A 121,896-nucleotide genomic window follows, 5' to 3' on the forward strand; every position below is an offset into this window, starting at 1 on the left:
CCCCCTCCTTGGAGCAGAAAGGAAATGGTGCTCGTGGAATCTGGAAATAGAATTTTTTGTTTGTTTGTTTGTTTTTCTTTCATTAGCAGATTCTGTAATGACCACAAATTTATGGATGGTTTGTAACCAAGTGGAAGAGGCCAAATCTCTGTGGGCTGCACAGGTTTACTGCAATCTCGGGAACATTTCCTGAAGTATCCTGGAACTGAAACCTATTTTGCAGAAATCCAAGGAGCCCAAACCCCATTAGAGTAAATTAGCATCTAAGTATTCAACATGGCTTTGGAATGAGTCTCTCTGTAAAGATGAGTTTTCTAGGTTACTATTTCATTACACAATGCCCTCCTTATGAGAGCCCAAGGGAGAAATTTCTCTCTGTTCTCAGAATGGGAAACAGTCAGGCTGCTTCTTAGTACCTGGGATGGTTTTGTGGTGGCTGTTATTACAGATACTGTAGATCACATATATGAAGGCATCTCCTTCTTCGGGCAGTTTAGCACCAAAAGTGAGACCCATCTGTAGAAAATCCATAAGACCTTTTGGTATGAATTTTAGACCTTAACCTCATACCTGACTTTGCCTTATCTTTCCTAGTTCTATACACTCTCCATTCTGCCTTCCTCACTCAATGATTGTTACGGTTGTTTTTTTTTTTTTTCTATTTAAGATACTTTTTTTTTTTTTCTAAGCAGGCTCCACACCCAGCATGGTGCCCAATGCTGGACTTGAACTCACAACCCTGAGATTAAGACTTGAGCTGAGATCAAGGGTCAGATGCTTAACTAACTGAGCCACCCAGGGGCACCTATTTAAGATACTTATTAAGCAGAACTAAATGCATTTTAGAGCCTACGAGACTAAAGAAGCAAACAAATACCAATTTCTCAAGAAAGCATAGTTTAATTTTTTTTGAATGCTTAAAAAATTTCTTTGATTTTATCTATCCTGATAAGGACTCTTTCTTTTTGATTTCAGATACTGTGGCCTGAGTTAATGATACTTCTCAATAGCTCAACATTGGTCTAAGAAGACCCTTCTCAGTTTCTTTCTTTCTTCCCTTTGATTTCACTGCTATTCCTCATCTATCCCAAGGCAACCATATCAACGTGTTTAATGCAATCTGTTCTGCTACCCTGTGTTCTTATACAACATATAGTTTTATATGCATGAATCTTAATGGTATGTAACTATAGTTATAAACCTCAATCTGTTTCTTTTTCATTCAGCCCATGTTTTTAAGATTCATATATTTTGCTAAGGGTACATCTACTCTGTTACTTCTCTCTGCTGAAGAGCATGAACCCAACACATGTGGCCTCTCCACTCCCCAAACTACCTCCAATACCCTCCCTGCACCACCACCACCCCCGACACACACACAAATATTCTGTGAGGACAATCCTTATATCCAGGATGAACAGTTTTAAGAGTGAAAGTGTGCTATCAGTAATTCCACAAGGACAGCAGATATATACTGTAATTGTCCTAGGCAAGACAAAATGCCTTGTCACCTTACTCATTTAGGATCCTCATGAACTCTGTGAATACCTTCTTGATATATACCCAAGAGTGGATTTGCAGAGTCAGGAAGTATACACAGGCTTAATCTGCTATCATGACCAGAGCCCCCTGCAGGATTTCTACACCAGTTTAAACTCCCATCAGCAGCGCCTGAGGGCTCCCATGCTCCCATGTCCCTGCCCCTGTCACTTGGCAGTATCCTGATTTTGCCAGTCTAGTATATGTAAAGAGATACCTCATTGTTAATTTAACTTGCATTCTTTAATGAGTTTGAGCATCTATCTCTTCATGTTCTTGTTAGATTTTTCTATTTATCTTTTCTGTGAATTTTGATCTTGTATCTTAGCCCATTTTCCATTGAGGTATTTGTCTTGCTGATTTGCAGAAGATGGTACTTTTTCTAAAGTGAGCATACATTTCTTTGTCTTCTTAAACTGTATAAACACCATAACTATCCTTTCTTGCAGAATTAGGGTCACATGATGAGCATATGGATTGCTGGGGTTATAAGATGCTATGAAACAGTTTGATAAGTACAAACAAATTGTAGTGGACTAAATGGCGTCTCCCCCTCCAAAAAAAATTTCATATATTGAAAATCTAACCCACAATGTGACTATATTTAAGATGTGGCTTTAAATGAGGTCATATGTGTGGGATCCTAATCCATGAAGGCTTGTGTCCTTATAAGAGAGAGACATCAAGTAGGTGGTATGCACAGAAAAGTTTACTCTAGGTGGGACTTCAAGTCAGATACAGGTAAAAATATTAAATGCATTTAAATTACTTTTCTCTTTGGGCACTTGGAGGCATCAGAACTTGCTGTTTGACAGTTGAAATGCTTTATACAAATTAACCAGTGATGCCATTTCCAGGAAATTTTTCAGGATATAGGCTGTTTTCAGAAATCAGGTATTTCTTCCTCTGGAAAAAAAATCAGTGAATTCTTCTTCAACTTCATGATTTCCTTTTTCTTTTTTCAAGATTTTATTTATTCATGAGGGACACAGAGAGAGAGAGGCAGAGACACAGGTGGAAGGAAAAGCAGGCTCCCTATAGGGAACCTGATGCAGGACTCAATCCTGGGACCCAGGGATCATGACCTGAGCTGAAGACAGATGCTCAACTGCTGAGCCACACAGGTGCCCTTCCTTTTTTAAACTTATTTTCCAAAGTAATGTCCTTCCCTGATACCACCAAGTTTCCTAGAGAAAAATATATGTGGCTCAAACACCTTGTTGTTCTTAAAAACTTTTTGCTTTTGCAATTTACAATGTCCAAAAACACTGGAGGGTCTAGGATTTTTCCAACTAGGAAGAGTTTGTCATAGGCCCTGTAGATGGCTTCAGGGACACTGCTAATTATCGTGCTATTTGTTTGTTACCTGCAACATGTCTAATGCAAACGTTGTGATCAGTTCCTACGAATGTGTAGGGAACTAGCTACAAGCTGCCATCATAAACCCTACTAGAAATTATTTATAATACCTAATGTAACACCATGTGGCAGCATTCCACAGAACTGAGCTTATCCTGCTGGACTATTCCCTATCAGACTTCAAATCTCTAAGTAACCAAACCTTCTTCAGAACTCCTTTGAAGCCCTAATGCATGCCCTGTATTTCTACAGAGGTTAATAGAACTTGGCCCAACTTTTCCTCAATGGTCGCCTCCTCCACCAGCACCATCACCACCTCCACTCACACTGGAGAGCTGACTTCTGGTCCTTGGAGGGGGGTGCACTCACTTAATCTTCAGATACCCAAAGGACTCTTTACCTGTTTCCCATTGTGGTATTGCTTTTTCCTTTTTCCTTCTCCTTGCCATTGTATTTATTTTTCACTATTATTGTAATATCCTGCTGTTTATAACCTCAGAGCCACTCTGCTGTCCTTATCTGTCACTCCTATTCATAGATGTTCACCTTGTCTTCTTTTCTATGTCCTTTTCCTGTTGCTTCTCTCATGCTCCCTGGCATTTGGATGAGCAGAGCATCCATTCATTCTCATTGGCCCAATAGAGCAGGTCTCCTTCCACCTCCTGAAATTGCTTGTGTAAGCTGTGTGTGCACGTGTGTGTGCACATGTGTGTGTTTTCCTGGAGTGAGGATGTAGAAGACCTATGGATGACCTACACACCTAACAATTCCCAATTCATATGTCCTTGACGTCCTTTACCACAGAGGCCGAGAAGCTGAAAGTTTTCAATTTGCCAACTTCCCTTATTTTGACCAATGACAAGGAAAATATCCTTTCTTGAATAAAAAGCAAAGAGGAAAGTCCTTTACTCTTCATTCTTTCCTGTGATTCTTGTGGATAAAAAGCACAGACATAAGTAGCCAACCAGCAAACATGAGGCTGTCAGCCTGAGAATGAAGGCCTATACATTTGGTAGAAAGGGCAGAAAGTTAAGAGTTTTAAATCTCTAATAGTATCCTTGCACCCCCATCCAGCTCTGGACAGTCTACCTTCACACATATTTTTACATATTATGAAATAAACATACACACAATTTTAAAGAGGAGAAGTAAAAATATCAACAGAAATTCTAAAATTTTCTTCCTGTTCCCTGATTGCTTTGTTATATGCCCTAGAGGCAAGCATCCTATTTTGGAGGCCTCTGCTAAATAATCAAGGTACTGTTATTAACAGAAATCAGTAAAAGTTAAAACAGCAATGACAAAGAAGGGGGAAAATACCCAGAAAAGTATACTCTAAGATAAGGTGGTAATGTTCACTCATTTTTGTTTTATATGTAAATGACTAGAAGGACATACATAGCATGCTAATGGTGGTAGTTTTAACTTACTGTATGTTTGAGCCCTCTTCATCAACCATGTACTAATTGGCAGTGAGAAAGACGAAGAAAAAGAAGTGATATTTTAAATCTCCTATTAGTTCAATACAGGCTTTTCCCCCTCCCTTCCCAAATTTACTTTTCCTTCCAGGTACCCTTGTCAGGGTGCTGAGCGATCTCCAGCCAGGCAGGTGTGGTGAGGACTAGAGAGGAGGGTACATGGCCTCCAGCCTACTCTAGGGTGGGGGGGGAGGGTTGGAAAAAGGAGAATGAGTGTCCCACAAAGCACCACCCTTTTGATGAGGAAACCCTCCCACATATCAGGGGGGTTTTCCCATGTCTCATTCCACCTACCACTGAATTGTCCCAATTCTATCCTGTCATAGAATGATGGGCATTTAGCCCTGGAACACCATCTAGCCCACTCCTGCCTTTTCAGAGACAGAAGAGCAAGCTCTGAAAGTCAAGGGTATGTCCAAGGTCAAAGAAGACATGTAGGCAGCAGAGTGGGGATCAGAACCCATTCAACTGGTAACAACCACCATCACTACCCACCCTGATCACCTCAGGAGATCCTTCTTACAGGTTGGGCATTGCCCCAAGTGCCATCTACATAGTCTCTTACCCTTATAAAAGCCCTACACAAGGTAGGTGTTGTCCCCTCCATTTTGAAGTTGAAGAAACTAAGGCTCAGACAGATCATGTGGTTTTTCCAAGGCTAGAAGGAAGCAGAACCAGGAGTTGAACCCAGCGCTGTCTAGCCCTTTCTACCACTTCCGCTGATTCAAGACAGGACAGTGTTTTCCGATGTTACACATTTGCCTACAACGCAGTTTCCCATAATTCCTCTAGAGGGGTCCTCAGCTACTGGAGTCTCAGGAAATCATTTCAGTACCACCTTCCTCTCCCCTTGGGTGCAAAGAACGCCTCCTGAATGAGCCTATTCTCTCAGCAGCTGGTGATATTTGATTTGATTAACACCCTGGGACCTATCACCAGACGTAAAGATGATGTCTAATTAATTGCTTACATTAAAGAGCTGGCACGTCTTGCATTCGGTTCACACTTCCAGCTTCAATCATGTTTTTGCTTCAACAATAATATTTACATGATTAGCAAATAGTCGAGTCATACTCCAGCATGGACCTAAGCTGGGTGTGGGACTTCCCTAAGCAGATGTCCTTGACAGGTGTAAAGAAATAGGCTTTTTTTTTTTTTTTTTCCACAGCAAGAGCCATGAGCAAGTTCTTCTGCTGGTTTTTCAATAAAAGAATCATGATTGGATTAACAAATATTCATTGAACACTGACCTATTCTATGTCAGTCATTCCATTTGCAAGGCCCTGTGGGGGCCAAAAAGAAGTGCAGTCACTGAGAAGTCACATTAGACTTAACTGTGTTTTCTTTCCTTTCTTCTTCTTTTTTTGTCCCAGATGTAGATTCATAGATTAAGAAAAGACACTCTGCATTAGACATGTGAAGTTTCAATAGGCATTTGCTGAGCTCTCCAGAGATCTTATCAAGCAAGAGGAGGGAGAGTTTGTGATGTGAGATGACTCCAGGGATGTGAGTAGAGGTCAAGCTGAAAAGAGGTGATGTGCCACCGTACTATCCTATGTAGTATCTTTAATCAGAACATGGATAAGGACACAGAAAAGCAAGATTCTATCTTCTGACAACAGGAAATTGGAAGGGATAAGGCAGCATTTTGGATGACAAAGTTCTTGACAATGGGCCAAATTCTAACATCATGAAATTGAAACAAATATCCCAGAACCACCAGACAGAGGGAAGATGTGGCTTTGTGCAAAAGGCTTGGTTGAGATCAGCCACAAGCTTAACACAAGACAATGGTGTGACGTGTGCTCCCAAGTCACTAATGTACCCATTTGACTGCATTTGTGAAGTATCTACACTTAGGATCGGAGAGACTTGTTCTAATTTTCCCTAGTCCACCCACCCTCATGCAGTGCATTCAGCTCAGCTGTAAGAAGGTTGACCGTACACCATATTCTACTCAGGACGCTTTTTAGAATGAAAGGATTTTCAGGTGTAGATTAAGCCTGGAAAATAGGCATGAACAAAGACTCCTAGACAAACTGGAGTCTATGTTGCTTAGTTGTAAGGGATTTAGACAGATTGGAGGGTGTTCCAGAGCAGAGGCTTGAGGATGGGCAGGCCTCAAAAACAGATTAAAAAATAGATCTATCTTTGAAGAAAGAGATGGTGAGTCTGAAAAAGAGCAGTGTAAGGTTTATAGGAGAGCTACTATCAGAAATTATAAGGGCAGCATGTAGATGAGAGAGGGACCTGGGGGCTATAGGTCCTGAGGGGTTCTACTCTCGGGTAGCCAAGTGACCTCCAATAGGAAAGATTTTTTGAAAGCATGCCTGGCTATATCCATCAGTTCCTCGTTCACATGCCTACCTAGTTCCTCAAAAAATCCACTAAGGGGGACCTGGTGGCTTAGTTGGTTAAGCATCTGCCTTCAGCTGAGGTCATGGTCCCAAGGTCCTGGGAGAGAGCCCCACTCCAGGCTCCCTCTCCCTCTGCCACTTCCCCTGCTTGTGTGCACACACATGCTTGCTCTCATTCTCTCTCTCTGTCAAATAATAAATAAATAAATTATAAAAAAAATTCCACTGAAATAGCAATACTTCCTTCTTAGTGAAACCAAGCTGGTTTTCTTCAAAAACATTATTATTATGTAAATATATGGTGGTGGTTCTGTCTTTTTTCAAAGAGAACTTATTTTATGGAAGTTAGACACACATTGACCTTTGACCCCGGGCCCCCTCTGTAGTTTTAGGTTTTATATACGCTTTGCAGGAAACTATTGAAAGGAGAACTCTTTCCAGGATTGTCCTTTGTACAGACCAACACAAATACCATATTATACTGATGTAAGACACTAACGGTCATGAGATGCATCACTATTAGCTGCCATTAATAAAGAGGAAAAAAAAATCCACCAACTCAACTATATCCCAAGCTCCTTCATATCTGACTTGTCCCTTTCAACTCAGAACTGGCATGTTGTTCCCATTTTCCACATGATATTTGTGTCTGTGTCATCAAGAGCATCAAGAATGTAGTATTTCTTTAAAAAAAAAAAAATCCACTATTTTCTCCAGAATTTTCTTCCAACAAGTAATACTTGATGTTACTTTTTTGATCTAACCAGCAAATGACAACAGTAGGTTTTCAGACAACAATGAGGATTTTATTCTTTCTTCAAATAGTCCTTGAATTGTTTGCTGACTGAAACTGTGAGGGACACTGTCCACTTCTGCCACCATGAATAATAACAAAATCTGTTCTGCATGGACAATGGCTGCTACCTCCCACATGGCACCTGGTCAACAGATGCTTGGGATATTAGAATGGAGGTCTGGATGTAGAGTAAAATCCAGTAACTCAATCTACCTGGGTCCTTCTGTCCTGGATTCTTACACCCTTTACCTGATCCTGTGATAACCTCTATTAGTTCTTTACACTAGCTAAGAGTCTTCTCAAAAGCTCTCCTGGGTTGTCCTCATTTCACTTGATGCCCAACCATTCTACTTTGGAAGTATTCCTAATTTTTTCAGTTCAGCTAGTCTTCCATTTTATGCCCTTCAGCTGGTGGAAGACAAAGCAAAAATGGGAAGGTCAACCAAGATTTTGCATCTCAAAAGAAGGCATGCTTTATCTCTGCTTTTATGAAGAAGAGCTATGCAGCTTGATGGTATAGAGATAGTTCTTAGCTCTGGCCATGAAGCAAAATAATTTGTTAAGATTTTTAAAATCTTTTTCCAGGGGTGCCTGGGTGGCTCAGTTGGTTAAGTGTCTGCCTTCGGCTCAGGTCATCATCCCAGGGTACCGGGATCCAGTCCCTTGTCAGGCTCCCTGCTCAGCGAGGAATCTGCTTCTCCCTCTGCCCCTCCCCCCTGCTCATGCTCTCTCTCTCAAATAAATAAATAAAATCTTTTTTAAAAAATGTAGGTTCCAGTGGGCTATCCCAACATCCACTGACTCAGACTCTCAGGATTAAGGACAGAATTGAGGGAATTGCACTTGTACTTTTAAAAAGAGTTTCACAGATTGGTGTGATACGTCATGTAGGTTATACACCATTAGGAGGAGGAGGACATTAGGCATTTTCCAGCTCATGCAGGGACAGCTGTCCTGACATACATGAACACAAATGTGCAGCTCTAAGTGTGCTGCAAAAAACAATTCCTATGGATGGACCTCAATTCTATTCAAACCATAATATTCATACCATTCTGTATTCAACCTGATTGAACCAAGGGGTGGTAGGAAGGATATTGCCATGATCGGGTGTGGGATGGGCATGGCAAAAGCACTGGTAGGAGACAAAGGATGAGATTTTCCTTTTTCCAACCTTCCAGCCTTCCCAAATGCTGCCTGGTCTAAGGCCATGTGGGGGTGGGGGGTGGGGGGTGGGGCGCTCATCCTCCATTCTCTGTCCACAGCTTTGCAGAACCATTTCAGGAACAAAACAATTTGGGCATAATTCTTGTTCCCCGATTTGGGGATTGTCTGTAGCCTTAGAGTGCAAGGTTGTAGTAATGAGGGCCTACCCTCAGAAAATATGATCTGCCAAATCACTGCACAAAAGGACACCGGAACACATTTTTGTGGCTGTGGGAGAGCCCTGACATCCTCTTCTTAACCACCTCCTTTTCAGCAAACATTTTCTGAATTTTACATAAGTATTAAGAACCCACTGCTCCCATCTTGTCTAGGGTCAGTAAATAACTGTTGATTCTACATTTAGCACTGTGGCCTTTTAATTGTGCCAGGGAATTCCGAATGCCGTTTCTACACCAAAGCCCAGCTCACCTCTGACCTCTCAGATCCAGGAACCTCTTGCTTACATCCAAGCAAGAGTCTAAGAGTCGTAGTCTCCTATGAATTTCTTTTCTTTCTGGGCCTAAAGCAGGGGCTGGAGGTAAAAATGCAAGAGGTACAAATCATTGTAAATCAGTGCTGATGGCTGAAATGAATATTTATACTGTACTTAATGCTTATTCTCTTGCTACCATGTATTGAACACACATTATGTGCCAGGCCCTTTATCTATATTCTCTCATTTACTCCTCACCACAAGCTATGAAGTATGCTGCACTGTCCACCCTCGTGACAGAAACAGGCTCAGGTTAAGCAGCACCCCCAAGGTCATGCAACAAATAAGGGCTGAATTCAGGAATTAATCCCAGATCTTATTCAAAGCTAAAGCTCTTTCAAACACTGATTGTGTTGGAAAGGCAGTGAGGAAAAAATAATATAGGACTAATGGTTGAGTAGATGGATAGACCAATAAATATGTCATAAACACATAAATACACATAGATACATGAATATAATAGAGTCTATCATGCAAGCGAGGTGGTCGTTACATGGGTATTCAGTGAGTGATTCTTCCACTGTTTCATGTTTGAAAATGTTTGAAATAAAGCGTTGGGGTGAAATAGAAAAGCAGTGAGAGAATCAAAGCCATGCCAATTAAACATTCTTTCCAGGATCTGTCTCATGTTTCTATAATTATGTGTTTCAGAAATTTAAATTTAGTTAGACAACTATGTATTGAAGCTTTCTGATGTACCAGGCACCAAAATACCTGGCAGCCTAGGATGCTACATTCATGGTAGGTGCTGTGAGGACATAAAACAGAACCCCAGAAGGGTTCACACACAGAGCTGACGCTAACTCAACCTATGATCCAAAGCTAACTTTGATAAGGGGCTATAATCAATGTGTGAAGTGCTGAAGGAACACAAGGATGGAGAGGTCTGGAAAGGTGCCTGGGAACAGATGCAATTTGAATTGTGCCTTGGAAAAAAACAGGGAAGAAGTCAAGAGGCCTAAAATGAGTTTACTCAAAATACTTCTGACCCTAAACATGTGGGATTCCCCCGCCACACACACCCCCCAACCAATTCTCCAATACCAACTGGGTGTCCTGCAATTCAATTCATTTCTGACACTGTCTGGACTTAGTCAGAGCCCACAGTGTCCCAAGACTGCCCTTACTTCAGAGGCCAGTTGAAGGCTGTGGATTCTCTGTTACCACTCGGGTGGCACTTCTGAGCACCGGGGACTCATTTTAACCCTTGCCTGCTGGGCTGACGCCTTCAACCTCTGGAGAGCCTTCAGACTGCCTGTACCTTGGACACCACTTAGCCAGGTCTGTTCTGGGGTTTGACAGTCTTTGAGTTCTATAGGAAAGTGAGTGATACACCTACTACTTTCTGCCAGGTTGCTGGACACACAGCCTCTTTCCAGAGGAGGAGAGAGGCCACCAGATCCCAAGGGCCTTCTCTGCTTCTCCTCTACCCTGCCATTTTCTTTCCCTCCTCCTCACCTCCTCTCCAACAGCTGAGAGCTCCTGCCCCATCACCGCCCCTGAATCTAGACCCTTCCCTGCCTCCCTGCCTGTTTACCTGCAAAACTTCACGTTCTACTAGAGGCTAGAAGCTCTGCTCCAACTCATTATATAATTACTATGCCAAGTCCCTTTAGGGTCTTGAAAATTAAAAGCCCATTTTCACCTCTATTTTTTTGGTAAAACTCCTTTATTCCCTGATATAATAAATGATGCCTAAAAATGAGGCTTGGATGGGGGAGAAAGGGGAGGAGGCAGAGGCAAGAGCAACTGCCAGAGAGAGAAAATCAGTTAATACTGTAAAGCTATCATTCTGCCAGTGTCCTCACCACTGCCTGTAAATTTGGTTCCTCTCTTGAGCAAAGAGGCAAAGGCTCTACTCCACACCCTCCTTTCGGTTCTTATGTCTCAGAAGAATTTTGCTTCCACGTGACCTGTTCTCAACTAGAGGTTGAATCCCAAGGTGACCCTAATTCCAAAAGAAGATGAATCTCACACCTCGAGAGTTGCCTTGGTCTTAGTTAACCGCTGACTCTCTGGAGGTTTTCTCAAGAAACGTAGCAGAAGAAACCCCAAGCTGCTAATCACCAAAGTGTACAACAGTTTAGAAATATAACGATTTGCTGATGTTAATTGAATGGCCGGTGTGCCTGATGGATATTCTGTGAACAGTTATAACACGAGACCCTTCATTTGGGGCCCTGTGCTTCATGAATTTCCTGTGCCAATAATCACCACGGGGGAGTCAGTATTTCCCAGACTGCTACCTGGCCACGCGTGCCTCATCTCTTGCCCCACTTGCTGAAAATTTCCATTTGCATCCCTGTGGCATGCCTTCCATCTAGATCCTTTCTTCAGTTTATTTCTCTCTCTGGTTCATATGACAGTCTTCTATATCAACCATGGGGCCTGAAAGAGAAATTACTTGTCAGTTTAAAAAATCTTGAAGTAAAAATCCAGATATTTGAGGAAAATATAATTTGATTCTTTTCTCCACCAACTTCCCATCCCAAATGGGACCTCGTTTCTAGAACATAATTCTATATTAGAAAGGCTCCTTTTTTTTTTTTTAAGATTTTATTTATTCACGAGAGACAGGGCAGCCCCAGTCGCAGCGGTTTAGCGCCGCCTGCAGCCCGGGCCATGATCCTGGAGACCCGGGATCGAGTCCCACATCGGGCTCCCTGCATGGAGCCCGCTTCTCCCTCTGCCTGTGTCTCTGCCTCTCTCTCTGTATGTCTCTATAAATAAATAAAATTAAAAAAAAAAAGAATGTATTCACAAAAGACACACAGAGACGCAGAGACAGAGGGAGAAGCAGGTTCCTCGCAGGGAGCATAATGTGGGATTTGAACCCAGGATCACGTCCTGAGCCAAAGGTAGATGCTCAACTGCTGAGCCACCCAGGAGTCCCAAGGCTCCTGGTTTCAAGTGAATAAACACCCATAGGGCCTATCTCCCTCCATAAACCCATACAGGTAAGGGTCAGAGATATCTCTTCCCATTAAGTAGAAATTTTCCTTGTCACAAATTAGAATCCTCCCCTGTGTCTGTAGATTTATCAGCAAACTTGGTCACAATGGTCTTATTAATGGTGATTGGGAACAATAGGTTATTCCTTCCTGCTACAAAGGCTGCTCAAATTGGTTCAAAATGACAAACCTGTTAAAATGAACCTTCCTTAGGCCAATACTGTGTCTCAGAAAAAAGTGTAAGGGGAAGGTTTGGAGTGGGATGGAACCGACATTTCTATGCTTTAAAGGGAATATTCAGCAGCATGTGGCTTCACCACCTTATTCATAAACAATACCCAGAAGAAATACTGACCTGAAATGCATGGAGTCTTTGTTCACTTTTACCCGAAGAGTTGAATATCAATTATTCAATTAAACTTTTATTATTTAGTGAAAATAACACAAATGCACAGAATCATTCAGGGAGTATATGTGTGCTCAATACCATACCCTCCTCTCCATGCCTCCTTTCCATCAGCGATGGAGGAAGCTTCCATTTATTTCAAGAATACAAATTTAGATCATTGATCAATAAATGCTAATATCATACACATAATGCATTGATTGGGCTTTGCAGTTCTGAAAACAATAAATCACCAAGAGCTGACACAGTGATTATTTTAAACAAGATCCAGAAATATATTTATTTAAATTGGTTGCTGACCACACACCTCCACTGTCTTCTTGGTACTGGACAAAACACACAGGAAACTTCTCTCTCAACATTTGCCCCCCAAATAATTCGCATGCTTGCAAAAATAAAAAAAAAAAATCCCTCACCTAACCAGACATTTTCTGAGAAACACATGCAATCTTTTTAACTCAAGGCAACATTCATATTTGTTATACATTTTTCAGCTCCTCTGAAGACTTCAATAAAGCACGAACCCATGTGCCTCACTCAGTTGGACCGACTTAAAGGAATATGAGGCAAGAATCATCCACATGTAGAGTTAAACAATGTAATTTTCCAAGTATACACCCGCTGGGAGAATCAATAACCTCTTCTCAAACTAGCAAATTGGTTTCAAGTATTTGGTTCACTGGTTCCATCCAACAACCACAAATAAGAGGCCACCTCCCAAATGAAAGAGAAGGGGTTATAAATCCTGGTAAATTTGTTCTCATCAGAATTCCTGTGCTTTTCTACCGCAGAGATGGTATTTGCAAAACTCTTTGGAAAGAACACTGGGTTTAATTTCAGGCAATCCTCTTTGTTGGGATTTTAACAAAAAAGCTTTTGCAGAGTACTCTATCTCATTTCATGAAAACTCATGCCATGTAGTTGTTTAGATAATTTGGTATTCTCTGGATTTTAGATTTTTTTTTTTAACATTACAGCCAGATTATTCTTTCTAAAAGAAAACTCATATTCCCTAGAAAGTTTTAGGTGAAGTAGCTGGCCCTTCTATGGAATGATGAGCTCTGAGAATATTAGTCAGAAAACCTGGTCCTATGTTCATGTCCCATATTCTCAGGCAAGGAATCTGTGTTTCCTTTTTTCCTCCCTTCCTGTCTTCTCATTCCCTGAGCACCATCGACTTTCCTCTTCAGTCATCAATATCTAGCATCACTTCCACAAATCGACTTCACTCTCCTGCTCTCTGAGGGCTTCTGTAACAATCTTTCTGCCTTTAGACTAAACTCCTTTCCTTTTCTTCCCCTCAGGATAGAATGCTCATGCAGAAATTCTAGCCCAAAGTACACCACTTCTTCTTCTACTTTTACTTCTCCTTCTCCTTCTCTCTCTCTCTCTCTCTCTCTTTAAGTAGGCTCCACACTCAACATGGGGCTTGAACTCACAAGAGTGGCATGCTCTACTGACTAAGCCAGTCAGGCACTCCACCAAAGTATGACTACTTCTATGTTCTAGAAAGGTCTTTGTCTAGCAGGGTAATTGTGTCTTCTGCTTAAATGCACACACTTTTAAAGAGACATATGCAAAGGGAAATGAAAAGGGACCTACCCTAGCCAGTCCTAGCAATTATTCCCTTGAATAGTCCCCAAGGCTGCTCTCCATTCCCATCTGCCCAGTCCCATGCTCACCATCAGAATGACTGACTTTACAACATATCTCTCAGAGTATCTTTGCTCCACTGGTAATTAGAGTCCTCTCTCCTTCATACTGCTTGTATCCCCTCAAGACACAAGATGCTTAGGAGATGTCAGGACTTAAAACTATTGTTTTAGAGACACTATGGGTCAAAGGGGACTTTTCAGGCTGGCCTAAGAATCCTACTAACATTAATTATATTTTATCTACTGATAACCTTACACCCCTACTTATAAAAGGATTTTAGCATTATTAATAATGTTGTTCATTATGAGCCTGGTATTTAAGAGAAACCATGAGTTATGAACAACTGAACTATAAAACCAATCTTTGAAAAATAGTATTGAGAAAATTGGAGGCTACTTTTTTTGGGGAGGTGGTGGGTTTGCATGATTTTTTCTTTCCTTTATCTTTTCACATATTTATTAATTCATTAAATATTTGTTGATCAACTTCTTAGGGGCTGGGACTAAAACAACAGTCTGAAGCAGAGATTTCCTGCACCCATGGAGCTTACAGCCCTACAGAGTAGAAAGACAACTGAACAAGGAGAAAAGGGAAAGGAAAACTGCATACCTAGGATATGTGGTAGAAAGAATGGGTGTGCAGTGCTCTGCTAGAATTAACTGGTCCAGTCAGAGAAGCCAAGGAGAACGGGGCAGAGTGGCAGAAAAGAAGGGTCCAGTAGAGGAAACAAGATGTGCAAAGGCCCCATAGTGGAGGAAGCTTGGTGGGGCAAGGAAATGAAAAGAAGGCCACACAGAAGCACGGGCAGGGAGAGGAGTGGGAGCAGATGAGGCTGAAAGCTGGACAGTGGCTGGGCCTTACACGGCTTTATGGGCCAGAGTAAAAGAAAGCCTCTGCAAGTCTTACCTGGAAGAGGTGACACATTGGGCATGGTTAGACGACCACTCTGGTCACAGTGCGGAGAAACACTGGTGGCTTGCAGGAGTCCACTTACAGAGGTCATTGCAGGGGTCCTCATGAGAAATAAGGGCCACTCAGAGTGGACAGAGACAGGCTGAAGAGATTGTTAGGTGGGAAAACAGGCAGATTTGGTAATGGGTTGGATGGCTGGATAGGATGGTTGAAGTTGAGGAAGCACAGAACCATGACTCTGGTTCCCTGTGTATTTTATTTTAACTATTTGATCCTTTGTTTTTATCATTGACTCTTGTCTATGATTTTAGGCACGTACTCTTTTTCTCTATTTGTGCTCATACTTCACCTTGAAGGAAAAATCCCCTACTCCTTCAAAAAACTAACAACGCACAATGCCCCCTGCACATTATTCTACCGAGCCCCTTACACCCCTTTTGAATACAATTTGTGATGGTTTGGGTTTATAGGTATGGTTTTTTTTTTTTTGGGGGGGGGGTCAGTTAATAGGTTTTCAACTAAATTTGGTCTCTCTTCCTTATCTAATTTTTCCACATAGTAGGATTTCCTTCACTGAAATGAGAAATCTGAAATTTTGATATAGTGGGGGAATATTTTTTTAGTCACCAAAAATTGAAACTGACCTGCACCAACTTTAACCCAAAAAGAGATTTAGAGAATAGCACAAGAGTGTCTCAAGAAACCAAATGGGGAATGGAACCGAGATTAGAGGTGGGCTGAATCTCTCTAGAATTTCTCTCCATATTCCATTTGCTCTTCTCTATACAATGGCCTCAGTCTGCGTTTGGAAGTCTAGATTTCTCCAACCTTTAATCTATAGGATGGCTCTGTAGCAGCCCCTGTATTTACATGCTCTGGGTTTAGCCACAGAGACTGACTCTCAGTCTTCCAGTGTCTCAACTCTAAATCTCAAGGATGGGAATTTAGCCAGCTTTGGTCAGGTGTTTGACCCTGGTCAATGAACTATGGCTGTGGGTGGGTGGGTGGGTGCAGGAATTCAGGGAAAAAACAGCCAATGCCAATTCTGAGTTCCCAGAGAAGGGAGAATTGTTATGGACTTGGCAGACACCCCATATAGAGGAGGGAAACAATAGCTCTTTTGCTTCAGAAACATGTATTAAGCACCAACTATGTTCCATGGTCAGTCTAGGCCCATGAATACAAAAATAGGTGCACCACCACATTCCACCTTTAAGCAGCATAACAACATCCAGCCCCGCCTGTGAACACCTTGACCTCTATTTATACAGGGTCATTTACCTATAGTATGTACCTAAAAATTCACAGTGAACTACATAGAACCAACATGCATGGTAATCATAATGTGGATTCAACATTCAGCTCTCATCTTGCACAATATCAACACATTTGCAGACAAGGCAGCAGAGATTCAAAACTTTATTTTCAGTTGCTGACAGATGCCAGAAAATGAGCAGTAAATAAAATACACAACTCATACTACAGATAACTGTGGCAGTTCTATTTGCCATCATTCATCCATCTTCACAGTAAAAGGTATCCATCTGTAGGTTCACTGGTAGATAAAAACGTCCACCGAAGATTACAACATGTCAGTCAAGTTGCCAGAGAGGCCCAGGCAGCAAGAGTAGACAGCCCATTGACTCTGAGGCAGAAGATCTGGAGCCTGGACACACACACCAGCTGGGTGCCTGGAGGAGGGTCATGCACCTGTAAGGTGAGGCTCACACTTACCTCCCAGTATCAGTGTCAGGAAGCAGGAATAAAAAGGAAGAATATGAAGGTAGAAAATGATGCTCTGAGAAGACGGTCTAGATATCTTACAAGCAAGAGTGTGGAAGTGGGAACCCACAGGGACCACTGGGAGATTGGGACACCAAACTGAAAGACAGGAGGGTCTGGGTAGATGTCACCGTAGAGGTAAGGCTGACATTTCAGATGGGTTCCCTCTGTCTTGGACTGACAAATGGGAGGCAGGGCAGCAAGGGATAGCAGGAAGAGATAGAAACAGGAAAAGCCAGGCTGCATGAAGATTCCTATTCCTTCCAGATCTACAGCTGGATGAACAGACAGCTGCCCTGCAGGCTTTAAGCTTCGGGGACTCCCCGACAGGAGACATGCCCTCGCCTTGTGGATTTAGTTGTGCCTAATCTTTCCTTCGCAAACAAATCAGAAAAAGCAGCTACCTAGTTATTGTAGTAACTGTCACCTACAAAAAGAAAAGGGGAGTATGATTTCCTCTTCAGATTCCTAATCCAGTACAATTTTCCTTCCATCCTATTGCCTCTTAAGCCTTCTTTTTATGTTTTCTTTTTATGGTAAGCTTAAATTCAGATTAGCGGCTTCTCTAGAAAGCTCTCATCTCTTCAATTTCTCCTATCTTTGTTCTCTACCAGATTTTATTTTTGCATTTTCAGATTTTACTAAATCTCCATTCATTTGTATGAGCATTGCTGTCCATTTAAACTGCTACAGGCCTGTTAGCTTTATCTAGACTATAGGCATTTTAAATCAATGGTAGTATTTTTGAGTTTCCTGTTGTTGTCTCCATATGATGCCAAGTGTACAACAATTGATATTAAGCTTTTAATTTAATAAGTAATTTAAAAATCATGAAAAAAAATTCTTATTTTCAGAATTCATTCCCCCTTTATTGAGAATATGCATTCTCAATGGTAGAGATAATGCTCCAGACAAGTAAAATTGGTCCTCAGGGAGCAAAAAAAATCTTGGATGTCACAGTGGCATGTGGTCCTCAACCCCTCAACCTGATCAGACTTCACAGATACACAGCATAGCTGTAGTACTAAAATGCCATGGTGGGAGGCAGTAATTAGGTAAGAGAAATGTCTAATAAGACACTTTAGTAGGAAAATAATGAAAATAATTTTTTCAAAGTTGAGGAGAATGATTTAGAACTAACCTGGTTGCATAGCACATTAGTTTGCAGAAGAGTTAAATACAGTCTTTCATTTGATCTCCACAAACATCAGGTGAATTGGGTGCTATTAATCTCTTTTCCAGACATGTTAATTGATCAGAGATTACTTCCTGATTGTGTGATTTTGTTGGCAAATGTCCCCCTCCATCTATGATAGTACAGCACATTCTTTTAAAGCGGGTTTCTTAACCTCAGCATTGCTGACATATGAGGAAGGATAATTCTTGGTTATGGGGGCTGTCCTGTACACTGTAGGATGTGGAGCAGCACCCCTGGCCTCTGTCCAGTAGATGCCAGCAGCATCCCCTCCACTACCACCTATATCAGGTAGGACAACCAGAAATGTCTCCAGACATTGCCAAACGTCCCCTGAGAAATGAGGTGGGGAAAATCATTCCCGGCTGAGGATCACTGATTTAAAGCCTACTTATGGGGCAGCCTGGGTGGCTTCGTAGTTTAGTGTCTGCCTTCAGCCTAGGGCGTGATCCTGGAGACCCGGGATTGAGTCCCACATTGGGCTCCCTGCATGGAGCCTGCTTCTCCCTTTGCCTGTGTCTCTGCCTCTGCCTCTCTCTCTGTCTCCCATGAATAAATAAATAAAATCTTAAAAAGAAATAAATAAAGCCTACTTATGAAGACAGACTACCATCTACTAATTTTTAAAATTCATTTGTAGTTTCATGATAGCTAATAGTTATTGAGCTTCACTAGTTAACTAGGCACTTCCTATATTTTGGCTCATTTAATGTTCCCAACAACTCCATGGGGTAAAAACCTGGGTCTAAGCATTAACTACCATGTCTGTTTCAAAGCCAAAATGCCCTCAGCCATTCTCAGTTCTGTATTACCTCCCCTCTGTTGTCCTATTTTATAGACAGACATCATTTTCTTGCAGGTGTGTTTTTTAATTGATTCATTTAATATGTTCAAAATGAAATCCTACTAAAAAGATGTCCAACATAAGGATGGATATGTTAATACATGAATTTTTTGAAGTTATAACCCTATGCTTAGAATATCCCATTGTTGTACAAGGTTATGTACATTTTAGTCATACTTAAACACACACACACACACACACGCACAGGAAAAGAATGGAAATAAACCGGTTATCTTAGTAGGATTTATCAATGGGAAGATAACAAATATTTCTAATTTTTGTCTTTTTGCTTATCTATATTTTTTACCTTTTCTATAATAAGTACATTTAAAAATTACACAAGTGATCTTTTTTTAAAAAAAAGATGATTTGATTTGGGCACCTGGTTGGCTTAGTTGATCCCATGATCTCAGGGTCATGGGATCAAGCCCCATGTCAGACTCTGCCAAACTTGGGATTCTCTCTCTCTTTCCCTGTCTCTCCCTGGCCCCTCTGTCCCTTCCCTCATTTGTGCTGTGTGCTCTTGTGCACACTGTATTTATATATATACATAAATAAAATCTTTTTTAAAAAAGATGATTTGATCAGTTAAGTGTATAAAGATAAGAGTTTAGGGGGTAGAAAAAAATTTTATGTTACACGCAGTCCCTAAATTCAAACTACTTACACACTAACAAAAATGGAATACTATGTCCACAGATAATCAGAGATGAGACCAGCGGTTCTCAAAACAAATTCTCTAATAAGACTAATGACCTTTTCCAAATTTTCAAGAATAATTAAATTCAGAGAGATAATTTAAAGTTCTTTGCCTTTATATTTTCCCTAAATATTAAGTATCTGCCTGTTTCCAGTTAGACTACAAAAAGGCAAAATATGAACAAATGAATGGACAGCAAATAAATATTTGGGGCAGAATTTAGATAGAGTGGCTGAAAGTACTTATTTTTGTGATATAGGTCGTCACACTCATATTTTTTCATGGACTTCCAAATACACTGACAGCTAAATAGAGATGAACTAGATCAAATTCCAAGGTGGGCCCTGAACCTGATTTTCCTTTAAAAACTCTATCAACTGGCTTGTTATAGGAGCCCATTATGGTACCAATAGATTTAATAATGAATGAATGAATACAATGGACCAAGTGTTAAGTATCTGAAGAAGAATAAGGAAAACAAGTGACATGAGAATTAAGAGAGAGAGAGAGAGAGATGCCAGTCTGAGCCAGTGAGGCAGACTGGCTAGTTGTTCACCAAACAATTGCTCTTTTTTTTCTCCTGGCACATAGTTAGATATTTCCCGGCATGCTTTGCACTTAAGGGTGGAAGTATGATTGATTCACTTCCAAGAGAATGTGGAAGAGGGCAGGAAACCACTCTTAGATTGGGCCAAAAAACCCCCCAGCTGAGGGAAGAGGATTCTGAAGACCTGGAGGTAGATAGAGCTACAAGAGAGAAGCAGCCTGAGTTCTTCAAACTTTTTCTGAGGGAGAACTGCCCAATCAGGAACACTGAATTGCATTGTTAAGGTGCAAGAAAAAGTCTCTGGGATTGGAGAGCTGTTATGTTACTTAGCTACCCTGACTGATACATTTGATTCAACTTGAAACCATCCAAATGCTCAGAACCAACCTGACACTTTTTTGGAATAAAAGCTTTTCAGATACATTGTTTCATAAAATCCCTAATACTGCCATTACTATTTTGCCTGTAGGGACAACAGTACTCCATTATTAGGATACAGGTAGGTATATGAGTAAAATACCTATGGTCACATCTGAACTAAGATACGAACAAAAAACTTCCCACAAACCAAATGTGCTTACAAAGGTCTTCATTTTCAGGCACTTTAACTACTACTACAAAAGGCATGCTTGTTTTCACCATGGGCAGGACATACATAAACATTAGCATTGAAAATACGACAAGAACAAAAATTCATCTGTGATAAAATATGGATGGTGGATGTCCGGCAGACATGAGGTATTTATCTTGGATCCTATCCCATCCTATCCATGCCATCCCATTTCCAGTCAATGTTTACTGAGTACCCACTATGTGTGAGACACTGTGCTTGCCCCTGGAGACATAAAAGCAGAAGGGGTGGCCACTGTATTCAGGAAACAGCCTGTTCAGGACACAAGTGTGCACACAATCTATCTATAGTATAAAACACATACTCCTAGTCTATTCAAACAGGACACAGTGGGAACATTGAAGAGTCAGTGCTTGCCTCTGCCTAGGATGATTTCACATAGACAGTGATCCTTACATATCCCAAATCTACCCTTGAAGTAACAGCTTCTTGACTCTTCTCCAGTTGTACATAAATTAACAGCTTTGACTGAATACTAGCTGATTACCCAGATATGAAAATATAATAAAAAATTTGGAGATCTCCTTATCATCAAGAATTTGAGAACATACACCTATTTATATGTATTCATAGTCAACATCTGCTAATGCTACGTAATACTAGAAAAATTAAGAAGTAATGGAATATTAAGTTTGAGAAAAATATAAATTTACTATATTTCTCCCTGTAGTCAACAAATGTGTTGGGGGAGCTACTTTGAAACTATGAAAATAATCCCTTTGTTCTTCAAAGTTTTGCCCTCTTTTCTGGCATCCATTGGTGGTCCATCAGCAACAATGAGTACTGTGGGGGTTACCTGGGAGGGGGTGGCGATTCTCTATGTTCTTCATTCTTTTCACATTTATTAGAGTTCTACCGCAAAGAAGAACTGTCACTTTGCCTCCATATATAGTCCATCCTCATTATTCACAGATTATGAATTTCAGAATTCACCTTCGGGCTAAAATTTATATTCACAGCACTTTCTTGGTCACTCATGGACACGTGCAGAGCAGTGAAATATCTGAAGCACCTGAAACACATACTCCCCACTGAGGTCCAACAAGGCAACACTCTGGCTCCTTATGTCAGCTCTTGTGCTACAAACAAGTATCCTTTGCTCCATTGATTTAGTGCCACATTTTTCACATTTCTGTTGGCAATTTCACTGTTTAAAATGTCCCCCAAGCACAGTGCTGACATGCTGTCTAGTGTTCTTAACTGCAAGAATGGTGCGATGTGCCTTGCAGAGAAAACGTGTGTGTTAGATGAGCTTCATTCAGGCAGGAGTTACAGTGCTGTGGGCTGTGAGCTCAATGTTAATGAATCAAACAAATAAAGAGAGTCTTTAAACAGAAATAAAAATAAAACCAGGTTATGTATGGATCAACTGATAAAAAAAGGTTTTTGACCCAAGGCTTACAGGAACCTAAACCTGTATTTCCCCTAGGAGCAATGGTTCAGTATGAGCTAATTGAGGTTCACACAGTTGACTCTATAGAGCATAACTACTGCAAATAACAAGAATTGATTGTGTCTAATTTATCAGTTATTTATGTCACTATTAACTCATGGATATTATTTTATGGGTTATAATCCAATATTATCGTTATCTATTTTGGTGCTCAAATTGTTCCACCTTGGCAACTGGGAGAGTAACTTTATAGTGTAAAAGTGTAATAACAGTCTTGACCAGGTGATCAATACCAACATCACCAATAATAATATTGACATTGATGGACTGGCATCACACATGCTGTGATCTGATGCACTGAGAAGGATGAGGAACCATTTCTGTGGTGTTTCTTGATGGGGACGCATGACTTCAGTCCAATGACAAGATTCCAGACAGGCCTGAATTGAGTGACATGGAGTAAAATACATTAACCAGTATTCTCTGGGCTGTCAAGGTGACAGAAGGCAAGGAAAAACTGAGGAACTGTTGCAGGCTACAGGAGATAAGAGAAAAATGACAGCTAAATGCAATATGGGATCCTGAATTGGATCTTGGCAACAACAGCAACAGCAAAAGGATGTGAGTTGGAAATTTCCAAGTAAAGTTCAAATGGAGTCTTTAGTTCATGGTACTATACCAACATTAACTTCCTGGTTACAATAATTATATTGCAGTATATAAAATGTTAATTGTGGGGTATACCAGAGCAGGTCTATATAGAAACTCTCTGTACTATTCTTACAATTTTTCTGTAAGTCTAAAAGTAGTTCAAAATTTTGCTCATTGAATCATCTTGCATATCCTTAGTTGCAGAAGTTGTGGGAGAGTGGAGGCAACTCAATTTTAGATACTATGGATATAGGGAAGTGTTCACTTTTCCAGGCTTTTCTAAGTCCAAGACCTTTGGGGAATGGTGAATAAATAAATACCTCCTACCCTAAGTGATTATAGAAGCTTTGGTTGTACCCAGGCAGGAGACTTCCCTTTCAGCTGTTGACCTTGGACAAGCCATAAACTCAGTTTTCTCATCCATAGAAGGAAGAAGCTGAAATGAGTCATCTTACTTTATATCTCATATATGTTACAGCATAATGTCTTATTGTTCTAAATTAATCTTGTTATTCAGCCCTTGAAATCAAGTAGTGCAAAAATACCCTTCAGGATGCTTATTTCTCCTGCTTAGTAATAAGCAGTGGTGCTGACATTTTATAGGAAACCCAGGAATTAAATGGCAGTAGTTTTGAGGAATTCTGCAGCAGTGCCCCCTGAAGCTCATTTATAAAAGAGATACAGTTGACATGCTCACACACAATATAAATACATCTAAAGAACCAAGACAGTGCAGCCCTTTAAACTATGTCTCTCAATGATTATGAGGAAAAGCAGATTATAAATTTGCACATGCATAATGATTTCAGATAACATTTTCCATACAAAGATTTTTAGATGGAAAGGTAGAACTACTTTTTTAAAATTTTATTTATTTATGAGAGACACAGAGACAGAGACAGAGAGAGAGGCAGAGACATAGGCAGAGGGAGAAGCAGGCTCCCTGTAAAGAGCCCTATGCGGCACTCAATCCCAAATCCCGGGGTCATGCCCTGAGCTGAAGGCAGATGCTCAACTGCTGAGCCACCCAGGCGTCCCAAGAACTTCTAATTATACTCTGGTAGAGTATTATTTCAGAAGACATAAATCACCAGTAGAAGAAAAATGCACACTGTCTACTGATAAAATATCACAGAACAGCAAAATTTTATATACCTTGAATCCACCCCCTTTAATTAGAGAAATCATAATTCTATCAGATGTTGCTAGGTTGGTGAGAACTTCAACTTCTGCCAATTTCATGATTAATACCACTGGAGAAATATCAGAAGAGTGAAATGAGAGAGAAAGTGATGAATCTGGTATTCACGGTGCTGGTCACTTTGCCGGGGTGGCAATAGGAGTGAGTGGAGAAGTTGAATGTGAATCCTTGGCATGTTAATGAGATGAATTTCTTTTTCTCCTTTTCTCACATGATAAATTCATTAGTTCATTCAGAAGAGTGAGAAATGAGGAAAATGACAAGAATGGAGTTCAGCTTACAGCATTTTGCAGGGGTAATATTCCCCACCCTGTTTTATAGAAGGCAAAATAGTACTCTGATAAGAAATTAAAATGTATGTATTTTGAACCATCATTAATACACATTTAATTACTTTTTCAAAGACAATAACTCATCAGGTTTTTAAAAGTTGATCCTTTGATCACTAATAAATTTATTTTTTTCTTTTTAGAAAGAGAGCACATGCAGGGAGGGGAGGGGCAGAGGGAGAAGGAGAGAGAATCTTAAGTGGGCTCCATGCTCAGTGGCAGAGCCTGATTGGGGGGGGGGGGGGACAGACTTGATCTCACCGCCTGGAGATCATGATCTAAGCCTAAATCAAGAGTCAGACACTTAACCTTCTGAGCCACCAAGGTGCCCCAATAAATTCAATTTATATAATGAAATCTAATATCAACAGAGCAGAATGGTAACCAGAATAGCATAGCATTAATATCATGGGCTCCTGTCTGCTTGTTACCTCCCTTATTTACTTGGTCAAGTAATTTCATCCTCTGGGCCCTATTTCTTCATCTTTTTTTAAAAATTTTTTTATTTATTTATGATAGTCACAGAGAGAGAGAGAGAGAGAGAGAGAGGCAGAGACACAGGCAGAGGGAGAAGCTGGCTCCATGCACTGGGAGCCTGATGTGGGATTCGATCCCGGGTCTCCAGGATCACGCCCTGGGCCAAAGGCAGGTGCTAAACCGCTGCGCCACCCAGGGATCCCCTATTTCTTCATCTTTAACATGAGAATGATATGTTATACTTCACAGAGTTGTCATGAAGATTAAATGAAATAAAGTGCATAAAATGTTTAGTGTAGTATCTAATACATGTCAAAGACTCTATAAACTACAGATGAAGACAGAAAAGAAACACAGCAAAGTATTAAGTGTTTGCCCTGGGTGATAGGATTATGGGTGATTATCTTTTCCTTTATTTAGTGTTATTTTGCCAAATTTCCTAAAATGGACAAGTATTTCTTCTATAATTGGGAAACATGTCATTTAAAAACCTAAGTAAGAACTAGAAATTCACATAAACATTCCTTTACATTCTTTTCCATAATACACTATGTACTAATGTCTGACTCAGGAAAAAGGATGGGTAGGAGAGCTCAAATGCACTTGATCCAAGTTAGGCTGGGTCTGCAAGGAATCTTCAAGAACAACAATGAAAAATGATCAGATCAATGGAGAAAGGTGGAGAACAGAGGAGGGAGACCTCCAGGCAGTGGCAGATCTTGAAGAAATAGAGACACAGGAGGGAAGAAGTAAGGGAAGAGGCATTGATGAAATTCTCACAGACCAGAGTTTGCCAACTAAGCATCAGAAGAAAGGACCAGACAGTCAGTGTGGAGCATTATGTCAAGAACTATCCACAGGAATTTTCTTAAAATTATTGAATATATGAAAGAGAATCTACAATTGGAGGTTACTGTGGTGAATGGATCTTACCACGCCTCTCAGTCACCATTCTTAATGGCTCTTTCCCAGTCCTGCTCACAGGTTCATCATTATCCCTACTTCATTTTGAAATTTTCCGAAGAGATTTCTGACAGCAATAAGGATCCAATCAACAGATTAGACAAGATACTTTCTTTTTTTTAAGATTTATTTATTTATTTATTTATTCATTCATTCATTCATTCAGTCAGTCAGTCAGAGAGAGTGAGAGAGAGAGAGAGGCAGAGACACAGGCAGAGGGAGAAGCAGGCTCCATGCAGGAAGCCGGACGCGGGACTCGATACCGGGTCTCCAGGATCACACCCCGGGCTGCAGGCGGCGCTAAACCGCTGCACCACCAGGGCTGCCTGACAAGATACTTTCTATTCACATTTCTTCCTACTCTTAATTAAATATCCAGTTTATTCTTTACGACTGCTATTCTTGGTGTCACCTATACAATTGCAAAACTAACCTCTCCTGGAAAGAACTGCCAACAACCTCACATAACCCCCCAGATAGACTAGAGAGCAACCTTCGCTATACTTTTCTCTTATTTTTTTAAAAAGATTTTTATTTATTTATAAATAGAGACACAGACAGAGGCACAGACATAGGCAGGCTCCCCACAGGGAGCCTGATTCAGAACTCCATCCCAGGACCCCAGGATCATGACCTGAGCCAAAGGCAGATGCTCAACCACTGAGCCACCCAGGTGCCCCCAGATTTCTCTCTTAGATTATCAACTTTTTTTTTTTTTTTTTTTAGATTATCAACTTCTTTTAACAGAATATGATGCAACCCACCTACCACTCATCACTGGGATGTATATCCAGTGGCGCTAAAGTATTTATTCTTACCCAACCACACATCATACTACCGCTCCATCTTTTTTAGGAGTCAGTTACCAGCGTGGTGAAAGGTACATCCTGTGGCCATAGGAGGAAGTCAAATTGGCAGTATTATCAGGGATGGGATCCATGGCTTGGTTTCATTTACTCTAGGAACCAGATGGCTGCCCATCCAGTCAGGAAAGAGTCAAGGTGAGACCGTTGCAAAGGATGATCTGGTAGGCTATGAACAGGACCACAAACACAATTTAATTCCACTGACTCCTACTTTTATGAATAGCTAGACTATTTACCAATAAATTACTAAGTGAATTATTAAGGGTTATTCAATGTGTTATTAATAAACTTAGCCTAGTATATCACCAGAGCTTAATAAGGTCTTATTCTATACTCTCCTAACGTGGCTTAGTGCCCAGCAAGGCTGCCAATGCTCAAAAGCTCCCACTGGGCATGCCCCACAAAGAAATAGAATTCTTATAAATTTTTAGGAAGAATATTTAGGGAGGAGCTTCACCAGTACAGATTTGAGTTAGTCAAGCTTTTAATTACTGTCACTTTTCCTTTTTAATTATCAGTTGCTCTTAGTTTAGCATCTTCATTACAAATTTAGTTTGTTGTGGATTGTTCGGTTAACTACCACAGTGTGTTTACTTTTAATCCAGACCCTATGCTGAGATGTTTATATGCTCATTTATTGCTTTTAACACTCCTTTGAGGCAGGTGATATCACTGTCCTCATTTTATAATCAGGAACCTAAGGAGCTAGCTAGCCCAGAGGGGCTAGCTAACCTGCCTGAGGTCACATAGCTAGAAACTGCTGAGTTAGGAATTTGAACTTACGGATCTTTACTTTTGATTGAGGGTCAGCAAACTTTTTTCTGTAAAGGGCGAGATGGTAAATATTGTAGGCTTTGTAGACCTTTTCTACTCAACTGAGCTATCCAACCTGAAAGCAGCCATGGATATTACCTCAACAAACAGATAAAGTTCCAATAAAACTTTATGAAAATGGGCAGCATACACAGTTTGGCTTATGGGCCACAGTTTACAGACTTTTGCCTCATTGTTAACCTCTATGTCATTAACATCTGTCCTCTTAACTTCAGTGAAGCATACACACAAGGAGACTAAAATATTCTAATAGTCATACTGAGACCATGAAGGCACTGCAATTCAGATATCACTTGTGTCTTTATGGATAAAGATGTAAAATATATGTACAGCAGTATATTCATTAGTGATGTGAAGAAATTTTGCTTTTTTTTTTTAATTTGCAACATAGGATCAAGGTGAGAATAAGATTATTTAAGTTCATACTGCAATACTCTAGGATGTAAAATCTATACATAAGCTTATCATTTTATTTTAAAGTAAGTATACAATCCACATACTTGGGGGTCCCATTGCTTTATATAATCTAGATGGACCACATGAAGTAGGGAGGTCAAGGTATCTTTATGGACGGCTGCAGTCCAAAAATGTTTGAGAAGTACCACTCTAAAGGACTAAGGGAAGCTTCTGAGGCCCTATCATGTCTGGAAAGAGATCTCAAATGGCAGCATTAAGGAGTGAAGGCATTTTATCATCTTCAGCAACAGTCTAACACAATGGTTCCTGTTATAAACTGAATTGTGTTTATCCAAAATTCATATGTTGAAGCCTAAACTCCTCATGTGACTGTATTTGGCGATGGAACCATTAGTCACGTAAATAAGGGTAAATGAGGTCGTAAGCGTGGGGTCCTGATCTGATGGGCCTGATATCCTTATAAGAAGAGGCACGGATGCGTGCGCACACACATACACAGAAGGGACCATGTGAGGACACAGCAAGAAGACAGCCATCTGCAAACTAGAAAGAAGGCCCTTTATCAGAAACCAACCCTGCTAGCCAAGGACTTTCAGCCTCCAGAACTGTGGGAAAATAAATGTCTGTCATTTAACCCAGTCTGGGGTATATTGTTATGGCAGCCTGAGCAGGCTAATACATTCCCAACTTTAGAATTTAAAAACTTATATGAACTTCAACAAGATTGAAGCTGTATATTCACTATCTCTTGATTGAGATAATATAAATATATTTGAGGGAAATGTGTTTTGTTTTTAACATGTCAACTGCCTTACAACAGTAACCCCATTGACCATCCAGCCATCCTTGGTCTTCTGGGAAGAAATCATCTATTTATAGCCCCTTCTAAGTCAGGCTAAATTTGCACTATCCTTGGCTCAGGACCTTCTCTCCAGCTGCCCCCTGACTGGGGGTGTGGCATACACAGAATAAAATATATCAGATACAGTTTAAGAAAATGATCTAATAGCAGGAATCCAAGGGCCAGGACAGATTTTAGGCCAGGGAAAAATCATGGCAGCAGCGGGATTGGATGCTGCCATGTAGCTAATCACACACCAGTCTTATTTGCCTGAGAGTGGAAGCTCAATGAGAAGAAGCACCAACATCTTCAGCTTAAAATTCTTTTTATATCCCTTGTGAAGTTTACCATTGTAATCATTTAAGTGATATTGTTAAACAGAAAAGGGGTCCAGACTGGAGGGTTTTCAACCCTAGCTCATTGGCTGTATTACCTAAGGAGCTTCTAAAACTATGAGCACCTAACCCCACTCTGAGTATCTCGGAGGGGTAGGCTCTGAAGAATTGTGATGTTACTACACTCCCTCCACCCTGCTGTCAGCGATCTGATACAGCTGTCTTGACATCATTTCTCAGATTTGCATTTGGCCGTGGCATTACATGACCATATCCAATGGCCTCTATTTGATATATCCTTGCCCTGTAATTTCGTAGTACCCTGCCACTCTGAGATCACCCAAGTGTCACTCTTTGACTAACAGAATTTTAGCAAACTTGATATAAGCGGAGACTTGGAAAAATGTTTGTTTACATGTTTCCATTTCTTCTCTTCAATCCCTGACACCACAATGAGAATGAGCTCAGCTAGTCTGCTGGAATGGTAAGAAAGGCACATGGAATAAAGCTGAGTCATTCCAGGCAAGGCTAGGCTAGACCAGTGAGTCTCCACCTAACTCATCCCCACAGATATATAAGTAAACCCAGCCAAGATCAGTCAATACCAGTCCTGATCAGCAGAATCACCCAGTGAACTACAGACTTGGGAGAAATAATTCAAGCCCCTAGGGACTGGTGTGGTATGTTTCACAATACAGCCAATTATATAGCTGTGGTGCAGAGCAACCAGAGGGACAGAGCATCTCAATGAAAGTCTGACATTGATAGTGTCAGAGACTCTTGCAGAAGTTTTCAATTTACATTCTATAGGATGGTAGTGAAAAGAAAAAGGGTATTTTCCAAGATCAGATGTCTGGGAAATGCTAAGTTAAAGTTCAGCTTAGTTGGTTTCTTTGCTGCAGAAGCCTTTTTTTTTTTTTTTCAGAAGCCTTTAATATGAGCCATGATAAATCTTCTAAAGGAAGAGCTTGTAAGCAGTGTTTCCAAACTTATTTGAGCATAGAAACTTCTCTATCCCCCACCCCCATGCTGAGCATCACACAAATGAATATAATGTAGAATATATTTTGGACATTTAAGGAAAATTGGTTTTTGTCCTGCTTCTGTGTTGTTCCAGAGGGTAGAATAGCATTTAAAGCGTAAGAGTTACACAGACAGAGATTGGGACTCAGTGAAGTTAAGCAAAGACTTGCCAATCAGAGGCATCATCCAGAGATGCACTTGTCTGCTTTGGAAAGCAGTGGCTCTAAACCCACAAGACTGAAAGCATCCAAAGAGAGATAAATATGAGGTTTAGAGATTTTTTGTGTGTGACTACTAGTTACTTTCATTGATATTCTTACTCAATAACGTGATGAGGAGCTCAGATGACTTCTTTTATTTAAAAGCAATATAATGGTTAATTTTTTTTTTTATAATGGTTCATTTTTATGTGTCAACTTGGCTGGTTGTGGTGCCCAACTGTTTGGTCAAACACTAGCCTAAATGTTGCTGGGTAGGTATGTTGTGGATGTGATTAACATTTACAATCAGTAGACTTTAAGCAAAGCAGAAAATGTCTCCACCCTGTGGGTAGGTCTCAGCTAATCAAACTCTCTCTCAATCTCTCTCACTCTCCATACACACTCAAATGCCACGTGTGTACATGTGCACACACACACTCTTGGTCTGTTTGTTTTTTTTTTGTAAATACGAATAGATATCAAACATAGTTTATATTTTACCATGGTCCTAGATTTAAAATATCCCCTAAAAGTTCTACTCTTGCTGCATGCTAATACTTGCCCTGGGCAGATCAAAGTGCTAGGTTTCCCATTTGCTCCTCTGAGCATTCTTTTGGGCAGTCAGCTGAGAGGAGAGCTTATAGTTGCATTATAGTGATAGCCAGGAGGTGACATTTCTAAAATTCTCTTTTTAAGAGGGTCTGATTTTATGAGCCACCTTGTGTGGCATAATAATTTTGCAGCTGTGTAATGTTTATAAGGAACTGACAGTCCCTTATAAGCCACAGTGACCCAACTTGGCAGGGCCCCAACACCTATTTATGGTCCGAAATATGGGGGAAGAGGTCACAGGAGGTGGTTCTCTCTTCTTGAATTGAGTCAGACAGATGATAACACTCCAGGGTCAGAGTTACCATGAGTTTGATTTACTGCATCATTTTCTCTGAATGATTTCCCGGGAGCCTGAGTGAGCTACTACAAATCCTGTGTTGATATCCAATACCTAGGGACTTAGGAAAAAAACCAACAAAACAAAACCCAAAAACCAACCAAACAAAAACAGGAAAAGAACTGGAGGTCAATAAGAAAGAAGAATTTTAAATAGGAGAAATAAGTAGGAAAAGACCACATGTAGTCCAGTGACTGTGGGAATTCAGAGCTAGAACAAACCTCCTACGTTAGGTGCCCAGTTCATAGATTTGTCACAAGACTTCTCATACAGTAGAAATGGCCATCCATAATTAGTTTCTTGAGGACAGATTCTTGCACCAATCATTCTTGTGTTTCCTGTATCTAGTTCACTATCTGGTACCCAGCAGGAACTTAGAAAATGTGCACTGAGTGAATGAACTAGTAGAGGCACATAAAGCACTTAGCATTCATGTAGTTAGTGTCCAGCCAGCATTATTTCACACCTGACCATTGAGCATAACAAGCCCATGACCCAGTGCCTGAGAATATTTCTTTCTAAAATCACCTTGACATATATGTGCAGCTTTTGAGTTCTTAACATCTTTAGGGCTGGAGTCTTCTAATTGTGTATGTGTATTTTTAGTATTTCACCAGGGCTGCCATAACAAAGCACCGTGTGTGTGTGTGTGTGGGGGGGGGGGTTGCTTAAACAATAGAAATGCATTTCCTCACAGTCCTGGTGGCTAGAAATCTGAGATCAAAGTGTCAACAGGGTGGATTTCTTCTGAGGCTTCTTTGTGGCTTGCAGATGTCTGTTCTCCCTGTGTCTTCACTTGGTCTTCCTTCTATGCCTGCTGCTTGCTCTAATTCCCCCCCACTTTTTTTTTTTTTTTTTTAATAAGGACACCATTCCTTGGATTACAGCCCAGCCCAATGACCTCATTTAACTTAGTTACCTTTTTAAAGGTCCTATCTCTAAATATAGTAACATTCTGAGATACTGGGAGTCAAGACTTCAACATATGAATTGGGGGCAGGGACACAGATATAGATATGGATATAGATATAAACATAACATATGTAAAATATACATATACATATTTTCATTATTTTAAGGTCAAGAAGGGAAGGCCTTCACATCTATCCTATTTTCATATCATCTCTCTTACTGTATAGACCTCCTCACTATGTGTGATAGGAGATGAACTAGAGGCTATGCTTTCTGTATCTCTGCTCTCACTGGTAATTAAATCACCTTCAGACTAACTCATCAATTTCTTTTTATCCTAAGTTTTTATTTCTCCTTTCAGAATTCTTGAAAGCCTGAAAGAAACAGGAATACAAAAGACTAGATGGGACCCACAGAGAAGTTGCGAGACCCTAAGCCCCTTGAGAACTGACTGGATGTTGTATCTCTGTGTTGTCAGCATGTAACACATTACCTGGTATATAGTAGGTGTTCTAAAAATACATGGTTAAAATGATATATACAGGAAAAAAACCTCATGCTAGGTTCCTGTTTTCAAGTTCCAGAATCACATTTTCCTCCTATGCAATATTTCCTTATGCTGACTCATGTTGAGCCCATTGTACCCTCATTTTTTTAAAACTACATTTATGTATAACAACTTATTTCCTGGAGTTAACAGACTTGTGTTTGTAGCCATCTACATTAAAATAGGAGCTAAAACTTTTTAGAATTTTACTTACACATATACAAAAACCAAATGGCATCAGTCCACTCAGACATGAACCCCACTGATGCATACACCAGCAGCCATGCATGGTGCCCTCTTGACTTACCATTGCTGAGGCAGTATATTCAAGAGGCACATACCTGTCAGGTTCAGCTTGACTCATGACCCTGCCTTTGCCTTGGCTCAAGAGGCATCATCAAGAGGAAAATGTGGGCACTTGGCTAATCTGCAGGACCCTCCATGTTTAATACCAGCCAGACATTCATCTGATGAGACAGTAATCCATTGATAACAGGACCCCATTGCTGAAAACAGAAAGTCTAACATTTGGTATCTTGGACCTGTGGCTGGCTCTTTGACTCAGATCCCAGAATGAATGATTCTGATCTGGTTAACTTCCCTTCTTCTGGCTGTAGACCCAGACTATAGGCACTCTAGTCCCTGTTACGACTTGGTTATCTATCTAGGATGGGTTGAGGAAATCAGTAATAGCCACTGCAAGACAAAGACTAATCAACAAGTTTTCTCCCTGTTAATTCAGAACAGAGTGGTCATGAAAACAGAAAACTAAACCCCATAATCTCCATATTGAGACTGAAGGCACCTGACTGATGGATATGTGGAAGGGCCACAGATGAGCTTCTTGAGAAATGTCATCATCCCCTATCAAACCAGCAGTAACCTAAAAATTGTTCCCTGCCACTGAACATCAATGACAAGTCCCAGAATGCCACCGCCCAGCACTCACTAACACTCCACATGGTTCCACATCACTAGACAGAGTAAAAGGTGTGATACGATAGACACTGAACCCGAGGTCATAAAGGCTCAATTCAAAACTCAGCTTCATTGTGACCACATTCTCTAAACAATGTACCTAACTTGCTTTTGCAGTTTGTTTACAAAATCAGAATACCAGCACCTCACACCTAAAAGAAGTGCTGTAAGGATCCAATAAGATAAAGAATCATTCTGTTAGTGAGTCAACAAATATTTAGTGGAGGCATACTAGGTAACAGGCATCATTTTAGGGCCTTAGGATATAACTGTAAACAAACCCTGATGCAGCTCATATTTTACTGGGGGGAGATGCACAAAAAATTAATGCTTATATACATGAGTAGGGCAAGGAGAGATAGCTAGTCATACAGCTTAAGAGGCTCTGATTCCAGATAAGGTGGTCAAGCAGGGCTTCTCCAGTGAGAGAACATATGCACAGAGCTTGGAACCAAGCACAAGACTAAGAAATGCACATAGCAGGGCAATACAGCAAATGCAGGAACCCTGAGGCAGGAACATGCATGGTGTGTTGGAAGCGGCACACAGAGGCCAGTGGTGGCTGAAGCAGAATGAGTGAGGGGGGAAATAGTAGAAGATAAAGGAAAAAAGGTGGCCCACATATCAGATACAGCCTTGTATCCAGTGGATGGGCTTTGGATCTTATTCTCTCATAGGAAGCAGATTCAAGCAGGACAGTGATATAAGTATGTCTGTGTCCTAAGGACTGATCACACTGGCTGCTGTGTTGAAAAAGACCAGTAGACGAGACTGGAATCAGGGAAACCAGCCTGGAGCCTACGGCAGTGCGTAGGTGAAGAAGAGTAGAGACCTGGGCTAGGGTGACAGGGGTGGAGGATACATTTCTTAGGTGGAACCATTGGGATGTGCTAATAGGTTAGATGTGGTATGAGATAAAGCAGGTGGTACATGATATTATTCAGCCACACTGATTTGGGGGTTATACAGGGAAGTCTCCTCAACAAGAATAGAGATCTGAAAGAATAAGATTACATCCAGGCATAGACTCTAAAATCAGAACACAAGGCCTGATTAACACTGCAGATAACCAATATCTGCAGTGTCACCTTAGAAGACAATCCAGATCACTGCCAGCAAGATGAGACCAGACTTCAGAACTTTTAATAAGGCTAAAGAAAGAATGGGTCAACCAAATGGGATTTCTTAAACATGAACTCATATATAAAAAGAAAATTACAGAGTCAAAAGCTGCCTGTGTCTTTATAAACATTGTCCAGAGAATGGAGAGCCTTTGCCAAAGGATGTAAATTATTATGTTCCCAATGGCCAAGCCAGGTCTACTATAGGGATTGATATAAGGAACTGTGGCCAATTGACTTTGAGTATCCTGGACTTTTGGCAAGATAAGCCCCATTGTAGTGATGAATGTTGTTTGCCTGGTAAGTATGACAGGCAATAAGAAGGGAATTTGGTTATTGAGTCCAGGAAATGGCTTCTAACCAGAGAGAAGGCACGAAGACAAAGGGCAGACAAATCAGGAAATTATTGTTCCTTGGCCCAGGGAAAAGAAATGTGGTTAACCATAAGTCCTCTCTTCTATTTAACTCCTGATTTGTATTATCACCTTTAAATTAAAGGGCAATAACACTTGTCATGCACAGACACGCGTGGATAAGAAAGCACTGTGATAAATTTCTTTTCACCATGGTGAGGTAGTGGAGAGTCTGATAGATTGTTTTCATTGACTGAAATACCAACGCTAAATTTTGTCAGCTCTTGCATAACTCAGTTTAAAAGAAATTGTCCCTTGAAAATGGCATGCTATTGACTGATCCTAGAACATGCTTTTTAGAAGTATTTGTTAATATATGAGATTTATCAGGTTTTGGAGAATAAACCATTCCATCCCTATCAAAATACCAGTGGCATTTTTTTTACAGGCCTAGAATAAAGAATCCTAAAATTCGTATAGAACCACAAAATATCTGAAATAGCCAAAGTAATCTTGAGAACAAAGAACAAAGCTGGAGGTCTTATGCTCCCAGATTTCAAGTTATACTACTATGATATAATAATCAAAACAGTATGGTATTGACACAGAAACAAACACATAGATTAATGCAACAGAATAAAGAGGCCAAGAATAAACTCACACTCATATGGTCAATTAATGTACAATGAAGGAAGCAAGAAGGTACAATGAGAAAAGAACTTTCTTTTCAACAAATGGTGTCGGGACAACCAGACAGCTACATACAAAAGAATGAACATGGACCACCATCTTAGACCACGTACAAAAACAAACTCAAAAGAACTTAAATGTAAGATCTGAAACCATAAAACTCCTAAAAGAAAATCTATCAATAAGCTCTTTGACATAGGTCTTGGCAATATTTTTCTGGCTTTGTCCCCTCAGGAAAGGACAAGCGAAAAGAAAGGAATGGGACTACATCAAACTAAAATACTTTTGCATACCAAAAGAAGTGAAAAGGTAACCTACTGAATAGGAGAAAATATTTGCAAATAACCTATCTGACAAGGGGTTAACATCCAAAATAATAAAGAACTCTTACAACTCAGTATTAAAAAAAAAAAAAATCAAGCCAATTAAAAACTAGGCAGAGGACCTTAATAGACATTTTTTCCAAAGAAAACACACAGATGGGCAACAGTCATATGAAAAGATCCTCAACACTGCTAATCATCAGGGAAATGAAAATCAAAACAACAGTAAGATATCACCTCAGTGGGTCAGAATAGCTATTACCAAAAAGATAAGAAATAACAAGTGTTGGCGAGGGTATGGAAAAGGAAACTCTCCGGCACTGCTGGTGGGAATATAAATTGGTGCAGCCACTGTGGAAAATAGTATGGAACTTCCTTAAAAAGTTAAAAGTAAAACTACCATATGATCCAGCAGTTCTACTTCTGGGTATCTAAAGAAAACGAAGACACTGATTTGTAACAATATGTGCACCTTTATGTTCAATGCAGTATTATTCACAGAGGCCAAAAAGTGGAAGTGACCTAAGTGTCCATCAATAGATAAATGGATGAATAAGGGGTATACATATATAATGAATACTACTCAGCCATAAAAAGAATGGGATCTTACCATTTGTGATAACATGGATAGACCTGGAGGATATTATACTAAGTGACACAGAGGAAGACAAATATCATATGATTTCAGTTACATGTGGAATCTAAAACACAAAACAAATGAACAAACAAAACAGAAACAGATTCATAGGTACAGAAAACAAATTGATGGTTGCTGGCGAGGGCAGGGGGTATTGCTGGACAAAATAGGTGAATGGGATTAAGACATACAATCTTCCAGTTATAAAAATAAAGAAAACATAGGGATGTAATATGGGGAATACAGTCAATAATAATGTAAACATTTTGTATGGTGATAAATGATAATTAGACTTCCCATGATAATCATTTCATAATATATAAATATTGAATCACTATGTTGTGTACCTGAAACTAATATAATACTGTATATCAGTTGTATTTCAATAAAAAACCATTCCACATAAATGGGTATTTTGCAAGATTGATTGCAACCTGCATACACACTAATATTTAAAGTACGTTGACAAAAATAACTCTAAAATACAGTACTGTACATTTTTCCTCTTAAACAGAAAGCACTGAAGATCCTTCATCCTTATTAATGAATCAGACTCATTACTATGAACATTAGTAATCATGATGCCCTCAGGAGTCACTGACCTCCGCAGAGTAACATGCCCCTGAACTAAATGGTCGCTCTTAAAAATAAAATGCTGTAATAGTTTTTCTTTGATCACTCCCTACTGAAGGGCTATTTATACTCTTTCTTTGGCTGCTGCTGGTGTATCTGACTTTAGCAGGGTGCTATGGGTTGAGGACTGTCCCCGTACAATTCATATGCTAACATCCTAACCACCAATGTAATGGTATGTGGAAGTGGGGCCTTTGGGAGATAATTCGGTTTAGATAAGATCATGAGGATGGGGCTCTCAGGAGGGAGTTAGAATTATTATAAGAAAAGACACCAGAAAGCTTGCATTCGCTCATTCTCTCTCTCTCTTACACGCACAGAATAGTGAGAAGACAGTAGGCTACAGGCCAGGAAGAGGGCTCTTATCAGGAACCAAGTCAACCAGCCTTGATCTTGGACTTCCAAGACTCCAGAACTGTGACAAATAAATGTCTGTTGTTTAAGCCAACCAGTCAATGGCATTTTGTTAAGGCAGCCAAGCTGATTGTTCCATGGGGAGAACTACACCTCCTTTTGGGGTTCATTGCTTCCAATCTGCTGTGAACTGCTTGATCAATTTTTGCATAAAATAAAAGTTTGAATGTGATCCATGGGTGCTATTTCATTTATTTTGTCTGCTCAGGTGTCTTGATTATCTACTTTCAAATTCCCAGTTAAATGTTGGCACTCCAAAGTCCAGTATTTCCATTTTTTTCCAATGCTGCTAATAGCTGAAAAATATCTTATAAAATTAAAAACACAAACCATGATTTGGTGGGTTTTGTTTTTTAATTTAAGGAAATAAGAAAAAAGTGTTTAGTTGTCCCTCATGTCTGAGTTAAGAGAAGACTTTTAAAGCTCTTAAATTCAAAGAGATAAGAATTCCTCTGAGAAACCATGATGATCTTTCTGACTTTCAGCATTTTCGGTGTAAATGGTTGAAAGATTTGGCACGGGTGACGGTGGGGTGGAGAGCAAATAGAAAATGTGAATTCTAGCAGTTATTTTGTCTCTAAGGATAGAGTTATGATGATATTTTTAGATGTTTGGGAGTTGGGGAGTATGGGGGGGGGGGCCAGGAAAGACTGTTGCTAATGAAACATCTGAAATAATAAAAGTGATCAGTATGCAGTTCATGTCAAACATATTATTACTGTGGTGGCATGACAAGAGAAGCATAAACTGCAAAAGACTATTATTTTCAGAGGAAATAATGTGACTTCTAACCCGTTTTTCCATTTGTGCTGAGTAGGGAAGAAGCTTGCAAGGGGTCCCCTGAGTTGTTTTTTTTTTCTAGGATTTTTTAGCAGATGGCTTACCAATGAGTGGCTAGGATGCTTAACAGAATGGGGTCAAGGAATACCTGATGAAGAGTCCACTTAAAAGATGAAATTTTAAGATTATCAGTTGGTAGTAAGACCTTAAAGGAGAAAAATTGATGTACTTTGCAAGCAATGTACATTTTCATGTACATTTTATGCCATGTATATATAGGATGAAGACTCCAGGATGTAAGAGAGGGAAGGAAATGAGGCTTCGAAAACAAATAAAGAGACCATTTACTTATTTCAACTTCCACCTTTGGAGCAGAGCCAAGTGCGTCATGTGGGTAATATGTATGGTGAATACAAACATTCTGTGGGCCAGGTGCCAGAATTTTAGAAGTGGCAATTGAAAAATGAAAAATGAAAAAATGACAAATGAAAAAGGCAAAAATGAAATAATACGATTTTCTCTTGTCTCTGATGGGCACAGGTCCCATATGGAAGTGCAGTTAGGTATATACTCAGACCCTCAGCAAATTGTATAATTTGACCAAGCATAGTAGTTCCGACATACGAGGGCAGCTAACAAATGTTTGTGCAAGAATAAACTACATTTATGAGACAATTTGCTAAGCACTTTTGCCTAATTTATTCCAACAGCCCCTTAAGACATTGCATTATTCTTCCTAATTTATAGATGTAGAAGGCAAATCTCATCAAGTTAAATTCTTTACCCAAGATCAAGCAGCCAAAACGGATCAAAGAGTTTTCTAACTCAGATCTAACTCCAAACTGAATGCTTCTTTTTCTTCCTCCTCTATGAAGATAAATATACACCAAACAGAGAGGCATGGTGATGCCTAGCACTGGGCTCCAGCATGGCCTGGCAACACAGTAAAATCAGTAACAGAGTAACAGCCCACAACCAGGTCATCTGTTTCACGCTATACTTTCTATTTCCTACCTTATTTCAGATACCTCAGTCCACCCAGAAGGACAGGGGCATCCTCCCGTAGAAAGGGCATCTAATCATGCATCTATCATGAACTATCACTGAAAAACATACATGTATTTGCTCAAAAGCTTTCTGACTATCATCCATCTCCCAGTTTTCAACCAGTTGTCTGATAGTAGCAACTTAAATGACAGAGCTTGTTTGCAGAGAGTGACAGGATAATTTCTTGCGAAGCTCAAGTTTATGGACCAGCAAGACCAAATGTGTAAAGTGAATTTGAACATGCCATCACAAACAGTTTTAATGGTTTTTCAATGTATGAAGATATTTCAAAGCATGCACAAGAATCACCAAGTTCCTCATATATGATATTAACTTCAGTGAAAAATAATTTCTAAAGCCACTTTTCCATAAAGACCTTGAACAGGATTTTGTTTTCCAGAATTTCTTATTTCAATTCTTTGATCCATCTGCCACTTGCAGCATTTTCTATTCTATTCTACCACACAAACCTGCAGAGTCCAACTTAACTTCCATCAAAAGGTCATGAGGATTCCAGGGGTCTCTCCTTTCCCTGAGTTACTTTGGCCTTCTCATGTAAATCATTAAGGTTGACACAAAACACAAGGTCAGCTGTCATTTCTTCTCATAGAGATGTCTTTTGCTCCTTGTCAAGATTATACCTTCCCTGAAGACAAGGACAGCATAGTATATACTTCCTAGTATAACAAAATGCCATACACAGATAAAGTAACTGCACTGGATCACTGGGTCTTTAAAATAGTGGGAATTATGACATGGTGGGAATTTAAAGGGAACATGATAGAAGGGTTGAGAAGCCAAGTAGAGTAAAGCACAAGTTACCAAGAATAGGAAGCCTCCACTTCCTTTGGGGTTGAGAAGACAATGAGAGAAATTGTTACCATAGCCCAGAAGCCAGGACCTTCCAGTAAGAGCTGGAACCATACAGGAGACACAGTCACAGTCAGAGATATCAAAAGAAGCAAAAAAGAGAGGTGAGAAGTCCCTGACTCCTCTTCATTACTCTTGCCCTCCTATTTTTCACCAGTGCGTCTTTTCAGTTATGCCTCCTTGGAAGCCAGAGTGAGAGAGCCTATGTCTGTGATAGAAGTCATAGGGGAAAAAGTAAGGGATAGTGCTGACAGTAAACAAGCAGTGTGTAGAAACAGTAATCCATAAATTCCTCCCGGGGGATACAGAAATCAATTAAATCATAGGTAATCATTGTATATTACAATTCAATTTTCCTTTTTAAAATGATTAGTATAAAAAGACTGTAGCATGAGAGATTAAGAAATGTACAGAATAAAAAAAAAAAAAAGAAATGTACAGAATAGGCTTTGGCTTCTAGTGACGTGATGGTAAACCAGCCCTCCTCCTGACATTAAAGTACACACACAAACACATGTGTCATTTACACTGGAGAACTGATGAGAGAGTAAAAGTCCATGATTTGGATTTTTTCCCTGGGGGCATTTACCAATTCAGGAAGAGGCAGCCAAAAGTCCAAGTAGCATTTTTGGCAGTCTCATGGGCATAAAGTCACAAATGTTGGTTTTGGACTTGGTAAGAGAGCCTACGTCACCTCAACAGGGTGAACCAGAGGAAGCTGGTCTTGTAATAACTTCAGCTCAGCTTTGAGTCATCTTTATCACTAAGCTGGATTAAAGTGATTCCAGATGCAAGAGCTGCCAGACACATAATAAAAGAAAACATAAATCTTCCCTTGCGGGATGAAATATCCTAGATACCAAATATTTCTACAAATGATTTTTTAGTACAATTTCTAAAACACAATAGAATAATAGCAAGATGACTGGATAATAGTACAAATCAACAGAACAAACAGACAATGGAAGTAGACCTATCAAGGGTTTAGAAGCAGGAGACTTCTCAGGAATGCACTTTAAAATAACTATGGTTGCCAAATGTTGATATTTATTGAAACTGGGTGATGGATTCTTGTAAGTTCATATATTTTTCATTGTACTTTAGTATGTATTGTTAATTTTTCATAATAAAAGGAACTATGCACAAATTGTGAGCCAATCTAAAGAGAATCTTAGTTCCCTCTTTTGTTACCACCACAGTAAAAACACACTGACCACTGCCTAGAGAACATTACATCATCTCTGTGACATTCATCCAAGACGGTATGTCATAAATAGCAATGAAACATAGCAAACACAAAAACAAAACTGTGCTTACCCTTTCAAGGAAATAAAAGATGCAGCTGTGAATTCAGCAAGGAGGAGAAATTATTTTTAAAGGCTATATCAGATTGAAAAATAACTAGAAATTATAGACTTGAAAAATAACCAAATTTAAGACCTCAGTGGATTGGTTTAGAACAATTGGTACACAGCTGAAGAGACTTAATGAATTAAAATTAGTGTACAAGGTAAGAAAAAAAATACTCAGATTGAAGCACACAGAGACAAAAAGTTGGAAAAGACTTTTTAAAGATGGTAAAAGGGTAGAAAAAAACAGAAGTTGGGGCACCTGGGTGGCTCACTTGGTTAAATGTTCAGCTCTTGATTTTAGCTCAGGTCATAATCTCAGGGTTGTGAGATTAAGCCCCCCATGTTGCTGCATGCTGAGCATGGAGCCTGCTTAAGATTCTCCCTCTTCCTCTTCCTCTGCCCCTCCCCACTGCCCACTTGCATGTATTCACTTTCTCAAAAAAAAAAGTTAAAAATAAAAAATAAAACCAGAAAAAATAGTGTAATAGTGTCAGAGAATTCTCTAAAATGATGAAAAACAACCAGTGTGTTCAGCAAGTCCCCTGGACTCCAAGTAGGATAAATAAGGAAATTCTCATGTAGGCAAATCATAGTAAAACTGCAGAAAACCAAATGAAAAGAGACATTTTATGGCAGCTGGAGCAAAAAAATAAAAACAAAAAAATTGCTTTCAAAGAAGCAGTAAGACTAACAGCTGTCTTTTCAAAAATAGAAATGAAAGCCAAACGTCAATGGAATGATTTCTTCAAAGTTGCCTTTTGGGGGAGAAGAAGGAAGAAGGGCCTAGGAGGAGACGTGGCTGCTTCTGGGCTGCTGTCAGTATTCTACTTCTTGATCTGTATGTGGTTATATGGATATTCTCTTTGAAATAAACCATCAAGCTATGTGTTTCTAGGTCTCCAGCATTTTTCTGCATGTTTTCTAATGGTTCAAAATCCATTTAAAGGAAAGATTGTGGTACTAAGAATTCTTGCTGATTACTAAATAATCCTAGAATAACTGTAAGCAAACTTTATTGTACAGTAAAACTTTAGGCTATAGAAGAAGAGGATAATATTTGAGGGGGGACAAAAGCAGTTTTGAGTCCTAGGGATGTAACTACATCAAGCCCAACCTTGTTTTTTCTCATTTGTGATCTCAAAGAAGCCTGGCTGTAATGAGCAAACAAATCTGCTAATCACAATCATTCCTATCAGTAATATGTAACAGATGCTTCTAAACTGCTTATCTTTATTTTTTAAATCTTTTAAAGATTTTTTTATTTATTTACTCATGAAAGAGACAGAGAGAGAGAGAGAGGCAGAGACACAGGCAGAGGGAGAAGCAGGCTCTGCAGGGAGCCCGATGCAGGACTTGATCCCAGGACCCCGGGATCATGCCCTGAGCCAAAGGCAGATGCTCAACCACTGAGCCACCCAGGTGCCCCTGAAGTGCTTATCTTTAAAAGCCATTTTCCTTTGTCTTATCCGCTGTTTTTAATTATTTGTCAAAATTTCAATAACAAGTTTTAATAAATGAAGGGGGAAAGACTAGGTCTTTGAAAATTAACCCATCATGAGCTATACTATCTTAGATGATTGACTTTTCTTCCTAATATTTGTATGCTAGCGAAATGATCGTAATGGAAATGGACCAATGTCATTCATTCTAGTGGTGGCCAGGCTGTATCCGAGCTGCTGTCACACTCCCCAGGGGTTGCCATGAAAACATGAAGAGAGCTAATTGTACATAGTAAGAGTTTTAATTGAGGAATGCCTGACCGTTATAGCAAGTTCCACTTCCAGAAGCGTCTCAGCTGACATTGTCATAGAGTAGCATAACTGAAAAGAGAGGGACTAATTGGAGCGATTAATTAAAAACACACAATTAGCTTGCATGGTAGGGTTGCTTTGTGTGCGTGTTTTGTGTGTGTGTGTGTTTTTTTTCTTTTTGGTTCTTATCCTCATTGCTTGAGGCCTGGTGAGGATTTTATTGAGTCTTCCCACATTGGGGGTTGTCTCTGATGATAATTAACAAGAAGAAACTAGGAAGAGAGGGGTAAAGCTCACAGCCCAATCGAGTGATGGAGTTTGGCTGGTTTCCTCCATGGCAAGCCAGGAGCAGAGCAAAGACAAGAACTTGAATGAGAACACAGAGTGGGATCTAAATGAGAGCCACCAAAATGAAGAGATTTAATTCTCTTGCCTTTCTATCTGTAACGAAGTAAGGTAATTATTACATACCTACTTCCTAAGATATGGAGAAGACTCATTAGTGGCTGTAGTGTTGGCAGGAAGAACACTGCCCCCTGTGTAATTGAGCATTGCCACCCTCCAGCCTGACCTTGAGGGATTTCAAGGTCTGACAACTGTTTTCTAGAATAAAGTCTGATTTTTTTTTTTTTTTGGTTTTACCTCCAAATGATAAGGAGTCAGAACATCTCTAGAGAGAAATGAAGAGTTGAGAATTTTTACTTTATCCCTCACCCACATCCCAATTGCACAGAGAACTGAGCCAGCTCTCACCTAGAAACATGCAGAGACTATACCAGTGAGCCTGGCATGCAGGGTAGACCACAGAAATCCCTTATGTATATTTAAAATTAAGATGTCAGAGTGCAGCTTGCACCCAGTTATCTGGCCACAAAGGAAGCTGAAAGCGAATAAGTGAATTAAAAGTAAAGACTCTCATTAGTAAGAGCCTTCTCTGGAAAAGGTCACTACATGATCTCATGTGTCAGTCTACAAAAGGACCTGCCTGGATTTGCCTCTGCAGCTTTTTCCTGGGCACTCCACTAGGAGTGGAGAGAAACATTCTACATAGGCTTGCTTCTTCCCATGATCAATCTCTTCCAATCAGATGGAGCTAGGATCATGGTGACAAGGCTATGTGAAGAGGATGCTCCAGTGAGTAGGTACTATGAATCAGGCTACCAAAAAAGCTCTTTTTCATAGCTGCTTTCATGGTCTAGTAATGTCACATCTGAAAAAGAAGATCATGGTGATGACTCTTGGTTACAAATAAACCAAGTGTCTTTGTTTCAGAATTTTAGTTCAAGCCCAGAATTGCAAATACCTATTTTTTATTACACTTTTACAGATTTATGATGACTTCAGTGTAGAGGTAAAATCCTGACCAGGTCTGTAAATGCCTACATGTTTAATAGAAGCATATAGTGAACCACTAGAAAACAATGCAAAACCTGTCTAAAAATCACTTAGCCAAATATTTGAAATAGGTAAAGCTTATAATGATCACACAGAGGAAAGAGGTTTGATTTACCTTTATTCCCACACTTAATTCAACTCTTTGCTATTGTAGCAATGACTGAGCATTTGATATATTTCTCTTTAAGCTCAAGCAGTTGAATTTTCTTGGCCATCCCCTAGCTGAATGCATATAAATCGTATCTACTTGTGTTCAGTAAATATGTACATCACATAGCTGATCAAGAATTTATGATGCTTCAGTGATTAATGCAAAATGCCAAAAGATTTTAATTGCTTTATATACCCAAGGCTTCCAGCTCTCTCTAACAAAACCAATTAAGGTGCCGGCATAACATTTGGTAGAATAGAATAAATAGATGTAACCTCAAATTACATTCCATTACCAAAACTGTTTCAATCGTTAAGGGTGAAGTAAATTGTCAATATGGGAGTATTGTAAAGGATATTTAGAGCAAGAGGTACTGATATCTTGCCTTAGATGTCAACCTCCTCACTTTAGCAGGACTGTAGAAGATAGGAATCCACAAAAAACAATGGCAAATAGGAAGCAAGGAACTAGTAGACAAAAATGTGTTTGTGGGCCTAAAATCAAAGGGAAAAGCTTGGAAAAGTCATGTGTGTCTGTAGGCCTAAAATCAAAGGGAAAACTTGGAAAAGTCAGTATAGAGAATAATTCTCCTCTTTTATTTCTATTTTAATTAGCCTAAGTAGCTTTAGCTTGAAGCCAGCTGACCTACCAGCATAGGCAGAAATATAATCAGAGACAGACAACAAAGTAGTGACTTTCCTCAATTCTTAGCTTAAGAACTGACCCAAATCTCACCATTAGCCGAGAAAGAAGAGAATAAAAGGGAGGTAACAAGATAGCTAGTATTTGTCTCTTTTAGGAATGGTCTTGACCTTTATAATGCAGCTCTTATATGGAAGAAACTGGAAATAGCAAGCTATAGTAAGTGGCTAAATGTGATCTTGATTGATATTTGGGAAGGAATACTAGCCAGGTATGCTTTCAATGGACAGTAAGAAAAAACCCATCTAACACCGAGTCAATTAGAATGCTCAAAAAGAATGCTTTCTTCCCAAAAGAAGTCTGGGGGCAAGCAATGATTAGGATGAGTTCACCAGCTCAAATATAGCAGAATCTGCATTTACGCCATTCTCTTTCTCTTAGGTCTGCTACTCATGGTCGCAAGATATCCACCCAAATCCAGGCATCACATCAGATTCCGGGCTAGCAATAAGAGAAAGGGATTGCACTGTGCCTTCATTCAGAAAATGAAAACCTTCTCCAAGGACATTGCCAGGGTTTTGTTCATATATATTTGTACAAAATTGTGTCACATGGCTGCCTTTGGCTGCAAGTGTATGGGAAAAGGAGTATTTGGGAAGTGGGAAAGGATACTCCCCTTTTTTTTTTTTTTGTAGGATATTCCTCTTAGAGAAGAAGAAAGGGTGAGGCCAAGGGTTAGACAGAAATAAAAAAATAAAAAAAAACAAAAAAAAAACAGTGCCTTTAAGGAGATTATCAGATTTTGAGGTAAGATCACTAGAGGTGAGAAGGAAATATTCTCTTCCTTGATTTCTGACACATAGGAAAATATTTCACCAAAGAGCAGAATATTTCACATCAGTGGATTCTAACGGGGTGAGTGTAAAAAGTTTCCTGCATTAACACAACCAAAAGCAGGACCCAGAGAAGCCTGGAGCATCATCAAAGTTGACAGGCCAAACTATTTATAGGGTGTTTTAGTATTTATATCAGGCTACTTGTAGTCTTCTTTTTTTTTTTTTTTTTTTTTGTAGTCTTCTTTAGTATATTTTGTCTACCAAACAACAAATAAGATAGGAAAATAAATATGATGCTAAGACACAGTAAAAATGTTCATACTGACAATGCATGGCCTGCTATCAAAAATGCCAAAATAAATAATACATGTGAATTATGATAGAAGAGGCAAGGCAATTGAAATTTACCACTTTTTTTAAAAAAAAGATTTTATTTATTTGACAGAGAGAGGATGTATACACAAGCAGGTGGAGAGGAGAGGGAGAAGCAGACTCCCCACTGAGCAGGGAACCTGACATGTGGCTCAATCCCAGGACTCTGGGATCATAACTCAAGCCAAAGGCAGACACTTAACTGACTGAGCTACCTAAGTACCATGAAATATATTTCTAAAAGCACCTCAGTGATAGAGTTTAGAGATGAAATGGGAAAACGCAGAAAAGTGCAAAACTTTTCTAAAAATTAATTGGGAAGATGGGCAGGTGATGGTGGGATTCCATGTATGTTGAAGCAGAAATGGCCTCACTTTTTTCCAAGTGTGTGAAAATTCACTTGGAGCAAAATATTTCGGCCAAGACCTTAATTACACAGTATATTTTTCAAGCCAATGAGGCAAACGTATACTACTTAGATTTTACTATGCTTTGATATCAAAGGGCTTTAAAGTAGAATTTTTTTATTTATACAATTACCGAAGTTCTGAATTCTTTCTATCAACTAGACTCATTTGAGGGCTTTTAAACTTACAGATACCTTGGCCCTCAGTTCCTTAGAAATTCTGATTTAATTGGTCTGGGATAGATTTCAGACATAGGCCTATATTGTATGTTTGTTTGTTTAAGACTCCTGCAATGACTCCAAAGTAAAGCCAGAGTTAAAAAAAAAAAGTTGGATCAAAAAAAAAAAAAATACTCAATGGCATTGAGGGTATAGTTAAGTCAGACTGTACATGAACACTAAATTAGTATCTTCTGTCCAAAATACAATTTGGCAAGAAATCAGATGCCTAAACAAATTGATTCCCTTTCTAAAAATAAATCTCAAAAAAATGGGCAGAGAACCAAAGATTAATATAGTGAAATGTTCACTGCAACATTATTGACAACATCTAATGATGGGTACAATTAAATAGACTTAACACATTTGTGCTAAAACATTTTCAACGAAAAACTTCAAAAGAGTCTACTAGTGAGATGTATACAAAGGTAGGACAAAAGCGAACATATTATGGTGTGATTATATGAAAACTACATGCACACACACAAAAAAGAAAATAAGTACACTAACATTAACAGCAGAGTATTAACAGTCTCATGATGGGATTACATTAGTAGTACTTATTTTTTATGCTTTTCTATATTTTTAAAATAATCTATGTACATATGTTAATTTTACAACTAGGGGCAAAACATTTCTTTCCAAAGCCTTTAGTTGTAGTATATGTGGGATCCCATTTGGTTAGAAAACCCAAGTCTGATGACTGCCATATTCATGAATATACGGGCTTCTGGTCTTCATCATTAAATGATCATATAAGTGGGAGAGGAAGTACTTAAAATACTTTAAAAAAAAAAAAGGTTTCCATAGCTCCTTTATAAAATTAGCTCTTCTGTTTTATGAAAAGTATAATTTAATCTTCAAAAATATAATTTCAAAGGAATAAAACTCTATACACTCAGTATGTATAATGAGATTAGTCTAATTTTCTATCTCGCTGTTGCCAAAGATATTAACCTCCTGGGAGAAATTTAACCCATAACCACTTCTTAATATCTTAAATATGTTTAGATAATCCATGATCCAATAAATAACAGGAAATCTGTGGATATTCTTTTACAAAGCTGTCCTCCTAGACCTGGATACTCTTTTCTTTTTGCTTTCCGTCTTAACATTTTTTTTGTTCCCATGACCCTTCCCCCGAAAAAGAGAGGTAGCTCATTGCCCCCCAAACTGAAGTATTGATGATGCTTACACTTGCAATATTTTTAATATTTAGTTTTGTTTCACAGAAGCTCAGGTCTGAGGCAAGTACACTGTAGCACTGGTTTCCAATTTCACATTTCCTCAGGGAAACAGCTGGCTTAATGTCATGGTTATTGAGTTAATTGCTATTTTGATGACTTGGGGTAATGACTTACATAACTTCCTAATTTAAACTACTTCAGAAAATGTGCACAAGCTCTGCTGGGTGTGGACAAGAGTCCAGTCTGAGTCACAACGTTATAGGGAAAGATGGCCGGTGCCAGGCTAGCTAAAAGGGTAGAAGGGGAAGCTGGCTATACTACTGGCATTACAGGGTGAGGATCCCTTTGCTACTTGCTTGTCAACCTTCCAGAAAAGGGCTTCTTCTCAGTGGTTTGGGAGATCCAGACTTGGGCTATGGTTAAAGTCGTAAGACTTGAATACACCAGAGGGAAGGATCACGTAGCTATCCCTGGACACACGGAGGAATATTAGTTTATATGGGTTAGGTTCAGCCAAATTAGTGCATGGAAGAGGCCAATCTAAAGTCCAGTAATGACTAGAGAGTTTGCATTTATTAAGGGCGAAGACGATGGGCTGCACCCTAGGCAGGCTTAACAAAGGGAGCTGAGTGTAAATGAGCTCAGGAAATCTATAAAACAGGCCATTGGTTTTTGGGTACTTTTCACCTGCTCTACACTCCAGCACGGACATTGCTCCCCAGGACCCCACCTCAGGTCCTGTCTTTGCTTTCAAACAATTGTCAGTTAATTCCCACTAACTCTAAAATGGCAAAAGGGTGGGCTGAGTGGCAACATCCCCAAAGGGTGACCCTCCTCAGGTCTATTTACCTGTTGGAGGGAGAAGTGGAGGGATATGGAGAAGTCTGGGAAAAAAAGACCTTACCTGCTGCCTCAAAGGACAAGTGGCTCCCTTCCTCCCAGCATCTCAGCAGCAGCTTCTGTGAAGGGGGGCCTAAGGCATCTGCATTCCTCTGTCATCATCCTAGTGGTTGGGGGTGAAGTGGGGACCATAATAAATAGAACTAAAGGGACCTTAGAGATCATTTATGATCCACTTAAATTTCAATGAACAACTAAAGGCAGTATGTCTTCTGTGAAAAGTTACTGATTACTCATCTAAACTTTCTAAGCAATTTACCCTAGCCCCATATCTCAACTCTGCCAATACCCCAAAAATTCATCAAGGATCTAAGACTCTGATCATTGAGAGACCATTAACCATGTTATAATACCAAACAAATATTGAACATTGTGCTCCAGACACTATGTTAAAACTTGAAATGAACTTGGGTTATACCATCACCATTATCATCACCGTCATCATCATTACCTCCCAGATACAGAGATAACCTTACCAAAGTGGAAGGTTTTGTCCCAGGTGACATAGCAACAGGTGGATCCAAGGTCAACCCAGGCAGCCCCATGACAGAGCTGTATTTTGAACCATTCACCAGAGGAGGAGGAAAAAGAGGACAGGAGGAAGAGGAACAGTAATTGTGAGTTGATCAGTTCTATGCCAATCTATGATTCTATGTCAACCTCTGTGCTAAGCACCTTCTACACACTACCTCAGCTTATCACAACATCTGAAGATAGGCCTGTTTCATCTGCTCTTATTTTACACATGGGAAAACTAAGGTTCAAAGGGGCTAGATGTGAGGCACCTGGGTGATCCAGTTGGTTAAGCACCCGACTTTTAAAAAAAATTTTATTTATTTATTCATGAGAGAGAGAGAGAGAGAGGGAGGGAGAGAGAGAGAGAAAGGCAGAGACACAGGCAGAGGGAGAAGCAGGCACCATGCAGGGATCCTGATGTGGGACTTGATCCCGGGTCTTCAGTATCATGCCCTGGGCTGAAGGCAGGCGCTAAACCGCTGAGCCACCCAGGGATCCCCAAGCATCTGACTCTTGATTTCAGTTCAGGTCATGATCTCAGGGTGGTGAGGTTGAGTCGTGTGCTGGGCTCTGTGTTCAGTGGGGACTCTGCTTAAGAGTCTTTCTCTCTCTTTCCCTCTGCCCCTCCCCCCCCTTGCATGAGCGCTCTCTCTCTCTCTCTCTCTCTCTCTCACTAAAAAGAAAAAAACTATAAAAACAAAGGGGTTACATGATTTGTCTCTGGTCTCCCAGCTAGTAAATGCCAGAGCAAACATTAGAATCCAGCCAGCCAGATGCCCCAGAGTGTCACTGGACCCAATATTCTTTCTGCCAAAGAAAAGGCGCCGAGAGGTCTGGCTGGCACTGTGATTCTTGAGCATGTTCTAATTTCTAGGAGGATGCGGAAAGTTTTGTTTTGTGTCGTTTGATGTTTCATGTTATTTGGTTTGTTTCCCTTAAAAAAAAAAAAGCATGAAAAGGGGACAGGTAAGAGGGTCCTCAAACATTATAACTCATCCTTATAAAGCAATGCCACAGCAGCATAGAGAAAAAATGGATTGATTACTCTTCCTCATGAGCCACAAGTTTAATCACTGGGGAGATAGAGAATCAAAAAAATGTGAAAAAAATAGTATATGCAAAAACAGAGTTGTTCTTTAGCGATATTATCTTTTCATAGACCATAAGTAGAAATTTGTTTCCCATAGCAAACATTCTACAGCATGATTCCTGACTCTCAGATGCCTGTGGGAGTCTATTATCCACCATATTATTGCCCTGGTATTTGATAATAGTGAGAAGAGATGATGAAAATTTTGGCAGGCTTTACACAGGGCTGATCAATATTTTCTATTTTCCCGTTTATGTGCCACTACAATTCACCAGCTGAGAGGATAAGTTAACTGGATATAGCATGAGAGAGAAAGCCAAACAGACCCATAAGTCAAGGCAAAAGGAGAAGGAAAAAATGGAAAAAAGCTGGAAGAAGGCTTAGAAGAAGCACAGCATCAAGAAGCTCATAAAGCAGCTTGTAAAGTGACGACTACACATATACGAAGGTGGTGAAGCTAGTGAGAAAGTCCCCTACGCACAGCCAGCATTGGCCTGGCATTATCACTCTCGGGCTCCATGGCACTGCCAACAATTCCAGCAGCTCTGGAAAGCACAGGTGTCAGGTGCCAGACTCAACACCACAAGGAGACTCAGAAGAGAACCTTGGGACTAGGGCCAATTTCAACACGCACTCCCTCCCTCTGAGATCTGTGCTGGTAGGCTGCAGGTGCGCCTGCTAGGGGTGATGTTGAAGCTTAGGCTCTAAGGACTCCTGGGTGGCTCAGTGGTTGAGTGTCTGCCTTCGGCTCAGGGCATGATCCCAGGGTCCTGGGATTGAGTGCCGCATCCAGTTCCCTGCATGGAGCCTGCTTCTCCCTCTGCCTATATCTCTGCCTCTCTCTGTGTGTCTCTCATCATAAATAAATAAATACAATCTTTAAAAAAAAAAAAAAGTGAAGCTTAGGCTCTAGGCTCCTGGGTCGCTGACACTGCTGAATTTTGGTGCCTTGCTTCCTGCGTCCCCTCCCTCAAGGACTTGAAAGCTGACCACAGTGGAGCAAAGCTGTGCAGATCCAGGGGGGGAAGTCACGTATTAGCCAGGTGGATTACCAGCCTCTACCTCCTTCTGAGCATGCTATGGCAGGTTAAGTGAGGAGCCTGAATCAGAGCCCACTGCCCAGTTTCCTCAACTATGTTAAACAGGGCCTGGGGACAGTGTACATTTAAGAATATCAAAGCCAAAGCATCATGCAACCAGGAGATCAGGAGATAGCATGAATCCAGGGTTAGAAATGTAGACATCTGAATTAAAAAGAAGCCAAGACAAGAAGAAGTCAGGTTTCTGGGATGGAAAGGAGATTAGGAGCCTCTGCTAAGGATCTAGTTGCTGATACAGATGGGAGGCTAGGGAGACAGAGCTCCAGAAACAGCTCCTACAGCTTGCAAGGACCTGGCTGTGTCTGCTACAGTCTCCTACACCTGGTTCTTCCTCATGAGTTTACCTGTTCCACCTGCTTGTTTTCCTACACAATTTGGGCAAAACTGGACATTTACTAAATTTGCTCTGGGAATACCAGAGCCCCATCTAGTGCACAGCCCCCATCGACAACATGTAATAAACCCATGACCCAAAGCAAAAGGACAGCTTTCTGTGAAGCTCCAGTTGACATGACCATGCAAAGAAGGGCCATCTGATGAGTGTTTGGTCTAGTGAAACACAAAACACTTAATGAGAGTTACCTCTAGGATGGGCAGGGAAGATTAGGGAACCTGGCATCAAAAGGAAGTTTTATTTCTATCTCTAAAGTTTTATTTAAAAACTAAAATTTGGAGCTTAAAATTTAATTATATATTTTACACGGTGGAAATAAATAAATAAAAATAAATTACGCTTTTCTATGTTTTTAATTTTTTTTTTTTAGGAAACAAAAAAGATGAGAGGGAGAAAAGAACAAAGGGCATAGAAGAGAGGGGGTAGCACTAGAGGGGATATAGTGGGGCGTTCTGTAGGAATGGAAGAGGAAGAGAAGAAATGTCCATGGAGAAGGACTCTGTAAGGCTAGTGAAACCCCATAGTAGACTGGCATTCAACCCAGGCTCCATAGAGCTGTTTACAAGTACCCAAACTAAAGGAAGAATGAAGATATTCTAGAAGCCCTGAAGACAGAGAGACATTCTTAGAAGGCAGGGAAAGGCCCAGAGAAGTCCTTCTAGGAACGGTGCTACCCAAGGTCCCAAAGGACAGGGAGACTAAGTTAAGTCCACGGGTAAATTTCACAGATGTTCACAGAATAACGGGGACCATCTGAACTCCCATCACACACTCTGAATTCATTTTTATGACAGCATGGCAGCATTTCTCTGGCTTGAGAATAGAGGCTAGTGAGAAAGGAGAATTCACTGTTATATTCTGGGTCAATTTGTCAGGGAATTGGCCTTTTCTGTGATAGAGTACCCAACCGACATTTACATTTCTGAAACACAAGTATGGGCAGTAAACATACTACCTGGTGACAGCCTATTTGTTGTCCTAAATGCACAAAATATCCCTTTTGGAATATGAAAGCGCTGGGTGGGTTTTTTGGTTTTTTTTCTAAAACTTTAACATCCATTGGTAAAACTAACAGCTTAAAAGTTTTTCAATGTTAGAGAGCAGAAACCATTCCAAACATGTATTGATTGTTTCCTTTCATTAACTGAATACTGGTAATGGAGGAGGATTCATAACTGCAGGCAAAAGACATCCTCTCATTAATCCCAGCTGCTTAATTAAATCAATTCAAAGGTTCTAATTTTATTGTGTCTTTTCAAATACTTGCATTCATTTGTTGGGAGAGAGATTTTGGATGGCTGAAGTTACATGTGGCTGAAATGCCTAAGAAATAAGTCTTCTACTACAAAAGGGATTGTCTGAGACAATCTACCGACAGATTCCCTCCCGGAACTTTTTAAGGCTGTCAGAGAACAAAGGCGTCATTCACAATGGGATGGACTTCCGTAAGCCACAGATGATAAAAAGAAAAAAGGTTAGCCTCTTTGCTTGACCGTTACACTTCAGTCCCGGGAGAAGGTGGAATTGTACCGCAACATCTGGCCTGCACAAAACTACCTCAATTTAAGAAAATGCGCTTATGAATCCCTTCCTGGAACAGGAGGTAATTCCACTAAGAAATGCAATAAGAAATCTACTACACAAGGTCAACAAAGGAACATCAGAACCTAGAGATCATTCAAGGCAGGACTTCAGTGAATCTGTGGTTGTCTTCAGGCCTCAGAAATGTTTTATTTTGGGGAGGGAGAAATGTAAAATTGAACAAGGTGAGTGGTAGGTTACCAGGAAGCGTTTGCATAGTTTGAACGTAAACACCAGTTTCTGACTCCTATAATCAATAGGTGACGTTTTGCCCCTTTCTCCCCAGGAAGAAAAATTCTTGACCATGGGCGGGGGGAGGGAAAGGATATCTGGAAAATCTACTTTAAAAGAGAAAAACTTGCCAAATATTACCACGACACTATTACATTATTTGATGCATGAAATGTTATATTTTTATCTCTTTTTATGAAAAGGCATGTTTATATTTTTTAAAATGCTATAGGAGATGTACCATCTTGAGATACAAAAGAAATTGGACCCCCGATCTCACAGTGGGAGGCCCCAGGAGGTCATATATCCTCTAACGGTCTTATGATTTCACAGTCATCTCTCCTTTGAATCTCAGTTTCTGCTGAATTCCTCCCCACACTCAGGTCTCACCCCAACACCACCCCTCTGGTCTCTTTACTCATTACCAATCCATTTAAACAGCTTCTTCTCATTTTCCCCAAAACATTACTTACTCATGGCATGTTGATACACATCATATATTATGGCAAGTTCCAACTATGGTGGGAATTCTATCACAGCACCACACACGCCCCCAATAATATAAAATATAATAGCTTATTATGTGCTGCTCAGTTCATTGACAAGTGACACATGCAGATTCTGATTTCATTAACATTACCCATGATGAAAAAAGAAAAAGGAAGGAAATCTAGGAAAGTGCTAATGGCAGTCATCTTAGGGTAATAAATATATTCTTTTTGTACCCCATCCTCCAAATTTTCTATATCTTCTTTGATGCACTTGCACCTCTACATTCAACCTTATCTTCTGGCCCCCAGTGCTTTGGGTTTCCTTTCTCTATCTTCAAAGAAACGTCATCTCTGCCCCAGCTTATTGATCCATTTTAAGCCTTTGGCTCTGCACCCACCATTTGCAGAGAAGAATCGCATTCCAGGAACTTATGAGAGATGACCTCCAACTCTTTGCTCCTCAAAAGTTTGCAACAGTTCAGATGGAGAATTGTCTGGAGGTTCTTTCTTTTCCTTTACAGAATTAAACGTTGGCAAAATGCCAACAATGAGAGACATTCAATAAAGCAGTCCTATATAATTCAATGGCAGTCACTGTGAGGCATTTGAGGAAATTCATCATCAGAGCTTAGAATAGCCTCTTTATGAGTACCTTCCAGAATGCTTATTTCTGTTCCAGAGCCAGGGACAAGGGAACTCTTCCTAAGAAACTTCATTTTTGAAGCAGGAGACAGAAATCACCCCTTTAAAAAAAAATTTATTCATTCATTTGAGAGAGAGAGAGAGAGAGAGAGAGAAAGCACACATGTACCTACGTACACACAGAAGTGGTAGGAGAAGGGGCAGAAGGTGAGGGCAAGGGTGAATCCCAAGTAGACTCCCCGCTGAGCATGGAGCCCCATGCAGGGCTCAATTCCAGGACCCCAAGATCATACCTGAACCCAAATCAATAACCAGACGCTTAACAGATTGAGCACTCAGGTGCCCCAGAAACTTTATCTTTAAAAATTGCATAATGACAAGAGATTTTGCTCTTTCCCTGGTCTCTGGGAAACCCAGAGCCAAACTTCCCTCCATGGGTACAGATTTTCTATGCTCAACTTTATGCTATTTTTCTTTCCCCTTAGTTGGTCCTTATGATATTTTGTATTCTTATTTTCTAAATTGTCTTCAAGTCTTTATGAAACAAGACAACTGTAAGAAAGGCGCTTTGCCTTAATGTTACAAAGGCAAACAGACTTGGAAAGTGCCCAGGGAATGACAGAAGCATATGATCAGGGTTTCCTTTTACTCTTCAGTGAATAAGCCAACAAGCTCTTTGGCAAAACAAGGCTGACAAAAGAAACGAGGGATACTTCTTCAACGTTCAGTATTTTCTCTAAGCATCGTGGGCTGCTTTCCTTTCCATAAGAAAGCTGGATATTTTTAAGAAGTTCTGAGCTAGCAAAATGTCTTCATTAAATACATTCCAACAGCTTGTCTCTGTGGTTGGTCCCAGGAAAATGTGTGTGCTTGAGAGTGCCTGGTTGCCTGTTTTACATCAGTGTAAGCATACATTAATATTCGCTTTTCAGGAAAAGAGTGTGGGTAAGGGAGAAACACATGAATTTGTGTTCCAAGTCCCTTTCACACAGAGCAGTAACAGGTTCTAACATGGCTTAGCTGAGGATAGGTCAATAGAAGATGACAAACCTGCAAATCCATGGCAACCTCCAGTTGTATAAAGGTTACTGTGGTGATTGTCATAATGCCTTACTCAGAGGTCCCGTGGAACTCAGTATGAAATAAGAAGTAGGAATATCCTTAAGCATTAAGTATTCAGGGTCAGATAGATGTCTGCTTTCGTGTTTAAAACATCCCATGCAATATGAACCACAGTTTGCATGTGGTTTCCCTCCTTAAGTACTATCCAGAAAAACTCCCATCCCTTTTTGCTAAAATACAACTGTACCTTGTCACAAAGCTGTTCTATATAGCCTCTGTTGTGACAAATGCCCTTCTCCACAAAAATAAGCCTTAAAGGAAGCCTGTATTACATAAGCAACATAGTTAAATGGAGTATGTTCTCATCATATGCCTGAAACCCTACAAAGCTCTTTACTAACGATCTCACGACTCCTAACCACCAACTTTGAAAGGCAGTCCATCCCCATTTTAATTTTGAGGCTCAGACCACTAGTAACTTGTCCAGGGTCACACAGCTACCAGATGACAGAAACAGATTTCGAGCCCAGATCTAATTCCCAATAGACACTCTTACACATAACCTGATTGGATTCTGCATGTCTGGAAGCACAACAAGTCTAAATTCTCTTTCCGGGGCCTGCCCACCTCCAAAGATCTAAGGACTCCCTGGATACTCTCCCTGGAACAAAGGGTCAATCAGTCCTTCTTGCCCCCAGTTAGTACCTGAAGCCAGACCTCAAACATCATCCTTTGATCTCAGACCATAATAGCTTCCAACAGAAGATGGTTGCTTTAAAAAACAAAGTTAATCTAGAAACTTGGTTTGGTTACGGATTCAATATTTCTCTCCCTTCCCTCCAAAAAAATTCATATGTTGAAGCCCTGGAGGTGAGTTCTTTGGGAATAATTAGGTTTAGATGAAGTCATGAAAGTTGGGACCTCCAGGATGGTATTAGTGTCCTTATAAGAAGAGGAAGAGAGACCAGAGTACTGTCTTTCTCTCTCTGCCATGTGAGTACACAGAAAGAAGGCAGTCATCTGTAAGCCAAGAGGAGAGTTCTCACTAGGAACCAAATCAGTCACTTGGTCTTGGAATTCCCAGCATCCAGAACTTGAGAAATAAATTCTTGGTGTTTAGCCACCAAATTTATGGTATTCTTACTAGGCAGACCAAGTTTGACTAATACATCCAGTGTCCCATGAAGCTCAAAATGTCTTCTATTGATAAATAAAGAACTTACATGACTCAACACCAAAACAACAAATAATCTGATTAAAAATAGGCAAAGGACCTGAATGGACGTTTTTCCCAAAGAAGACCAACAGATGGCCATCAGACACATGAAAAGATGCTCAACATCACTCAGCATAAGGGAAATTCAAATTAAAACTACAATGAGACATCACCTTACATCTAGTAGCATGGCTAGAATCAAGACAAGAAATAATAAATCCTGATGAGGATGTGAAGAAAATAGAATCCATATAAGCAATCAATCTACAGATTTGCTGCAATCCCTATAAAAATACCAACAGCATTTTTTATAGAACTAGAACAAATATAAGATTTATATGGAACCACAAGACTCCAGATTCCCAAATAACGAATCTAAAAGTACCACAATTCCAGATTTCAAGATACACTACAAAGCTCTAGTATCAAAACAATATGGTACTGGCATAAAAGTAGACACATAGATCAATGGAACAGAATAAAGATCCCAGAAATAAACCCACGATTATAGGGTCAATTAATCTACAACAAAGGGAGCAAATACATACAATGAGGAGAAGTCTCTTCAATAAATGGTGCTGGGAAAACTGGACAGCTACATGCAAAAGAATGAAACTGGACCACTTTCTTAAATCATACAATGAAAAAACCCTCAAACTCTCAAAATGGATTAAAGATCTAAATGTGAGACTTGAGACCATAAAAGTCCTAGAAGTAAACAGGCAGTCATGTTTTTGACATTGGCTTTAGCAACATTTTTCTAGATAGTCTCCTCAGGCAAGGGAAACAAAAACAAAAATAAACTATTGGAACTACACCAAAATAAAAATGTTTTGCACAGCAAGGGAAACCATCAATGAAACAGACTTACTACGAAGAGGGAAAGGATATTTGCAAGGGACACATCTGATAAGGGTTAATATCCAAAATATAAAAAGAACCTCAACATCAAAAACATATAATCTGTTTAAAAATGGGCAGAGGATATGAAGACACATTTCCATAGAAGACATACAGGTGACCAACAGACACATGAAAATATGCTCAACATCACTCAGCATCAGGGAAATGCAAATCAAAACCACAATGAGGTATCACCTTATACCTGTCAGAACGGATAAAATTGAAAAGGCAAGAAATAACAAGTGTTGGTGAGAACAGGTAGAAAAAGGAACCCTTGTGCACTATTGGTGGGAATGTAAATTGGTGCAGCCACTGTGGTAAACAGCATGGAGGTTCCTCAAAAAAATTAAAAATAGAAATACCATATGATCTACTAACTCTGCTACTGGGTATTTATGCAAAGAAAACAACAATACTGATTCAATAAAATATATAGACACCCCTACATTTGTTGCAGCACTGTTCACAGTAGTCAAATTATGGAAGCAACCCAGTGTCCATTGAGAGATGAATGGATGAAGAGGTGGTACACAAACACACACACAAAGAAGAATGAGACCTTGCCATCTGTAGCAACATGGCTAGACCTAGAGAGTATTATGTTAAGTGAAGTAAGTCAGACAAAGACAAATATCCTATGATGTCACTTACATGTGAAATCTAAAAAACAACAAAATAACAACAACAACAACAAAAAATGAAAAGCAGAAACAGACTCATTAATACAGAGTACAAACTGTTGATGGCCAGAGGGGAGGACTGTGGGCAGAGGGGCAGAATGGGTGCAGGGGAGTAGGAGGTATAGCTATGGAATGAATAAGTCACAAGGATAAAATATAAAGCATAGGGAATGTAGTCAATGCTATTCTAACAGTATTAAATGGTGACTGACGGTAGGTACACTGTACCATGGTAAACATTGTGTAATATATAGAATTGTTGAATCACTATGTCCTACACCTGAAACTAATGTAACATTATGTGTCAACTATACTTTAATAAAAAATGTTTAATTAAACAAATTAAAAAGTCTTCCATTGGCTATCCCTGCCTTCACTGGAAAATGTGGTCACTTCCAGCTATGTCCAGAGCAGCGTGGTAAGCAGGACCTCTTCCCTAGTGCTTCTCAGTGAGAATGGTACCACTTCCACAGGGTGTTTTGGGAGTGTAAGAGCACATTTTGGTTGTCACAATGACTGGACTTGTGTTGCTGGCCTTCGGTGGGAAGGACCAGAGATTCTAGACAAAGCAAAGCAGGTGACGCAGACATCAAGAAAAATGGCCCGTGTGATTCAAATATAAAAATATTCTACCAAGGCATTAAAGGCTTCTCCCCTGTTTATAATGATCTGAGCCTAGATCCTGGTACTATTTTATATATAAACACAACATATCCGGGTGGTTTTAACAGACCCCACAGTTTCTACAAATGCAACTACCATGTGCAGTACAGGAAAGATTTTTGCTTATTTTGTTTGGAACATTACCAATTATGGCTTACCATTTCAAAAAAATATCCTATCACTAATAGCTATGCCCCTTGTGATAGGAGTCTACAAATCACTATTACTATAACAGTTGGCAGATGGGCTCACAAAGATTCCGTGTGCACAGTATCAGATGCAGCACCGTGTCTTCTGCTGTGGTTGGGTCCTATTACTCCTTTACAAACTGTTTTTCTTCCTTTTTCCTTTATGCTACACTTAGGACATTATTCTGATTATATTTTGTGGATTATACATATGTATGTGATATTATCTATGATTTTCACTGCAGGATAGGGAAGGGGCATCTCAAGATACTACCTAAAGGGAGAAACTGAAAGTGTTGAGAACCACTCCCCTCTCCCTCCAAACAGAGGGCAGACTCCTGCCTGGGTAACATGGATTTTCAGGTGGAGGGAAGGAAGGCCTCCTAATTCAGTGTCATCTCAGGTGAGGGTGCCCCCATACAACAAGCGACTTGGGATCCCATCTCTTATAATTCATCCACTTGAGCCATTTGCTCAGAGCCAGATCCCTTGCTTTTGGAAACAAGGCAACATTCAGCACCACTCTCTTCCAGTATATCATTCTATCCCTAGTGCTTTTAATTGAGGCTTTTTCTACTTCTAAGTATTTGATCACCCAGTGCACCCAGAAGGTCTCTATAACCTGAAATATAGTAACAGGGGATTGAGATTTTGGTCCTTTCTTTTTTTTCCCCCAGAAGGGTCACTGAAGTCTTTTTACAGATTTACTTACCCCTTCCCCTTTCCTAATAAGTTCTGACTATCAATACACTGTAACAGGAAAAACCTCACTGGGTACTCCGTGAAAACCACTGACCATCACTTACATGTACATTCTCTCCTTGGAGCCAGGTGAAATGCTCTAAGAGATAGGTAGGGTGACAACTGTCTCCTTACTCCAGCTAAACAATGCCAGCCTCAGCAGGGAGTTAAGGAGCCTCCTCAAGAACGGGGAGCTCAGGAGTGACAGAGCCCAGATGCAAATCCCAGTTTCTGAATCCAAATACCAGCACAGATCCCATCACATTAAAGTGATAAAAATGAAAATGTTGCAAAGCCATCCCAGAGTCAAAAAAAAGTCCCTTCAATTACACTCCTTTGAAAATATATGTTTTGTTTCTTAATCAAGGCAACAGAGTCCAGACAAGCAGAGAGGACATTACTTACATTCTGGGCATATCTTATCGCCAGTGGGGTCCAGAAATCCTTCTCTCTCACACACACACGACCTCCTACCTGTGACTCACTCAGCTACTTGTAATGGAACATGTCCAGGCAACATAAAATTTTATCTAGGGGTTGCAAATTTCAGGTTGGAGTTATCGAACACCAGTGCTTGTTGTCCACCATGTTCCTGAACTCAAAGATCCTACAGAGCCTGGGGAAAACACACATTTCAAGAGTGCCACTTTTTAGGGTATTGTTCTCCAGCACAGCAGGAGAGCCATCTGCTCTGAAATCCCATGTTGCTTTGGCAAGGGCCATTCTCTCGTTTCCTTATCAAGCATGGGCACTTCACCATTTCTCTGTCTGGGGTACCTCTGAGCAGCTGGGCAGCTTGCCAGGCAGTGATGGAAGAGCTCTCCTGTGCATCCCTTAGAGCTAACTCAGATCTGTGAGCGAGAATGGCTATGGGCTTCCAGGACCCAGAAATTGGTGCTCACAACTATGAGGCAGGCAGCAGGCAGAGGACAGACTTGCCTCTCCAGGGCCTACCCACCAGAGCTCATATCTTAAGAATGGCGTATGTTCCATATAAGCTATGTCACTGAACAAGTACCACAGATCTCCTTCCATGGTTAAAATTACACACAGTGGAACCCTACTGTTAACTACTTTTCATGAAGCCATTTTCATGCAAGGCAGGTGTCTCTTATGTCCAGTCCCAGACTCTGTGTGCCAAGTTACATAAGGATTCCAGTAAAAAGTGTCACTTCGAGGAGAGGCCCATGCCACATGTTCCAAAGCACAGAACTTTACAAAGGCTTCAAACATGTTGGGCCTGAGTTCTGATTCCAGTAGGAGTTTCAGGTATAGTCACAGGGTAGAGGTCATCCTCATTAATCACTTAGGAACCCTTTAAATGTGTACAGCTGCAGCCTCCGTAGGCTTCATGGTTTTGATCCCCCAAACTATGGGAATGTCAATGCAGTTGAAAAGACTGGACAGTCTTTCAATGTTTAAGAATAACAGAAGGGAGGCAAAGTTGCATGGTGAATAAACAGGAATGCTTCATGATCCTCAACCTTCTCGGGTATGACCACATGTCCATAATGGCAAACTTTTCATATACCCCTTCCCACATGAAACTAACAACCAAGGTCAAAGGTACGCTATGAAAAAGCATATGACCAGAGCAAGGGGTTCTGAGTAGGAAGAGGGAGTGATGAGCCCACAGAGATAGGTGGGGGGCAGGAGGCTCCAAGTGTCCAGCCTAAGGGGATGAGCCTTTGGAAGGAAAGACACTGGAAGTTTCTCCCCAAGTATAATGTGTACAACGGGGAAAGCTAAGAGGATAAATTTGGCAGTTCAATTACAAATAAATGCCACAAACCATCACAGTCTCTTATTCAATGCAAATAAATAAAAATTCCCACCATACCCCCAAGCAGATTTATTTTTTTAATTAAACAAGGGAATATATGGGGAGAAAACCACAGAGAACCCTTCAAAAATCCAGATAACCACATGAAAAGGCACAGTCGGCTCACTGCTGAGGTTGTAAACCCAACACGCACACTGCCAAGTCTAGACGCTGGACAGGTATTTATAGCTGAGCAAGATTTAAATGGCCAGTTACGTTTCCTTCCAGAGATACTTCGGTGATTAAGAAATAAAGATTCTAACAGAACAGCTACTCTACCTGACAGCATATCAGACCTGTTAGCAGAAATAAACGAACTACTGCCATCTCACATCAGAGTCCAAGGAAATGGGAAGAGAATTGACCTGATTGGTAAATAGTTCCTGTTTTCACCTTCAATTTCCAAATAATCCTTGTTGCCATATTTACAATAATTTCTCCAGTGACTCTTCCCCTGAAATGGACTTGATTTCAGGAAATGCTATTAGAGCCACAAGGCACTGTTCCATTTCTCTTCATATTCTGTGAATTATCTCCCATGGGCAGAATCTGCTGAGATTTCTTTCTTTTTTTTTTTAAGATTTTATTTATTTATTCATGAGAGACACACACAGAGAGAGAGAGAGAGAGAGGGAGGGAGGGAGAGAGAGAGAGAGAGAGAGAGAGAGAGAGGCAGAGACACAGGCAGAGGGAGAAGCAGTCTCCATGCAGGGAGCCTGACTTGGGACTCGATCCTAGGTCTCCAGGATCATGCCCTGGGCTGAAGGCAGCACTAAACTACTGAGCCACCCGGGCTGCCCCCTGCTGAGATTTCTTGAGAGAGCTAGTCAGGAGGCTGGGTCAAGATCAAGGGGATGGAGTGAAAAAAAAAAGGGGGGGGGAGCAACTTGATTGGATGTGATTAAAATGTCCTTGCAAAGCAGAAACAGGAATTTAATGGCTACAAAATAATTTGTAGAAATTATAAATTATAAAACAATAATTTGTTTGAATAACTACTGTTTTTTTTTTCCCTTCAAGTTATTAACAAAAGTTCTTACAGCTGCACTCTGCTGCAAGATCCTAATCAAAACAACACAGGGAGATAGGATGTTTTCATTTCTCTTTTCAACGACTCTTCTATAAGACTCTAGGTTTTACCTAAGGTGAGCCAATGATAACACAGATACTAACTACTTGTTACCTCTTGTTTTGTTCTATCATTTTGCTTTTTTTCTGGCTTTTTTTTTTTTTCGCAAAAAAAAAAAAGTGCCAAATGGAAGCCAATTCTATATGGCCATTTGGGAGAAAAGGAGGAGAAACCATAAAAATGTTCAGTGTGCCTTTTTGAAGCCTGTGACATAGACTTCATCAAGAGGCTTCACTTAAGTGGAGGCATCTAGCCACCTTTAGTGTCGACTCCCATCTCTCTCTGTGAGATTTATAACTCACACAATCCGGAGACACTCGCTTCAACTCAGAAAAGGTACTGATCTGTGCGTGAGCTCCTCCAAACTGCTGCAGGGGGATTATTCTCCCTGAGCGTGGGGTCCACAGTCTCCTCTGGGGAGTAATGATGTCATGTTTGCAGAGTGCTTTGAACCTTCTCAGAAGAAAGGCAGTGTGCAAATTCAAGACATTCTTCACACGCTGTGTAAGACATTGCCTTCATTTTTTTCTGTTTTGTATTTAGAAAACTGCCCCTCTAGCCAGGCTACGCTATAGAAGAAAGAAGATCTTCCGTGACCTTCCCAGATTTTTCTCTTGAGGGTTCTGAATAGTCTTTATGTCAACCAGCCCTGTCTCCCTCACCTCTTTGTTCTTTCTTGGAGTCTCTGGCAAAGCCAAGAGAGAAATGAAGCAATGTAAAGACAAAAAACTAAACACCACTCCATCCTCCCTGCAGTCACTGACTCCCAGAACAGTGCCTCTCCGGAGTTCAATAAAGTGAACCAAAGAACCTGATTAAAAGATCTGTTCGTATATTCATCCCAATTCAACTTCACCAACCTGGCAGGCCTTCTAAGTATTTAAACCATAATTTTTACCCTTCGAGGTGTTTACTTCTGATGGCAGGAAAGGAATAAGTTTTGATTGCAAAGAAGGATGTTGGTGCCATTGGGGTTTTTGTGTTAAGGTGAAAAGGAAACATCAGATCTAGCGTAAATCTCAGGTATGGCTCTTCTCCCAAACCTCCTTATCCCAATTTCAGGACTATCTCCCTCTCCATCTCTATCTGTAAAAGACCTCTGATCTGCGCTTCCAAACGGCCTTCCGTTATCTTCTTCCCAAAGCATATCCAGGTCGGTTTAGGAACAAGCTCTGATTGGGGTCATTAGCCATCAATCATCCTTCCATATAAGTCAGTAACCAAGAACCACCCTTCATCTCTAGAAGGAAGCCTCTCCCAAAGGGTGAAGCTTTTTATGTTGTTCACATGCAAGAATAATCAGACGCAGCCCAGAAGAATTGCTGTAATAAATATACCTTCTGAGAGAGTTCCATTTCCCCTGGATCAGGGGAAATAATTCTTAAGATCTCAAAATAGAATGCCAACTTCTAGGAGGCGCTAATTCTATTCCCACCAAGGTTAACACAACCGCAACCTGTGCTTTGTGATCGTATCAGAGAATCAGCTGAAATCACTATTCATTTATGTTCAAAAACATACGTTCTCTCCCACACAATTTATTCAAGGGTTCCTTTAAGATTTCAGTGGAAGACCCAGCTCCTGCTGGAAGTGCTTCTCCAATTACAATGGGATCCCCTTAACTCTTTGATCTGTCTATCCGTTTACTCCCGACTTCTGACTCTGGGAATCATTAAGTGGTCTTTCCTCTCTTAGATGGCAAACTCTGTCATGCCTCATAATTGAGTGGGCACTCGATAAATGAATGCTATAGTGCTCTGAGGAATAATACACTTCCTATTGGCAGCAAATCCGAGAGAAACTTCCTTAGAAGAAAGCACTGTCAATTACCACTTAACAAGGCTGGATTTTGGCTCCCACAGAAAAACCAAACAAAACAGTAACAACTCACCCCCAACAGCAACCACATCACTATCTGGCCACTGCCCTCCTGTCACCTGGCAAGTGGCTGACCCCATAGCAGGTCCTTGTTGGTAGACTGACTCATAAAGGCATGAGAATGGCGATAGGTAATCCATCACTGATAGGTAGACGCCAGCGGGGTGCCTGAGCGTCTGGCTCTGCAGAGCTTCTGGCCTCCCATGGTCCTTGGCTCTCTTACAGCTGACACATCCAGCTGGGGTGAGAGATGTCAGGCTGGGAGCAGGATGCACAGAGAGGACGGGGAGGCCATTCTGGAATCCTGGCAAGGGATTTGCCTGTTTCTTCTGCAGCAGCCCACAACTTCTCTGTCACCCTGATGGTGAAGCCTATTCCATCGTGACTACACAGTCTTCCTTCTACACTGGCCAGGCTAGAGCTTTGGGCTTGACACCAAGTGGTTCGCAATGAGAATGCGAGTCTCCTAGGAAGTTCCATGCCCCAGCCCCATTTCCAAGCTTCGTTATCAAATGGGGCTAGAGTAGAACTTGGTGTTGATACTCTGAAAAGCTCTCCAGGGGATGTGAATGTACAGGCAGGATGCAGGACCCCTGCTCTCTTTCGTTCCAACCCTCAGCCCGTACCTGCAATCCCTGTCTTTATGGGTGGCTGTTGATAACAGTAATAATAAATGTCACCTTTAGTAATAGTACCTAGCAATTCCTGAGCATTTATTATATGCCAGGCACTGTTGTGAGTGTTTTACTCATATGAATGCACTGAATTCTACTAAGAAGTGGGTGCATTTGTCATTCTTATTTTTTCAGGTGAAAACACTGAGGACATAGGGAGAGGTTAAGCAATTTGCCTCAAATTTCACAGCTAGTGGGTGACAGAGCCAGGCTTTGAACCCAGGACAACTGGGTCTAGCACCTTCCCTCTTAACCATTACCCTACACTGGCTCTCTGTCCTCATTTTTTTTTATATAAATTTTTTTTAATTTTATTTATTTATGATAGGCACACAGTGAGAGAGAGAGAGAGGGGCAGAGACACAGGCAGAGGGAGAAGCAGGCTCCATGCACCGGGAGCCCGATGTGGGACTCGATCCCGGGTCTCCAGGATCGCGCCCTGGGCCAAAGGCAGGCGCTAAACCACTGCGCCACCCAGGGATCCCTGTCCTCATTTTTTTAAAAAAGATTTATTTGAGAGAGAGAGAAGAAGATAACGAGTGGGGGAAGGGACAGAGAGAGAAGCAGACTCCCCACTGAGCAGGAAGCCTGACGCTGGGCTTGATCCCAGGACCCCCAAGATCATGACCTGAGCCGAAGGCAGACTGAGCCGTCCAGGCCCCCCTCCCCTCTGTATTCAATGCACAAAGGCTTTCAGATACCACAAAGATGCCCTCTGGATCCTATATGGATATAATCATCTCCCCAGATAGCGATATTTCTGATACACATATCTACTCCCATTGCACCCTGACCTTTTATAACTTACTAATTGCTCATGGGATAAAAATCCAAAAAATATACAAACACCTTCCTTGATGGGCCTGGACTACTCCTCTGGGATCTACTCCCACCTTCAGCCACTCTACCCTCCAACAATTCTGAATTATTAGCCGTTACTTCCATCCACCAGAGAAGCCTGAAAGCAGGCTGGAGAACCAGAAGTGCCCCCTCCACACTCTAAATATGGTTGTTGTTGGCATTAGTACTCCTTGTTAGTGCGTTTCTGAAACAATTTAGAGATGCTAAGACAAAGCCTTCCCAAAGAGCCAGCTTGGCAGGAAGAACATTCATTCAGAAATTCACCCCTTCAAGGGTACAGACCAGCAATATAACACAAATTCAGGTCATACACGTAACAAGAAAACATTAGATACATCAACTCTCCACTTCCACAAAACTAGAAGTTGAAATATGGAATTATCATGATGCAATGACATATCCTTAAAGATCTTGCTACATTACTTATAACTTACAGATTAAAATCATTGTCTGAATGAACATTGATGCTTAGCTGGCTCAGTAGGAGCCCCAAAGCCCCCATTTTCTTAGAAACTCCCACCGTAACAATGTTTTAAATGCTCTAGCACCGCATTCCAAAACGTCCTGTCAATTGCAGTCATGGCAGATGAGAACAATCCAATCTGGGGCCACTAGCTTAAGATGTAATTATGGAGAGCTCCTGGAAAATAAGGTAAACCTGGTCCAGCACTTGATTCCTTCAGTGAAAAACAGAAAACAGAACCCAACATTTGAAAAATACAGGACACCCGTGAGTTCACAATGCAACTGGACTGTGGATGTCCCATGTTGGTGTCATCAATCCAAATGTAAACTACTTGGGGTTTGCTTTCCTCTTTCCAGGTCTATAAATCTGCCCACTACGTGCTGACAGTGCATTCACAACTGGTTTTCTACTGGGCAAGACTCAGTTTGTGCTCTCTCTTGAGCTATCAGCTAACATTCCCTGACCCTACTCATTACCTACCACATATTACAGAATCATCTGACTTCTCACTCTAGCTCAAGATATCTCAATGGTGGCACCTCTGACATTTCGAACCAGACAGATCATGCTTTGTTGTAAGGGCCTGTTCTGTGTACCCTAAGCTATTTGTCTAACAGCAGCCCTGGGCTCTATCCCCTCTATGTCAATGGTACCTGTCCCCGAGGCACGACAACTAACAATGACTCCAGATGTTGCCAAATATTTCCCAAGGGCAAGATCGGTCCCATTCCCGAACCACTGGCCTAGCTTCATACTTACCCATTTTGGAGTTTCACTCCAACCGTAAACTCTTTACCATGTTCAGCTACATTTTTTTTCCCTGAGATTGTTCAAAAGCAGCCTGCAAAGCAGTCTTTGGCCTTGGGATTTCTAACATGGTTTTGTTAGAATGTAACCTCAGGAGGGACTCCTCTGTCCTACGTCCACATTAAGCATTTGATTTCGGTTGAGGTAGGGGTGTGGAGTTGACTTGGCCATGATGCACAAGAAAGCAGCTTAGAGACAGTCCTTCCTAGTACCTGTATTCCTTTTCACACTTCGCTGCAGGCGAGGATAGGCATCTTACTTTTCCACTGGATGGTCACACACGGTGTTTTGCCTAATGCTTTATGATCATGTACACTACATCCCTCAAGAGGCCACCTGTCTCAGTCATTTACTTGTCAGTAACAGAAAACTCAATCCAAACAGACTTAGGCAACAAAGAGAATTTATTGGCTCGGGTATGTGAAAGGTCCTACAGAATCACCACTTGTAGGAAAAGCTGACCTCCACTTGGGTTGGAGGTCAAGTTTGGGTGGCATCTCTCTGATTGTCTCAGCCTCCTCTTCTCCATGAGTCAACTGGTCTTCAAATAGGCTTCCGTCATTGTGGTACAATGACTATAGAAGCTCTGGCCCAAGGTCCATATGACATTGCTTCAAAGAGGGTGCCTTTCTAATGAAGCAGAAGTCCTGAGCTTCATCAGAACTGGACAGACTTTAGTAATATGCTTAGGGCTGAAGCATCCCACCAATGTGGCCAGGAGAAGGCCACAGGCTCACTGGTTGAGGCCCTTGAATCAATCACAGAGGCTGAGGGAGGTAAGTTATGCTGATGGGTTTTGAACAGTATTTCTCAAAGTGTGTTCCCTGACTGCTGGCATCAGCATCACCTGAGGACTTGTTATAAATACAGATTTTTTCAGGCCCCATCCCAGACTTGCTGAATTGGGAACTCTGGGCTGGGGACCAGTAATCCATGTTTTAATAAGGCTTGCAGATGGTTCTGATGGAGGCTAAAATTTGTGACCCACTGGCTTACATCATCAGGCCCTATGCCCAGAGCCTGGAGTGGGGTGAATCCCATGCATTCCACTGGGCTGTCACACAATCAGAAAAGGATACAGCAGAGGCCTCAGAAGTTAACAAAATCCTTTAAAAGGGGAAAGATCATTTCACTTCTTCCTGTGGCATGGCTATGGGGTAGAAAATGTAGTGATCAGAGCTTCAAACTAGCAACTGGTCTGAAGATTATTCCTGCTGCCCATACCAGTTAGCGTACAGGGCTTGAAGACAAGAAAACACCCAACAGTAGGGTCTGCATTTTCTGTGGGTCCCACCCCACTCACCCTGGAGAAATTGGACAAATATGTGTATGCATATTGAAAAAAGAAAGCTACTTGGTCGTTCAAACTGCATCAAAGAAGGCATTCTCTGAGGAAGTTTCTTAATCGTGGCTCATCCTGAGAATCAGCTGGAGTAAGATCACACACAGCCCCTTGGAACAGATCCTAGACCCACCAAGCAAGGATCACCAAGGGAGGAGTTGGGAACCCGCACTTTCTGCAGATACTGCCAGGGATCCTTGTGGATTATACATGTTGAGAAAACACTGTTCTAAGAGATACATCCAAAGGGCTAGGGAGAAAAATCTCATGAAGGAATTATATGAACATTTCTGAGTGCAAATAATAGTTTCTTCCTCTTGTTTATGTGTGTTCTCCTCACTACTAGGGCCCCGAATTGTTCTTCTTCTCGACTTACCTGCTTCCCAACTACGACATTCTTCATGCCAGTGCCAGAGTGGACGTTCTAGAATGCACTGGGTATCAGGGCTCCAATCGAAACTCATCCATTCAACAGTGGTTTGTTTCCTCCAACGAAGAGAGCTAGAGGTGTTCACATGGAAGGACTCAGCTAGGTGTTCCTGCCAATATTCTATTACATGGAGACAGCAGTGGGCTCATGGATATATTTTTTTATTTACAGAAGTAAATTAGCAAATAAAGAGTGCCATAACTGTACCAATTATAGTTATGTCAATACAATTCTGTCCCCTGAGGATAAAATTGAGTACATTTTTTAAAGTAAAGAAATAGAATATGTCAGTGTCGCTGGGTATTCAGAGTATGCTTTTTAAAAGGCTTGTTCTCTGTATTTTAGAGTTACTACTTTGTGAATCACATAACTTAATAAATTTTTTAAAATTACAAAAGCAAACAAACACAAAGGTCCATCACCCATCCTCGCCATGGCCTGCGGGATGGAGGCCGGGTGTTACCATGACATATAAGTCTTCACATAATCCAGTCCCAACCTCTCCTCCTTAGGCTTCTTCTCTACCATTAGCCCATTTGAAACCCACCCTTGAAACATCTTGTGTCGCTTGCATATTCTTGAGTACCTGATAGTTTTTTGCCTCTGCTTCCTCTGCTCACCCTGGTCTTCCTTCCCCGTTCACTCAGCACATCAGCCAAGTAATGGTGGGTAATGATGAGGTAACAAAATCCCAGTAGATGAACACAACACAGGTTTCTTTTATACTTACTCCACGTAAAGATGCTGCAAGTTTTCTCTCCAAAGACCCAGGTAGTAAATATCTTAGGCTTTGTGAGCAATATACAGTTTCTGTTCCAGATTTTCCTTCTTTGTTTTGTTAATATTTTTTTGGGGGGGGGAGGGTGGATTTTTTGTACAATCTTTTTAAAAATGTAAAAACCATTCTTATATTCCCAGGCCATCCAAAAAACATGCCACCAGCCATTTGCTGATCTCTATTCTACATGACCATTGTCAGAGAGATGTAGACAGCAGAGAAATACTCATGTAGTCATTCACACTGGGTTCATGAAGCAGTCAGATCTTGCACATTTTCTGTTATTAGACAGCAGACAAAAAGCAAGGGTCTAAATGCAAGTAATTAAATGTTCAAGTCTTCAAGTAGTACCCTGTGACTTCTTACGAATAATTGTCCAAAATTTGTCCTTCAGTCCCATCCAATCATAAGGGGGGCAGAAAGTGCAACCCTACCATGTGCCCAGCAGGAATAAGAATTGGAATTACTTGGTCAGGGTGCCTGGGTGGCTCAGTGGTTGAGCGTCTGCCTTTGGCTCAGGTCGTGATCCCTGGTTCCTGGGATCCGGTGCTGTATCGGGCTCCCCGCGAGGAGCCTGCTTCCCCCTCTGCCTGTGTCTCTGCCTCTCTCTGTGTCTCTCATGAATGAATAAATAAAATCTTAAAAAAAAAAAAGAAGAAGAAGAAAAAGTACTTGGCCAAAACAATGACTCTACTCAGGTCAGCATCAATTGCCCTGGAAAGCCTTTTCTGGCACCCTTGTTCCACAGCCATAGTAGTTACTCTTCCCCTACAATTTTATAGCACCTTGAGCATCCCCTTGGCTGTCCCTTGAGTACTGTAACTGCTATTTCTCTGCCTCCCCATCCAGATCCTGAGCTTCCTCGGGTAGGCATCTCCCTATGCCCACTGCATAGCACAGTGTCTGCCTCCCGGGGATGCTCAATGTGTGTTGCCTCAACCAATATATAAATGCGATGGACTGTGGGAGTCAATGATTGCCTCTGAATTTACCTGAAGGCTTCTGAATCTAGCAGTGTCAACCTTTCTGAGACCAGTTAGTTCAACCACACCCGTCTCCACTCAGATAAGTTTCTCATTTTGGTTATTCGGTTATTTTCTGTATTAAGTTCATTTCCCCTTACAACTGTTTTCTTCAATCAATGCTTTGCAGAGAGCTGGTCCCTGAGGCCACAGAGCGTGCTGACTTTATGTGGATTAGTTTTCAGTTTATAGGTCAGGAGGCAGGCACAGAGAGGCCCAGTGATTTTCCTAAGTTCCACAGCCAATCAGAGCTACAATTAAATATTATGCTTCCTATCAATTCAACGATAAAGCTACAAGACTAATCACAGAGCCTCAGCTAAGTTCACCAACAGATTATTTATATCCCTTGGAGAGGCAGAAAGCATGCATGTTTGTCAAGTATAAGTGTATTATCATAACAGTGTTTAGCTTGGAATACCTATGCATTTATCTCTGAGAAAAAATATTAAAAACAAGCCACATTGACTGTTTATTAATGTCATGCTTTTTAATATTGATTCCACTCATCCTTCTACCACCTTTCCTCACCTGTGAAGTGACACAGCTCATTTTCAGATGGTCTTTCAGAACTCTGAGAATATTGAGGATGATGCACCCCAAAGGTTTTACCATCACACCTTAATGCCCATTAGGTGAGCAACACGTGCATGCATTTTCGCTACTAAATGGTATAAGACAAATTTGAATTCAATTTCACATGCAACATGTGTATGGCTGCTGCAGTTTGCATCAAATGTTTAACCACAGAGTAGGCAAAACAGCAATCAAAATTAGTTATAGTGCAACACTCCACCAATACAGAGTTAAGCTCCTTAATATTTATCAGTCACGAGATCCTCTGGCCCCACCAAACTGTATCCTGATCTGCAATCTTCCTTTTCTTGCCATCTCCTGGATACAGTAAGTTCCTAATAAAGATCCCATCCGATGGCTAGCCTTGACAAACACCTAGAAGAACCAGGGCAAGGAGAACATAGCTAAGCAACGCCCACCACTTCTCAGGTCACCAAGAGAACACCGCTAGAATGTGGTCCTATCGAAACCTGTGAAGTTTGGGTCATTGGGTAAAAAAATACCTTCAGAAAAAAGAAAAAAAATAACTTAAAAAAACATACGTAAACCCTTTCATTTAAGAAGGAGAAATAGCTTGGTGTGCCCTCCAACTCTTGTTAAATGCTTAACAGAGCACAGCAGACAATGCACGTCAGCCAAGGGCATGTGTGCAAGAAACATGAAGCAAACACACGTACAAAACAAATTATAGGCTCATGTGCTGCCAGGCACAAAACAAGAATCAATCCTTAATAGGAATCTTGCCTTACTTCCTTTCCTCTTAAGCCTTACAATTGGGATGTTACAAAGTGTACCAAGAAGAATAAACCGAGGTTCCCCCTTCCCCCAAACAAGAAAAGGTTAAGCTTTTAATTACAGGCCCTCAAACTATCATTCTGTGCAATTAGCAATTAACTATAATCGTTGATGAGAGAATGCAGGGCTGCCCTAGCAATTTCCCTCCTCCCAGGCTGGGTTATTTTAGTCCCGTTCCATTACAGAGAACCAACCACAAACGCGCGCACACGCGCGCGCACACACACACACACACACACACACTCTCTCTCTCTCATTTAAAAACATTTAATTTTTAGCGAAAATGGCATCTCGGCGTGCGATTGGGACAGGCACCCCGAACCCCACCTCAGAGCAGCCCAAACGTGTCGAGCCCGTCCCACTCCATCACTTGCGGGTGGAGGGAGGAGGCCCGAGGCAGACGCTACCTACCATACCAGCCTTACACTGCCAGCCTCTCTTTGGGGCGCAGGAGAGGGTGGCAGGGAGAGGGAGACTCTTGCCGCCTTTGGAAGCCGCAGGTCCCCCCGGGGCCGCCGGGCCCAGTTAGCGGCTGGTGGTGGCAACAGCAGCAATAGTTGCATCAGCGCTAACTGCTGCGGCTGCATTTACGGTCGGCGGCTGCCCTGCCGGGAGGGTACGGCAATGACTGTAGGGAGCGCACAGCTGCTGCCGCGGCAGGTTCCCTAGATCAGGAAATTAGGGCAGGCACCGGGGATTGGAGGCGAGGGCGGCGCGCGAGCCAACCAGCGGCCGCCCCGGGCCCCCGTGAGCCCCGGGCGGACGCGCGGAGCAGCCGGGCCCCGGGAGCAGTCCGGGTGGTGGTGGCGGCGGCGGCGGCGGCCACGGCCACTCACGCACGCACACACACTCGCACACCCCCTGCGCGGGCACCTGGCTGCCCAGAGCTTATGAGAGCAGCGCGTCGAGGGGACCGCGGGCTGGAGCCGCCGCTCCCCCCACGCCCCTCGCTGACCACTCCCCCTCCTGCCCCCTCCTCGCTGCTCACCCGGCAGTCGCCAGTGTGGGTGCTCCGCGGCCGGCTCGCTCCCTTCTGCCTTCTTCTGCTCTCGGCTCCCCACCCCCTCTCCCTCCCCTCCCCTCCCCTCCCGTGCCCTCCCCTCCTCTGCAGCGCCTGCATTATCTTCTGCCCGCAGGCTCGGCTTGCACCGCTGCTGCAGCCCGGGGAGGTGGGCGGGTGGGTGGGTGGGTGGGTTGGCTGGTGGGGAGGAGATTGTGCAAGTTGTAGGGGAGGGGGTGCCCTCTTCTTCCCTGCTCCCTTTCCCCCTTTCTAACTCCTTCCCCCCTCCTCCTCCCCCTCCCCCCTCCCCGCCCCCACCTCCTTCCTCCTTTGCGAAGGGCTGGTAACTTGTTGTGCGGAGCGAGCGGCGGCGGCGGCGGCGGCGGCGGCACCATCCAGGCGGGCACCATGGGCACGTCCGCGCGCTGGGCGCTCTGGCTGCTGCTCGCGCTGTGCTGGGCGCCCCGGGAGAGCCGCGCCACCGGAGCGGGTGAGTGAGGACGCGCCCCTCCGCCGGCTGCCCGGGCCCGAGGCGCGGGTCTCCTTTTGCGCCCCCCCCCCACCTCCCCACCTCCTAGGAGGCGCCTCTGCGCTCCGCTCGCCGTCTTTCCCTCCCAACCCTGGTGGCGCCTCTGAGCAGACTGTCAGCGCCGCGGCCACGGGGAGCCGGGCTTGGGGGACAGTGGGATTGGGGGTGTCCTGAAGCCTCGTCTGAACTAGGCGTCCTTCCCTTCACTCTGTCCCCCGAAGCCACTGCTTTGCGTCGTTTTCACCCCGCTCGGCCGGGGCTGGGGCATGTGGGCTTCCGCGCACCGAACAATGGTTCTGTCTGCGCTGCCGGGCGGAGTGTTAGGAAGGAGGCAGAGGGCCGGGTCGGGCCGAGCGGTGCGCGGGAGCCGGGGCCGCGCTCCTGGGACCGGCGGGGGGCGGGGGCGGGCGACGGCGGGCGCCTCCGGGGGCGCGGGGCGCAGGTCTCGGCGGCGAGCCCCCGGCGCGGGGAGCGGGCTCACGATCGATGGGCGGCAGCCGGGAGGCTCCAGGGAGCCACTACAAGTGCGCAGCCTGCGCACCCGGACTGCGACCTCCCGGCGCCCGGTGGTCTCCTGGCGTGCGGGTCAGAGGACGAGTGCGGCTTCCAGGAGGACTCCCCACGGGTGTTCCTCCCCTCCTACCTTGCCCCTCCCGCCCCCCTCGCGCCGTGTTTGTAAACCTCTCGGGTCTCCCGTGGAGCTGAGCGGGGGGAGGAGGGGAGCGGAACCAAGACTTAATCAGGTTAGTTTGCTGATCTTCTGTTCCCGGTGAGATTTCCTCGAGAGGAATGGAGTCCTAATCTAGCGACTGTGTAATTAGCCTTCATTCCAGACAATAGATCAAAGGGAGTAGCGCGAGGGCCGGTGGGGGCGGCGGCGACTACGGTGGTGCCCGGGGCTGCCGCACTGGGCCCCGGAGCCCTGTCCTCAGCCGGCCTCCCGGCTGGAGAGCGCAACTTTCCCGGGCAGGGACGGGCAGCCCTTCTGGGGCTCGGGCCAGAGTGCCGGCGCGTCCCCGGTGCGAGCTTGACAGCACGCGGAGGGGTGGCGGGTCCGGGGGGCGAGGGCGTGCAGAGAGCGGCCGCCCCGAGTACCCCTCCCGAGTCCGAGCTCCGGCCGCGGGGGGCTCAGGAGGCCCGCCTGCCTGCAGTCACGTGTCTCCCGAAGCCGGCCAACTTTCAAGTGTGCGGTCCGGTCCGGCAGCCTCCCGGGCGGGGGTCCGGGGGTTCGCAGCCTGCCATGCCCCCGGCCCTTTGGCTCCGCTGTCCCGAGCGAGCGTGTGAAGCTGGGACGGGCTTCTCTGCCCTCTGCGATTGGCTGGCCGCCCGATCACGTTTGGGCTGGTCACATGGCTCCGCGAACTCGGACGGTCGCAGCCCGAGCAGGAGTATCTGTAGGGGAACGCAAGGCGCCCCACAGCCTCCTTCGCACTGTCCCCTCCCGTGCTCTCCCCAACCTGGACTCCTCGAAGAAGGCGAGGCCTGGAGAGAGCCTCTGAGGTGTGACCACAAAGCTAAGAGCCTGGGGGAGCCTTGCCCGCAAGAATTTTCAGACTGGAACATTAATCATTAATGGATGAGCAATACTAACTTATTAAATGATTTCTCAGGATCGTTCCATGACTTGCATGATACTTTTCATAACACTTCAAGAGACTAAGGTGTACCAGAAACTACGGATAACCGCCCTGGAGGTGGGGGGAGAGATTTTGTTTTTGCTGTATGTCCTCCTCCTCCTCCCTGTTCTTTTAGTTTAACAGGTAGGAACTTTCCGTTGGAGGCGAACTTTATCCTATAGAGTGCTGGGAATGCCCTTGAACTCATGAAATGAGTTAGTTGAAGCCATATGGTCACCTTGTATTAGGTAGGTGAGGGTCCCTTTTGCTCTACGTCACATGTGAAATACGTGACATGCCATGAAGAGTGACACACCAAAGCCCAGGCAAGACTTAAATTCTTCAAAGGAAAGGAGGCACATCATTTTTCAACTGGACAGACTCTGGGGTTGGCTGAGGAGGTAGTGACCTTACGCCAACCCAGACTGGCTTTGGTCTGAAGTTCAAAGCCCCAGGGTATATGGGCTGACTTTCTGGCCCTGGTTTTGTGTGCATCCCTTCTTCCCAACCTCTCCTCCCCCAGATGTGCTCTTGGTACTGGTCTAAAATAGGACCGGGCAGGGATGCTCTAAGATCCCGTCCAGAAACTTAGATCGGTCTAACTACAGAAGCTAAAACTCAGTGGTGTAGTATACCTGACTGCAAGTCCCTGGGAATTCTAGTACGTTTTCCATCAGCCTAGGTAGTCAGTCAGGCTTAGGATGTGGGGTACCATACAGCATCATTAAAGCCAGAGCCTAGAAAAACCAAGGTTTTATGAGGGCTCTTCAGAGATGGCTAGCACCTAGCAAAAGAGTAGACAGAGACTTCTCTTACTGTGGGAGTAGGTTTGTAAAATGAGACCTGGAGGGATAGGAGACAGGAGGGCAAGGAGAAAATAAACTTGACCCACCCCATAGCACCAAGGGAAAGTATGGCAGTGATCCTGATCCCCGTTGAGGCCAAAGAACGAGCATGTGAGCCTGGACTCTTTAAACAAGGATCACCAGGCAAGTGACAGCTTCCTGAAGTCTGAGCAATCGGCCTGTTGCTTGCTACATGTGACATTTAGCTATAATGTCCGTCCTGTGTTGTTTTGATTCTCTGCTTTTACTGCTGGTGTCCCCACATTCCTAATGCATGTGTAAAGGCCAAGTTCAGTAGACCAGCCAAATATTAAGACTTTACCATGATCGACTGCATATTTAAGCAGTAAGCCTTCCTAGCAAGGTAATTACGGCAGTCTCCGTGCTTAAAAGAAGTGAAGTCCTGATTGAAGTGTTTCTGCCTTTCATAAAAATTGAATAACGATAAATTTGATTTCACTTGAGCAGTTTTACTACCATTTTAGAAGCGACAAAAAGTAGTTACAAGCCCCTTCTATTCCAGAAGTATCAAACTGGTGAGACTTCACAAGAGCTCCCAGAGTAGAACATGGCCATAATCAAGGAAACAGGCAGCTCCCAGCCACACGGCTTTGGGTTTTGACCCAAAGACCAGAAAACTCAGAGCACAGCATAGACGTACAGACAACTCGTGTTAAAAAAAAAAATATCTAGACCGTTTTCTATTTCTTACAGAGTGTGAATGAAGCTGGCTTTTTTGGTAGAAGGAAAAGCAACCAAGTATAGGCAGTTACCTACTTGACTTTAAGTCATAGTTAAATTTACTTTGGATACTGACTGTTCTTTGGAAAGCCACCTTCTCATACCAGCCTATGAGAAATCAAATGCCTCCAAGGGTTATGATAAGGTCTGCAATGACATTGATGATAAATGTACCTGCCTTAGGAGAGTCAATCAGGGCCGGGCTCTCCAGAAGGCTAGTTAATAGACTCAAAGTGCTTAGTATGTTCCCTTCTACTGTAAGTTAATCTCAAGAGAGTACTTAGGGTACAAGGAGACTACTTCCAAGACCAAAGGTCCAAAGATACCTTCTGCAAAAGTGATGGATGAGATGTACCTGTTGAATAGAAGTGGTCCAGGAACAGATTTTTGTGCCCATCTAAAGAATTTTTAGCTAGCAAATTTGAAGACTGGTAGCTTTTAAGCTTTCAGACGGAGTGTGACATAGCTCTAGCAGAATCTTGTTTGATGATTTCACTGTGTATTTTCCAATGTGAATCGGTGTCTCCTTGCTAAGCTGTTCTGTTGGCTTAGCAATAAAAACTCTAAGTGTAGTTGATGCCACCTCGTTAGATAAACTAGCCATGCTGCAGGAACTAAATGAGAGGGCAGGTGATACTGTAATGTTAGCATCCTTTTTCCTTCATGTGATGTGTCCTAGGAAAGCTTGGGCCTGCTGGTTATTTGTGGGCTCAAATTCAGCAAGAGCATGCCTCCTGGGTGCCATGAGATTAAGGATAGAGATTATGCCAAAAAAAAAAAAAAAAAAAGGCTTAATGTTTGCTTGGGGAGCCTTTGACTACTTTGTATTTTAAAACTGCTGGGGGGGGGGTGGGCGTTAGGGGAAAGGTATGAACGCTCTTACATTTAAGAGGCAGAAAGTTTAAGATGGGACCATTGGCTGGAGTGGTTGATCTTGCCACCAGCGTGGGCCTTTTGGGTTGGCCCTACTAGCTAGGAGCCTTTATGTATACACATGTAATTTTAGGGGGTGGAGGTGGGGTGGAGCTTGCAATTAGCCAAGCAAGAGAGATGATAAAACCTTGATGATAGACATTTGTGGATTACTTCACGTGCTTATATGTTATAACCTAATACTTCCCCTAACTCCAACATTTGCAAGTTACTTCACATGTTAGAACTTTATTCTTTTCCCCCCAAATGCTCTGACTTAATAGGGTTCCTATTTTATAGACTGCCTCTAATCTTTCGTTTTCCTAAGAAGGCTTCCCAAAATCTGAGTTATTAACTGATCTGTAGGTTCACTAAATAGGTGGTAGATTGATGTCAACATTCCTTATACTTCTGCTTAAAACCACTTGACGACCATCTACTGAGCATCTAACCATGAGCCACTTGGCAGCACCAAGCATGGGGAGGACACAGTAACTAGGCAGGTGGTCCTCTCTTTCATGGCATTTGGTCTAGTGGGGAAGTCAAATCAAGAAATCAAAGTTCGCCTGGAATAGAGGCTCTGGAGAGGAGTGAGCAGATCCAGTATTTAAGCCTTAATCATAAAAGAGGCACAGCGGCTGAAGGTTGCTGGAGTTCCCACTTGCTACCTGTGTTACAGAATACAATGTTTCCCAACTGTCACCAAGAACTCAGACTCTCATGTGACAAAGTCAGATGCTATTCCATCTCCACAGATGATCTTACAAAAGTGATCAGATTCCAGCAACCATGGGTTGCTGCCAACATTACTAAAGAGCACTAAAGCAGGTCCCAAGTGAAATCCAAGTCTTACACATCAAATTTCTAACTCTACCAGTTAGCTGCCGCTACTGTTCCCTGTGTACTGGAACCTCGCTCTTCACAGGAAAATGAGGCCAGATGTACCTACAGTGACGTACTCACTGTGATAGATAAGTGTGGGAAAGCACACAGTTTTTATATTATCAAGTGGCACAAAGATGATGTGAAGGTACCCCCATGGGCATAAGGAACAATGGACTTTATAACATAGAGCCTTTCAGAATATTCTAGTTGGTCAAACAACTGGTCATGTGTTTCAAGTTCAGGAAAGCTGGAAGGAATGCTTTGGAAAAAGTCTATAGTTCAAACCAGCTTTATCAGTGAACTAATGAATCAGTTGATTCATCCAGGAATACTCACTAGTGCCCAAAGATACTGGAGATGTCAGGAACTTGGTCCCAAGTTACAAAGATAAATTCTAGGCCCTGCCTTGGGGTAGGGTGAGGGGGACCTCCACTTGTAGAGATGGAAACAGGCAGGGAGGGCAAACACCTCAGTACACGGCAACTGTGTGACCATCAAGAAGCAGCCAGACCACACTTGGTGGGTCAGGAAAGGAATAGAGGGCCTCCTTCAAAGGGAGACATTTGTGTATACAGGAGTGACAGGAGCAAACTGAGACAGATCAATAGTGAGGACACAGGCCTGGGGCAAGTGGGGCTGGGGGCATCCCTGGGTGTACTCTGAGCCAAGGGCTGGTGGGAAGCAATAGGGAAAAGTTGGGGGGAAATGGGTAGGGAACCAGACTCGGCCCTTGAGCCAGTGAGAAACCTAGAAGTGATCCCATCATTGGCACTTCAGGCCGGTCTAGGTGGCTTGGGTCACCATCTTGATTTGGATGGTTGATGTGGCAACCTGGAGGAAGAAGGAACAGATCAAGGGAGGGATGAGAGCCCAGATGGAGCCAGGGATGGATGGCAAAATATCAGGGGAGAAGAACCTGGCTCTCCACGGGACCAACCTCCATAGGTTGGAGGAAGTGATGGAGCCCCCCAAGGATAGGGGCTTCTGGCAAAGAGAAGACAGGCTTTAGAAGAACCTCTTTACCATGTAGCCCTGTTAAGGCATCTAGATAAATTTTTCCTACCTAATGGGTACAGAGGCTTTGCCTCATGCTGTCACCATGATTAATGTCCGTTGTAAGAATGGCACTGAGCACTTGTGCCCATCCAGCGGTGGGTGTGCAGGCTTATCGGGGTAAGAACTATATATTCCACCCTGAAAAGGACATGGTCACTTCCACTGAGGGTAGAATCTTAGCCTCCTAAACTTTGGGCAGTGGTTTCAAAGTGTGGTCAGGAACCAGCAGTGTCAATACCATCTGGGAACCCAAGAAAGGGAGCTCTGTCCCCACCCTGCTCCAGCTGAATCTGAACCTCTGTGGGGGGGTAGGCCCAGCAGGTGTTCCAACAAGCCCTGTGGGGATTCTGATGCCAATGAGAATAAGAGCACCAGGGACCTAGCATCTGCCTCCCATAGAAACTGTAAGTTCGAAAATAGTGAAAGAGATTATAGAGAAAAGGAGAGAAAATGAGTGGGGAAAATCAGAGAGGGTGACAAAACATGAGAAACTTCTAACTCTGGGAGATGAACAAGAGGTAGTGGAAAGAGAGGCGGGTGGGGGGATGGGTGACGGGCATTGAGGGGGGCACTGACGGGGGCACTTGACAGGATGAGCACTGGGTGTTATACTATATGTTGGTAAATTGAACTCCAATTTTAAAAATACATAATATTAAAAAAAAAACTCAACTTCGCAATATGCCTCGATTTGACTGATGTATCCTGGACAAGACAACCAAGCTGTGTAGTCCTTCTAGAAAAAACCCCGCTGAGGATACTCTAGGCTTTTTAAATTTTATTTTATTTTAATTAAAATGTGGCAGGAAGGCTGTCTTTCGATAATAAGACTGTGTTAGGACAGTATCATCTTGACGGGTGAAACTACCTACCTCATTCTGGATTGATTTAAACTGACTCTGTTACCCAAGTTACCAAAATCAACAGAATATTTTAAGGGGAAGTAGTCCTGCATTAGATGCTTTAGATTCTGTGCATGTTCAGCAGTGTAGTATCTGAAGCCAGGCCACCTGGGGTTCAAATCCTCATTCTGTACAGGCTGATCCTGGGCAAGCACTGTACTTCCCTTCTCTGTCCTCTCCTTACCTGATACATAAAAGGGGAACAGTAGTACTCAGAGTGGAGGATTTAGAATTCAGATGAATTAAAAGACTGAAGGCTTAGAGCTGTGTTTGGCAAATAATTTTGAAAGCTTATTTACCTATGATTCTTAAGATCATCTCAATCTGATGTCAGTGGGACAAGTGAACTCTAAGATTCACTTATTTCAGCGAATCAGAAGGATTGACCAAAGTATTTCTTTTTAAGATTATTTATTTATTTATTTATTCATGACAGAGAGATTGAGAGAGACAGGGGCAGAGACACAGGCAGAGGGAAAAAAGCAGGCTCTGTGCTCAGTGGGGAGTCCAATGCAGAACTGGATCCCAGGACCCTGGGATAATGATCTGAGCTGAAGGTAGGTAGATGCTCAACCACTGAGCCACCCAGGTGTCCCTGGCCGAAGTATTTAACAGCTTTCAGGCAGTTCTTAGAAGTGCTTTAGAGCCTGACAGTAGGGCCGGAACACAACCTCCGTGCCCGACAGCTCAGGCTGTCTGCCTGCCTTCCTCTCACTAACTAACCTCTCCTGAGAGAAAACCACTTTGCTGACTCGCAAGTCTGCTTATCCTAAAATGAGTTTTAGCCTATGAATAGAAAGATTGGCATTAAAGAAGCAGCAGAAGTGTGACTAAAAATAAATGCCCTTGGCGGCCCCAGAAGTGGCCAAACAAGTGGACTAAAGACATTCCTGTAGATAGCACCCATATCTCAAGCAAGGAGGAGAGGGAGAGGCCCCTGAATCCTGGGCCCCGCCAGTCCCAGGAGAGTGGCAGCCTGAGCCTCTCTGTGCTGGTTCAAGTTCAGGTCTGAGCCTGATACTCAGAAACCTCCCCGTACCCTGGGCAGCCTGGAGCCCTCTAGGGAAAAGTGCAGCCTACCATGAAGGCTTGGTATCTACTGTGAGGTCTATGCAGTTTCCCACTGACCCATTAAAACTTGCAGGGACAGTCAGGCAACAGTAGGCTGACATCTATGTGCATTTAAACCCCTGAGTTTTGGGACGCCTGGGTGGCTCAGTGGTTGGTTGAGCATCTGCCTTCGGCTCAGGGCGTGATTCCGGGGTCCAGGATCAAGTCCCCCATCAGGCTCCCTGCAGGGAACCCGCTTCTCTGTGTCTCTCATGAGTAAATAAATAAAATCTTTAAAAATAAAGACATAAATAAGCCCCTGAGTTTTTTGGAGCCACTGAACTGCCAACATGTCTGGGCAGCAACGTTCACTCTTGAGGTGAGCAAGGCTTCTGGGACAAGGCGCCTTAAGGTCAGTTTGCAGGGTCTGATTCTGCCTGGGCAAGTGACAGAATGAGCAAGTTAGTCCTTGGCATGGGTGGGCCTTCTTTCATTACAAAGGTAAATAGCTGTGACTAGGTACATATGTGACTACATACAAGTGACTTCCGACCCCCTGACCCAGAGGGGCAGGGATAGTTATTCTAAGTATTAGAGCTCAAAGAAGATCCAGATCAAGGCCAATGGTTTGATTTCTTAAAGCAACAGGAAGAACCCTTTTCAAATTCTTTCACAAAACTCAAGTATTGATAAAGAAAGCCTTCCTGGCTGAAACAGGCAAAACACCCAGGTTCCCCGCTATCATGGCCTTTCCTCCACCCACCCCCAACTTTAACCACCCTTTTGGCACTAAGGCATTCCTATGAATCCCCATGGCTTTGAGGAACCTGCTAAAAACCACATTGACTCTCAGCTGTTCACCTTTCTGGGCAGATAGATCTGGAGATATTGGCTGCCTAGAGCTTCTACTCCTAGGGTTATTTTTTGAGGCATCAATCCATGTCTTAGCTTAGCCTAAAGATTAAAAGCACCTTGGGGGAGAGAGGAGGATGCCTGGGTGGCACACATGGTTGAGCCTTCGACTCTTGGTTTCAGCTCAGGTCATGATCTCAGGGTCAGGAGATCGAGCCCGGCACTGGGTGCTTGGTGCAGGGTCCGCTTGGAACTCATTCACCCTCTCCCTCTGCCCCTCCCTTCCCATGCTCTCTCTAAAATAAATCAATCAATCTTAAAAAGAAAGAAAAAAACAAATAAAAGCACGTCGAGTGTAGACGATTTCAAGCTCAACTGTTCCCTTTACGAAAGTAGACTTAAGGGTCACGGATGAAAATAGCCTATAGGTCCACAATCCTGTAATCCCCCAAAGGCTGTGGAAATCAAAAGCTCCTTAACTTGTTTGGTGCTTTCGGTTCTCCTGGAGCTCTGTACGGCCGTGTTCCCAGCCGAGCACCAGAGGCGAGATGGAGAATCTTTTTGAAACTTTGACGGAACACCCACAGCGTTGCAGTCTGGCCGCGGTCCCAGCACGGGATCCAGCCTCGGAGCTCTGGCCGCCCTGCACCAGGCGGGACGTTCAACAGAAGCCAGGGCCACATTCTGCCCAGGAGCAACCTCATAACCGAATGCTTAGATAATAAGAAACTGAGGCATGGCCATCAGGCCTACGGTCTTACCTCTCTTTAAAGAGAGGGTCCCGTATGAGGGCAGCTAGCCAGCCTTAGCCACCGCCACCTCCACCCCCACCCCACTCGTCCTGTGAAGGAGCAACAGCATTCAGTAGCTTTCTCCACTTCTAACCTCCATCGCTTCCCCCCTCATAATACAGGGTCACGTGTGTGTCCCAGTAAAACACAGTTCCAGGACTGTTGGGCAGAAGCTTGGGGGGAGTGGAAATAGCTCAGATAAGAAAAGGTAGACATTAAATTCCTTTTTGTCTTAAGGAATTGGAATAAAACACTGAGAAAATGCTTATGCTTGTCCTGAAAGTCTGCTTAGGATCAACTCTGGAAGCAGTGCTGCTGGGATCTTACTCTCATTTCTTACTGCTGATCGTTCCTTTGCTGCCATGATGTTCAGAGACCCTCCTGGAGGTGCTGGGGCACTAAACGCCAGCCTGATTTCACCTGTGTGCCTGTATTTGATCCCAGGCCAGCTTGCATGTCTAGGAAATCTCTAGCTTCCAAAGTCATTTTTAAGATCTTCCAGGTCCTAACCTTGAGTGGAAAACCATCATTTGACACCTACTTCTGTGTCCCTGTCCAAGTCTGATTCTATGCTGACCTTTTTATGCTTTATAGGCTTTACCTTTACCTACAGTGTAGGTGTCAGTGTCTGAATTTTTGTCTCTTTTTCACTGAACAACCTTTGGTACCTCAAACCTTTAAAAAAAAGTTCAGAGCCTCCATCGTACCCTAACTGGAGCCTGACTGTTCTAACTAGACTTCTATTGATGTTGTTTGACGACAAACTGTTCATCTGCTACTTTCACATTAAGTTCTCTAAATAAATTCTTGCCACTCCCACAGCCCTCAAAGGTAGTAGGGATAGAGAACTAAAGCCAGAGGCCCCTGCAGCAGATCCCCCCAGCAGCGAGAACACTGAGAGGCTGCTGGAAATATAGGGATGGATGGGGGAGGCAGCTGCTTCTCTGCTTTGGTTGAACAGTATAAAAGCCAGCTGCTGACTTCTCCCAACAACCTCTACCCTTCTCAATCCCTGATATCTTATGCCAATAAGATATTTGTGAAATGAACAAACGTTGTGAAATATAGGTAGAAAGTGCCGTCAGATCATACTGCTTTGTATCTGGGTCCCACCTTAACCAGACTCTTGGGAGCAGAGTGGTACACACAGCTTATGAATACATTCAGTATCTAAGAATGGAACCACACCCATGTGGTAAACCTGACTTGGACTGAATTCTAATCTCCCTGGGAATTAGCCACAAAACATAGACCGCCCCCAGATAGGAGGGGCTAGCTGATAGTAGGGAGGCCAACGGGAGTATTGTATACCAGGCACAAGAGTTCCAGTCTGTGCTTGTCACTGTAGTGTCTGTCTTTAGGCCGGCATGCCACAGCTGCAGATGCTGGAAGGTGGCAGGAAATCTGCTTGGAGGGCCTAAGTAATCTGCACGAGCCATAGGGCACCCCTGGTTGTCCTGAATATTAGCAGTATATTTATATTAAGCAACCAGATCGTTGGCCTTTTAGCTCAAAGAAATCACATCCTCCAGAAGAGCACATGTACTAATGGTAGGAAACACCTGAATGTTAGCTGTCCCATGCCAGGCAAAAACGAAAAAAATAACAAAACTAAGTGTTCTACTTACAAGGATTAGTTCATACCACTGTGTGAATTAAATATCCATACATCGAGTGCAGGAAAATAGAGATTCAGAGAAATAGAATCTGGGTCTGTGATGCTCCCTCACTTTGTTTTTCTTCTGTTGCTAAAAGTGATCTCCCTTTACCTCTCAACTATAACTTCTTGATTTTTATCTTTGAGCTGTTTTGTAAGCATGTCTTTTTCTAATTAGACCTCAGATTTTAAAATGAGGACATTAAACCTCTGTCCTGCCCCCTCTTTGCTATCATTCTTTCTAAGTCTCCCTGAGTTTACTTGTAATAGAAGCATCATCCATGAATAACAGTACCAAATGTGATCAAGAAATGCCATTAAAGGGTTAGGATTTGGCTGATTACAGTTCCACAAGGGAGTTAAACACATGAGGGAAATGAGTCCAGGGGCAAGTGAGTCCAACCTAACTCCCCATGGTCTCTGGGAAATCTAGGTTCCTTCTATCTTGGTCTGGCTCCATTGGCCCAGGATCTCTATTCCAGCCACCATGCCCAATTTTCAGGATCCAGAAAGGAATAAAGGAAAGGATAATGGGTCCCCAATCCCTTTGAGGATATTTCCCAGAAGTTCTATTTATCATTCTATTTATATTCCATTAACTAGACCTTAGGCCCACCCATGGCTGTGCCTCACTGCAAGAGAAGCTGGGAAATCTAGTCTTCTCCAGATGGCATTTGCCCAGCAAAGAATTCAATCACTGCCTGTCACTGCCCCAATGCCCACCCTGCCCTGGCCCCTAGAATGTTCTAGCCTGCTGAGCCTGCAGCTCTCCCTTTGAGAAGTACCATGTCCATGGGTTTTGGGTAACTTGCAGCTCTAACTTCCCATGCTTGTATCCCAACTTAGCTAAGTGCTCCCTCCTGATTTTAGGAAGAAAAGCCAAATGTGAACCCTCCCAATTCCAGTGCACAAATGGCCGCTGTATTACATTGCTGTGGAAATGCGACGGGGATGAAGACTGCGCTGATGGCAGTGACGAAAAGAACTGTGGTGAGTAAGGAGCCTTGCAGTGTCCCTCACGAGGATGCATGCACGTCACTAAGTGTGATCTTAGCTTCTTAAATGTTTCGAGGTTCTGAAAATAGAATCCACTCCTAAGAGTTGCCTTGACTCCAGGTCCCAAAAGTCTCTACATCTTGGTCTAGAGGAATTTAGTTGAATGTTTGACATGGGACTACCAGCATGAGTGTGGAATGTTGAAGATCAAGTGGAGGTCCTTCCAAATGACAGGACCTGGTTTGTCAGAGGTCAGGCAAACATTCAGTATAGGAAGCTAGGAGAGGGGGCAGGAGGACCAGAAGTAGAGACAGGAGCTTGCTTAGAACAGACCTTCTTTTTGTAATTCTCAAAAAGCTCTGATAGCGCCCCCCAAAGAAAGTAAGTCATGAACAGTAAGAAAACCCCTCAGGTTTCAGGGGGTTAATAAACTCCTGGCTTTGAAACTACGGGCCCCTGCCGATCACAGATCAGATAAGTATTTTTAATAATTGCCGACAATAGATGCTAATTCTAAAATGGTAGGCAGGGTAAAAGACATTCTTTCCCCCAGAGAATGGGGATATACCGTCATACCCACCGATCAACGTCATCCAGAGATCATTGTGAGAAATGCCTCATGTTGAGCCTGAATAGCTGAGAACTACGTGTCAAGGTGGCATTTAGGCTACCTTGAATACATGCTGAAATTTATTTTTTGATCCCTTTGTTCTGTGTCAGAATCTTGAAACAAGATTGTGTGTGAATGTTGGTGACAACATTGTCATTTGCCTTTTAATGGATGTTATTGAAAGATGTCTACAAACTAGAAATACAGAAGAAAAACAGAAGCTAAAGGTAGATTGCATCAACTGCTGTCTTGTTATGCCCTTACCTGCTTCTTCATGCGTCATTACAAAAATGGCATAGCGTAAGCATCAGGGCAGGCGGTCTTATGCTTGAGCTCGCTGGAGCAGTATCGTGAGTGTTTGCACACCAATATGTGGATTAGCAGCCCATTTAGAAACCTAGGATGTCCCTTCTACAATCTCAGGGAAGAAGCATCTCCAGTCTCAGGACCAACAGTAGTCCTCCGGGCACTACTTTGCCATCGTGTACGTTCTAAAGCTGGGATTTTAATCTACTCTACAAGACATTGAGTTCATGTCACTTCTAGGTTACCTAGGTAATAGAATTCCCTCACGAAATCTCTCACTGGAAGGACTCACTATTGGCAACTCCTCTCTTGGTGTAAGTAGTGATTCTTCCTCAATTCTAAAGTATGTACTTGGCAAAGCCCATTGTTCTTTCTTAGAAAGTAATCATTCTCTTCATGTTTCAGAAGCCTTCTCTGACCATCTGACTAACTTGGTAGCAACTAACCTGGGTCATCTTAGGAATCACCCCTGGCTTTTCCTAAAGTAGTCTCCACCTAAGTAACTGCTAGATACACGGCAGAAGGGTTTGCAAGAGTGAAGGGGGGATATTTATGTACTGAAAATCACTCCAGGTGGAAAAAATTAAATAAATTCTTGGCCAGAATTGGTCTCTGCCTCCAAGATATGAAGGTATAGAAGGAAAGTGGGAACACTGCTCAGGGTAGCTCTGCATACTTATTTTGAGATGTTCCTCCCTAGAAGGGAAAAGCTGCACAATTGCTTAAAACTCATAAAGCCACACTTCTTATTTTTCCTGTGCAACCTCTTGGTAGTGAACTGGGCTGCAGTTTCAGCAGGGCTGTTTCTTTCAAGCATGTCCACCAGCATTCTTAGTCAACTACAGCTTAGAATCCAGAGCCATGTGTTTCCATCAGCCCCATGGAACTCATTCTTTTACAAGTGTGAGGCTGACCTGATTAATGAGTAACTTAGAGACTCTGAGTGGGTAACTGTTAGTTCTCTTCCCCTTTGGCACACCTACACTGCTATCCATCTCTCAAGGCCCCATTCGAATAGACTTTCTTTACCCTCCCAGTCTGTATTCAGAATGGAAGAGAGATGAACTCTAGAAAGCTTCCATCACTATTTATCTTTTGCTCCAACACTTTGTAGCATGGCCAGCTTGTCTATGTCTACAACATTTTATACGTCTTTAAACCACCTTGTCTCTCTATAATTACTTCTTGCTTCCTCTTCCTGAGGACCCTCACAGGTTGGGTTACAGGAAAATCACTCTGCAGATGCTCTGGCACCTTCCCACATGCTCAGGAGCACATGGCCCTCAGATACCGCTTTTAACCATGAATACCAGAGTTTGAGGATTTCAGGGATTTCAGAGACAGGTACAATTCTAAAAGCTAACATGGCCTTTCTTGTTTCCTTGGCTACACAACTCATGTAGATGAATAATTCCTTTTGGATCATCATGATTCATCATCACATCTTGAGTTCTGGGAATGAGCTAGAATCATTATTTTCCTGCTGCACAGTGTCCAAGGCTAAACCAGAGTGGCCCTCTACTTCTGTGTCCTCTACACTCTATGACTTGTCCATAGCTCAGACTCCAGACTTGAAGTAATCCATTTCAAGTTCTCAGCAAATTGTTGGCTTTTAGCTGATTTGCCATTTACAGAATGTTCGTTTGAGAGGAAGAGCATAAAGTGGAAGTTTAAACACACAAGCAAGAAAGAATACAGCTTGGGAAGGAGGGGCCTAGAATACTCTATGTGGCTGCTTATCAAGACTCATCTGACTCTGACTTCCTTATGGCTAAGGTGACCAAACCACTCAATTGGCTTAAGAGAGTCCAAGTTTATGCTTCTCTTCCTGGTATAGTTAAGTGTCCCCTTTCCACTGAGATTGTCTCAATTTGGACAACAAATTAATTGCATGGTCATCAGAATTACAGGAGAAAAGGCCTGCCCTAGTCAGAATCAGTAACAGAACCGATACCTTTTTAAGGCAATTTTTCACTCTAGTCATCAGTTGTAGACATTGGCAGCTTTCATAGCTGATGTTACTCTGTCTCTTGGATTCTAAATGTGACCTCTTTTGTACCCAGGTTTAAGCTTTCTCTATTTCTTACTGGCTGGGTTCCTCTGCCCCCAACAGACCTATAGGAGTGGCAATATTCACTCCTGGGGCTTATCCTTCTGAATCTACACTAAACCCATGCACTCTTAGGAGATGCTCCCAGTAGAGCTGTATTGTGATCAGTCATAGGATGGAATGTTTGGCTTTTTTTCTTTTAAGATTTTATTTATTCATTCATTCATTCATTCATTCATTCATGAGAGGGACAGAATGAGAGAGAGGCAGAGACACAGGCAGAGGGAGAAGCAGGCTCCATGCAGGGAGCCTGACATGGGACTTGATCCTGGGTCTCAGGCGGCACTAAACCGCTGAGCCACCCGAGCTGCCCGAATGTTTGGCTCTTAAACCTTATGAAGCACCTGAAGGGCCTGGAAGAAATGCACAAAGAGAATATAACTATTACTTAAACTCAACAACAGAAAACAGGCAAAAATTGTAAGGTATCTCTGGGTTGTAAGGTAAGGAGCAACTCCTGTCTTACAGTGACTTCCATATCCTCCCACTCTCTCAAACAAATACCTTTCTCCTCTGGAGGAAAAAAAAAGGATTTTTCTAGTGTTCTCCTGGCTATTGGCAGTTGAGCACTAATTCACTCAGTTTCATTATTGGAGCAAAATATATCAACAGGTAGTTTTACCTCCAATGGGAATATAAGGTCTCAAGTGACTTTAACTTTAATCCTGCCAATACGCTTTTGTAGTAAAGAAGACGTGTGCAGAGTCTGACTTTGTGTGCAACAATGGCCAGTGCGTCCCCAACCGGTGGCAGTGTGACGGGGATCCTGACTGTGAAGATGGTTCTGATGAAAACCCAGAACAGTGCCGTGAGTGACTTGCTTTGGACTTTTAACTTGCTTGGGCTGTTTCGTGTCTCGTAGCTCTAAGTATGGTTTCATCTAAAACTTGGTTTTAGTTTCCTTTGCCTATGTTGATGTGTAGGCCAGTGGACTCCTAGGTCAGCCAAGTCATTAACAGTTGATAAGTGTCCTTTACCGAATGTCCTCCCTAGTCTAACAAGACTGACATTCTCTTGGGTAGCTTCACTATTGAACATTTAAGACCGAAGCCAGCCGATTTGATTAAGAACTCCTTGACTAGGTGCACACATTTCAAATATTTGGTAATCATGACTCTGAGCAGATGGTACTCTGGTCCTGGAAGCTAAGTCAAGATATGAGGGTTCCCCCTTGGGCCCAGGATAAACTTTTAGATGCATAGCTTATGTTATGAAAAAAAAAATCTATTACTGAAGGGGTAAGGTGGCTAGAAAGAGGGTGACATCATGATTTTTAACAAACCTGGTACCTAAGGTTATTAAAGTACAGTCAAGCTTACAGCTTACTTTTAATAAGAGAAATTACGTAGGTAGGCAAATGTCTATCTGTGTCCTTAGGTGGATAGGCAGGGGAAGGTCTGTGGCATCACAGAGGAGGAAGATTTGGGACAGATAAATTGGGATCATGTGACTGTTGTGATGAAAAAAGTCGTGGTGTTCATTTCCATGCGGTAGAGACCTGCCCAAGCATGAACAGTGCAAATCGAATAGGAACCAAGTTTAGTCTGGAATAGGATCCCAAAGCACAGAGAAGCAGAAAGGAAGATGAATGCCTCCATTTCCATTTTTGAGGCAAGAAATCAGAGGAGTGATAAGAACATTGGTCAGGGCGGGTAAATCACCACAGGTAAAGAGGGTCCACCAAGTCACGGCCCTGAGTCTTAGTGAAGGGTAAGTGACCCAGTGAGATCAAGAATCAGGAGGTGTCCCTGTCTTGTAGACCCAACGTAGGTTGTGAAGAAACCTATATGGGAATCTAGGCAGGGCAAGACTTCACAGGTGTCAGGCCATCCAGCCTTTAATGAAGTTGGAATTAGGTGACCTTATCTGCTGACAGATAACAAAAAAAAAAAAAAAAAAAAAGGTCAAGGAGCAGGCCAGCCAAAAATAAGCCCAACTGTGCCAAGTAAAACAGAAGTCCGAGTGGAGCCTGCCACGGAACCTTGAAGGAGTAGCACAGTCAAGGCTCTGGGGTGTCCTGCCAAGCAGCACGGTGGGCATGGCCTCCGAGCAGCAGAGTTAGCCAGTGATCTCCCCAGGCTTGGACTAGTAAGTGGAATGTCACGCATTCACCAGGCTGCTGAGTTACAGGTGTGACCACTTGCAGGCAGCTCAGGAGCAGCAGCTTTGCACTGATGCATTGAGAGGCTCTTTTGAGACTGTATATCATCAACAGATATGAGAACATGCCGCATAAATGAAATCAGCTGTGGCGCCCGTTCTACTCAGTGTATCCCAGTGTCCTGGAGGTGTGATGGTGAAAATGATTGTGACAGTGGAGAAGATGAAGAAAACTGTGGTAAGAAGATCAGTGTTGAGTGGCTAATCCCCCAGACCCTTTTTCTCAGAGAAGGGTGGGCAGGGGGAAGGAAGCTCACTGGAGCGTCAAGATGCAGCTCCACTGACTCGCTTTTCAGTGACTTCACTCTCTGCTCAGCTACTTGGCCTTCCTAACTGCCCTAAAACTCTGACACAAGTCCCCCTGGTTACTGACCACTGCTTGCTTTGGTGTGGGCTCCTAGGCAGATAGAAATGAGAAGGTAAGTCATTCAGGGCGCTGCCAGTTAGAAGTAGCGCAGAGAGGCCATGATGATGTGGGCATCTGTGAGTGTTAGGACAGGGATTCACGGGCCTTCCTTGCTTGGGCTCAATAAAACCATCAGGAAACTAGGGCCAGCAAGCTCATTCCTAGGTCTCAGGGTGGCGTCTGCTTCTTGGAAATGAATTACTGGAGAAGCATATGAGCACATCTTACCCCCAAACTAGATTCTTTCCCCCCCCCCCAAACTAGATTCTCTTCTTAAGCTTTCTAAAGGTTAACCTGGCACAGAACCATGCTAACCACCTTGCCAGCAGGTACCCAAAGAAAACCTCACCCAACTGATGGTGCTTTTGTCTCTTCTCATAGTTCCTGCCTGTCAAAGTGAGCTCTGTTTCCTACGCTTTCATGTTTCTGTTCCTGGAAAATGTGTAATAAAGTGCTACATGTTCCAGGAGAGGCCCTGGGAAAATATCTGGGTTGAACAAACATTGCTGTGAGCACTCTTTCAAGCTACCGCCCTTTTATAGAGTCCCTAGAGCTACAGCTCCCAAGGCTGACAGGCCCGGGGCCTCCTGACGCAGCAGAGTACTTGTGAGCTGAGCGTGCTTACAGTCCAAACACCAGTCTTGCGTGGAGAAGTCAACTTCTGAGGTCAATAACACTGCACCTAGTCCAATGAGTTTCGGTGTTCAGTCTTAGAATTGAGCTTTATGTATTGGTAAGCCCTGGGGCTGCCAAGTGTTTCCCTTTTAAATCTTGCTTCCCAAGAGAGTCGTGGTCTCTACCCTAATTACCACCAAATTGTGACCTTGATTCATTCGGCAGGAATTTGAGTCAGAGTACAAACTGGCTAGTCTGCCTCGCTGAGCAGCAGCAGCAGCATACCAGAGGACTAGACCTGAGATTCTAGCCCTAGCAGTGACTTTCTAACACTTGAAAATATTTAGGACCCATTATCCCTGATCCTCATTTGAAGGACCGACAGAGAAGGAACCAGTAGGGTAGCATAACATGATGGCTTCTTCTTAGTCACAGTGTCATAATGCTTTGTTATGAGACTCTGATTGCCTGTATACCTGATACGTGGTAGTCTCAGCAGATGATCTGAACTGATTAGATGTCCATTTAGAGATAGCTCAGTCTTTGCCGTTCAAAACGAAATCCCCCGGTCAGGTTTAAGTTATTCACTGCTGTCCCTTTAGGAATCTGGTGTGGTTCTCCTCTCCAATTAACTTCTAGTCTTCAGCTCTTTTTTTGGTCCTTTATTTCTCTTCTTACTCAAGTGTCCCTGCATCTTGCACACTGAGACTGCTTACTAGTCCTCCAGGAACTTGGATATTGGTGGAATGACTTGGCTTTTAAGCGAAGCTGGAAAGCTAGGGCCGGTGGTTGGAGATCCCGCATGTCATGCTGTGAGACGAGAGCCTGGAAGGCATGCCGGTCCCGCAGGCTCTCAGTGTGGCCTGCTCTCTCCCCGCAGGCAACATCACATGCAGCCCGGACGAGTTCACCTGCTCCAGCGGCCGTTGCATCTCCAGGAACTTCGTCTGCAATGGCCAGGACGACTGCAGTGACGGCAGCGACGAGCTGGACTGCGCGCCCCCCACGTGCGGCGAGCATGAGTTCCAGTGCAGCACCTCTTCCTGCATCCCCCTGAGCTGGGTATGCGACGATGACGCCGACTGCTCCGACCAGTCAGATGAGTCCCTGGAGCAGTGTGGCCGCCAGCCCGTGATGCACACCAAGTGCCCAGCCAGCGAGACCCAGTGCGGCTCAGGCGAGTGCATCCACAAGAAGTGGCGCTGCGATGGGGACCCCGACTGCAAAGACGGCAGCGACGAGGTCAACTGTCGTAAGTAGCCACCTTATCAGTCCCACCTGCTCTGTGCCCCCCTCTCAGGGTCTGCCTGGATGGCTTGGCTGACCCTTCCCGCCCCACCGCCTCTGCAGCTTCGAGAACCTGCCGGCCTGACCAGTTTGAGTGTGAGGACGGGAGCTGCATCCATGGCAGCAGGCAGTGCAACGGTATCAGGGACTGTGTGGACGGCTCGGATGAAGTCAACTGCAAGAACGGTGAGGGGCTCCTCCTGGGGGTCAGTCAGAGGACTGCTCTGAGCAACCCCACCAAATGGAATCTTGCTTTTGTGTTTCTCGTTGTAGTCAATCAGTGCTTGGGCCCTGGAAAGTTCAAGTGCAGAAGTGGGGAGTGCATAGATATCGGTAAAGTATGTAACCAGGAGCAGGACTGCAGGGACTGGAGTGACGAACCCCTGAAAGAATGTCGTAAGTGGAGGGGTTGCCTGAGCACAGTTGGGAAGGTTCATGACATCACCCCTAGCTAATGCTGGGTGGACCCTGCACAGGGCCTGCTTACACCACTTTTAAGGAACCTAGTCCAGTTGTTGGGCTTCAGGGTGGCATTTTTTTATGCCTTAAAAGCAAAAGCAGTGACAGACTTGTTCATAGTTTTAAATTCCTTAAAGATAACTCATCAGCAATGGAGATACTTGGCTAAGTACTACGTAGCCAGCTGGTAACCTGCCAAGGAGATTGGGTTTCCTATTCCCCAAACCCTCTGAGATGCAGATCTTGAAGACAAATTTTTGGACCTTAGGAAAATCATGGGTTTGACCAGACTAATTAGATAAGCGATTGCAAAAATCCGGGAGTGTAAATGTTAATCAGAGCACATATCAATTTGGAGTAAAGTGTGGGGTAACTCTGGTCCCTTTTTATTTCAGACGTAAATGAATGCTTGGTTAATAATGGTGGCTGTTCGCACATCTGCAAAGACCTAGTTATAGGCTATGAATGTGACTGCGCAGCTGGGTTTGAACTGATAGATAAGAAAATTTGTGGAGGTGAGTCCAGGAGGGAGCCTCAGCCCTAGTGCAGGGCGGGTGGGAGGAGGCTGTTGGGGGTAGGGGTAGTAGAGGAGGAGATGGGAAAGGACAGCATCTCACTATAGGTCATGTAGGAGCAGAAGACTAATGTTCATTTCCCTCCTAGATATTGACGAATGCCAAAATCCAGGAATCTGCAGCCAAATTTGTATCAACTTAAAAGGCGGTTACAAGTGTGAATGTAGTCGGGGCTATCAGATGGATCTTGCCACCGGCGTGTGCAAGGCAGTAGGTAAATGGACTTGGACTGGTGTTGCTACCTTTATGAGTAACCGCTTGCACCAAGGGTACAGCCAGTGATTCCCAAGAATCAACTAAATATGGAATTAAAATAGTATACAGCCCTTCCTTGACTTATGATAGAGTCTTACTCCAATAAACCCATTGTAAGTTGAAAATATCCTAAGTCAAAAATGAATTTAATATACCTAACCAAATAAATATATATATACCTAACCTACCAAATATCGTGGCTTAGCCACACCTGCCTTAAATGTGTTCAGAACTCTGAAGTCAGCTTATGGGGGGGGCAACATCTTCTAACACAAAGCCCCTAAAATACTGAATGTCTCATGTAATGTATCGAGTACTATACTGAAAGTCAAAAGCAGAATTCTTGCAGGGGTGCAGGTAGATGTCAGTGCATTAGATGTTCACACCCTCGTGATCCTGGGGCTGGTGGGGAGCTGCGGCTCACTGCCACTGCCCAGCATCATGAGAGAACATCATAAGAGAGGACGGTCGCACGTATCACTGGCCTGGGCAAAGATCCCAACTCTAAACTCGAAGTGTGGTTTCTACTGAATCCAAACCACTTTTGTACCATTGTAAAGTTGAAAAATCCTAACTGGAACCATCCTAAGCCGGGGACTGTCTGTACTCCGAGCAATGCTACTTATTCACAGTGCCGTATCCTACGTTAAACAAAAGATCCTTTCCCCGGACACCTGCTTTGGTCAGCTTCTTTTGCATGTGATACCATGAATACCTACCAGGTTTGCTTACTTTCTGCTTCCCAAAGTTGAGTGCAATCTGTGAGTAACGTGCCAGCCACCCTCCTGTTGAATGCCGTGACCCCAGGACTGCCTCCTTGAACAGCGCAAAGTGCTTGCAGTTTCCTGGGGGCACGGACTGCTGCCAGCACACTCGTCAGGTGTTTCAGCGGTGCCTTTACTTTATAGATGCTCCTCCTTTGGGAGAAGGTGACTCGGAAGGACCTTGCCTTCTCACAGCGAAACTTAGTAAACCTGACTCTTGTCTTGTAGGCAAAGAGCCAAGTCTGATCTTCACAAATCGAAGAGACATCCGGAAGATTGGCTTGGAGAGGAAAGAATATATTCAACTAGTTGAACAGCTAAGAAACACTGTAGCTCTTGATGCAGACATTGCAGCTCAGAAACTGTTCTGGGCTGATCTGAGCCAAAAGGCCATCTTCAGGTAACTTGAGTTCTCTGCTTAAGTGCTTCAGCCTAAGTCTTTGACATGTGGTCTTTGGGAAGGTTTGGAGGAATTTCTAGCTCCACTCTAGCATCTAATTAGCTGGGACTCTTATGTCTGGACACTGATTGATTCTTCAACTATTAAGTTACCATTAGTTCCTCATTAGAAACTAACCATCACGTATGAAGTAAAAGGTGGCTGTAGCTATAGGATTATAAACAAAGGACATCTTCACTTCTCCTCTTGTCACCCCTTACTCTCTAATTAATGGATACCTTTTTCATAGTTGCTACCAATAGAAATGGTAGTGGCAGCTTTTTCCTAAGGGGAACTCTAGAAATTCAGATGGTAGCCACTGCACCAAACAGCTTTGCTTAGAAATGTGTCATTCTTGAATATCAAGGTGTACCAGCAGCTACATAACAGTATTATTTAGCATCGGTAAGAAGCACAGTTAAATAATTGGAGTGGTGAGCGATGGTGTTACCAGAATTTCTTCTGAACAAAGTTGTGGATCATTTTGTAAGCAGGAAGCCCATTCTCCAGGCTCTGGTGGTATCAAACTCCTAAATTTCTTGTGACCTATTCTGTTTCAGTGCCTCAATTGATGACAAGGTTGGTAGACATGTTAAAATGATCGACAATGTCTATAATCCTGCAGCCATTGCTGTTGATTGGGTGTACAAGACCATCTACTGGACTGATGTGGCTTCTAAGACTATTTCAGTAGCTACCCTAGATGGGACCAGAAGGAAGTTCCTGTTTAACTCTGACTTGCGGGAGCCTGCCTCCATAGCTGTGGATCCACTCTCTGGGTTTGTAGTCTGTTTTTCTAGCCTTTTGGATGCTATCTGTATGCCAGGAGCTTTCCTTCTGGCCGGAATAATATTGAAACCCCAGGACACACAGCTCCCCCACAACAAAGCAACATCCTGTTTAAGATGTCATTGGTGCCACAGTGAAGCAAGTGTGCTGCCTTATCGGCCCTCTCTGGCAGTATGACCGCCGGGTGACATGAAGGAAACATATTTGATGCACACCAAAAGCTGTATCTTAACCCTGATGGCCGCCCAGCTTCTATGCTGGGTGATTTTCTATTTTAGTCTGAATGCTTTGTCAGGTTAGCTCCAGGTGATCGAACCTAAGTATTAGCACTTGTTGTGAGGATTTTGGTAACCATGTTATTACTTCAAGGCTTTTGTCTAAATGTCCAAGTTGTGTGAAAGTCTACATGAAATAAATGGCTCTCTCCAGCAACATTTGACATGTTTCCCTAAATTGGTGCTAAGTAATATAGGAAAGCAGCTTAGCAAGTTACTAAAGCTGTGGTAATGACCCCTGGCCCCCGTAAATCCTCGCTAGAATGGTCAGCCAGCCCCTCTGATAGAACCTAACACATATTCACCTTTCAGTTCTCTGAAAGAATTGGCCTTTTGTAAAGAAGTCTATAACCTGTGACTTGGGCTTGAAATATAATTATCACACTTAGATAGATTAATATAGCTCATAATGAGCTTGTATATTCTTAGTGTTAACTTCTGTTTACTCAGGACATAATTTGGACCTGTTCCTGTTACTGTTGGTCTCTAGACTTTTGTAGTCATTCTTTAAATGTGTGTCTCAAATTACACATTTATCCCTTCTAAACCACTGAGGCTTTTTTTTTTTTTTTTTCATTTAATTCTTCCCAGGTTTGTGTACTGGTCAGACTGGGGAGAACCAGCTAAAATAGAAAAAGCAGGAATGAATGGATTTGATAGGCGGCCACTTGTGACAGTGGACATCCAATGGCCTAATGGAATTACACTTGGTATGTCTGTCCTTCCTTCCTTGGCCACCAACTCAATGGTCTCTGCTGCTTTCGCTTCCCTCCATAGTTTATTCTGGACTACAGCAGACAGCTCCCATGGTTCCTTTAGTAGCAAGAATTTTGGATGAGAGTAACTGACCAATGCAAGTCGAGTACTGGCCTTAACGAATTACATGCTCCATCATTACTAGCTTTTTGGTCCATATGGACCTAATATGTGACATGAATTCAGTGCATCTTGGGCCTTGGCAACTCTCATCCATCAGGGGAGAGCAATATGCTAGCTTCCTTTAACACTTCTATAATGTGAGTACCATTTCTTAAGTCAGCTCCTTTGAAAATCTTAGCTGCTCCTTGAATCCCCCAGAATGAGTGTGGGTACAGATTCTGCATGCTGCCTCTCCAGGTTTCTGGGACCCCATTTGGAACCCATGCTGGAGAAGGAACCATGAGATTAGAATATTGGATTCTCTGGGTATTTTCAATGGAAGCCAGGGTGGTGATGGCCTATCATGCACTGACAATTCTTTCCCTCTCTAGACCTTATAAAGAGTCGCCTCTACTGGCTTGACTCCAAGTTGCACATGTTGTCCAGCGTGGACTTAAATGGCCAAGACCGTAGGATTGTCCTTAAATCTCTGGAGTTCCTAGCTCATCCTCTGGCGCTAACCATATTTGAGGTGAGATGTGTGCATCATGTCTAAGTGTGTACCTCTGAGTTACTTCAGCACTCCCGGGGAGAAAGGACAGAACAGGGATGGGGAAAGGAAGGATGGGTGGAGAAGCATGACCTGAGAAACTGCTCTCACTGCCATCATGGGATGCATTAGATACTCGTTTCCTCTAGCACTTTAAGAAGCCCCAACTTGCTTTCCACCAGTTTGACATCTAACCTCCCAGAGCAGTGTTCAGTAAAGTTGCTTCATTAAATTACCAGAAAATAAGATGAATACAGTATCTATGGTCATCATTAGGTGTACCTGCTAATTTGGAGGTTCTGTTTTAGGATCGTGTCTACTGGATAGATGGGGAAAATGAAGCAGTCTACGGTGCCAATAAATTCACTGGATCAGAGCTGGCCACGCTAGTAAACAACCTTAATGATGCCCAAGACATCATTGTCTATCACGAACTCGTCCAGCCGTCAGGTAACATGGACAAGCACAGCCCTAACGTCTGTGAGGACGGCAGCATGATGTAATAATACCTGCTTGGCTGCCAGTAGCTCTTGAGCAACTCAACTTGCTCTAAAATGGAACTTTCCCCTCAATACCCTACCTCGAACACTTCAAATGTGTTTGTTTTTTGTTTTATTTTCTATATGTTCTTTGTTATTTTCTTATGTTCTTTTCACTTCTGACTTCCTAATGAAACAGAACTTTAGCTCCTCCCTTCCCTTCGTACCTTCAGCATTCAGTCTTTCATTCAGGCTTTTCCATACCTCTTGGCCTTCATTCCCTTGTACTAAGACTATTGCACTACCCTCCAAATTAGCTCTGATACCACAAACTTTTCCTACCTCTATGTCATGACACATCTTATATGTAGATCCTCAAACACATCTGGTCATACCAAGTCCTGCTCAAAATACTTGACTGATACTATCTGAATGAAATCTTCAAACTCCCTCTAGCTGGGATCCTTCCCCTGAGAATCTAAGGGGTCCTCAATCTAAGTAGTGGGTCACTCCTGCCCCGACCTGCTCCCTCACCACCCATCTGTTCCAGGCATAATCCTTATGCCGCTTTCAAGAAGTTTCTTTGGATCTGTGGTATCCTTAGAGCATGCTGCCTGTTGTATTGGTTGAACTTCAAGATTGGACAGAGTTAGACAAGTATCTTCTCTGGGGACAAGGACTCATATCTTCAGCATCTAGAACAAGGCTTTATATATAGTAAATACCAGAATGCCTCTCTTAAAGGACTTTTGTCTCTGGATAGGTAAAAACTGGTGTGAAGAGGACATGCAGAATGGAGGCTGTGAATATCTGTGCCTGCCAGCACCACAAATCAACGATCACTCTCCAAAATACACGTGTTCCTGTCCCAATGGGTACACTCTAGAGGCAAACGGCCGGGAGTGCCACAGTAAGGCTTTGTACTTTTCAACCACAAGCAGGACATAATGACAGGCAACAGAATGAGACACTTAGCCATAAAACTAGCCTGGATGTTAGGAATTCTGTCTTAATTGATTCTTGGAATAGATTTGAGAACATACCTGCTACTGACTGATGCATGCCAGGTTGTTCATGTCATTACATCACAAACTGACTTCTCACTCGTTTCAGCATTAGGTGAGTCTACAGGTGACCCAAGTGTGAATGGGACTATCTCGATGTTCTAGTTAGTCCCCTAACAGCACTGAGCCAGCCAACTCACAGATAATTAAAACAAAGCCTTAGTATTTTCCTCCAGAGAGAGAGGCCATGGTTACAGGAAACCTTATGGCCCCAGAGGGCGACACCGTCTTAAACTCACACTTAAACCCAACTTGATTTTCGTCCTCCTTTCTTAGCTTTTGGTTGAGTGGCAAATTAAACTCTTAGGTTGTGAGCAAGGAGCTCCTATGGTGAGGTTTTTACTAGCTAAATATGGAGTCCCTGCAGAGACTAGCTCGGTTTACTGAGAAAGTAACTGTAAGACAGTCTGACAATAAGACTAGTACTATCCTCGAGAACATTTCTTGTAACTTCCAAGACGGTGTGGCCATGCATCTTTTCAAATTATCAGGTTCCAAATGCTGACTGTGCTGTCCAGAGTCTTGTGGGTCTCTGGTTTTTTGTGAAGACTTCCTTTCCACTTTGACCATGCAACTTAGTACAGCAGTGACTGGTTTTATTTCCCGTGGGGTTCATATAAACCCTCACATGGTTTGTCTGGAGGAAACAGCTAACCACTCTGGAACCTTGGCATTAACCAGGTTCTTGGTCTTTATAATTCAGGTACTGCAACTACTCTGACTTACAGTGAGACAAAAGATATCCACACAACAGAAATTCCTCCAACTAGTGGACTAGTTCCCAGAGGTACTGGGCCTATACTGCAAACTGCAAATCTCAACTAACAGCCACACTCTTTGTATTTATTGCTTAAATAATTAATGCAGCCCTGTAACTACTAGGTCTGCTCCTAGCTGGTAACCTACATTTCAGCTCCAAAGCCTGAAAGCCTGCAAATCTTAGACTGACCCGACTTATTAAGATTTCTACTAGACAACTATTAGTGAAATAGCTATTCTAGCGTGTGACTGTCAAATCCTTCTAGACCAGTGCCTGGAATGCAATGCAGTAGATACTGAACGGCAGTAGTGGGTGCCAGGGCATGAAGTGCTCCACCAGATTGTTCAGTTTCTCAGTCTGAGCTCACATCTCCATCTAAATGGATTCCTTTCCTTCTCCTGTAGGGATCAATGTGACCACAGCAGTATCGGAGGCCACTGTTCCCCCAAAAGGCACTTCTGCTGCCTGGGCCATCCTTCCTCTCTGTAAGTACACTCCCCACATTTCTGGATAAGCTCGTTAGACACCAACTAGATGGGTATTTCTAATCCATCTAGAGACATCCCCCCCATGACACAGTACTCATGACACTAATTCTATTCACTCCCTCCCCAGCCTGGCACACCGAGTTGTGTCCATACCTTTCTTTTTGATGGTATCCTTGGCACAGTGAGTGACAGTGATGGAATGCTTAAGTATTACATGAAAGATGCTGATTGCTCCCTACCTCAGAGTTTTTAGTCTTTCTTGTCCCCTTTCATGCTACATTCCTGTAGGTAAAGAGCACTGATCTATTCTCCTTTTAAAGGTGTATAATGCTTCATAGAGAGGAGACAAACAAATGCCTAAATGCTTTCTTGAGGAGTTGTAGGACTCATAGAGGGTAAATTAAAAATAGTTAAGAATTCGGAGACTCAGGCAGCCCTGGTGGCTAAGTGGTTTGGCGCCAGCCTTCAGCCCAGGGTGGGATCCTGGAGACCCGGGATCAAGTCCCATGTCAGGCTCCCTGCATGGAAGCCTGCTTCTCCCTCTGCCTGTGTCTCTACCTCTCTCTCTCTCTCTCTCTCTCTCTCTCTCTCTCTCTCTTTCTCTGTCTCTCTTGCATAAATAAATAAAATCTTAAAAAAAAAAGAATTCACAGACTCAGGGGGAAGAGCCTCTGGAGCAAATATTAGGCATGGGGATTTCTAAGGGTCTGTGTGCTAATGGTCACTTAATTGTGGAATACTGGATTCCACGCTTAGCTACCACACCTGAGGGACTACTTGAAAAGATTTCCAGAAATTCCTGAAATTTTAATTCAGTTGGCCTGGACAAGGGCCCAGGACTCTATGCTTACCCAAATGGATGTGTTGAACTTAGCACCAGTCTGCAGAATAACACTTAACCACAGGTCTAAACTTGTTTCAAGTTCCGAGCCCATTTATATTCTAACATCCAGTTATGCTAGCTTCCTACGACATGACATGTTTATTAATGCCAAGTATGGTGGATTCCTGAACATGACCTTCTTTGGTATGTTTTGAGACTAGACCCTGCTTAGTCACCCTCTGACTTTTTTCAGTGCTCTTAGCAATGGCAGCGGTAGGTGGCTACTTGATGTGGCGGAATTGGCAGCACAAGAACATGAAAAGCATGAACTTTGACAATCCTGTGTACTTGAAGACTACTGAAGAGGACCTGTCCATAGACATTGGTAGACACAGTGCTTCTGTTGGACACACGTACCCCGCAGTAAGTCAGCTTTGTGTCTTGATACACCATGGTTTGCGGTAGGACTTTCTGGAAAGGAGACCACTAACTCAAGCTCTGGCTGCTTGGGCTAGGAAGAGCCATTAGGATCACAGAGCCACCAAATACATCTACTACACCTGGAGATCAGACAGTCTAACCATTAGAGCATATGCCAGTCAGTTGATAAGCATCTGTTCCCTACAGAATGTCAGGTAAGTCAACCTAAGGCCATCACTATACTATTGGAGATATTTTTAGTTATAGAAGCTATATGTAAATATTAGAATGAACCAAGTAGCTCCTATTTGAACTGCCAAGTCAGCTGTGTACTGGACACTTACAAGTTTGCATATGCTATGCAAGGGAGTTGGCTTAAAGTCAGCATATTGAGCAAGATTCCTTTTGCCATAATTACCAAATGCTTACTGTAGCTAGCTTCCTTTCAGCAAGAGAGTTAGTCCCTTGGTCTTCAGTTGAAACCCAAATGGAGTATTTGGCCTTCACTTAGGGAACAGTCTGGACAAAACAAGAGCTCAGTGCTCCCTTCCAAGGTGTCTGGTGAAACAAAGAATGATGGTCAATTCATGGCACGTGTGTCTTTTTCCCATTTTTCTCCAGGATTTAACATCATTCAATGGAATGGCAGCATCAGCTCCGCTATTTTCTCTCTCCACCAAGTAGATACCACACAATTCAAGTTAAAAATGCATCAGTGACACTATAAATACTGTTTTAGATCTAACTTCCCTTCCACATCCCTTTGGTCTCTGAATGGCCAACTCAAAAGCAAGGTCCATTTTAGAGACTGGAATTACTACCAATGAGTGATCACCAAGCTCATTCTGTACTTTTTCTCTTCCACAGATATCAGTTGTAAGCACAGATGATGACCTAGCTTGACTTCAGAGACAAGCCTTGACCTTTGAGGTCTAAACCAATAACCCTCCACTTCGAAATGGTAACCGAGCCAGCGCCTGAAGTCTTTCTTCCTTCAGTCTGGAAGAACATCAAGATATCTTTACTTGGATCAAGCTTGTATACTTGATCATTTTTATATTACTTTTGTAAATATTCCTATCCACATTCTACTTCAGCTTTGGATGTGGTTACCAAGTATCTAATCCTTGAGTTTCTAGACAGTATTGCCACATCTGGCCAAATATGCACTTTCCCTAGAAAGCCATATTCCAGCAATGAAACTTGTGCTATAGTGTATACCACCTGTACATACATTGTATAGGCCATCTGTAAATATCCCAGAGAACAATCACTATTCTTAAGCACTTTGAAAATATTTCTATGTAAATTATTGTAAACTTTTTCAATGGTTGGGACAATGGCAATAGGATAAAACGGGTTACTAAGATGAAATTGCCAAAAAAATTTGTAAACTAATTTTGTACGTATGAATGAAATCTTTGACCTCAGTGGAGGTTTGCAAAGACTGAGTATTCAAACTACTGTACATTTTTTTTTCAAGTGCTAAAACAATTAAACCAAGCAGCTTAACCATGGTTTGTGCCTATTCCTCTAGGATAAACTTCTATCAACGGCCTGAGTAGTATCAAGCATTCTAACTAAATATGAGCTAGATGATATAGATGTTGATGTTGTGTAACTAAGCCTATAACTTGGCTTCTTACAACCAAGTAGTAAAAGAAAGTTCCACGGAATGAATATTTGTTCCCAAAATATTTATTTTATAAAAGAAGCTAGCTTAGCCTGAACCTAGAATTCCTCTTGCTTAGAGGCAGGTTCCTTTTCTGATTAATTTATTTCCTGATGTAGAAACTGATGCTCAGATTTGTAGCAATTCTGCTTCTAATACTTAAGTCTCTGTTTTCTGTGTTCTATCGTTATATATAGCTCCAGGACAAGTGCCTTCTTGTCCTAGAGCGAAGTGTGTTCGTCTTTTATAAGCCTATATTGCCTACCATGAAGAGAGCTGGAGAGGTAACAGGTAGTGCCCTTCTTGAACACTCTAATGTACTAGTTTCTCACCAGGATTAGCATCTCCATCCCCTGGGAACCTGTTAAAAATGCAAGTTCTTAGGCCCCTTCCCAGACCTGCTGAATGAGAAACTCTGGGAGGTAGAGTCCAAGAATATGTTTTCACAAGCCCATCAGGTGATTCTGATGTCAACTACAGTTTGAAAACCACTGTTCCAATGGGACCTCATCGAGAACCTGTAACATCTCATTTTTCAGTTTGGCTGGCATAGGATGGATTCCTTCTGTGGACAATGTCTGAAATTCTTAGTATGAAGAGCAGATGAGGAATTTGGGAAGAAGAAAAAGTAGCACAGGGATTTAGTAAGTTTTCCATCAGATTGGCCATTACTGCCTTTCTCTAAAATCTCAGGAGGTGAGCAAACAAGAGAAGACATGAGGCTTGGAGCCCTGGGAAGATGCTCTAATTCCAAAGAGAGGTGGGCGTCTGCTGCAGAAGATCTGCTTCCTCCTGGGACTCCATGACCAAGGCAGGAGCAAGAGGATGAAGAGATGTTTTGAGTTGCTAAATGATCGGTGGAGGATTCCTATTCTACTTGCACATGGAATATAAGTAAGGCAGCTGACACCTTGCTTGTGGCTTAGGCAGAGACCACCAATCTTAGATGAAGTTGCTTCTGCTGTATTGTTCCATAGATACCCTATTGTGATTTTGGTCAAATGGTTTTTAAAATGAAAGAATAGGGGTGTGTGTGTGTGTGTGTGTGTGTGTGTGTGTGTGTGTGGTATGCAAGTCTGGCATATAGAAGGAAGAGGCTGTAGCTGTGAAGGTAGGACTCTGTTGTCTACCTGTTGCTTCCTCTTCAAATAGTCATTACAAGAAACAGGATGTGGCCTACTGACAGGGTACCAGAAGTGCCCATGTGATAAGTGCGTTAGTGTTCATCATATCTCAACTCTGAAGGCCATTTGGTTGACCGGTACTTTGACCCAGCTATGATACAAAACCTACCTATTTCTTTTTTTAATTGGAGCAATACAGAATTCCCTCCTAGGAAGTTTGAAGATAGCAGTGTGTTCCCCCATTACAAGGACTGTATAGGATTAATTAACATCAAGGCCTAATTCCATAGTTTTTAGGAATAAAATCAAGCATTATTCTCTATCTTCTCTCTGATCCCAGTCCCTACTGGGTTCTTTTAAGTTCTAGGTCCCACTCTCCAACCTTCAAAGAGTCTAATGTATTTCCTTCTTTTACCTTGCCCTACCTCCAGTAAGTAGCCAAGGACAGAAACTCTAATTTAAGAGTTAAAAAAAATGAAGTAACTAGATATTTCTACTGAAATAAGAATAGTTAATATGGCTAGTCAATTCAGCATATAATATTAGTTCAAGAGGAACTAGAGCCTTTGGGCTTTAGTATCCAAATAAGAGCTGTAAGAATCCTACATGAAACATACTGGTGTAAGTTTGCTATGTCTGTAGAGTTTACTAGGGAAGGTGAGAATTAGTTAAGAGGTGAAATAGGGAGCTTATCTAACACTAAGAAGGAGATTTGGAGCTCAGTGTGTCATACAAAGTCACTGAACATGGGTCCTCCAGAGACTTTAGGAATTGTTACAAAGATTGATAAGAGATGAGTAAACAGATTTATGGCCCTTGGTAAAGAAATCCAGCCAAGTCCCTGAGTCCAAATTCTTCAGTGGCCTTTACAAGCTGTTTGGCAAAAAGAATTCCAGTTGTTCAACAGCTCCCTGAAGACATTCTCATAGCTATATTAGGGCCATAGCATCATCTTCAAGCCTACAGTGTTCTATTCTTGATGAACACAAGGCAAAAAGAGAGTGGGGGTGGGGGGCTTCAACTTCCACACTTCTGTTCCTGGCATCTTTGGAAGTCAGAGAGCTCTAATCAAAAAAAAAAAAAAAAAAAAAAAGAGAGACAGAGAGACAGGCTCTAGATAGCAAAACTACAGGGCATTTAAAGAACTAATTCTTTAGTTTAATATTTAGAAATGGGAGACCTAACTGAACTAGAATCCTTGATTTTAGCAGCAGGGTGACTTGCAAGAAGCATATGCACTTTTGCTGTGGTAACTTAGGGCCAAGAATTTAGAATACAACCTGCTAATCTTGATCACTGAGTTTGAGAGCTCCTCAGTTTCATAATCAAGTATCTAGCCTGACTCTTTGGAAAAATTGGCAATTATATGTTCATGTTTCCATCATACTATGGACCAACTGTGAGGTTTGGGAATACATAGAAAAAGGTTTCAAATATACCTTGTTTCCAAATATAGTGGACTTTTTTGTGCATATACCATCCTTGCCTGCTTTCACAGAGCAAAGGCTGAATCAGGATTAGCAGCGAGGTCCTATGTGTGTGAATTTTGGGGATCCACAGATAAGTTCTTAAGGAACAGATAACAGAAGTGTCTCAATTCTCTATTTTGTCTCCCAAATCTATTGAACATTTCCAAGCCTGGCTCATTCAAGAAACAGGAATGAAGTGGGACCACTCTCTGACAGTCCCCCTGTAAACCTTCCACCCAGAGTCACAGAAGCTGCTGTGGGCTCTGCAGGGGGCCCTGGACACATCATCAATAGTTTTCTTTTTCATTGTGTGTGAGGGGAAAATTAGGTGGTCAGCAAGGAGGTTCACAAGCATGGACCCTGGTGTCAGTCTTGACATGGTAGCTTGGGCAAGCTACTAATCCCCTCAGTAAATGGACAAGATGGAGACTGTTGCCATGCCATGGTGAAGGTTAAGTGAGAAGGCATAGACAGACTCAGCACCACCATGTCTGGCATTTAGTGAGTGCAAGGCAAGTGTTACTGCTGGAGGTTACTCTCGATCTATGCCTTTATTTGTATTCATTGTGGCACGATCTAGAACCTCCTATGTGACTTTACCAGGGAGGGTTACAGTAACTTGACTCATTGAGCACAAGCATTAGACCTTGTCCCAAGTGTGTTCCACTACACCTGTCTGATGAGATCTAGGTGTGAATTTCAGGTAGTGATATAACCTTTATACAGTTAAAAAAAAAGCTTCAAGGGTTCCATGATTTAAACCCTAGACATTTAGCCTGTGGGTTTCTGTTCCAATCTTTTGACTTTACTGCCTAGAACATGGAAATAAATATTTGGTAGCCTACACAGTCTTTGGATGGTGCTAAAGCATTTTGAGTTTCCCTTAACATCTTAATAGCTTAATAATGTGTTAAATAAGTGCTGGCATGTATTTTTTTTCTTTTGATCTTCACAACAACCCAAGTTGGTAAGTGTCTTCATTTTATGATGTGAAAATTGAGACCACAGATTCCAAACCCTATATGCTTCCTGCCATCCCCTCTCAGAAAAGGAGGCAGAGATGTGTAAAGGTTAAGCCAGATGTCACACTACATGTTTGCTGAGTCCCCTTTACTACTGATAGTAGGGATCCCTCAGTAGTTTCCCAGTGTGTCAGATGCCCTAAATGGCTGGCATCCAATATAGTGGTGTACCAGTAGTATAACACTAGCAAAACATTGTTATGTGTGCCATGCTTCAAGATGCCAGAAGTTGCAGAATTATTCTCCTTGTGAAGTAGAAGTAGATTACTGGATTGCAAAGTAGAAGAAAAAGATCCCCTGAAGGAATTTATGGACAGGCAACATCCCTCCTGTGTACAAACTGTATCAAAACCAATCATACATTGTAAGGTTCTCACAAGACATACCCAGTAAAACAGGAATAACTATGACTTAGGTCAAGTGACTGATGGATCTTAGATATTCTGGAATCTACCCCTGAGACCTAGGTATTTCTCTATTTATACACACGCACAGGGAGAAAAGAATTCTTTGCATAAAGTGACTGGCTTTGAAAAAAACTACCTTGCCCCTTTTAAAATGTCACTCGATACCAAAATGTGATTTAAGAGCATATAATGCCTTGGGATTCTAGAGCATACGGCTACATTATCATGCTCAGGATCTTCAGAATTCTATAGACACATGTTGGAATGCATCAAGTCCTGCTGACCTGTAGACAAGCATTTTTCTTTTATTAATGAACTGTACATGTAACTTAAATAAAAGTTTATTTTTGAGATGACGGTCCTAAGACTTTCCTTGTTCTACACAACTTTTTAAAAAGCTTTTCCTCAAATCTTTCACCTTTATGCAACTGAATCACTGAAGATGGTTCAGTCATCCCTTTCTGGAAAACAGCTTGAGCTGCCTAGATCTGGACTCATCAAGCTGAAAGGATGGGAGATGTCCCCTCTCTTGTCATACTTAGAAATACAATTAGTGTCTCTCTAGAGGTAGCCAAAACCTTGCCCTTCCACACTCTTCCTTCCCACTCCTCTGGTAGGAGAAATGACAATCAAAGCTACTATTACCAGGGAGTTAGGCCAGAGCCTCCTCCCTGCTCCCTGTGGGTGACAGAGAACACATGCTTCCTGCCCAAAAGGGGTTAGCCCCAGGGTGACAGGACAAGACAGGCCTTAACAGACAAGTAAAATCATTTTGGTACTTCCCCTCATCAGTTCTTAAGTGGTTTGTGTTGAAATTCATGTATGATAAGCCTACATGTTTGTGAGCCTTAGAGATAATTCCATCTGAAACTTGTCCAAGCAGTAGCCCCCACTTGTTGAAATCATGCTGCATGCTAAACCTTGAGATTGGCTCAGGGAATCCAAAAATGTCGTGGGAGGAAAATAAGCTGAGGGAAAAAGAAACTGCCAACAAAACAATACAAAAAACAAACCCAACTTTGAAAGCTCCAGAGTGAGTCCTTTGTGAATGCAATGATTCACTTAATGAGTGAAATGTTAAGTGAATACTGGCTGTGCAGTGATAGGAATGTGGTGAGTTTGGATGTGTCTCCTGACTACTTCATTAGCCGTGGCCATAGGTAAGCTGCTTACCATCCAAACCCTCTCCTTCTATGGAAATTAGAACACCCACCTGGCATAGGGTTCTCATAAGAGAAAGAAGCAACACCTATAAAGTGCTTCACTCGAATAACTACTGTCCTCCTCTCCAGTGCCAAAAAGTCATGATTCATTTTTAAAAAAAAAAGTTAAAATGTTTTACTGGTGTCCTCTTGGAGATCTGAGTTTGATCTGCATGCTCACATCAAATCCCACTTGCGAGAAAACATAGAACCCTCTTATACTGCTGGTGGGAATGCAAGCTGGAGCAGCCACTCTGGAAAATAGTATGGAGGTTCCTCAAAAAGTTAAAAATAAGGCTACTCTATGACCCAGCAATTACACTACAAGTTATTCGCCCAAAGGATACAAACATAGTCAAAGGATACAAAGGATCTGAAGGGACACCTGCACCCCAATGTCTATAGGAACAATGTCCACAATAGCCCAGATATGGAAAGAGCCCAGATATCCATCGACAAATGAATGGAGACTATGTTTATATTTATAGTCATATATAATGGAATATATATTATATTGATATATATACATATAACAGAATATATATTATATATATAATGGAATATATTATATATAATGGAATGTTACCCAGACATCAAAAAAAATGAAATCTTACCATTTGCAATGATGTGGATAGAACTAGAGGGCATTATGCTAAGCAATCAGAGAAAGACAATTATCATATGATCTCACTCTTACGTGGAATTTAACAAAAACAGGATCATAGGGGAAGGGAGAGAAAAATGAAACGAGATTAAATCAGAGAGGGAGACAAACCATAAAAGACTCTTAACTCTAGGAGACTGAAGGTGGCTGGAGGAGAGAGGGTTTGGGGGGATGGGGTGCCTGGGTGATGGGCACTGAGGAGGGCATGTGATGTAATGAGCGCGAGGTGTTACATGCAACAAATCAATCACTGAACTCTACCTCTGAAACTAATAGTACAGCATATGTTAATTGAATTTAAATAAAAAAAAATTTTTTAATAAAAATTTTTAAATTAAAAAAATAAATTTCACTTCTGAGTATTCCTTCTCAGGTGTCACCTCGAAAAAAATGGTAGCATTTGGCAATCTGTTTTTACTCCAAGAAATAAAGAGAAATCTTCCTGCATCTGCAAACTTTACAGAAAGCCATATGTGTGAGACCCTCTGCGGATTCAAGAGCACAGGTAACTGGTTCAAATCCACCAATTATAGAGAGGTCTGTTTAATCAGTGGGAGAGGAAGACACTGAACTTTGTTCCACTCCAGAAGGTCAGGATAGGATTCTCTTTGGATTCAACATGCTCAGCAAATGTGATAGGCCCATCACCTAGGAAATGTCAGAGAATGCTAAATTTTGCTTCTTTTGTTGTTGTCTCTCCTTCAGAGGCATTTCTGCTTACCTGTTGATTGATGACAGACTATTTTTAAACTCAGAGTCATTTCATATTTCTTAAATTCATCCATTTACATGTGAAATCTGCTGAGGATTAGTTTTTGGAAGCCAAAAGCAAATTTGCCTTTTGGTCTGACCCTCAGATGAATAGCCCTGTGATTTCCTGAGTAGAGCTTACAAAGACTGGAGGATGACTTGAGGTAACTAGTTAACAACTGGCATTCCTTCTCAGGCATCCTGTGCTCATTCTAGCTGAGCATCAGGCACAGAACAGACATTTACTATGTCACATATGTTAAAAGCTACAAAGAAAAACAAAATGAGAGTCAGGGACAGAGAATGATAGGATGTGCTGTTTTAAGTAGAGTGATCAAGGGAAGCCCTACAAGGAAGTGACATGAGCAGAGCACCTGGGCCAGAAAGTGTGGGAGTGAGTCCAGTGAGGACACAGCAGAAGTGGAAGTCCTGAGGCAGGAACATGGTTGATTCTTCCATGACAAAGCAAGGCAGCCACATAGCTGGAAGCAGTCGTGACAGAAAAGGGAGAAGAGTAGAGACCTAGTGATGTAGGTGTCAAGAGCTGTGGTTGGGGTTTAGGATTTTAAGTGATGGGACATCTTTAGAGGGTTTCCGAGCAGCAGCATGACTTCCTGTTTTAAAAGGATCGTGCTGAATGACTGCTTTGTTGGCAATAGACTGCAGGGATGCACGAGGGAAAACAGGGAAATAAACCGGTTGACTATGGCAAGAGGGCAGGTAGGTGGCCATGGCTTGGGCTGGGCTGATGGGGAGGCAAGAAAGCTCTACTCCACGTCTTGCCTGTCATTTCAAGGCAAGAATGTGCCCAAGCTATCTCCAGGAGTGGCCAATGTGTCATGATAGATGGTCTCCTTATTCAGGAGAACCTAGCTGGTTCCTAGCTCCGCTGTGCTCTCTGGCTGTCCCCAGACTGGGCAAACCCTGGCACTGATGGAAAAACTCAACAAAGCTTCATGGTAACTAGGAAGAAAGCCCTGCTCCTCCTCCCTAACAAAGGAAGTCTGAATCTAGGAGAAAAGAAGAGCCCGGACTGTAATTCCCATCCACACAAACACAAGTCTTTCACCTATTCGAAGGGGGAGCACTTTCCTACTTCAAGGTAGTGCCTGTCCAGGTACACATCTTGGTAAAGTCATTTTGGTACAGAATTCTGGGCTAGCTCTTAAGTAATGTCCTCTAAAGGAGTGTTTTCTACAGGAGGTACCATTTACACAAATACACACACACAATGGGCTTTAGACAGGATCAAGCATTTCCCATCTATCCAGCCACTGTGTATTTTCTTATCACCTGCCTTCTCCTTAAAGGCAGTGGAGAATTATTCAAACTACGTTCCCTAAGAAACTTTAGGGTCCTGGGTTAAAAGAGACCCCAAGTTCACAGAGTCTGATACTTGTCTGATTAAGGTGGTCACAGGTCAACAGACACAGAATATGTCTGCCTGAAGTTACCCAGCAAGGAGACAAGGAGACCCCTGTTCACCCACAGAGTAATATCCACTCTCATAAGACTTGAAATTCAGCAACAGCTCATGAACCTTCAGTATTAAAAAAAAAAAAAAAAAGACACTATTTTGGAAAATAAGAGCCTCCTAGAACCAAAAAATTTAGGAAAGGGCTCTTAAAAATATGTATACTTAGAAGTGAGGTAAGGCTCTGAAGGGCACCCATGCATGTCACAGAATAGAAGCCAAATATTAAGAAACCGGTTTGAAACAGAAAAAGCAGCCTCTTCTCTGACATTAGCTACAGTACATGTTTCCATTCAGAGAAGAACAATCTTCTGTATCTCGGGATCTGGGGCCTCTCCTCTGGAGAGGAGGCTGAGAAAAGAGGCTACGTGCATTTCCCCTCGTGTCTCCCTCCCCTGCAGCAGGCACTGTGTTCCAGCCCTCTGTGAACTGTCTCCATTAGGAGGCAGATAAGATTTCAATGGGCCTAATTAATAGGGCCAATTTGCCAAAAGCGGTACACCAGTTCAGTAGAGAATCCCACGTTCTCTCAGAAAACCAGGGAAACTGCACTGGAAAAAAGATTACTTAAAACCTAAACTAACTGTTGCTTCTTTTGCCCTGGCAGGAAGGCTGCCAATGCCCCTGAAAGGGAAATTTCTATATATTGCTACAAGAGAAGGAAAACCTTTGGATTTGCCAAGAGAGTGCCAGACTGAGTTTGGGGAGTGGGCTGAATGGTGCTGTGTCCCCAAAGAGAGAAAGCTTGGGTTGGGAGTAGGGGAAGTGCTGGGAAGGAGCAAGGTGGCACACAATAGATGCAGAATCTCGAGCTGGCGGTCAACAGGACATGTCATATGAGACTGTGGACCAGTTACATTTTCTGTGCCCCCAACATTCTTACCTCTCCAGCCTGTTGGTCAAGTGTATGGTACCCTAACAGCTGGTATGACTGGATTTTGATGAAAGTCCTAGAAAGGAGGTCTGGGCTCCAGACCAGTGTCAGTCCAGTCCCAGGTCTGGGCTGACATGGCACAACAAGGAAGGGACCTATGGGACAATCCAGTAACTCAACAGAACTAACTCAGCAGCTGCAAGAGCTTAAACCCAGAGCGTGAGCTCTCAGAGCTCTTCAGCTGGGACAGTGGACTTTACACAGGATGGAGAATGGAAGTTCCAGCACGTACCATCTGGCGGGGGCAGAGTGACTCCATATAATGTCACAAATTATTAAATTTATTAGGTGAGATCAGGTGGCCCTTAAGATGTTATGGACCCAACATTTTGCTAGTGTATAGAATTTATTATCGTGATGGCCTGTAGGGCTTGGAGTATTTCAAACTATGGGATCTTCTAAAGTGCAAATATGACAGTGTCACCCCCTATCTTAGATTACTTCTTTTTGCTTACAGCACAAAAGCCAAGATCCTTAGACTCTCAAGACCACCATGACCTGATCCCTGCTACTCACTTCTATATCCTGCATTCCCAAGCCCAGACTCCACACTTTGCTAATGTTCAACAGTCTGTAATTCCCCCTCAAAACCCACCTGCCGCCCACCAACCTCACACACAAGGCTGCTCCCTGCACAAAGCTGTCCCTTTGCTCATGCTCTCCTGTCTCCACGTCTTCTTACCTTTCTTGGTTGGCACTTACTCTTCTTCCAAAACGTCTTCAGGTATTACCTCCTCCAGGAAGACTTCCCTGTTGCCTATTTGAGTCATGTGTCTCTTGCCTATCCAGAATTCTATATAACATGTACATCATTATATTGTGATTATCTATTTTTATGTGTGTAGCTTCCTGACATGAATTGAATGAAATACAACTTCTTTGACACAAGAATTAAATCTTGGTGTCCCCCCACCAACACACACACTGCATGTATAGCACAAAGCAAAGCACTTTTTAAGTACTAAAATACTATTTGTTAAACTTAATCGACCCCATAAATGCAAGCAATATTTTGTTAGCTAGCATACCAGAGCTAACATCTTCAATTGCACATTGTCTCTTGAAAGAAGTTCTCTTAAGAAATCATTTGTCGATTTTCACGATGTCCCACACTCCACACATGTTGGAGGTCCTTTCGTGACTTTATGTTCAGGAAGCACAGAGCTCTCTGGCATACATACCACTATTGCAAACCTTACATCCTTAAGGATAGACTTAATATTTACTTAATATTTTCAAACAACAAAAAATCATTGAGTACTCTATCAGGAAACACAGTAACTTAACATGTCAGTTAATACCATTTGGAGACCTTTCCATGGCTGTCCCAGCAAGGAACTCTTACAGAACATACTAGAGCCAAAGTGCCAACTTTGAAATAAACACACAACCAGCTAAGGGAATTGCATTCAGTGAGGCAACCCTCATCTAGGTTGATATACACTGCTGAGACTATTTACAAGTTATCCTGTAATTTGAAAAGCACACCTGTTACCTTTTTTGTATTCAGAATTGATTTGCAAACTAGTTACCTTATATGGCTTATAGCATGACTATAGAAAGGCTTGATCCCACAAGCCTCCATGTCCTCTAAGACAGGAATTTAAGAGTCAAGCTCTGATCTTCATTTTGACACTTACTTGCCTTATGATCCTTGTAAATTCTCTATCTCTAAGCCTTCATTCCTTCATCTGCAAAAAGAGTCAATGATAAAATTTGACTTAGTGATCAGATTGCTGAAAGTCAACATTCCTAAATCTGTGATTTATTAAAGGTCTCTACTACATCTGGGGACCCTGAAACACACACCCACAGGACTGAGATGCAGCCCCTCTTACTTACACACACAGTTAAGTAACAAGGCAAAGCCATGGTCAAAGGGCACCAGATCTATGTGGCAGGCAGACAATAAGCTCACAGAAAACTCAAGAAAGGGCAAAATCTTTGGGGACTGTGTTGGTAGGGGAATGAAATAACTGTTTGTTTCCATCAAAGTAATTCCTGAAAGTTCTTCACAAAATGGACTTTAAAAGCCTAACAGAATCAAAGAATATTCCCAGAAACAAAAATGCATACTCACAAATTTCAAAATTTAATTTCAGGGAAACCTATGCTTCCTAAGTGTCTATCTATGGATTTTTAAAATGTCTACACCTCCAGGTTAGAAATTTCCCATTTCCACATTGAAGTAAATTCACATTTTCTAGGACTATCTCCTTTTCCCCCAAGATTCTGTACGTTCACTGAAATGCCAACAAAATAGAGCACGAATGGACAGAATTAACATCTCACTTACAACACAACAGTTCTTTCTCTATGGAAACATAACATTTAGGAGTTTATTTATAAAATGTTCAGTGCCTGGGATGTCATACTGGCTTACCTGGTGTTACAGACCAGGTGTGTGTATTTTCAGTTCCACAAACTGGCAAGCTCTTAATCACCATATCCGTATTTTCACTCTGGAGAGGCAATGTGCCATAATGGCAAAAGCATGGAAGCCAGACTTAAAGAGATTTGAATTCCAATCTTTGCTTTGCCACTTACTTCCTTTATAATCCTGGTAAATTCTCTTCATCTCCAAGCCTCCATTTCTTCAACTGTAAAATAAGTCAATGATAAAATTTGACTTAGTCATTTCCACATGGATGTTATAAGGACCAGATGGGATAGCAGATGTGCACTATCCAAATGTAAGCTTTTTTGTCCCCCTCCCAGGGCCGTTTGAAAAAAAGGACATTTACCTTGTGTACATTTTGCAGGTTCACTTCTCAGAAACAAATTTTATGGAAGTTTGACATCACAGACTTGGCTTACAATGAAAATGGGCAGGATGTTCTGTGTTTAAAATAACACCACCCATATTGACAATGCTCAGTCATTCACACTGATGCCAAGTGAAAGCCATTCCCTAATCCATTGAATTTTCCATTGATGTCACCTGTGCCTCCCTCCCAACAGCACAGTATTTTATTAGAAAGGTGTGCTTGCTTTACTAATAGGCATTATTTCAGTTGCAGTGCAGTATGCTGAAAGATGTTCTTTCACAACTTAAATTTGGGTAAATATGTTTACCATGAGCTGAAAAGAGCTTGGAAAATATGATGGTTTCAGTATTAAATTCATGTTTCTAGGTCTGCAGCTTTGATTACTAAGCTCTTTGGATGGCACTGGCCTAGCCTCATCTATCCCCAGAGCTGATGCAATAAACTGTAACTCCCGAAGTGTGGCAGCTGCAATCAGATGATCAAATTGCAATATTGTTCTTTAAAACTAATCAACAGGGCAGAAGGGGATATATAGACTACCATGCCTAGAACAGGAGGCTGTGCTTATTCAAAATGACAAATGCCCAGTGTTGAAGGGGTGGGGTCAGCAACTAAAAAGAGTTGTGTTATCAGCAAATCCTTATGATGTGTTTCTTTTATGATGCTTTAAACCTGTGAAAAAAATCTTAAATAATCACTTTCCTTTAAAAAAGAATTCCAGTTACTTAAAAACACTACCATCCAAGTGCGGTCTGGGCAGTTCACAAAGCATTCGTCCAGGGATCCCTGGGTGGCGCAGCGGTTTGGCGCCTGCCTTTGGCCCAGGGCGTGATCCTGGAGACCCAGGATCGAATCCCACGTCGGGCTCCCGGTGCATGGAGCCTGCTTCTCCCTCTGCCTGTGTCTCTGCCTCTCTCTCTCTCTCTCTCTCTCTCTGTGACTATCATAAAAAAAAAAAAAAAAAAAAAAAAAAAGACAAAGCAATTGTCCAGCTGGGCGGTATTTATTTAGCTGAACTGGAAACTGTAGCCACGAAGGGTCATTTTTAAGTGCTAATAGTTGAAACCCCCTCATAGCCTCCTCCTCAAGAAAAAGCATCTTCCAGCCTACTTGCATTAAATAGGGTCACTTTTCTTTCTGTGTGAAGAATTCCTTCCAGCCTGTGAAAGACTGAGCAAAGCTTTATCTGTAGGAATTTTTGTAAGAATTAATGTTGTTCCTCGTACTTATAGCTAGGCCCTCACTGCCAACATATTTCCTGCCCACAGTGGCCAGACTGATCTTCCCCAAACATACTTTGTACACATCATCTTACTTACTTAATTAATTTTCATCATCTTTTTTTATCATGGGAACCTGTAAAGGTTTCAGAGCAAAGACCAAGCCCTTGAGCCTGGCATTCAAGGCCCTCCAAATGGCTTTTCTAGTGAATTCTACTAAACCTTTAAGGAAAGAATACCATTTCTACTGGATCTCTTCCAGAAAATTGAAAAGGAGAGAATTTTTTCCTTACTCATCCCAAGAGACTCTGATACCAAAACCAAAGACATTACAAGTAATCAGATTAGTAATATCCCTCATAAACATAAATGTACAAATTCTGAACAAAATCTTAGCCAATCAAACCCAACAATATATAATCACGACCACATGGAGTTTACCATAAAGATGCAGGACTGGTTTAACATCTTAAAATAACTCAATGTAATTTATCACATTAATAGATTAAAGAAGAAAAACTATGATTGTCCTAATAGATACAGAAGTAGAATTCAACAAAATACATCTAATCCTGATTTAAAAAATAAAAAAAAACTCTCAGAAAACTAGAAAAAGAATTTCCTCAACCTCACAAAGAACACTTTCCAAATGCTTATAGCTATAGCACACTTAGTAATGACAGACTGAATGCTTTCCCCCTAAATCAGGAACAAGACCTATTCTCTATTCTAGTCACGGTTTTACTGGGGGAGTTTAGACAGTGCGCTAAGGCAAGAAAAAAATGAATAAAATGCACCCATCTTGGAAAGGAAACTATTCACAGATAGATGATCACCTATATAGAATATCCTATGAAATCTATCATTTAAAAAACCCCATCAAGATCAGAAAATGTGGGCAGCCTGGGTGGTTTAGCGGTTTAGTGCCGCCTGCAGCCCAGGGTGTGATCCTGGAGATGCGGGATCGAGTCCCACATCCGGCACACTGCATGGAGCCTGCTTCTCCCTCTGCCTGTGTCTCTATCCCTCTTTCTTTGTCTCTCTCATGAATAAAAAATAAATAAAATAAAAAAAAAACAGCAGAAAGTGTATTTAGCAATATGTAGGATACAAATACACTACACAAATACTAATTGTCTATATGCCAGCAACAGTTGGAAATTGAAATTTAAAATATTTTTACATCATCAAAAATATGAAATATTTAAGGATAAAGCTGATGGATAAAGCTGATGAATATATGAAGATCTAAGCACAGGAATATGGTCTATTTTAATAAATGCAACATGTGCACTTTAAAAAGCTGCGTATTCTGCTCTTATTAGGTGGAGTGTTTCATTTACGTCAAATCAAATTGGTTGATAGTGTTCAAATTTTCTACATCTTTGCAGATTTTCTGTCTTATCAATGATTGAGAAAAAATTATATTGAGATCTCTATCAGTCTTTGTTCATGTATTTGATGCTCTGCTTTTAGGTAAAATAATAATAGTAAAATAATCCTATTCTACAACTGATAATGATTAGCGTGCATGCATATGCACATTCATGCCCCCCGTAGATCATTGTCATTTATTAATGCAAATGAAAAAAAATCCCAAATCAAATGCTACCAAATCAAATTCAATGATATAAAGGACATAATTCACCATGACCAAGTGATAATTCTCAAGCAATGTTAGGATAATTTAATATTAAATAACCTAATGTGGCATATCAATAGATCAAATGAGATATGTCGTATAATTAAAAAAAGTCCAGAAGGTGTTTTGTAAAATTCATTAAACATTTTTAAAATAAAAATTATTTGAGGGCACCTGGGTGGCTCAGTGGTTGAGTGTCTGCCTTTGGCTCAGGTCATGATCTCCAGGTTCTGAGATCAGGTCCCTCATCAGGCTCCCAGTAGGGAGCCTGCTTCTCTCTGTCTCTGCCTCTCTCTGTGTGTCTCTTATGAATAAAAAAATAAAATATTTTAAAAAATTATTTGAAAACCAGGATTATAAAGCCACTTCCTTAATGATAAAAATATATAGCAATGTTAAACCAATAGCCATTTCATACTTAATGATGATATAAACTAGAAGCATTCCCTTTAAGGTCAGGAATAAACCAAAAATGATGTTTTTTCCAAAGATGTTTGCAACTTGTTCACTTACACTCTTCATTTTATATGCCTCCTGGCCCCAGGGTCCTTCAATTTCCTGAGCTCATGTCAGAGATATTTGCTGCAGAGTATTGGATAACTTAGTGTCATAGGGCTTGCACCCAACTATTTGGCCAAATAATCATGCAAAAACATCTGTGCGCCATACAGATTAAAATATTAGAAGCTGATACTAAATAGCCAAAATTATTGGGAAAACTATTTCCTGACAGCTGTATCAGATGGAAAAACTTTTTTTTCTAAAAGACAACTTTTTAGTCTTTATTTTTAAAGAGCTCTGTCCCCTAGAGTATCTTATTAACACATCCTTTGACTACTGAAATATTTATGGAGATGGAAACTACATAGTGAGGAAGTCTTTGGTGTTTTTTTTTCTATTAAAAAACAAAATCCTATTACATGTATCTTATAGCCTGCATTTTTTTTGGCATACATAATGACCATTTTCCTATGTAATAACTATTTGTATAAATCATGATTTTATAGACTTCATAATATGTCATGATATGGCTGCACCACAATTTACTTAACCTTGTCCCTATTAACAGAAATTCATATTGCATCGAATTTTTAAAAAAAAATTTAGTACTTTAAAGAATATTTCCAGGGCAACCCGGGTGGCTCAGTGGTTTAGTAGGCGCCTTCGGCCAAGGGCCTGATCCTGGAGACCTGGGATCGAGTCCCACATCGGGCTCCCTGCATGGAGCCTGCTTCTCCCTGTGCCTGTGTCTCTGCCTCTCTCGTTCTCTCTCTTTCTCTGTCTTTAATGAATAAATTA

The 121,896-nt window shown here is 42.3% G+C and overlaps 1 protein-coding gene across 1 annotated transcript; it reads left to right on the top strand.

Annotated features, from left to right (window-relative positions):
• The first annotated feature begins 75,324 nt into the window (after positions 1-75,324).
• Positions 75,325-105,761, top strand: VLDLR (very low density lipoprotein receptor). The gene is made up of 19 exons (NM_001286978.1): positions 75,325-75,415; positions 87,632-87,751; positions 91,469-91,591; positions 92,999-93,121; positions 94,845-95,216; positions 95,315-95,437; positions 95,525-95,647; positions 96,106-96,225; positions 96,374-96,499; positions 97,533-97,704; positions 98,304-98,522; positions 99,399-99,517; positions 100,058-100,197; positions 100,524-100,665; positions 101,458-101,604; positions 102,462-102,545; positions 102,923-103,003; positions 104,083-104,252; positions 105,117-105,761. Exons 1-19 carry the CDS (start codon positions 75,334-75,336, stop codon positions 105,150-105,152), a joined length of 2,622 nt encoding a protein of 873 aa, NP_001273907.1. The 5' UTR covers positions 75,325-75,333; the 3' UTR covers positions 105,153-105,761.
• The last annotated feature ends 16,135 nt before the right edge of the window (positions 105,762-121,896 follow it).

This window comes from Canis lupus, chromosome 1 (genome assembly GCF_011100685.1).
Source record: "Canis lupus familiaris isolate Mischka breed German Shepherd chromosome 1, alternate assembly UU_Cfam_GSD_1.0, whole genome shotgun sequence".
In the NCBI taxonomy this organism is placed as follows: Eukaryota; Metazoa; Chordata; class Mammalia; order Carnivora; family Canidae; genus Canis; species Canis lupus.

Coding starts and splice junctions, on each gene's coding strand:
- VLDLR (NM_001286978.1), top strand. CDS start 75,334: ATGGGCACGTCCGCGCGCTGGGCGCTCTGGCTGCTGCTCGCGCTGTGC. Junction 91,592..92,998: donor TGAAAACCCAGAACAGTGCC/GTGAGTGACTTG, acceptor TATCATCAACAG/ATATGAGAACATGCCGCATA. Junction 100,666..101,457: donor CGAACTCGTCCAGCCGTCAG/GTAACATGGACA, acceptor GTCTCTGGATAG/GTAAAAACTGGTGTGAAGAG.